General features: G+C 39.5%; 3 protein-coding genes across 16 annotated transcripts in view; 1 reads left to right on the top strand and 2 right to left on the bottom strand.

Annotated features, from left to right (window-relative positions):
• Nucleotides 1-43,306: 43,306 nt before the first annotated feature.
• LOC139684972 (interleukin-6 receptor subunit beta-like) lies at nt 43,307-79,572 on the top strand. Of its 2 annotated transcripts, XM_071581426.1 has the most exons (15): nt 43,307-43,396; nt 43,586-43,627; nt 46,031-46,142; nt 52,059-52,225; nt 53,266-53,405; nt 57,883-58,024; nt 58,186-58,268; nt 59,330-59,540; nt 61,152-61,310; nt 62,348-62,470; nt 63,068-63,220; nt 65,836-65,979; nt 68,940-69,036; nt 71,009-71,072; nt 75,408-79,572. In XM_071581426.1, exons 1-15 carry the CDS (start codon nt 43,354-43,356, stop codon nt 75,888-75,890), a joined length of 2,163 nt encoding a protein of 720 aa, XP_071437527.1. In that variant the 5' UTR covers nt 43,307-43,353; the 3' UTR covers nt 75,891-79,572. The 2 variants fall into 2 exon arrangements, with proteins under 2 accessions (XP_071437527.1, XP_071437528.1); XM_071581427.1 differs by lacking the exon at nt 63,068-63,220.
• A 5,784-nt stretch (nt 79,573-85,356) lies between these two features.
• On the bottom strand, nt 85,357-119,957 carry SREK1 (splicing regulatory glutamic acid and lysine rich protein 1). 3 transcript variants are annotated; one of them, XM_071581361.1, is made up of 12 exons: nt 119,631-119,957; nt 115,535-115,668; nt 107,854-107,969; nt 105,781-105,945; nt 104,631-104,809; nt 103,910-104,040; nt 102,714-102,828; nt 100,647-100,766; nt 97,922-98,443; nt 92,844-92,939; nt 92,245-92,380; nt 85,357-91,168 (listed from the first exon to the last, which is right to left on the bottom strand). In XM_071581361.1, the coding sequence occupies exons 1-12, from the start codon at nt 119,789-119,791 to the stop codon at nt 91,016-91,018; spliced, it is 2,028 nt and encodes a 675-aa protein (XP_071437462.1). In that variant the 5' UTR covers nt 119,792-119,957; the 3' UTR covers nt 85,357-91,015. The 3 variants fall into 3 exon arrangements, with proteins under 3 accessions (XP_071437462.1, XP_071437463.1, XP_071437464.1); XM_071581362.1 differs by lacking the exon at nt 119,631-119,957 and adding an exon at nt 108,260-112,903 and having other exon boundaries at nt 115,535-115,626; XM_071581363.1 differs by lacking the exon at nt 119,631-119,957 and adding an exon at nt 108,260-108,383 and having other exon boundaries at nt 115,535-115,617.
• Nucleotides 119,958-130,137: 10,180 nt separating this feature from the next.
• ERBIN (erbb2 interacting protein) overlaps nt 130,138-144,179 on the bottom strand; it is a 121,094-nt gene continuing 107,052 nt past the window's right edge. For 9 of the 11 annotated variants that reach the window (XM_071580325.1, XM_071580327.1, XM_071580326.1 and 6 more), the window contains 6 exons: nt 139,957-140,100; nt 139,029-139,160; nt 137,128-137,337; nt 135,988-136,080; nt 135,347-135,421; nt 130,138-132,767 (listed from right to left, as the gene is read on the bottom strand). In XM_071580325.1, coding sequence (XP_071436426.1) covers nt 132,660-132,767; nt 135,347-135,421; nt 135,988-136,080; nt 137,128-137,337; nt 139,029-139,160; nt 139,957-140,100 — 762 coding nt within the window. In that variant the 3' untranslated portion in view covers nt 130,138-132,659. The remainder of the gene's footprint in view (nt 132,768-135,346; nt 135,422-135,987; nt 136,081-137,127; nt 137,338-139,028; nt 139,161-139,956; nt 140,101-144,179) is intronic. The other 2 variants (XM_071580333.1, XM_071580334.1) reach the window with 1 other exon arrangement.

The following is a 144,179-nucleotide window of genomic DNA, read 5'->3' as shown; positions in this document are numbered from 1 at the left end:
ATATTGAGGGAGGAGAGAAAAAGGGAAGAAGGAAGGAATAGCTGGAAATGATAAAAAGGTCAGGGAAAACAGACCTATGGAAAGAGGGAAGATGCAGACAGGACTGTGTAAGAAATGTAGGAAAGAAATCCCTCAAAAAGCAATACATTCTTCAGCAATGTCAGGCACTGTTGCTCTTCTCTCACAGCTGTTTTCGTGCCTTCAAATTCCAAAGGCATGGCTCATGCTGAGTCTTAAAGAGGCCTCAGGAAATCATCTATATCACCCCTCTACCTGAACAAAGATCAGCTACCTCTGTGTCATTCCTGACAGATGTTTATCAACCCTGCCTTTAACAGTGTCCCCAGATAGACACTGCACATCATTCTCCAATGTCCTGCTCTAAACCTTAGCAAATGGTTTTCAGTCTCTAACTCACTGGTTTCAAACTTTTCAATGCAAAAATACCTTCAGACATTTCTGATTGCAGCTGCAGGATCTAGTCAAATAAAACATTGATTTTTCTAAATTAGTTGTCACAAATAATTTTGAGCCATCCACATAGCAATTTTTGACATATATGAAGACTAAATACAAGTAATTTAATCAATTTAAGCAACACTTGTTTAGACCATCCAGCATTTTAATCCTTTTGAATCCTCTGTACCCTCACTTCAAACATTTTATTGGATTAAGGCAATACTCCAGTGTAAAAGAGCAGTCCAGCTGAGACATTGCTGGTCCCAAGGAAAAGAATATAACTTTGTATATCCCCACAGTCTGAATTTTACACTATTCACTGCAGGATAGCTGAGTTTGGGTTTGTTTGGCAGTCAGAGACACATAGGATGTGGCATTGTTGACTTACACTCAGCTTGTGATCCACAAAACCTACAAATAATGTTCTGCTACTTAAATAGTTTTTCTCTTTTTATATTTGTGCATCTGATTATTCCTGCCTAAATGCAGTTCCTTATATCTATCCCTACTGAATAGCATTCTATTTATTTCAGACCATACCTTCAATTTGTCAAGATCACTTTAAATTCCAATCCTGTTTTCCAACATACTCACAGTCCCTTGTAGATTAGTGTTATTAGCAAATCTAATAAGCATGCTCTCATTCCTTTCATTTTTGGCTATCCCCTGAGACTACAACACTCTTATGACCTTGCTAAATTGTAGGGATAGGATACATACTTTTCTGCAACACTTTAAAACAGTAACCATCAATCAAATAGACTTGGAGGATATTTGTCCTCAAGAATTCAATACAGGTCTCCAGGAAGACAGGATAAGTTTACACTGCCTTTGAAGGAAATCCCAAGGCCAGTGTCAAAGTGTTTTGTTCAGCTTCATTACTGAGCCTGCCTCACAGCCTCAAGTAAGCCCAGGCACTGATGCTCTGCTCTAATACCAGTAAATTCCCATGAGGAACGTGTGTCCAGGGAGCTCATACATTGTTTCACTTCGCAGACCACCAGTTGTTTTCAAAAGTTTTTGCAAAGACTTCATCAGAATGAGGAAGGTGCAGCCACTGAGACACTTCAGAGACCTAAGTCTCTAACAGAACAAATGAATTTAAGGACATTTGCCCCACAACATGAAAAGGGTTGCAGTTTCCTGCTGGCTGTAGAAGTGACCCAGACATGACAGATGTGACCCACTGTGGAGTCGCTGTTTGCACCAGTGCTGGGAATGAACCTGTCTGCCTGCAAGGGCACATAGCCTGCAGTTCAGGGAAGCACTTCTTCACTGACTCCAGCACTGCAGAGACTGCATCTCAAATCCTGTTGGGACCCCTTACTCCAACTAAGACATTGAGGTACTGGAGAATGTCCAGAAAAGGGCAACAGAAAGGTCTAGAGAGTGAATTATCTGAGGAGAGCCTGAGGCAGCTGCATCTGTTTATCCTGAAGAAAAGGAGGCAGCTCATGGGGAGACCTTACTGCTCTCTACAATCACCTCAAAGGAGACTGTAGTCAGCCCTTTACTCTCAAATAACAAGCAACAGAATGAGAGGAAATAGGTCAGGTTTTGCCAGGTCAGGGTTTACATTCTATATTAGGAAAAAATCCTTCTCAGAATGGGCTGTCAAGCACTGAAACAGTGGATGTGGTTGAGTCACCATCACTGGAAGTATTTAAAAGACGTGTAGATGTGGCATATGGGGACATGGTTTAGCAGTGGACTTGGCAGTGGTGGGTTGTGACTGGACTTGATTATCTTACAGGTTTTTTCCAATAGTGTTTATGATTAAAATTTAATCTGATTTTGACTCCAACAGCAAGCTATGAATCTGCTCTGCCACCAGCTCTGACAGAAAGCTATGGCTAAAACAAGCCTGGCCAGCAGTACCTTCCCAGTTCCTCATCAGAGCAATGGACAATCATGCAGTTGCAACAAAAATGTGCTATCATAGTCACTCTGTACAGAAATACCAGCTTTTCAGGCAGCTAAAGGTTGGTTAACATAATTGCTTAGTGCTACAGACAACCTCAGTTTTGCAAATGCTGTTCACTCTCCTTCTCAACATGAAAATGCCTCACTTTTCAGAAAATCAAATCCCAGTAATTTTTCTTCAGCTGCTGCAATGACTAAATTTAGAGAAATGTCATCTCAGATGGAATTCAACTCAATGAAAAGTGCCTGCTGTATTTAGGTTTTTGCATCTTTAGTTGCTGTTTATTTGGGGGGGGGGGGGGGGAAAGAACACGCAAGTTTATTTCCAAGTAGGAAATTTCAAAGATATTCCCAACACCTCCAGCTTCTTCATCTACTTCAGTTTTAGGAAAGGTTTGAGAAAAATGAAAATAACAGAGTAGAATCAGCCTACAAAAATTTAAAAAGTGTTAATCTGTTCGATTTCTGTGACCTGAAGTGCTTACAGTGGGAATTGTGCAAATGCTGAAATATACTGGTAACACTTGAAAGGAAAACCCCTTCACAGAACAGGTGAATGGTGTAGGAAGTTGCTCATCACATTCAAAGAAACATCCTTGAACATCTGCCATAAGCTAAATGTGCTGCAAATAGTCTTGCTCAAAATTGCTCAGAAGGATAAGCTAATTAGACATTTAGATGTCCATCCCCTTCTTTTGTTTTTCAGTTATTCAACTGTGCAATGTTAAAGGTCAGAATAACTCCCTCATACATACACTAAGGGGAGGAACAGGAGGCTCTTGTTAGGCTTCTGATGCAGGAAACTACCAGATGACTTTTTGATAGAAGGAGATGGATTTCCTTTGCTGGAAATAGAAGGAAGTCATATTAACATTAATGGATCTGCTCACCGAAAGCCCCATCATAATTAGTGATCATCATTTATCATCATCAAAATTTCACCAAGAGATCCTAATCACTCTTTTCCTCAATTACTCACAGAAAAAGAAATATGTGTTAAAGTGTTGAATGCAGGAGAACACTTTACGCCTGGTAGAAAACATAGGATGCCTCCGGCATATTTGGACAATTACTTTCACTTCTTCTTAGACTTAATATTTGAAAAAAAATTATGCCTATTTTCTCTTTTAAATCACAGCACTGTAAAGGCATAGTTTATGACAGAAACAGAAAAGGTACTTTTGAAGGTGAAGATACTGTGTGGGGCAAAGAGCTTATCTATCATTTTTATTTGCCTTTTCCTTCCCCTCACCCACATATCCCAAATTCCATAACCTTTTCTGGCACTGGATATATTTCTCATCATGTATTTATTATGTGAGATTAGCTGCTCTCTTCTCAATCTAGTTCAGCTATATGCAGCTGGCAAGAGATGTAGAGGAGGAGCAGATGAGAGCTATGCAGCTGCCAGTCCTAGGACACTTCTGTAGCAGCAGCACCTGAGGTAAATCAGAGTTGGCACACCAGACATGACACCTACTGATGCCATTTTCCCTTTCTTTTTTCTCACTGCCTGGGAACATTACACAAAGATGACGTTCCTCCTGCTAGAGAAAGTCAGCTGGAGTTGGAGGGGACCTGTGGGCCATCTTGTCCAAAGTCCTGGATTATATCCCAACATGTCTTGAGGCTTTAAACAAACAAACAAACAAAAAAAAAAAAAAAAGAAAACAAAAAAGAAAAAACCAAACCAAACCAATCAACCAACCAAATGAACCAAAAAACCAAGCACATTCCTTATTGGCATGACAGATCTGTTTGTTACATATTATTTAAAATCCTGGAAAAGTACACACATTGTTAATCCCTCCTGTCTCACATAACTTTCTTTGCTCTGTATCCTCTGTACAGTGCAGATAGCTGCACAAGAGTCAGCTGGGGGAGGGAAAGGAGGTCAGCTCCATAAATTTTTCCTTTCACCTGTTAAACCCTCACTTAGCCCTTCAGTCACTGGAGCACTCTGAATGCAGGAAGCTGAGTAAGAAGGGTGCAAAGTTCATAGATATGTTTATATATGTTTTTATTGTCAATAAAGGCTGTCCCATTGATAACAAAGTTAATGATTATGTTATAAAGTTTGGGGTACCTAATTGCCTGCTAGACTAAACAATGAGCTCTAAAAGGAATTTATAACGTACTACATGAGTAAAATCATTAATTTAAATTAAGAGACCAGGATGTCAATAAGCTCTCTTCTCAGTATACATGTAATATTGTCAGATTGCAGAAGGCTTAGTTACATCAGGTATTTTGACCTTCAATTCTTTCAATAAGGATTTTATGCCAGATGGTTAGATAATATGCTTGGCATGCTCTGGCTCATGCGCTCTTTTCCATTTTAACAGTTTATTTTGCGCTTGTAGTTCTATTATTCTAAGTATTCTTTTAATGCATAGATTGTCTTCTTACTGTCCATTATTGATTTCTGCCATTTATTCCTAATATTTTCAACAAAATTATTTCTATGCTTCACAGAAATAGATACTCAGATTTTCTGCTATATAGCACAAACCAGGAAAGCAAATAGATATACTTTATCATAAAAAGTAATAAACAACTACATAATTCAGAGATCATTGGCTGACTGTCTTTGGAGTATGATATGCAATTGCTTGAATCTTGTCTCATTAGCAGAACAGCAGAGTAAATAAATACACTCCAAAGCTGAAATAGGAACAAAGTCTGTATGTATGGTGTCACCACCACCCCTATAGAAGAAAATTATGTAAATTTGTTTGGATGCAATAACATTTAGCACCTGTCTGTTTTTTCTAATAAATTCATTATTTCCTTTGCAGTCAATTCTAGTAGTGATCTTGTATAGAGGACATAGTTTGTGTTTTCACTTAATTTCCTGCAGGCCTTTTTCGTTTGGCTCATTTTCATTATCCCTTGAAACCATCTATAGTAATTCAGTTCACTGCAGCTAGACCTTCTGACAGATCCAGAAAAAAATCAGCTCCAGGCACTGCTGATTCCAAAGTCAGCTAACAAATATCCTGTGATCCTGATAATTTTATGCTTTTTAGGTTAATGGAGACTTTTGGGCAGCATTCTTTCTTCTTTGTCATGTCAAGGAGCTCCCCCATCCTCTTTCCTATCTAGTGAAATGCGGCGTAAGCAGTGGTGCAAAACCAAATCACACACAGACATAACAAAATAAAATTCTCAGTTGGCTTGTTGTTCCTGGTACTAGTTAATAACTTTCAATAGAAAATTATAAAAACTAATTCAGTAATGTCACAGAGTATTTCAACGTGGAATAATTTGTTATTTAAAACATATTTAAAATGTAAGACAAATTCATGTAAATACAATATCCATTCTCCTTAAGGTTAGTTAAACAAACAAATGGCTCTTAAAAGTTGTATTGTGATTTACAGTTAAATTAGGATACTTAATGCAAGATATATGAGCAATTAATTCTTTCCTGACAAAGGCAGTGTTCATGAAAATTTCTCAAGTGAATACAGGTGGTATACAGCTGTGGTAGTCACCATCCAAGCTCTCCATGCCGTCTAGCTGTATGTTACAGGACTGTTCTGGAATAGCATTTTCTATAGGGAAGCCTTTTGCCTAGTCATAGGATAAGACACTGTCCTTGGAGATTTTTTTACCTAAGCATAGGGATGGTGCTTTTCTCTTAACACCTGGATGGTATTTCTGTTATACAGGGATTCTAAGTGATAAGTTGACAGCTATTTTTGCTGTGAACTAGAACTAAGACAAAAATCATAGAATCGTATACTAGTTTGGATTGGAAGTGATCTTTAAAGGTCATTTGGTCCAAATCCTCTGCAGTGAGCAGGATCATCTTCAACTACATCAGGTTGCTCAGAGGCCTGTTCACATGATCTTGAACGTTTCCAGGGATGGAGCATCCACCACCTCTCTGGGCAATCTATTGCAGTGTTTCACCACCCTTGTGAAAACTCCATCGTTATGTCTAGTCTAAAGCTACTCTACTAGATAAAACCATTACCCCTTGTCCTATCACAACAGGCCCTGCTAATAAGTCAGTTCCCACCTTTCTTAGAGGCACCCTTTATAAATACTGAAAGGCTGCCAAAGGGTCTCCCTGAAGCTTCACCCCTCGAGCCCTCTCTGGGATGAACAACCCCAACGCTCTCAGCCTTTCCTCATAGGAGAGGTGCTCCACCCCTCTGATCATTTTTGTGCCTCTTCTCTGGACTGGCTTCATCAGATCCCTGTCTTTCCTGTGGTGAGGACTCCATAGCTGGATGCAGCATTCTGGGTTAGGTCTCACTGGAATGGAGTAGAGAGGGAGAATCATCACCCTCAACCTGCAGGCCATGCTTCTTTCATGCAACCCCGGAAGTGGTTGGATTTCTGGGCTGTGAGTGCACATTGCCAGTCATGTCTAGTTTTACCTCCACTGATGCCCTCAAGTCCTTCTTGGTGGGCTGCCCTTAATCTGTTCATCATCCCCTAGCCTGGATTGATTCTTATTGTTGCCCTGACCCAGACTCAGAACCTTGAACTTGGCCTTGTTGAGCCTCCTGATGTTCACATCAGACCACTTCTCAAGATTTTTCAGTTTCCTCTGAATGGCATCCTTTAGGTGTGTCAGCTGCACCATTCAGTTTGCTGTCATCACCAAACATGCTGAGAGTATCCTTGATCCTGTAGTCTATGTCATTGATAAAGACATTAAACAGCACTAGTCCCAGTACCAGCCTCTGAAGGACAACGCTTATCACCGACCTCCACCTTGACATTTGAGCTGTTGACCATTACCATCTGGATGTAATCATTCATAGAACCATAGAATCATAGAATCACAGAATCGATTGGGTTGGAAAAGACCCCCAAGATCATCCAGTCCAACCCTTGGTCCAACTCTAGTCCATTTACTAGATCATGGCACTCAGTGCCACATCCAATCTCAGTTTAAAAATCTCCAGGGATGGTGAATACACCACCTCTCTGGGCAGCCCATTCCAATGCCTCATTACTCTCTCTGGAAAGAATTTTTTTCTGATCTCCAACTTAAATTTCCCCTAGCAGAGCTTAAGCCCGTGCCCCCTTGTCCTATTGCTGAGTGCCTGGGAGAAGAGACCAGCCCCCACCTGGCTAGAACTTCCCTTCAGGTAGTTCTAGACAGTGATGAGGTCACCTCTGAGCCTCCTCTTCTCCAAGCTAAACAACCCCAGCTCCCTCAGCCTCTCCCCATAGGGCTTGTGCTCCAGTCCCTTCACCAGCCTTGTTGCTCTTCTCTGGACTCGCTCCAGCACCTCAATATCCTTTCTGAACTGAGGGACCCAGAACTGAACACAGTACTCAAGGTGTGGCCTCACCAACGTAGAGTACAGGGGAAGGATCACTGCTCTGGTCCTGCTGGCCATGCTATTTTTGATACAGAACAGGATCCCCTTGGCCTTCTTGGCCACCTGGGCACACTGTTGGCTCATGTTCAGCTTCCTGTCAATTAGTACTCCAAGGTCCCTTTCTGCCTGGCTGCTCTCCAGCCACTCTTGTACCCAGCCTGTAGCGCTGCAGGGGGTTGTTGTGGCCAAAGTGCAGGACCCGGCACTCGGCCTTATTGAACTTCATCCCATTGGAATCAGCCCATCTCTCAAGTCTATCCAGATCCCTCTGCAGAGCCCTCCTGCCTTCCAGCAGGTCGACACTCCCTCCCAACTTGGTGTCATCAGCAAATTTGCTGATGATGGACTCCATCCCCTCACCTAAATCATCAATAAAGATGTGAAACAGGACTGGACCCAATACAGACCCCTGGGGAACACCACTGATGACTGGCCGCCAGCTGGATGCAGCTCTGTTCACCAGCACTCTATGACCCCGACCCTTCAGCCAGCTCCTAATCCAGCAGAGGGTACACTTGTCCAGGCCATGGGCTACCAGCTTTTCCAGGAGTATATTATGGGAGACAGTGTCAAAGGCCTTGCTGAAGTCCAGATAGACACATCCACAGCCTTCCCCTCATCCACCAGGTGGGTCACCTGATCGTAAAAAGAGATCAGGTTGGTCAGACAAGACCTGCCCCTCCTAAACCCATGCTGGCTGGGTCTAATCCCTTGTCCACCCTGAAGGTGCTGTGTAATTGCACTCAGGATGAACTGCTCCATAACCCTGCCAGGCACAGAGGTCAGCCTGACAGGCCTGGAGTTGCCAGGGTCCTGCTTGCAGCCCTTTTTGTGGATTGGGGTGACATTGGCCAATCTCCAACCACCTGGGACCTCCCCAGAGAGCCAGGACTGTTGGAAACTGATGGAGAGCGGTTTGGCAAGCTCTTCTGCCAGCTCCCTCATCACCCTGGGATGGATCCTGTCTGGTCCCATAGACTTGTTAGGATCCAGCTGGCTCAGTAAGTTGGTCACTATATCCTCCTAGAATACAGGAGGGGTATTCAGCTCCCTCTCCCTGTCTACCAGCTCCAGAGGCCAGTTGTCTTGAGGGCCACCTGTCTTACTGGTGAAAACTGAGGCAAAGTAGGTATTAAGTACCTCAGCCTTCTCCTCATCTTCCTTAACTATATTTCCCTCCAAGTCCAACAGAGAATGGAGGTTTTCCTTGCCCCGCCTTTTGTCATTAATGTATTTATAGAAGGACTTTTTGTTATCCCTAAATGAATTAGCCAAATTTACTTCAAATTCCACTTTTCTTTCCCTAATTTTTTTCCTGCATGACCTAGCTCTATCTGTAAATTCTTCGTAAGTAGCCAGCCCTTTTTGCCATAGTCTGTAAACTTTCTTTTTATCCCTGATTTCTTTCAAAATCTCCCTATTTAACCAAGCCGGCTGTCTTCCCCTCTGGCTGGCCTTTCGGCACACTGGTATAGCCTGTTGCTGTGCACTCAAAATTTCCTTCTTAAAACATATCCATCCCTCCTGGAGCCCCTTGCCTTTAAGGGTTGTTTCCCAGGGTATGCTCTGAATCAGTTCTTTGAATAGGCCAAAATCTGCTCTCTGAAAGTCCAAAGTAGAGGTTTTAATGGTGGCTCTCCTTACATCCTTGAGGACTGAAAATTCTATTATTTCATGGTCGCTGTGCCCCAGGCGGCCTCCAACCACTACATCATCTACCAACCGCTCTCTGTTTGTAAACAGTAGGTCTAGCAGAACCTTACCCCTGGTAGGCTCATTTACAGTTGATGAAGGAAATTGTCCTCTGTACACTCCAGGAACCTCCTAGACTGCCTCTTCTCTGCAGTATGAAGCTCCCAGCAGATATCTGGCAGGTTAAAGTCACCCACAAGAACAAGGGCTGGAGATTTTGAGACATCCGCCAGCTGCTTTTAGAACAATTCATCTCCTTCATCATCCTGGTTGGGCGGTCTGTAACAGACACCCACAAGGGTGTCAGCCTTGTTGGCCTTCCCCTGATTCTGGCCCACAGGCACTCAACCTTGTCACTGATGACCTCAAGTTCAACAGAGTCAAGAGACTCTCTAACATATAAAGCCACCCCTCCACCTCTCCTTCCCTGCCTGTCCTTTCTGAAGAGCTTGTAGCCCCCCATAGCAGCACTCCAGTCATGTGAGTCATCCCACCACGTTTCTGTGACAGCAACTATGTCATAGTTTTCCTGCTGCACTATGGCTTCCAGCTCCTCTTGTTTGTTTCCCATACTGCGTGCATTGGTGTACATGCACTTCAGCTGGGCCATTGATTTCATTCTCAACTTGGGCTCTATGCCCTTAGGCCTATCTCTGGAGAGCCCAGTTGCCGTCCCTTCCCCCTTCAAACCTAGTTTAAAGCCCTCCTAACCAACCCTGCCAACTTATGGGCTACAGTTCTTTTGCCCTTCCTAGATAAATGAAGCCCATCTGCTTTGACGAGACTGGGCAACACGAAGTTTGCCCCATGATCAAAAACCCCAAAATTTTGATGATAGCACCATCCCCTAAGCCACCTATTGGTAAGCTGGGCTTTCCTAAACCTCTCCTCATTCATCCTGGCTAGCACAGGAACTGAAGCAATTACTACCTGTGCTCCTGTCCCATGAAGAGGTCGGGTCAGTGCCTTGAAATCTTTTTTAATTACTCTGGTACTCCTTTTATTAATGTCATCACTTCCAACCTGGACAACCAACAGTGGGTAATAGTCTGAGGGTTGGATAAGCTTAGGAAGTCTTTTCGTAATATCCCTCACCCTGGCCCCAGCGAGGCAGCAAACTTTCCTGTGGGATGGGTCTGGCCAACATATAGGGCTCTCAGTTCCCCTCAGAAGAGAGTCACCGATTACAACAACCCTTCTTGTTTTCCTCTTACCTGTAGTTGTAACTTGTCCGGTAGACTGGGGGTAACCACAAGACCTTGTAGACAGATCCTCCTCCTGACTGTCCTCCAACAGACTTACTGAGTCCAGGGCCATATACCTGTTTTTTAAGGGCACCCTGGCAGGTGAGAGGGGTCGAGAGGGGGTGTTTTTGCCTCTACGACCAGGCACCTGTTTCCATTTGTCCCCATCCATATGGTCCATTCTGTCTGCCTGATGGCAGGAGGGGCTGGGCTTCATCACCTCCTGCTGGGCTTCCTTAGGAGTGGAAAGGGTGTGACTCCAGCAGTCAATTTCCTTTTCACTCTCCCTTATGTTTCTGAGCCTATCCACCTCTTCCTTTAGCTCTGCCACCAGACACAGCAAATCGTTCACCTGCTTACATCGTATGCAGGCGCTTCTCACACTGTCCTCTGGTAGTAGGTCCAGGCTCAAACAGTCTATGCAGCCAGAGGCCTGAGTGGCTGCATCCTTTTTAGAGGGTTCTGTCTGTACTGACACCCCTCTACTGGTAACAGGAGCAACAGCTTTCATTTTTTTGGGAGGCATGACTGCCTTGAGCTGTGGGGAAAGGTAGAAAAGAGAAACAAACAAACAAACAGAAAAAAAAATAAAAGGGCCGCAGAAATACCTAGGCTTATGCCCTGCCTGTTCGCCCTGCCTGTGCGAACTGCCGTGCAAACTGCCATGCCACGCCCTCACTGACGTGCCACGCCCCTGTTTGCCCGCCCCTGTTCCTCACGCTCCAGGTCGCTTGCGCTCCCTAGAGATGTTTATAAAGCCTTCTCACTCTCCTGCTAACGAGCAAGCCATGCCTCCAACTCCCCTCTGAGTCACCCGCTGATAGCTGAAGGAGCAGCAAACAAAGCCTGCCAGGGAATGGCAATTAATTGTCCATATCCAATTTGTAATCCATTATCAATCTTCTATTTATAGATAAGGATGCTGGGGGTGGACCACATCCAAGGCCTTACAGAAGACCAGATAGATATAATCCATAGTCGTGCCCTTGTCCCCTGATGTGGTTACTCAGTCCTAAAAGGCCTCTAGGTTGGTCAGGCAGGATTTTCCCTTGATAAAGCTGTGCTGGCTGTCCCAAATCATCTCCCTGTCCTCCATGTGCCTTAGCACAGCTTCCAGGAGGATCTGTTCCATGATCTCCCCAGACACAGAGGGGAGTCTCACAGGTCAGTAGTTCGCAGAGTCCTGCTTTCTACCCTCTTTAGAGATGGGTATCATTTTTCTGTTTTTTCTGTTACATGGGACTTCACCTGTCTGCCATGACTTTTCAAATATCATGGAGAGTGGTTTGCAGCTACATCAGACAGATCCCTCTGGACACTGGAATGCACCTTTTCAGGTCTTACAGATCTATGTATGTAGGATCTATGTAGGTTCCTTTAGGTGGTCTTAAACCTGACATCCCCCTACAGCGGGAGGCACTTTGTTTCCCTAGTTCCTATCTTGCAGTCAATCCACTCAAGGAATATGGGAAGAGAGACTGCCTGTGAAGACTGAGTCAAAAAAGTTTTTGAGTACATCACCTTTCTCCTCATCCTTTGTTATCAGTTTGCCAATGTGTTCATTGAGGAGTTGCAACTTCTTTGACATTTGTTTACTGTCTTACATACCGACAGAAACCCTTATTGTTCTTTGTTCCATATCACTTAAGAGTGCAGATTCCACCAGCATATTATCCCTGCAGCTCTATCTGCCTCCAATCTTGACATCACCCATCAGCTCACTTGCATTGGTGATTATCACGTAGGTCCAGTAACAGATCCTCTCTGGTAGGGCTGTCTATCACCTGGCTTAGGAAGTTCTCCATGTGTTTCAGGAGTCTCCTGGACTGTCAACAGCTTGATGTGCTGCTGGTCCAGCAGATGTTGGGATGGTTTAAGTCCTCCAGTAGGATGAGAGCTGATGAGTTTGATGCCTCCTGTAGCTGGAGGCCTCTGCTGTCAATAGGCTCCACTTGATCAGGTGGATTCTAGTAGATACCAGCCACACGGTTCCCTTTGTTGCCTGTCTCTGATTCTCACCTATAAGTTTTCAACCTCTCTAAGGCTGTTCTTCAGAAGAGGCCCTTGATGGTTTATCCATTTCTTGGTGTAGAGGGCAATGCTTTTGCCCCTCCTTCCTTGCCTGTCTGTTTTGGACAGCCTGAAGCCATTGATAACTGCACTGCAATTATGGAATTCATCCCATCAAGTTTCAGTAAAGGCAAATGTCTTTGAGGTGTATTACAAAATAAAGCTTACAAAACATGGTTTCAGACAGAAATGTCAAGTGCAAACAAAATGTTTCTTTCTGATTTTGACCTTTCAAAATTTGTATGGAATCAATTTTATTCAGTGTAATTTTGGCCTGATAATTATCATCAATTATCAAGGGAAGAACAAAATAAATCCACAAGGTCTTTTGCGGTTTGGTCTGATAGTTTTTGACATCATTCCTTGCTCTGCATTTCTTAATACTTCTGTGTTTCAACAAGGATAAATTACTTGTCAACATCTTCAAGAACCCTCATGGACAATCACAACCCTATTTCCATTCTGTGTCAAGGATTTACCATCCATCATCAAATGGTCCACATTGTCTTCTCAGTCTTTAAATGTGTTATTCCTTCTCTTTTTTTCTTTCATTGTACTTGACAGGAATTCACAAGACATACTGCAGAAACATGAAGTCATTCCCATTCAGATTCCTTCTTAAAAATTTAACCCTCTCATCCAGCTGTACCCATACAGTTTAGACATGTGTTTCTTTGTAGGCCATGTGGGATAGTTCCTGTCTTTTTTTCTTTTCTGGGGCAATGCCTTAGAGAATGAAGTGCAGATCAATGTCAGGGTTCCCCAGGTACAGTTTGTAAAGACAAAATGAAAGAAAGCTATAACTGTATTCCAGCAGCCTTCACTTACTGCATGGAATATTTTGTAGTATCAGATACACTGTTTAATGAATTCAGTACAGCTATAAATTTTCTGTGGAATTCTTTGGGATTTTCCCCAATGGATTAGAGAAATGTGCATGGATTGACTACAACTATCTGTTCATTAAAATGTTTTGATTCTTTATTTCTGTGTTTTGGACACTGTAAACACATTGTGGCATCAAGGTTAAAATTTTGTAACACGAGAAATTGAAAAGGCTACCTGCTGAACTATGAGAATGTGCAGACAGGGAAACAAATTATATTCTAGTCCACATTCTCCTGTAAAATAGATGTCATTTAGGAGAAGCCCTTAAAAAGAGATTTCTTAATTGGAAAAACATCCTTTTCAGTCACAAGTGGCTGAGCTGAAGTGTGTCATCAGAATATCAATATGAGCTGAAACTATTAAAATGTCATGGTTAACCTTTTTAAAAAGCCTAATTTAATTGGAAAATAATAATTAGAGTATTCTTACCAGTAAGAAACACCTGCCTCAAATGAACAACATGTAAACTCTCTATTTCAATGGGCAACACTCTACTGGAAAAAAAATCAGTATGATCAGTGAAACCAAGTTTGAAAATACTGTTATTCACTTACTAGTTTTGCTATTGGAAGTAATTGCTGCACCATGCTGGAGGGCAGGGACAATTTACTTCCTGCTCCCATCTAGTAAAATGTTTTTGCACATGTCAGCAGCTCTTATTCCTGATATGAAAAGAAATCATCAGACCAATCAATGTTTCTACACAGTGTAAGTTTCCTTGCTTTTTCTGAAACCAAGAAGAGCAGAGACCTCATGAACTGAAGGAGAAAGGCAGCATGGCATCCTACAGGGTATTTTTTCATTTAAACCTGCATGAGTCAGAGCCTCACTGTACCTACAATTTTGGTGGTATTTCATCCAGATGAAAATAATTACATCCCATGTCAGGCCTGGAGAGAAGCTTCCTGCTAATGCAGGGGCTGCTGGAGTAAAAGCAGTCCTATTAAATGGAATGAGATTGCCTGAGGCAAATTGTTGGTCGAGGATAAAACCATGATGACATCCTAACCTGAGTGATATTTTGAGATCAGCTCAGGAAATACCTTGGAAAGACTGTTCAACAGGTTCCATACTTAGAAATCAATATTCAAAATAATCTTACTGGATGTGGGACTGGAGAATCACTGTTTATGAAAACTAGCACAGGAGTCTTGCAAAAGAACACTTAGGACCACCAAGTTTAAGAAGACACTATTAAGTCATTGAAAACAACTCTAATTCTGTTTAATAGCCAGGCCAGTGGGATCACCAACCCCAGTCTGTATTGAGATGGTCCCAGGCTACAATAGTAGTCGATTTACTTGAAAACTGTCCTTTGTCCACATCCATGTTATTTTTAATTGGAGTGATGTTTGTTTGTGGAGATCTCCTGACTGGAGATCACACACCAAATCATGGTGTCCCTTTCGGTAATGACTATTTTGGCTTCCCATATTCCCTGACAGAGGACCTGGCCTTTATTGTGTACTTCATACTTCATACTTCATACTTGTTGGAAGAAGAGTCATGGGAAGATACATCAAACTCAACTCTTTTTCTCTATGAACTCAGTTTCCCAGTTCAAATGGTTCATGGTATTTCATCAGGAGGGGAATTAATCAGAAAATTAACACTGCAGAGATTTGGATCCTGGTTTAAGCTTCTACAAAAACAGCCACATTGGCTCTGCTGTGGAGAACAGTGTCATGCATTCCATTATAAAACGAGGAAGAAAAGAAGGGCATGGGCTGGGTTGTCCTAATCTAAGCATGGCAGAGCTAAGGGTTTCTCTCTGCCTAAATGTCACTGACCTGCTTTCACACAACTTAGCTGATATAGGAATTTTTCCCCATATTTCTGTATACTTAAAATTCCTTAAGTATTACCTGTTCTTGTCAATGAGCTCCTTCCTGTCCTTTTGCCCTTCAGTAGGCTCCATACAACTACTAAATGCTGGCACTATATGGGATAAAAAATAAAATGCAATCAGATCTTTATAACTCTGGACAGAGACACATTGTGCATTTCTCCTTCAGGTACAGAAAGATTAATAAAGACCAATAGAAAAGATACTCTAACTTACAGCTTTGAGAGTGCACTCAACCTTCCATAAAGTTGAGATGTCAAGAAATAAATTGCTGAAATCAGTCTACAGAGGCATGTCAGAAATCATGGCTCTTTTAAGGCATGATTGCATACTCACCTCTGTAACAATTGCTACAGATTGTGACTAATTTGGCACTATCTTTATACTGATTTAAAAGTATTATATAAAAGGAATTGGAGTAAAACAGGCTTTTAATTCTGGCTTGAATTTATATAGCAAAACAATATACTCAAGACTGCCATGGTGGCTGCTATTCCCTTATCTTCCTATGCCACTTGGGAAGACCTTGAACAGCAGTGTTGCCTATCTCCCTGGTTTCACAGTGCAGCTTGGTGGTCATTTACAACCTGGCCAGGTGTACAAGCACTACCCCTCCCCTGGTCTCTGCCAGTCTCCCACCAAAGGTAACAATACCAGAAGGGGTTCCTGCAGCCAGCCTGCCTGTGGGAACAGTGGTTTCCTCATTTGATAAAGCTGGGGAGGGACAAGGGTTGACTAGCGAACCTGACTGGCACCTGACCATGTTGTCAGGTATCTGAAGTAGCCTCCAGCAACTATAAGCTGCTCTGTGCTGTTCACATGCCCACTTACTGTTGCTCTAGTTCCTTCATTAAATCATAGAATGGCTTGAGTTGGAAGAAACCTTAAAGATCATCTAGTTCCAAGGCCCCCCTCCGTGGTCAGGAATGCCACCCACTATGTCTATGTTGCTCTGTCCTGAATTTCATTTTATAATGGCATTTTTTAATATCCTGATTTTTAAAGCAGACTCATCACATTCACATCTACCTTTAGTGTTTCATAGTCTTAATTCTTTTGCCTTGACAGCCATTGCTCTAACCGTAGCCCAGTCTGGATCTAATAATTGAGTTGTATAAAATGGTTGCGTAAAACACAAGCACATTAGACTCCTTCAAAATCCTCAACCACCCAATAATGAAAAGAAAATGCAATTTCATCTTCAAACCTATAGCCTTTGCTAGAAGAGTCTTGTATACCAAGAACGACTCAAGGAGAAGAATAAGTTTGAAAAGGAGCAGAGGATGGCATTCTTGAGAGGTGGAAAGGAAATATGTGAAATGCAACATACATTTATCAGAAGAATAACCATAGCAGTTGATATTCAGACAGAAACTGCTGAGGATTACTTGACTGCTCTGGGGCACTGCAAGTTCCCAGGTAGTGGCTGCAGCTAGAGAAGGTGAGCTCCCATGTCAGTGACCATTGCCATTTCTCCGTAAAGATTTTTAGGAAAATTGCCCTTGTCTACCCACAGCTCAGCTGCCATTGCAGGTTATCACATTACTGCAAAGACACCCTGTCCTACTGGCTGTGTGCTGGGATATGTGGTCAGACTGCTGAATAGTTCTTTCAAATAAGGGCAAAGCTATGTGAATGTCATTATTAACCATAAGCTGGTGTAACAGAGTGATATGAAATACATGTCAATTCAAGATAGATGAAGTGTTGCTCTTAGAGCAAATAAATGAATCAATGCTTCCTCGCTGTGCAAACACAGCCTGAGAGGAGGAACAATTTCTCAGGTGCATCAGTTTAAAGAGCTTTTCTAACTGACAATGTTTTGAACAACTCCACAATAACTACCACATTTTGTAGCTGTATCTGAGTAAGTTTTGTAGCAGATAATTCAGATTCTTAAAGCAGAGAGTTTAATAATTATATAAAATCCATCTATGAAATCAGAGTACTTGAATATTGCTAGCATTTCCAAGCTCACTAATTTAACACTGTCTTAGTTATGACTCTGATGTAATACAGTTACAGAAGCAGTGACAGACATTGCATCAGCTGTATGCAACTCTTCTGGTCTTGTATGGAGGTGTAGCAGTTAAATCCTACATCTCTGCCTTGCTACATCACAAACATCAGAATTATAATTCCCTTAAACAGTTGTGCAATTTTATGTATGTCCATGCCTCTGCTGAAGACTGCAGATTTCTGTGCAATATTATTAAGCCCCATGTTTTCATTTACTGGGACAAAACAGTGTTTCCAAAATTCACAAGCTGCCTCTGCATTGCTCAGCACTGGACAACAGGGCACAAATGGACTTAGTTTTCCTCATTGTCCTAGCACCTGACAACGTCAGCCCTCAAATGGTATCTAGTTCTGTGAGAAATGCAGTCAAAAAACTTTTCATCACTTAAAGTGGGGATGTAGCAGCTTGCTCCCAAGTCCATGGCCCACTGCCTTAGAAATATGAAGGTCTTTTACCCACCATAGCTATGAAAACTCACTTTTCTTCCTTTCTGAAAGGGTTCTTAGTTCTTCCTAAGGGTTTTTCTGAAATTGTGGTACTACCATATTTTCTATTTGCAGATAACATGGACTCTCCAGAGACTGCAATGTTTTCAAGTCTGTCATGGTATTTTATACAGTAAATACAATAAAAGGTATTCACTGTGCAGTCACTTATCAATAAATCTTGCAATCTCTTAGCCACCTCCAGTTCTTGTTACAGACCAACTATGATATCAATACCAGAGAAGACAGATTTAGTAAAAAATGTACTAAATCCTCCCCACACAACTTGTTTCAGCATTAACAGTTCTTGCTGTCCCTGTTTACGCATATGATTAAACTCTTTTGTTCACCTCATGCCTTTGCTGCAGTTCCCTCTCATTCTGATGCTCTCAAGACTAAACTTTCATCTTTCTTTAATGCAAAGAGGTCATTACCGTCAAAAGCCTTGGAGGTCACTTGAGCACCTAGTGAAACTGACTGTGTATGAGTAAAGGATGCTTGCAAATTACCAGGGTAAAAATGTCATTCAGAGACTATGCTACACAGCCTAAAAGAAAATTTAGCAATGTGGTACTGTTCACATAGGAAAGATCTGTTTTTACTTGGAAATAACATCCATTATTCTTCTGCTCTGGGGATAGTTCATATTACTGTACCACCATTTGCTTTATTCGGGTGAGTATATATTTCGTCCTCCTGGCATTATGAAGATTTGGACACTTGAACATTGCTCTGAACAAAAAGAAGTTCTGATGAACAAACCCACACATTGGCCATTCTTTTCTTAAAAGAGTGTCTGATATCCAGCTTTCAGGTAAGAGATTTCCTTTAAAGAGCATTTGTGTGTATCAGACATGGAGAATGTTATTGCAGATCTCTCATTATCCTTGCCTGGTCATGGAAATGCAGCTGCAGTAAGTCTTGGCAAGAATACAGGACTTCACTGTGTCCTAGTTCAGCAGGAGAGACCAGTTAACACTGTGTGTGGGTGATCAAAGCTGTGTATTCTACCCCCTCTATTCATTCCCCAAGGACAATGGACCATTAGCAGCAGCTGCCCAGGGAGTCATTATCACCTTCACACCCAGCCTGAGGGGGCGTGGCTGCTAATGGGCCATCAACAGTTCAACAATACCCCATGGCTCCTAGAGTTAATCACCCATTGTGTGAGTCCCCGCCCTGGGGGAGGGACTGGGTGCTCCCTTAGGGTGCATAAGTGGTGGGTAAGAAGACCTCAGGATCTTCTCGTGGGATCCAAAGGAGCAGCAGGACCACGACAGGAGGCAATCACCGCTCTTGACCAGACTACGACTGCCACTCTTGACCAGACCACAGCCCTCGCCTGCACCAACAGGTTTTTCACTTCCTTTTGCTTTGGACTTGGGGGAACCACGCAGGTCTCAGCACAAGGGCTAACAAACCCCTTTGGGTTTGTGCCCCAGGACACTGGGTTATACTGCTGGGGTTTTGTGAGTTGAAAGCAATTTCCCTTTGTGTCAGTGTATTTATTGTAATATTATTATTAAATTTTAGCTCTGACTTATAATCTCTCTCGTGGTGAGTTCATTTCCCCTGCTGGTTCACCTTTAAACCAGCACACAATGTTTGAAAATGGAAATGTAAAACTAAAGTCAGTGGATTTGAAGAAACAGCACAGATCACAAAACTCCTACAATTACTGCTTTGGTATCACATTGAAAATTACTAGTGTGGCAGAAGCACAGAGGAGCCCAAGTAGAGGACTAGACCCTACCATCAGGAGGGCTGTGTAAGTAGCAATTAAGAACAGAAGCAGTCACCCTTGTGAAAATTGAAGATTACAGTGAAAACAAGAGGGTGCTGTGCACAGAAATAACATTTGTAATTATACAGTGGGTTGGTTTTGGGTTTTTTTAAGGATTTAAGAGAGGCATATGGATTCCTTTATCAAAAAGAACCAAATCAAAACAATCTTTTTAGAAAATTTATAATTGAAAATATATGGACACCTGTTTGTTGTAATGGGTTTGTTTTTTAACACATTATCAGTCATATGCACAATATTTGACCTCATTGGTATGTGCTTTCCTACTTCAACCCACTTTAAGAATTAGCTAACATAACAAGCTTCAGGGCAAGTGATGGAACACAAGGTTTTATTTTTGCAGGTGAAGACTAATATATAATAATACATACAGAATCTGCACCAGCTCACACCGCAGGGCCCTGAAAAATAGGATCTTCCAAACAGAAAAGCTAGCATAGTGTAGCTCTTAAAATGTGTTAACTTCCATTATGATTCTAAGTGGAAACTTTCCTATGGTTCTCTGAAAGAATATGTATAATGAATACAACACATTATTTACAATAAAATTTATCCTGTTGAATATTCTGTTCTTAGAAAACATGGGTTTCAAAATTACATTTGCCAATATAACTTCTTTCCTTCACTGCTAATCAGCAGAGTATCACAGCCATTCCCTTCAATTTATTCATCACAATGGTGGAGAAGGAGAGTTCTATTCTGAAGTAATCTCTGCTTCACGAGATCAGTTAGGGAAATCCATTCAAGGGAAAGAAAGAAAAAGGGATTATGCCATATGCACATAAATTAGAGATAAGACAAATATGTCTTATACTTGAGAATTTGCTGAACAGAATACGGAACCCACTGGCATTTTTATCTTTTCAGATGTAAGCTACAGTATATGGTTATGAATCTGTTTCTCTGCAGTCAAAGGTGTGATGATAGCTGCTTCAGGTACTAAAATGAACTGAGCTGTGGTTCTCAGCTTTAATGTCATATGGAACATTAGCAGAACAATTTCCATGCAAGTTCTGCTCTCAAGGCTATCTCAGCCTCCACTTACACAAATAGTCTCCTTGTGGAAGCTCCTTTTAATAACTGAGTGATGAAGTTCAAGTTCAGAACTAATTCCATACCTTTTCTACAAAAGACTCTAACACACATTGAGACACTACTGACTTCAAAAGGACCTGCACACACTTATGTGTCTCCTAAGCTGCTGCTGGCCCTCCAGTTTTGATCACATTAATCACACAGCACATGGCTCAGAGCTGTTATTAGCAGTGTGAAACCTCCAAAGGCAGAGTATGACATGGCGATGACAGCAAGTCCAGCTGGTGACCCTTGTTTGTCTAAGGAATCTTAGTGGTGAGATACTGCCATGAAGTCTGAGCCGCAGGGCTGTGTGTCCCCGGAAATGTGGCTCAGTAAGGATACATCTTTTCTAGGATGGTGAGAGTGCTATGCTTCAGCAATCACTCTTCCTAATACAGGCAGTACAGAAGAAGGATTTAAAATCATCAGCTTTTCTGGTGCACTCATTTGATCATGCAACTTATTAATTAAAATTTGTAAGTTAGACTAGACTGGAGGTTTACAGAAATTTTACAAAAATTGACTTCTTTTCCCAAGGTAGCAATTAAGAAGTAGTGACTGTAGCCTACCTGTTACATGCTTTATGATGTTTTTCTAATCTGAGTCTCTGAACTAATATTTCAGTATTTTTTTTATTAGAAATTGGTTTGCTCTTTTGCCAACTACCCTGTAAAATGTGTGTGAATCAGCTACAGAAAATCAAAGATATGGTCTTAAATTTCAAAGCAGGTGTAGCAACCTAATAGGATAATCTATTGTAAAGTAGTGGTTGCAAAGACATGGGTTTTTTTAAAAGCAAATATACCCAGAGAAGTCTGGTATTGTTTACTTGTTTTCATGGCACTGCAAGTTTTGTTCAAGTTACAACCATAATCACAGAGGGCAAAGTGACCCTACAGGGATGTTTGCACTATAAAAATAATCACCATCTTTACAGAATGTAGAGCTGTTAACAAATTATTACTCTGATTTGTCTGATTAATTTGATTCAAATTAACAGATCTGACTATTAACCATACTTCCCTGGATGAGAGTTGGGCAAAAAAATTATGACCCCAAAGAAATAAGCGGAAGACACTTGTTTATCTTCCACAAAAACAGGCAAATTGCCCTGTACGTGAGATTTGCATTAGCCTAAGCATCACTCAGATAACCAGCACTGGGGTGCACACAAGGGACTTACTCTTTCCCTGCCTCAGCTATAATTTCTGAGCAAGCTGTTCACTTAATACATGAAGAAGGCAAGACTAATATTCAGAAACTGTGATGTAAATTAGCTGTATCCTTCTGAAACTCTAATGATTGCAGAATCTCTCTTGTTTTATTCAAGCAATTGTTGATATCCTGGATGCATTACAAAGCTGGGGTTTCAGTTTATTTTCATGTGTCAGTTGGATCATGTCACAGGAACAAGAAGTGATGCGTTCAAATCATTGTGTCAAGGTACTTGCTTGACAGCATTTTTCAGAATGTGGATTTTGCCCTATAATGGTGTACATTGAATAAAACTGTCACTATCACTAATATATGAAGACCCCTTTACTTGTTTACAACACCTTGTTTTCATCTGTATTTGCTAAGGTTCAGGTTGCTGGCATGAAAATATGCAAGCTACAAAAGACACTGGTCACATCCACAGCAATAATCCACAGGCAGGAATGTGACTACATGTGTAAAATATTCCATTTGTAGAAGTGAGAATCACTGAGCACAGAAATGTACACGGCCTTGGCAGTTTCTGGAGATCACATCACTGAGCTGTGTTGCTCTCTGCGCTTCTCAGATGGAGGCCTGTGAATCACCACCCTCCTGCAGCAGGTCAGGGGTTGCACAGCTGCAAATTTTGTTTAGAAAAAAAAGCCAAAACCTACTGTCCTAGTTCAGCAGGAGGGACCAGCTAACCCTGTGTGGTGGTGATCAAACCTGTGTATTCCACCCCCTCTATTCATTCCCCAAGGACAATGGGCCATTAGCAGCAGCTGCCCAGGGAGCCATTATCACTTTCACACCCAGCCTGAGGGGGGCGGAGCTGCTAATGGGCCATCAACAGCTCAACACCCCCTGGCTCTCAGAGTTAATCACCCACTGTGTGAGTCCCCGCCCAGGGGGAGGGACTGAGAGCTCCCTGAGGGTACATAAGTGGTGGGTAAGAAGACCTCGGGAACCTCTCGTCGGATCCAGAGCAGCAGCAGGACCTTGACAGGAGGAGATCCCCGCTCTTGCCCAGACCACAGCCCTCGCCTGCACCAACAGGTTTTTCTTTTCCTTTTGCTCTGGACTTGAGGGAACCACAGGGGTCTCAGCACAAGGGCAAACAAACCCCCTTGGGTTTGTGCCCCAGGACACTGGGTTATACTGCTGGGGTTTTGTGAGTTGAAAGCAATCTCCCTTGTGTGTCAGTGTTGTTATTGTAATATTATTATTAAATTTTAGGTCTGACTTATAATCTCTCTCGTGGTGAGTTCATTTCCCCTGCTGGTTCACCTTTAAACCAGCACATCTTTTGGCGCCCAACGTGGGGCCACGAGAGAGAAGTCAGAATTACAATTTCATTTTGTGTATTTGGATACAGAAACTCCCTGACTACCATGTTGCTTGATGTATTCATGTGGATGGTGTATCTGGACCTGTTCATATTTCGACACATGGGGAACCATGTGCCTATTTTGATGCTCTCTTTAATACCAGGGAGAAGGATCAAAATTGCTTTATTAATATACTATGTTTATGTTGTCATAACATCAGAAGCAATGAATTTCATTGTGAATGTATATTCAGTCTGGTGTGCCTGTCCTGGTTTGGGTTGTTACCTCTGGAGTCTCATTAAAAATAGCACCCAGACTGTGGGGAAAACAGGTGGAGATGGTTATTCCCACCTTTTCACCTCTGCTACAACAATCATTGAAAATATTGAGTTTCCTTTTGATGTTAGGGACAGCATAATCCTACTGTTAGTGCTGTTAGTGTTGCTTTGTCTCCTCTGTACTGTATACACCATGTTTAGGGTCAGAACTGGGCTTTCTAAGGAGACTTGCTGGAGGCCTGCCCTGGGAGCGGATGATGTTGAGTGGCACGGGAAGTGGGAAGATATGGGCCAGTATTTGGAGACCTTCTCTCCCCAAATGATCTGGAAATTCACCCCAGAACAACTGCAGGACCCTGCCAAAATGCTAAGCTATGTGAAAGGAAGATGCTCTGGTAGTCCCAGAGAGGTGCAGCTCACAGCAACCTGCTGGGCCCTGGCCACTGCCTACCGCACACTGCTTGGTGTGGTACAGCATCATCAGGAGGAGGAGAAAAGGAGCAAATCCACAGGCACCATGTCCACCCAAACCACGGCTGAGCCAGAGAGGAAGAGAGATACATCAACTAGCATCATGTCCACCCAGACCATGACTGAGCCAGAGAGGAAGAGAGATACATCAACCAGCACCATGTCCACCCAAACCATGGCCGAGTCAGAGAGAAAGGGAAACAAATCAACCAGCACCATGTCCACACAAACCATGGAGGAGCCAGAAGGACAACGGAAACCGATAGCAGTTGCCCCTGTCCAGAAAAGAAAATCAAAGACCAAATCAGTTCGTATAGTGCATGACGAGGAAGAGTCAGGACCTTCATCTCAAGCAGAAGAAATGGAGCCAGAAATAATCACCCGGTCCCTATCCCTGGGAGAGCTGCGTGAGCTCCGGAGAGAGTTCACACGACAGGCAAATGAGTCCATCTTGACCTGGCTACTTCGAATCTGGGATGCTGCAGCCAATGATGCAATTCTAGATGGGAGTGAGGCGAGGCAGCTGGGATCCCTTTCTCGAGATGTTGTCATTGATCAGGGCATTGGAAAGAGACAGGAAACTCTCAGCCTCTGGCGGCGACTGTTGTCAAGCGTGAGGGAGAGATATCTTTGTAAGGAGGACCTCCACGTACAGCAAGGACAATGGAACACGATGGAACAAGGTATCCGGTGCTTAAGGGAATTAGCCGTACTGGAGATAATCTTTTCAGAGGATGAGAGATTCCCTAAAAGTCCAGATGGTGTCCAGTGCACATCCCAGATGTGGTTAAAATTTGCACGACTTGGGCCAGAAATGTATTCTCGCTACCTTGCAACATTGCAGTGGAGAGAGGGAGAAGACAAGGTGGGCGCACTGGTCAGCAAACTCAGGATTTATGAAGACACTGTCACTGCTCCATTACGAGCCCACGTCTCAGCTGTGGAAACAAAACTGGCTGAACTGGAAGAGAAGATTAAGGAAGGACTCTTCCATATCTCTCCAGAACAAACGAGAGTCTCTGCCATCAGAAGCAGGCGTCTTCCAGCTAAGGAGAAAGGGTACACTCCACGCGGCAATCTGTGGTTTTACCTCCATGAGCATGGAGAAGATATGAGGAAGTGGGATGGGAAACCCACCTCTTCCTTAGCAGCTCGGGTACGTGAATTGCAAAGAGGCACAACTAACACAGGGAATTCTTCAAGGTTGAAGGCTGCCCCGGTCTCTCGTGGGCAAGGCTCCAGACAGTATAGGAATGATGATGTTATGCCCGATCCTCTTGAAGGAACCTCCCGGTCATATTCACAGGGAGAGCGCAGTGAATACCATGACCAGAACTAGGGGGCCCTGCCTCTAGCCAGGTAGAGGAGAGGGACAATCGGGTTTATTGGACTGTGTGGATTCGGTGGCCTGGCTCATCAGACCCACAGAAATACAAAGCTTTAGTGGACACTGGTGCACAATGCACGTTGATGCCATCAGGATACGTTGGGGCAGAATCCATCTCTATTTCTGGGGTGACAGGGGGATCCCAACAGCTGACTGTACTGGAAGCTGAAGTCAGCTTGACTGGGAAGGAATGGCATAGACAACCCATTGTGACTGGTCCAGAAGCCCCATGTATCCTTGGCATAGACTACCTGAGGAATGGATATTTCAAAGACCCAAAGGGACTGCGTTGGGCCTTTGGCATAGCTGCTGTGGAGACAGAGGAAATCAGACAGCTGAGCACCTTGCCTGGCCTCTCAGAGGACCCTTCTGCTGTGGGACTGCTGAAAGTTGAAGAACAATTGGTACCGCTGGCCACAGCCACGGTGCACCGTCGGCAATACCGTACTGACCGAGACTCTGTGACCCCCATACACAAGATGATTCGTGAGCTGGAGAGGCATCTTTGTCTTAGAGCAGGAAGGTACTGTGGGAGCCACATGCTGATACGGACTACTCCTCTGGATAAAAAAAAGGGATAATTCACAGGCAGAAGCAGAAACACATATCAGTCTGAGACAATTCATCTGGTCACTGGGATGTGCTTTCCACACTGTCATAAAGGGGAGAAGCTTGTCAGATGTTCTACTTGTAAAGCAGGAGGTCATACTCTGCTCTGAGGGCAACTTCAAAATGAACAAAAATGGTGGAGTTTTTAGTTCTTTCAGTAGAAGAAATGGATTAAAACAGAAAAAAAAAAGATAAATTTTGTGCTGGAGAAAGAACAGTGACAACCCAGTGATGCTTAGAAGAAGAATCTTGATACAAAACTGTGTTTCTCTGGATTTAGCAAAATATGCCTGTGTATGTGTCTCTGAGAGCAGGAGAACAGGCTGGTCTATTCAAACAAAGTCAGGTGAGTAGTGGTAGAGATAGCAGAGGGATTTCTTCTAAAGTAAACTTCACAACCTGACTGCAATTCAGCACTAGCTCTTTCTGCAGCTGATTTTACTTCAAAGTGCTAAAACATTTATTGAATGTCTTCTAACAAATGTATGCATTATTTAAGTTAAACAAACAAACTGTTCTTTTTTCAATATCTCACTGTTCTGACCCCTAGCAATCTCTAAGGCAGTATTAATCAAGCTGTGGTCCATGGACTGGCGCAGCCTTGCAAGGGGTCACAAGACTGGCATTTTTTTAAATGGAAAGCAAAAACACTAACACTACATGCACATATTCCCAGGCATAAGGTGTGTGACCATGCCTATTACAGATATAGTCAATGTCCAGCTCTCTTCCAGAATTTGAGGAATTCATTTGGGTTCACTCACACTGAATATTCAGAAGTAGTCTCCAATTTGGCACTGAATCCTAGAATTGATGGACAAAAGTATTTTCAAAGTTAATAATCTATCAAGAAAAAAACTATTCAAGACAGCTAGAAGCACAATGACCTGCAAGAAAGCTGAAATTGCAGAGACCTATAGAATAAAATAACCATTTTATTGGCTTGTCACTTTTGACTGTAATACAGCATGGCACAAGCATTGTGGGAAAGGAATATTGCAGTATAGTTTCAGGCAGATCCTCATGTTCTGGACACTTTCATAGCATCTGAAAAGCTGCAGACATGCTGCATTATATTCACATTTGTTCTCGCACTCTCCCTCCAGAGCCATTTAGCCTTTGTTGCAAACCAGCAAAAAATATATAGCATCGTTTCAAAATAAATACAAGCTAGTACTCAAATCTTTTTGTAACCAAATAATGAAGATATTAAACCTATCATCTTTCTTATTTAAATTACATGCTTCTTGTATTTTTTTATTCACAAGCATAAATCTAAAATTATTTTGAGTAACATTATTAATAAATAAATCCTTTTTGTGACTTTATCTCAGGTTCTGGGGAAAATACAGAATTGTGCTTCTGTTTATTTTAGCATATTTGGATAAAGATAAAAGTCTGTAACATGAAGATATTTGGCAATGTCACAACAGTAGGTAAAGAAATGTTTCATATCAAAGATTTACCTTTTGTCTGACAGTCACAGTTTCGGTGGTGATGATCTCTTTATTCTCTCTCTCTCTCTCTTTTTTTTTTTTTTGGTGAAATTCGATGGCTTAAAATAACAACTTTCTTTTTGAAATGACTGTGTTATCATTACCCTGGTAATCTCACTTTGTAATTTCATACTATTCATTTGAATACCAATTCCAATCTGCCTTTTGATATTCTTCTTTTTGTCTGTTCAAACAGGCTCCTGATTGCCCTGGCTCATCGCTGAGGGGGCTAATGCTGAAGACAAAAGCAGCTGACGTCCCACAATGTCATTCAGCAAACCATATGCTCCTCTCTTGCAGCGTTCCCTACTGCCAAGTACGGTAGGAAGTGGTCATAACATCTCACGTTAAAATCTTCCAGCCATTATCCACACGCTATTTTTAATCTGTACTTTGCGTCAAAACATAGTAGTTTTGACACAGAAAGGAAAGATGTAAATCTTTTCAGATCTCAGGCTCCTGTGCAAAAATGTTGTTTGGAAACAGAAGACAATGCCTTTTTACTTCCCTACTTGTAGCTGCTGGTTGCTGTTTTTATAGTGCAAAGTATTCTTCTCCAATAGTGATTTATTTTTTCTATTTTTAAGAACTTATATATTTCATTGCTGTGTCTTTGATTTCATGGTTTCTTTGTGATTTGGCTTAATAGGAGGTGCTGTAGTTTCACAATGAATCTTCAATAAACTTGTAGGAGTGCTACTGAAAAATATATTCTATTTTTCTACTAGTTTATTGTCAAAAATTTTGTTGATAACAACATATGCTCAGGAGCTCCTTTGTGTTTTTAAGGAAATTTTGTTTGCTTTATAAAAGTCCTGCTTACTGGAAACATGATATGCTTACAGCTGACTCCTTAAACCATACAGAAAAGAGGAAAAAAGTAATCTAGCACAGATTTAAGCAGTATCAGCTTCCCTGTGCTACGCTTTTGTCCCAGTTAGGATTCAGCCTCAACAGGGGCTTATATACAAAGAGATGATGCAGTTTACAGAAAAATCTTCCATGCCAGTATTATTGTGCAGGGGTGAACAGTTCTCTTCACCCTTTCCTGTTCCTATCTTGCTAACTCCCTCTGCCATTAGAACTCCTTCAGTGACTTTCAGTGGCCCGTGAAAGGTCACTTACAACAAAAACAAAGATTAAATTAATCTCCTTTGCTCATTTCTTTATCTCTTTCCTCTACCAAAGGTGAGAACTCATTTTAGGTTGCTTCATGCACAGGTACTTGCCATGCACCTGTGAGCAGTGAGCCATCCTGATGCCACACGTCAGGGCACGCTGACATGGTCACAGCTGCCCACTGTAACAGCAAGTCCTCATGCTCTGTGCTGAAAAATGTCATGGATGTGCAGCAGCAAACAGTTAGTCTGTAACAGGGTTTTGTGACACCCTAGCATGTTATTTGGAACATTCTTGTTTAAGTCAAATGGCCTGAAAAAGGAGAACTCTTAGGTGTCAGAACAAAGAGAAGAACCTCTTACAGAGCACTTGCTCATGAATTTGGTTGTAAGGTAGGCTGTTTATGGGGTTAGAATTTGCTTGTCTCTTTTACCTCATATAAGATGTTGAAATAATTTTCTTCCCCTTTTGTGGAGCTTCATTAAGATACTGTTTCTTGTCCTTAATACAGGGCTCAGGTTTGCAAGCCCACCCTGCCATGGGACTCCGTTCCAGGTGCAGATGATCTGACTTTTCTCAGACCCTATGTGCAGTACTGGCCTACAAAGCAAGGCATGTGACACAAGCTGTGCAAAGACAGTCCATCAGGAGCCAAAGAGCTGTTTTTCTCTTAGTTTATCTACTGACACAGTTAGTTCCACAACACTCTTTATGCAGATTTTTGATTGTAGCATACCTCAATCTAATCAGCAAAGAAATATAAAGGAAAAAAGCTAACTAACAAACAAACAAACAAAAAAACCACAACAAAATACCACCCTAGGATGTATTTAAAAAAAACCCCTAAAGGATACCTATATCCCTTACAGATAGAACCTAAGGAAGTAAATTTTCATCCCGTCCTTTCAATTATAAGCTTTCAATTTAGAACCCATTTTTGTGAAAATCCTTGATGCTCATCCAGGATAAGGAGCAGACAAAAATGAGAGTGCCACAACTGAAGTCGTTTGATTGGAAGTTCACTGGACTACTGCTTTTCCTCCCCGTCTACCTGAAGAGTATCAGTAATGCTTTTGAGCACTGTGTAAATATTAACAAATCAGCTGAGGATTTCTGAGCTGGCTGTAAAATGAAGAACAATGCAAATAAGCAGCAAGGGAGGTGGAAAATGCATACAAATCAACCTATACTTTCTGGTCCATAGGTCCCAAGTCTCATTACCTTTGAAACTTCTTCTTGCACTTAAGCAGCGCTCCAGCTTCTTTCTCAAACATGGAAGCAGGGTCTGCCTTCCACAGTTTAATGAGCCTCAAGGAGATCAAAAGAAGCAACTGAGAGCGACTCCAATTGACATCTTAAAAAAAGTTACTTCTGTATTTGTTTATTTATAATTCCTTAGCTTATAATTATTTTTCTTCCTCTTTTATAGATATATTTTTGATGGATGTCTGGGAAAGAATAGCACTGCTGCTTCTTTCAGAGATATGGAAGAGCACTAATGCAACTTTTATGATCAAAGTAGTATAAGGTACTGCTTATATTATACTGTTTTTCATCTTCAATACACTCTGCAAACATGCAGGTACTAAACCTTAAAACATTAGGTACATGAGATAAGGTCATCTTCATTTCCATATGGAAAAAAAACTGCTAGAAAGAATTTAACTGCTCTGTGCATGAGAAGACTACATTGAAGATCAAAATTAAAAACAATTTATCTGACTGGGGATGAGAAATATAGGCAAACTAAACGATCAGAGCATTGTGAGGCTTGTTCTTATTAGTTCCTGTCAGAGAAAATTGTAATTATAAAATGTGGAGTTTTTTCCCTTAGAGGAGGAGAGGTTGAACTGAATATAAATCAGAAAAACTATTTTTAAAGTGTACATTTGGCAAAGGAAAAACTTGAAAAATATTCCTATCATGTGACAAAGGATAAAAGTTGAGCAAGTAATCTCATCACAATTTCCTCACATGCATTATGAAGCAGTGGTTACCAATAGGCACAAATGCTACTTCTTCTTCTGCATAGCTTTTGTTCCTTCAGTAGAAGGAATAGTTATTCACTTTTCACTTTGTTATTTCCTTCTACAGCACACAATTCCATCTTGCCTTTGGTGCCAAATATATGACTTCAGAAATACAAATATCTTCAGGGCTTTTCCCAGAAGGTCCTCACCACTGCCAGTTTAAGCAAGTTGTGCCTTACTGAGCTCTGCCCAGGGCCATGGGTCAGAGCCCATCATCAGTGTGTCCAACATAGATCCCTGAGACCTGACACATTTTGCAGACGCTAGAGGCAGAGGACACTACATACTCTGTGCTACAACCATTAGTCTTTGTGAGTTTTCATTATTACATCCTAACTCTACATCCTTCCTTTCTGAAGAAAGACCAATGACTGGGCAGGGAAGGTAGCAGAGTTCGCTTTAAAAGGTTAAAGGTTTCTGGAAGACCTGATACACCTCTCAAAAACACCTAAGCCACTCTACTCAAAACCTATCTCCTCTCTGTGCTCTTCAACACTGCCAAAGCAAACAACTCAGTCTGAGACAGAAAACACACTTAAAAATAGTTTATAAAGATCAAGATTATTTCATGCGTGTTGCAAATAAAATAATGTATTTCCATTAAAATTAGAAAGCTGAGTGTTTATGTGTTCCACTGGGATGCCAGCAGTATTTCACAAAAAAAATGCAAATCTTGCTAAAAGCTAAAATGACGTCACACTTCGGTCATTGCAAAAAGCCGTAGTTGTAAACCAGTATGTACATGGAATATGCCCTTCAATGTACATCTGGACATCAGTATTGACAATCCCTGGCATTTAGTGACATCTAGTGGTGTATTCTTGAGTAGGAAAAGTCCATTCCGTTTTAGAATTTAGATTTTGAATGCCCTGTCATGGATTTCCTCCCTACCTTCCCTTTGCTTTCTGAATCCCTTGGGAAACTGAGACAGTTCTCAAGGACTCCCAGTGAGAACTACACCCTACGTGAAAGAACCATTTCCTGAAATATGGGAATGGGAGAAAGATTTGTTCCATACATTGATCAGACTCTACCACACATCTGGAATCAGCATCCTTGTAAGTCACTGTGCAGAGAAACAGCACGTTGCTCTGAGGTCTGCTCGGGGACTCAAATGCTGCTGTACTTTGACTGTGAAACTGTGGTCAGTCAGTAATTGCCTTCACGAAATCACAACAGGCTGCTCTACAAGTTGCAGTGTCATTCTCAGAAAGTTTTATCATACTCTGCTGGTATTTTTCACTTGCACTAGTCTTTGCTATGACTTGCCGCATGGTGTTCTGTTTCTGTTTCCAGTTAATGTTTAATTCATGCTAAAACTAAATCTTCCTTGACTAAATGAAGGTCCTTTTCCAGTATGCATCTCTGTGAGGTAATAAACACCAAATCTAAGCCCCTAAGTGAGATGTGGGGAGCTGGATGGGACTCAGGACACCCCTGCCCTGGTTGGACGAAAGGTCTATGGTTCAGTGCCCTCAGTGCAAGGAACCTTGTCTGCTTCCTCACCCGAACACACTCCACAGCCTGGCAAAAACCACCTGGGAAGATGCAGCCATAGGACTTTTCCAGTGTCTGGTGGAGGAGACTTGTAGGGTTTACGACATCTGGGCCCTGCCTTCACCCTCCAGCAGCTCCATGAGCATCATGAGTGGAGAGGGTGACTCATAAGATATCAGCAATGGAGTACCTGCTTTTGGGTGTGAAATAGCCAGAGTTGTACAGGGGTTGAATTCTTGCAGGTTTCAGTAGGAAAGACTACATTTTCAGTCTTGAGTTTCTGCAGTGTCATAAAGTCCCTAATTTGGCAGCTTGTGGGACTGATTTCCCAAAGCAGTAAGTCGCTCAGGGTTGTGGCTATACAGCTGCCTGCCTAAGGACAGTGAGACTGGGGTCAGGAAGCCAGATTTGAAAATATCAGCATAATTCCATGTTTTGTTACAGCCAAACTGAAAAATCTGGTTGGCTGAAGAACTCCAGCTCAGGTTTGATAGCTTTATTAATCTCTACAGTAGTTTTATGTTTTTGCTGTTATAGCAATTCAGTATCACTATGTCTGGGAAATTCTGTCATAATAACCTTTATGAACAATTCAATTAGGCATATTTTTACATTACTGTTATGCAATATAAACCATAAGTAGACTTAAATATAGAAGTGAATGAGGAATTATTGACAGCACTTTTTCCTCTGAAAAATGTTAACACATAAGAACACTTTGTGGAATGTACCAGCCTTGCCTAATGTACTTGAGAAGGGAGTGAAGGACAGGAGTACAAAAACTGACTGTCTAGAAGACGAGGGCACCCTGCTGGCTTTGTGTGACCTGCTCTCCACTCCAGGCCTTGGCTGCACTTTCCAGAGCGCCAGAACCATAAAGCTCCTCTGGGCTGGACTGTTCCTTAATTTTAAATTTTTCAGAAGAACTTTCAGATGCACTTTTTAAAAAAAATATTTTACAAAGGGGAACATTTCTGTCAATATAAATAAAAAAAAGATATGTGATTTTATTTAAGGAGATACATGTTAGAAAAGTCAAGGAGGTTGGGGCCTTTTTCTGTTTCAAGAAATTATTTTCTAGTAGATGCTATGAAAGAGAATGTAATGAAATATTTTTCCATCAAAATAGGAACTACTATCAAGCAGCTCTTCAGCCTGCAGTAGGTGGACGCAGGGTTACATAAATGAGACTGTTGCAGATAAAGAGTTTCAGATCACCACAAAGTAACTGTAACTGGACAATTCAAAACACTGCTGGTTCGTATAACTGGTACTGTGAATTATTGTCTGTTATAGGCAAAGTTAATTAACTGCCTTTATTAATCAGCAGTAGTTGAAATTGCACAGCCTCATAGCATGGTGGTCTCTGAAAAGGCATTCCCAAACAACAAATTTCTGGCATTTGTAAGTACTTGGAAATGTCTCTCTAGATTTTGCCCTTTTGCCATGGATTTAAAGCAATGAGGAAAACTTTGTTGGTTTGATTTTCACTTTTGAAGCTACAGCAAATTTTAACTGTTCTGCCTTGCACCTCTGCTTTCACAAAGTCAGCGATGGCTCCATCAAACTCCCTAGAGCTCCTAAAGACATATTTCAACACAAACACCAAAATCAGCTTTGAGATTTGCTCTTTAAAGCATGGAAGGTGGTGTGAGAGAAAATGCTTCTGAGTCTGACTTTTGTCTTTCAATATCTGAAGATGAACTTCCTTGAGATGAGTAGATTAACTAGTACAGGATGTACATTAATTGTTTCTGGCCTGCACTATAATTTTCACTTTGTAAATTACTTTCAAAGAAAAAACCCTCTCCTTTAAATATATTGTAAGAAAGGAATTAAAAGAAATGTGACCTTTCTTGTATTTTTCCCTCTATTAACTGCTTTTTTTTCTTATGCTAAGCTTATCCAGTACCATGAGTGAGAACTTGATGTTCAAAGATGTACAAAGCCTACACAACACTACTCAGAAACTTATCAGAGTTTCATATCTATGATGTATGTGCTATTTTTTTCTTACTCGTCATGATTCAGAAACTCAGTTAAGAAAAAAAGCATTACTGGATTTGTGTCACCATGAGGCACTGGCAAGTTTAAGAAGTTTTTAAAGAACTCATAGCCAAGTTTTGTGACGAAAAAAAAATGTGAAGGGGAAGATAGAAGGACAAGATTTGCTTTCTACCCAAGGGGAGATCACTGGAGAAGGGCTCACAGCCAGATGATTATTCAACTTTTGGACTGCATACAACAGCCCCAGCTCCACAACTAGCCTATGTGCCATGCTTGGAGCATGGCTTTTTAGACCATATGCCCTGACAATATGCCCTTCCACTCATTGTATCTTACTCAGGCCCTAAATGGAAAGACAGCAGGTTTAAATCAGGTATTGGGAGAAAGTCTTCACTGCTAGGACAGTGAAACACTTGAACAGGTTGCCCAAAGAAGCTTTGGAACCCCCATCCATGGAAGTGCTCAAAGCCAGGTTGGATGGGGCTTTGAGCAACATGGTCTAGTGGTGGGCAGGGTGGGAAATGGATGATCCTTAAGGCCCCTTTCAACACAGGTCATGCTACGATTCTATGGTCCTGTGACTCTGACTTTATGACCCTATGACCATGGACATTGATTATGTCATGTTTAGTGTTAATGCTGATGATTTCCTGGTCAGCAAAAAAATTTTGATACTTCAATAACCATATTTTGGAAAGGACTGAGGAAAACAGTGTCAGAGGGCCATCAAGAGCTGTTAGGAAACATTGGACATAAATTGAATATTGCATTTCACTATCTATCCATGCTTACTGACTAAGAGACAACATTAAAGGCCATAACATCCAGTAAAAATACTGAATTTTGAATGTCTCTTGTGCTATGCATTTGTGATGCCACTTGTAAAGTAGCATAATGTAAAGAAATCGAGCCTTTTTTATTGAACTGTGTGAGGGAATGATTGCATCAAAGTTCTTTTTCTTTGAGTTATTTTTATCATAGGGAATCTGTTGTGTTTGGGGAGAATATTCCGAACTTTTGAACAGTCATTTAACATGGAAATAGAGGATCATTGCCACAATGACTCCAAAGACAAGAGATTAAGCATAGCTGTGTCTTGCAAAATTTTATTCCCCTCTAATGAATCCTAGAAACAAAGAACAAAACTTCATTTATAGGTATTCCTTTATAATTCTGCCTATAAATTATCCCAAAAGATAAACCAAACTAGACACTCAGATACTTTCTCACAAGTAGGACTCAGAAATGCAGGGTTATGAAATAGCTTTCCCTAATGAGTAGTAGCAATCAGAAATAGCGAGTTTTAAGTTGGAGCCTGACCAGTTTACAAACACGCTGACTGCAAGTGCTTTCAACAGGACAGGAACTGGCAACTCAGAAGACCACTTCATTTAAGAATGGGGCAGAAGGGATAAATTAAATTAAATTGTTCTCTGTTTATTGCAGTATTGTCCCTTCCTGTATAAGAGAGCTCTTTCACTTTTGCTTCACCTCTAGAAAACTGAATTTATGGATAAGAAAGGAATTAGTTCTCCTATTTCTTTTACTACTGAAGTGATGCTCACAGGAAGGTGGGTCAAACAAGCCAGGCTACAGCTTCTGTCTTTTGTATATCTTCTGCAAAACAAGGTAGTTTTCATAATTTAGCTCTCTGCCATTCAGAGTCTGTGTGTCTCCTTCCCACAGCAGAGTAGGTTTCTGCAGTAGGTGGGGCGTGACACCACAAGGCTGTTTACATGATCCAACACTAACAGACTGCCAGCAGCTGCTTTTCTTAGATGTCAGGAACACTCCCCTGCTTTGCTGAAAGACAGGGTGGTATATAGAGACAACAGACTGCATTTACATCCTCGTGTAACCACATAGACGAAGCAAACCTCTCGAACCAATGTATTTCAAGTATGAATGTCTCTTGCACTGGACATGGTGTATGCCCCCAGAGTGGCAGCACTTGCTTTGCCTGTGTATATAGCTGTACATGACAGAGAATTGGATCCTTTAATACTTACATTGTTATACAGGGAAAAGACATCTCTCTTCTGTTCACTTAGGTTTCATGTTTTATATCCATCTACCTCTAAGCATTCAGAAAGAATGGAAAGATCAAGTAAGAAACCCACAGGCAGCCCAGCTGACTGCTCACTCTAGCTCTTGTTTTGCCCATAGCCAGGTCTGGTAGCTCAAAACTACGAGTAACCATGTTCTCTTGAGTGCAGTTCCACAGCATCTTGCAGCAACCCTTTCTGTAACCTAGAAGGGTTGTCCTTCATGTATTTCTCATATCCTTCTCAGCTGCATGCTGAAGTCTACATATTGACCAGATATTGTTTCATTGTTAAGAGCCAGTGCTTGAGGAGGAAACTGACCACTAAACCATTGATCTCAATTCATTGTGTAAATCAGGAAACTCACAAATAGTAGACATGAACTTCCCAAATTTCAGGGTTGCTTATACTCTCTTCGGTTTTACTCTTTTGGCATGTCAGGAAAAAAAAAAAACTTGCATCATGGTAATTATGCAGACTTTCACTGTCTCGTGTAGCCACTTTCACTTCATGTCCCCTACCACATTGCTGTAAGGATCATGCTGAGAACTCCCCACAGAAACCTGCCACCATTTGACAGATCTGATTTAATATGTTTTCCTCAGAAAACAGAGGAAAATGTTTTAAATAAGCATTTTTAACTGGAGAGAGCTAGAAGGTTTTGCATTCTTCAAAACAGGAGAGGAAAATTTGTAGAGGTCAGTTTGACATTATTGTATGATAAGGAATCATCCGTAGCTTTACTTGAAATGTTTCTCTTTTTATTTTTTTTTTCTGTCAAAGACATCCCTTAAAATCTTTATGTTTCCTATTTTTTTAATTCACAATGTGTTTAATACACATTGGTTAAACAGCAGGGCCATGTCTGCAACACCTTATTTGGGTTCCTTCTGCAACTGCGCCAGAGATGCACTGTGCTGCTCCATGATCTCAGCCTGCAAGTGGAAGATGCTCATGAAAGCCTTCCCTCCTCTCCGAGTCCTTGTGACACACTTGGAAAACTGGACCATTCACTGCCATTCCACTCTCCAGTATCCAATTCAGCCTCTGTGATGGGAAGTCATGAAACTTTTAACATTAAAAACCCTGCCAGTTCAGACCCAGGCTTACATACCCCTTCGCTAACCACTGAAACACATTTCAGCAACTCAGAAATGTAAATATAACCCTCTGTGGTCAGCAGAAAGGCTTCATCCTAACAGCACCTCTGGTCAAAGAGAGGTGAAATAGGGGCAACAGCGGCAACAGCAGCAATAGCCTAAGTAGATGTTTCTCTTCAATTTACTAATAGCAAAATCTCAGAGAATCAGACTGTACAAAGAAAGACTAATGAGATAATAGGGAAAAGAGAGCATTTTTTGTGCAATAATAGTTTGAGAAAGAATTACTTGTTTAAATCCAGCAAAACAGAGGCTCATAATCATTATGGAGTACCAAATAAAAGATTTTAGAATAAAGAAGGAAGTTTTACCAGGGACTGCTAAATTCAGAAGCAACCTCCAGTATGAGGTATGAGGATAAAAAAACCCTCACTACCCTTAAGATGAAACAAGTTCTGTTCACAACTAAAATTGCAAGGAAAGGTTACCTTGGTAGAAGAGAATAAACTTCATGCAGCCATGACACCTCCTGCATTACAAATATACCCAAGAAATCTACACATTCACAGAGTTTATGAACTGAGAGGTTTTTTCTCCAAATGGAGCCATAATCATGGTTGTGCAAGTGAAAATTGGAAGTTGCAAAAATGTTTGACTGATATCTAAATTCTTATGCAAGCAAACCAGAAATCTGGATTTCTCATCTGTTATAAGTGTACCTTAAATACTGGGATAGCTGCATCTCTTGAGTAGGGACACTCTTTGGTCACTCTTGCTGTAATGTTGTGCAGCTAACAGTTAAAAACCTTAAATGAGCCATGGCTCATTAGTTACAAATCCTTGTTCAAGGGATTTTTGTATATAAATTATTTTTTATATAAAGCAGAATAATCTGGAAGGGGAGAATCAAAACAGACCATGCCAGGATGGTGGTTAGTCTCATGCAAAACCCTCGTGTAGTCAAAACAAGCTTAGAGGATCCCGCCTTCTGAGAAATTGCTGTAATCACTGACATCTGGAAGATACAGGGGCTAATGAGAAGCATGACATTGTTATTTCAGGTTGACAAATCTAGCACCTCCGTGGCTTTCTATGCTACACATGAACATTAAATGGCTATTTGTGAATTATTTTAAGATGATCGAAGAACTTTTTGATAAAGCTAATTGAATGATCCCTCAAAAAATTCTCCAGGTTATCTCTTGGGTAATAATAGGGGGAGGAAAAATAGAATGGCCAAGAGTAGTAAAGCGACAAGTGAGTTTATATTCAGATCCTCATGACTCAGTTAACTTTAATTACTATTTTTAAATCACTTTGTTCCAAACCAAGACCCTTGAAACCATCTGAATTAAGAAAAGTTAATGACTTGATGGTTAAGTTATGCTGGATGAAAATCTGAGAGAAAAATTACCATGGAGAAAATCTGACTGTTTCAGTCACTGATAGTGCCAAGACATGCACTGTTATTAAAATGGATATAGTACGACAAGTTACTGTGAACAGAGAACAATACGCTAAAAGGTTTACCTCCTGCCTTATACTAAGCAAGCTTCTTCATACTGCTTTCCTGGACTTTCTTCAAACATTATTTTTACAATAGTTATGTGTAGACTTCAAAAAGTTAAGCTTACTCCAGAAACTGTATATAGGAAGAGCACAGGCAAGCTTTCATCATATTGCCTTTGTTTTCACATAACCTATCCCAAAAAATCTCTCTCTAGCAGATGAAGGCCCACTAGGTAAGACAAACAGGATGGTAGGGAAGAAAGCTTATTTTCTTTCTCATCTCTTATTTAAAAGCACTAATAAGCATTTAATAAAGTCTTAAATGTGATGGAGACAATTACGGGTGATCCTTAAATCTGCTCTTGGCTGCACAGGAAGAGATAACAAACATAAATGTAGGCAGATTCTTACATTATGTTTTCAGAGTAGCCAGAGACTAGTAAAACTGGTAAATAAGATGTGTTCAAGGGTGATGTAGCAGATGTAAGGATCTTGTTTCCAAGTCAAATCACATGCTTAAGACTCTTGTTCTACACACAGCTCAGCCACCATATGTCTCTTGAACTGTGTTTTCAAACTACTGGTCTGAGCTATCCCAAAGACAATTTCCTCCCATCATTTCAGACAAGCCTGTAGCACTAATTGTAGAACAGCATCACAATTCTCAGGCAGTAAACAGAAGTTGCCTGTCTCATCATACCAATTAATCTCTCATAAATATTATTGGTGACACACTAAGCAAAACTCCACATCACATAGTTGTCAATGATGCTATGCTGGTGAGACCCCAGACCTAGCCCAGTATAAGCAGAATTTAGTCTACATTTGTCTCAATGAAATCAAGTCAGTATTCCCGCCTTTCTTTTCTTCAAAGAATTCTTCACTCAATTATATGAATTTCTGTTTCTTCTGCATTCTGCTTTGGCTGTCTAGTTTATTAAAGGACACTATCTGTACTTGGAGTTTTTTAACTTCCAGGGCAGACCTCTTACTGAAAATTTTTGAAGGCCTCTGTGTAGCCATTGTGTAAGGGTAAAAATTGTGATTTTCATTCAGAATTGTTTGAATGATAAGCTGCTTCACAATGTAACTTGAACTTGGAAAGGATGAAAGTGTGTGTATCACAGAAAATTTCCTCCAGGGGGTGTTGCCAGAGGGCTGAGTGGGATTTTTTTTTCCCCCAAAGATCATATTCTTATTCATGAATTCTCATTCATATTCATGAATTCTGATATTCATGAATTTCTACAGAAAAAAACACTCTGTAAAAATCTGACATGCCTTTTACAGACCCGGAGGGTTGTTTATTGTGAGCAGTTATATGTGAGATAACTTGTGAAAAAGGAGTATGACTCTACTTTAAATACATAAAGGAAAAACACAAGACTTCATCATGTACTACTAATAGGTCAAAACTGAATTTGAGTTTGATACAATATGCCTGAAACAGATCAACTGTAATCAACTGAAACTGTTCACCAGGGGAAGAGCAAGCTAGCAAAAATACGCAGATTCAAGCAGGAGAAAATGAAGACCTCACCAGGCTGCTCTTCATACAAGGTAAGACTTCAAATACAAATGCAATATTTGTTTCCTTATGCAGTATCTTTGTGGTTTACATTCTGCTGCTGTGGGGCGGTCCCATGGTGTAATGGTGAGCACTCTGGACTCTGATCACAAGGTCGTGAGTTCAAGTCTCAGTGGAGACCGTACTGGGCAGTTAAATGCCTCCCCGCCATCCGATCCCGACAGATCTCAGATGCTCAGCAAGGTCAGCCCTGGTTAGTACTGGGTGCTGTAGACAGTCCCGAGGACTTCACTGTCACCGTCCAAGCTCGCTCGGCCGTGGCAGATGGACCTTGGGACTTAAAGGGTGGGGCCAGTTCTGCGCATGCTGAGCCTCACCTAAAAAATCCACTGTGCAGGCTCGAAGGACACACCCCCACGTGGGGAGAGCCCTTCCCAAATCTTCGTTCGCAAAGTTTGGCCATACATACATACACATTCTGCTGCAGCTGCCCAGCAGGATCTGAGTGCACTTTAACAAGGTTGCTGGTCACACATGAAACAGACTGTCTCAGCAAACAATACTTCAGACCCTTTCTGGTTCTTTAGCATTCATGGCCACATGGGAGACCTGCAAAAAATGTACTCACAAGCTCAAGGCTTGACCAGTCCTCCTGTGATGTGTCAGGCTGCAAGACCTAAAGCTTTGCAGGAGTGGAGCAGGACAAAGGGCCAGCAGCATGTTCCTCACTGGGACCATGTGTCTTCAGGAATTGCTTTTCCTTTGAAGAGCAAGAGTTAACAGATAAAACTGGGGCAGGGAATAGAGAAGAATGCTGTGGGTTTTCTATTGATTTACATTATTGGTTTTCATTTATTTCAAGACTGCATTCTGGGAAGAATAGGAGCTTGCCATGTCTTTTACTGCAGAATTTATATAAAGCAAATGATAAGGAAAAGCATTCAGAGAAACCCTCATCTATAAAGACGCATAAACCCAGGTCTGAGAAAAACATTTAGGTCACAAATGAAGCAAAGCTACTGGTCACCTGCAGTCATTCTGCACTTTTGAGCAGATCACAGAAGATGGCATAATTTATCTTCATCTGAATAACAGGAAAACTTAAGACACTTAGAATTCTAACAGAAGTTCATAGTGGTGAAAAAGCTGAAATATTAAACATTTGAAAAAGTGGTTCTATGCAAAATTTACCTCACAATTAATACTTCAGCTTTTTTTATCCATTAGAAGGTTTCTATAGTAACTTGATAGTTGAGCTATAATTAAAATTGTGGCCTCACTCAAATGCAAAATTCCAGTTTTCAAGATTCTATCTCTTCTGCTATTTCAACTGCTAAGTATTTTCTGTATGTGTTAGAATTAACTATTTTTTCTTTAAATGGCAGTATCATTCATACTGAGACCTACAGCTGCAGCAAAGATGATGTGGACTTGCCTTATTGGGTTTTATTTCTCTTCGGTATGCTCTGTCCTAATTCTGTGCCTGCTAAATCCAGTTTCCTGCTCTTGCATTGATTTATTTACATCATTTTCATTTGGGATAGGTTATTTTGAATGTGATTATGCTGAGAATATCAAACCAATACATAGAATTATGAAAGTTTCCTCCATCTTTTGACTTGTATGTTATTCTGAGTCCCTAGCTCTTCAACCCCCACTGTCAAAATCTGTCACATATGACTCTCTTTTTCAGTTTTTCCTTATGATCAGCAGTTGACACCATACTCTTGGCTAGTCTTTGTTGAAAGCATTGTCAAGGTTGGGTTTTGGGTCACTCAGATAATAGGGGGTTTGAACCTTCATATACACATTGTGTCCATCATCCTTTAGCATTTTGGAGCTTACTTCCTGGCCCAATGAATTCATCACTAGGAAATCCCCTGTAGCACTCAGTAGAATTCCTTGTTCATTTGCCTTTCATGACTGTGCCCTTCATAAAACCTGATAAGATTTGGTTGGTGCATTAGTCACCCACTCCTACTGCCGACCATGTTGCAAAGCATGCCCATAACCCTCTCTCTTTGAGAAAGTGATTAATTTTAGGCAGATTCTTTTTTTTTTTAGTTTTTTGGTATTCAGTACTCAACCTGAAATATATCATGACTACCGAGATAAGTTAATAATTTGACTATCTTCAGGTAAGTCTGAATCCAATCTCTGATAACAGCTATCTAAGCCCAGAAGGGAAATTTCCCACCACAGTGAAATTTTCTGAAAATTTCCCTTTACTGCTACAACTTTAACAGCTATTGTGGCTCTGCTGGCTTCTCTACTCAAAATGTTCTCTGACTTAATGTTGTGGAGTTTATAGTCACACCTGATTTTCAGCTGTGGTGATTTTTGTTTGCATTAGGGCCCCCAGAGTAGTTACCAACAATGTAGATACAGAATCTGTGCAGTAGTGAAATTACATTGAAAGGGGAGAAAACTCAGAAAGTGAAGTGTCAGGGTCTTCTGCTGGTATTTTTGTACAGTATGCAAGCGTTCATAGTAGAGTGAGTCAAACACCTTGACTTCCTTTTTATTGATATCAATATCTGTAATTCACTTTAACATTTAGTCTAGGATTTCCAAAGCAGTTTAAACTACCTATATAAGCTTAATTCAGTTTGCAGTGCTGCTACCTCAGACACTGTCAAGAATCTCACTGTGACTGCTTGCAAACACCAAGGTGGAAAGTTCATGTTTTTCAGAGGGGTTCTTAGGCTATTGTAAGTATAGTTAATAATACAGAGCTCATGTATCACTCACTTTGTCATTAATAAACCTATTACTTGTGTTCAGCCAGTAAGAGTATGGGTGTTAAAATGAATAGGAAGTTTGAAGAGGAAGTGTGAAAAATAGACTGAAGACAGCATAATGTTGATTGTAATCATTATGCTTCTTTACAGAGAAGATGAAGAACTCTCTGCTCACAGCTGTCTTTCTGCTTGCAATGGGTGAGTTTTCATGCCTTGCACAACGTTTTGCCACTTATAAATAGTAAAAATTCTTAATGCTACTCAGAGATGAGGCTGCACCAAAAAAAAAACATGGCCAAATTGTGGGTAGAAGAAACAACCACCAGCAACAGTTTTTCCTGTTTCTCCCACGGCTGTCTTGACAAACACTCTCTCTCTTCTCTGCAGATTCCTGTGGCCGGGAAGCCCTGCTTTGCCAGCAGCTCGCAGGTGGGTACACGCCGCTCCCGCAGTTCCCCCCCCCCCCCCCCCTCCCCCGAGGGCTTCACCCCAAAAGAGACGCCCGCGTTTGCTGCAGGGAAAATCCGTCCCAGGGAGCGCAGGCAGGTGTGTCTGCATGACGGCACTGTGACCGGTGCAGCCGGGAGTGAATCCCACCCGGCGTATCGCCAGTAACTGCGTTGCAAAAGGCAGCAGAACCTGTAAAGTTCATGTGTGACAGGCATTTACGCTTTCCATTTAACTGATAAATTACTGATAATGGAGAAAATGACCAGTCAATAGAGATTTTTACAAAGCAGTGGGTGGTCATCTGATGTACTTGAGCTGGATTAATCATAGGCAGAAACATCCTACTTGCTAGCAGCAAGAGAGTATAATATTATTAATTATATTCTCACAGCAGAGATGACAGGGGTTTGAGTACAGTGACACTGGGCAAGATATTCTCAGGAGGACTATGTTTTTTCTGAAATTGGCCATGGATAATTTTCTAGTCATTCCAATTAGCCAGACAGACTAAATTCCACTAAAGCACTCCTGAGAACACCAGATAAACAGGAAGAAAAAGAGAGTGTTATAGAGTGGGGAAAAAAAATCTAAGGCCTTTCTGGGGGGGTTGATTTGTTTTTGGTTTTTTGGGGGTTTTTTTGTTTAGTTTAGTTTCGTTTGGTTTGGGGTTTTTTACGGAGAAACGGGTTTGTGTTTTCTTTAGAACAAAGAGTTGGTTTGGTTTTTGGTGGGTTTTTTTTACACAGCTCTTGAGCACAGTCATGATACAGAACTAGTATTATGCTATGGCTGGGAAGACGTAATAATATACATATTAATGTGAAGCAGTACAGTAAAACAAAGACAGCACTAGAGTAGAACTGAATGTGCATGTGGATGCTAATACCCCCAAACAGGAGAACTGAAAATAAACTTGTGTAAGATTCCTTATTTTATCTGTAGGCAGTAACTTAGGACTTCAGTATGTTGGGAGTGGGATGGTGCTTTGGGGTGATGGTTGAGCCAATACACTATTTCCACACATAAAATCTCCTGTTATTTCTTTGTCAGCTTTAATACCTTAAACTCACAGAGGAAGACAGAGAGGGTTTAAAAACAGAGCACAAGGAACAGTACAACCCCAGTTCCTCTGTTAGCAGAGATAGATCTGCAACATTGTGGTCACCACTTAGTTCTGAGTTAATAGAACTGTTATTTCAAATAGTTCCAGGAGCTGCATATTGTTGATGTATTGATATGAAGGGTTGTAGCAGTTCCAAAAAGGTTTTGTTTTCAGGTATTTCTTCAAAACAACAACAAAGAAACACCAATAAGTGAAGGGTTTAATTCACAGTACAGCAGAAGGAGAATGTGAGAGCTGTTGCTGTTTTCCCTGGTTGTCAGAGCACCATGTTCATTGATGAGGAGGGCAAGGGGTGATTTTGTGGCCAGGCTAAAAAAGCAAAAAGTTCAATATTTTTTCTCATTGCTGTAGAAACAAGGAGGATGTTATCTCCACATTCCCAAAGGAAGCCATACATGCCCAAATTGATGCAGCATAACTTTATTAGAGAAATACTATTCTTTTGGTATGAGAAAAGAAGTGTCATAGGGTAGGAGTATTAAAGCCAAAGTAATACTCCTCTGAGACACCTTTTGATCCAAAAGAACTTTTAACCTTACTATATATCTGTTGTCTCAATGAGGAAAGGTAAACCTAATAGGCATAAAGAACATGTGACTCTATTCATCAGGAAAAATTCATTTTTATCACCTTAAGCGTTCTGTACCTGTTATCTACTTTTCTGAACAACAACAACAACAACAAAAAAATCTGGGTCTGTTTTTCAAAGTGTGGGTGGTACTTTGAGATATCATGGCTGATTCTTCTGAACTAATAGTTCAGACAGTAAGACACAAAGCAAAAACAGAACAGTCATATTTTATCCTTACAATTTCTGAGAAGAGTTTTTTGAAAAAATGAAATAAACAATTGTTAGAGATCAAAAATTAGTTCCTTTAATAATGTGATCAATGTTTAATTTCACTCCAGATGAAAAATGTATATGTTCAGTTGCAACACCCCACCCCCCTCCCCATGTTTCTCTTTCTAAAAATTAATCACAAATAATTTTGTACCTAAACTTTTGCATCTCCTCTTTTGTAATGTGATCTTTACAAGGCTGGCACTACAAGAGTAATACTGTTTTTACCCAGCAACAGTGCATTGTTCTGAACTCTAGATAGACGTGATTGATAGTTTTGAAGCAATTTTGGGGTCTAGTCAACCAGTTCTATCCTGGTTTGTATTTGGTTTTGTTTCTCATAGGCCCTTTGTGCTGGTTAATGGCACACAGTTGTCTGTGATGGGTCTTTTCCACTGCACATGTTTTCATCTTCCAGACTGGGACAATGAATTGGTGTGCTACAAAGAATTAAGTGAAGATCTCACCTGTACCTGGCTGCCAGTACCTAGTGCTCCCAATACAGTTAATTATACTGTGTACTTAAAATGGTAAGTCTGAAAAGTAATTTCAGAAAACAAAAACCTGTTATTGCTGTTAGATGTGATTTCCACATGCCAAGGTTTTGCTCCACTGTCTTTTGTCACATGGTAGATTGTTACACAATTCTGGTCAATATCTTTCTTCACATCTCATTAATATCTATTGATTTGGTAAGAGCTTGGTAAGAGTGTGGTGAGTTGACCGTGGTAGACACCAGATGCCCACAAAAGCTGCTCTATCCCTCTTCTCAGCTGAACAGGGCAGAGAAAATATGGCAAAAGGCTCATGGGTTATGGTAGGGACAGGGAGAGATCACTCAGGAATTACCACGATGGGAAAAGCAGACTTGACCTGGGAAAAAGAATTTAATTCAGTAAAAATCAAATCAGAGTAATGATAAATACAGAAGTTTTCCTTCTTACAGGGCTTAATTTTTTTCCCAAATTCTCTACGTCATCCACCCCAGCAGTGAGGAGGGATGAGAAATGGGGGTTGTGGTCACTTCTTCACGTGTTTTGTCTGCCACTTCTTTCTACTCTCATTGTTCCGCTCATCAAGCAAGGGGATCCCCCAACAGGAGATAGTCTTCTATGAACTCCAAGAACTTCCATGAGTTTTTTTTCATGGGGCTGCAGTTCATGAACTGCTCCAGTGTGGGTCAATTCCAAGGGGTCCAGTCCTTCAGGAACAGACTGTTCCAGCATGGGTCTTCCACAGGGTACAAGTCCTGACATCAAACCAGCTGAAGTGCATGTACACCAATTCACGCAGTATGGGAAACAAACAAGAGGAGCTGGAAGCCATTGTGTAGCAGGAAAACTATTACATAGTTGCTGTCACAGAAACGTGGTGGGTTGACTCACATGACTGGAATGCTGTTATGGGGGTCTACAAGCTCTTCAGAAAGGACAGGCGGGGAAGGAGAGGTGGAGGGGTGGCTTTATATGTTAAGAGAGTCTCTTGACTCTGTTGAAGTTGAGGTCAGCAATGACAAGGTTGAGTGCCTGTGGGCCAGAATCAGGGGCAAAGTCAACAAGGCTGACACCCTTGTGGGTGTCTGTTACAGACCACCCAACAGGGATGATGAAGGAGAGGAATTATTCTACAAGCAGGTGGCGGATGTCTCAAAATCTCCAGCCCTTGTTCTTGTGGGTGACTTTAACCTGCCAGATATCTGCTGGGAGCTTCATACTGCAGAGAAGAGGCAGTCTAGGACGTTCCTGGAGTGTATAGAGGACAATTTCCTTCATCAACTGTAAATGAGCCTACCAGGGGTAAGGCCCCGCTAGACCAACTGTTTACAAACAGAGAGGGGCTGGTGGATGATGTAGTGGTTGGAGGCCGCCTGGGGCACAGCGACCATGAAATAATAGAATTTTCAATCCTCAGGGATGTAAGGAGAGCCATCATTAAAACCTCTACACTGGACTTTCAGAGGGCAGATTATGGCCTATTCAAAAAACTAATTCAGAGCATACCCTGGGAAACAACCCTCAAAGGTAAGGGGGTCCAGGAGGATTGGACATGTTTCAAGCAGGAAATTTTGAGTGCACAGCAACAGGCTGTCCCAGTGTGCCGAAAGGCCAGCCAGAGGGGAAGACGGCTGGCTTGGTTAAATAGGGAGATTTTGAAAGAAATCAGGGATAAAAAGAAAGTTTACAGACTGTGGAAAAAAAAGGCTGGCTACTTATGAAGAATTTATGAAGAGAGCTAGGTCATGCAGGAAAAAAATCAGGGAAAGAGAAGTGCAATTTGAGGTTAATTTGTCTAATTCATTTAGGGATAACAAAAAGTCCTTCTATAAATACATTAATGACAAAAGGCGGGGCAAGGAAAACCTCCATTCTCTGTTGGACTTGGAGGGAAATATAGTTAAGGAAGATGAGGACAAGGCTGAGGTACTTAACACCTACTTTGCCTCAGTTTTCACCAGTAAGACAGGTGGCCCTCAAGACAACTGGCCTCTGGAGCTGGTAGACAGGGAGAGGGAGCTGAATAGCCCTCCTGTATTCTAAGAGAATATAGTTACTGACTTACTGAGCCAGATGGATCCTAACAAGTCTATGGGACCAGACAGGATCCATCCCAGGGTGATGAAGGAGCTGGCAGAAGAGCTTGCCAAACCGCTCTCCATCATCTTCCAACAGTCCTGGCTCTCTGGGGAGGTCCCAGGTGATTGGAGGTTGGCCAATGTCACCCCAATCCACAAAAAGGGCTGCAAGCAGGACCCTGGCAACTCCAGGCCTGTCAGCCTGACCTCCGTGCCTGGCAGGGTAATGGAGCAGTTCATCCTGAGTGCAATCACACAGCACCTTCAGGATGAGCAAGGGATCAGCCAGTATGGGTTTAGGAGGGGCAGGTCCTGTCTGACCAACCTGATCTCTTTTTACGATCAGGTGACCCACCTGGTGGATGAGGGGAAGGCTGTGGATGTGTCTATCTGGACTTCAGCAAGGCCTTTGACACTGTCTCCCATAATATACTCCTGGAAAAGCTGGTAGCCCATGGCTTGGACAAGTGTACCCTCTGCTGGATTAGGAGCTGGCTGGAGGGTTGGGCCCAGAGAGTGCTGGTGAACGGAGCTGCATCCAGCTGGCGGCCAGTCACCAGTGGTGTTCCCCAGGGGTCTGTGTTGGGTCCAGTCCTGTTTAACATCTTTATTGATGATTTAGATGAGGGGGTTGAGTCCATCATCAGCAAATTTGCTGATGACACCAAGCTGGGAGGGAGTGTCGACCTGCTGGAAGGCAGGAAGGCTCTGCAGAGGGATCTGGATAGACTTGAGAGATGGGCTGATTCCAATGGGATGAAGTTCAATAAGGCCAAGTGCCGGGTCCTGCACTTCGGCCACAAGAACCCCCTGCAGCGCTACAGGCTGGGTACAAGAGTGGCTGGAGAGCAGCCAGGCAGAAAGGGACCTGGGGGTACTAATTGACAGGAAGCTCAACATGAGTGTGCCCAGGTGGTCAAGAAGTCCAACGGGATCCTCTCCTGTACCAAAAATAGCGTGGGCAGCAGGACCAGAGCAGTGACCCTTCCCCTGTACTCTGCATTGGTGAGGCCACACCTTGAGTACTGTGTTCAGTTCTGGGCCCCTCAGTTCAGAAAGGATATTGAGGTGCTGGAGCGAGTCCAGAGAAGAGCAACAAGGCTGGTGAAGGGACTGGAGCATAAGTCCTTTGGGGAGAGGCTGAGGGAGCTGGGGTTGTTTAGCCTGGAGAAGAGGAGGCTCAGAGGTGACCTCATCACTGTCTACAACTACCTGAAGGGAAGTTCTAGCCAGGTGGGGGCTGGTGTCTTCTCCCAGGCACTCAGCAATAGGACAAGGGGGCACGGGCTTAAGCTCTGCCAGGGGAAATTTAAGTTGGAGATCAGAAAAAAAGAAGTTAGGCATTGAAATGGGCTGTCCAGAGAGGTGGTGTATTCACCATCCCTGGAGATTTTTAAACTGAGATTGAATGTGGCACTGAGTGCCATGATCTAGTAAATGGACTGGAGTTAGAGCAAGGGTTGGACTTGATGATCTCAGAGGTCTTTTCCAACCCAATTGATTCTATGATTCTATGATCCCAGAGGTGCAACCACATTGCTGATGGGCTTGGCCTTGGCCAGCAGCAGGTCTGTTCTGGAGTCAGATGGTACTGACTCTGTGGGATGTGGGGAAAGCTTATTGCAGCTTCTCACAGAAGCCTGTAGCTCCCTGCTACCAAAACCTTGTTGTTAAAATCCAGTACAAAGGGTCACTGTACATCTTACCATGCCTCCAATACATGTTTAAAACATTATTGCCTTAATCACCTTTATTTGCAACTATTGACTTGGTTTGAATATTCAACACTGACACATTCCAAGTGAAGAAAACAAAGAAATAAAAAAAACATTGCCCAAACATAAACAGGCACTTAGCTTTTATTTTATATCTTACGCATTACGTTATAGCATGTATCACAGGAGGTGTCAGATGTGGCATGGTTTCTGGCAATTCTGTATTATCAAGTGCTGGTTTAATAGATGGAAAGACCTTGCAGTTTTAATCTTTAACTTATTACCTCAAAATATGGGTATCTTCAATTGCAGCTGCATTACAAAATTAAATTTCCTCATTTTGTATCTACTTATTTGGGATCTCCTATGAGATCAGGGGTATGTTTAGAAATAGAGAAGTGAGATCAGAAGACATGATCTTTCCCATGAGAACGTATCATAGGGTGCGACACTGGTCTGCTGTTGGCAACTTCTGACATTCATTGCTGATTATTTTGCCACATAACCCATCTCTCATCATTAAAAATGAGCTGTGGTTAAGAGCATCTCTTAAATCTAAGAAAATGTCACTACAATGGGAAATTCCCCAGGGTGATCTTCTGCGTGTTGCAGAGTAGCAAAGCAACCACTTCAAGGGTGAGGTTACTCCCTCTATTGCCTTCAATATTTTCCCTCTGGAGTAGCCACAGGTGCCAACTTGCAATAAGCACCAAATGCCACTGCAGTTGGAGCCTTGCCTGCTGGACCTTCAAGGAGTCCAAATTTCTTGAAAGGCCAGAAGAATTTTGAACGAGCTCTGTTTCTGTAGAGATGTTATCTGCTGAAGTACTTGTAAGCTAGTCGCTCTTAGAGACCTCAGCCAAAACCAGACTGTGCTGTTCTTACGCTGCAGGCTTGATGTGATGAACAGAGAAGGCAGAAAAAAAGGATGAAAGAGGAGGTTGTTGGGGGAAAAGGGAGGGAATTCACTTGCAGAAATGTTGATTTTTCCAAGTCAGAGTCAGGACCTGGAAGTCAATCTCCTAGGCGTTAACCCAGTGACCTTAAAGAAAAACTTCCTTTCTCCTCTTCTGTTGGGTTAAGAGGAAAACAAAACAAAACAAAATCAATTTAAAAAAAAAAAGAATACATGTGAAAGGGCTTTATGCTTGCCTAGAAGACATGACCCTTTTCAGCATGTAATATCAGTCTGACATTGTAATTGTGCCTTGTCCTTGCTCCTTATGATTTAACTGTCAGGAAGAAAAAGATTAAAGAAAAACACTCCCACAGAAAAGTTCCATCCAAGAATTCAAAATCATGCTTTGAAATATTAATGACTGATTCACAACTAGTCTGAAGCAGAAGACAGGCAAAACTTCAAGTACTTTCATTTGGTTATTAAATATTGCATCATGATCAGCATATTTAATACTTGAAATATGTAGCTAGGCAACTGGTATGCTGACCTGTTTCTTTAAGAACACTGAACTGGCTTTAACCTTGTTTAAAATCTGTCCTGTGTGCACCAGAAGATGAATGGGAGAGAGATGGGGAGAAAAAGTAAGCAGCACAGTTGTATGTAAGGCATTAGACCTCTTGGGCTTTCTGTGCAGTGTGCATGAGATCCAACAGAAGTCTACAGGGCTGAGGACTCAGGTGACATTTAAATATCTCTGTCAAACTCATGCTCAGAAGATAGGTATATAACTCGCAAGAGGTTTATCATATCTTTGTGGTAATTTAGATTCATACAACTGGGAAATTTTGCTGTTCAAAAGGAATTTAGGTGCCCCTGTGATAGGTGGAAAAGCTTTATGGAGTGATTTCCAACATAATTTTATAGCTTTGAAGTGCTGTATACATCCCACTGTAAGTATGAATTTTCTAAGTACATAATTGCCTTATATAACTATACCTTGCAAATTTAAGGAATTTAACAGTTTCCCACACACAGCAAGAATTTGCATGTTTAAGTTTGCTAGAGTTACCAGGGTGTAGGAATTACACTGGCTGTTTAAGCTCCTCAGGCTTCACCTTAAAGAGTTCAAGATGCTGAATTTTATGTAGAGGTATCTGGAAAATAATCGATTGCTATAACTTTGCTTAGTGGGGCAGAAGAGGAAAGAATAGCTATAATCCCATAAAATGTTTTTCATTCTGCTTCCTTTTCTCTGAAGGAACAAAATAAGAAAACTTTTTCAACGGAACACATCATCACCTCACATCACAATTGAACGAAAGAATCTCTACATTGAGCGATTTGCATACATTTGGGTAGCAGTGAATTATCCCCATGGCAGCTGTGTGAAAGGAAAGAATATCTCAGTTTTACCAAGCAAAGCAGGTACAGCGTCTTCACAAGTTGTGTTACTATAGTGCCCAGCTAAAGCAGTAGTCACATTTTCTTAAAAATTATTCCCAAAATTTCAATTCCCAATACACACTTGTCATTTTTACTGATTTTACTGACCTAAGCTGCAGTTTTGCTTCCTTGAATGAAGTCAAAATGAGAAATCTATCAGTTTTTACAGGTGAAGGGGTTTACTTTAAAAATTTGCTAGAATGTAAAATAATCATACCTACAAAAATATATACTGATATTTGTGTATAGTACTGACCCAGCTTTCTGTGCTCTCTTTGATGATTTTCTGAGTTTCTTTATTGGTTTACAAAGAGTAGGTTCACACAGTACTGTGCGCTTAAGGAACCCCTGATATAGGTCATTAGTGTTTTGAGAAACCTTTTCAAAGTTCAATACATTTTGAAGACCACTTACCTACTAGAGTGCTGCAGGGAAGATATGAAAAAAAGAAGTTCTATTTACTATGTCCTTTAGATATTTATTTAAAATTCCCTATGTTATCTAGTGACTGAGGTAATGTTAAGAATTTCCCAAAACTTCACCCTCCCAGACCAGTCATGATCCAGGAAAACACAGTGATTCTCACTGCTAGGGGTTATTACTAGTGCAATCCAAATTATCACTATGACCTCTGTTGTAGATCTTTGGCCACCTTATGTTTATTGGAGAGAAAGACAAAAACACATTTGCCCTTACTGTTCTATAGCTAAACGCAATTGCTGAAATTGAAACACGGACGTTTTTTTACAATTCATGATTACAGGTACTCTTGACATTTTGGTTATGCCTTTCACCCTCACTCAGAATAGTACCTGCTTAGAAAAAAGGTATTCCTGAAGTCAATATAAGTATTCACAAAAGAAAGGCAGGAGAAACAATGCTATTTTGTCGATATCAGAAAGATTTAGCCATTATTCATTTACAGTCTTTTTGAAGTCTAACAGTGTTCACCTGACAGAAATAATTACCAAAGCTTTCCTGCTTCTCTTACGTTTGTAACAGCTGCATATTCCCCATTTCAGGGAAGTGTTTGACACCATCTAACATAAATGCTCATCAGATCACAAACCAATTGATAATAAAGTGGGACCTACCCACAACCCCTACACCATATGAGCTGAGATACAGAGAGTCGCTCACAAAATCCACTGAATGGACACTGGTAAGTACTTCCAGACAATCACGTGAGAAAATGAGGTGCCTCACTATCAGCTCAACAGTACATCCAATAGGACATCAACAGAATGGTACCAAAAAGCACACACAACAAGGATAGCAAGGAGGCATGGCAAGCAGTCAACTGGTAGACAGATTCCACAAAGGTATCTTAGTTTGGTTTTAATGAATCTTAAATAGTATGGAAAAGATTAATAATTTTAAAGATAATAAAATAGAACAGCATGTCGACGAGTTCATTAACATATCAATGAGACACTGCAACTACCAGTGATGGAAAAAGTGGATATCACAAATGCCACGCAAACTCAACCTGGTTTATACCTTAAGAGTTACATTTTTGCTGGTGTCATTAAATTTTCAAACTGACTAGAGATCAGGTTACTGTGATTCTTAAAGGTAAAAATTCATGTCTCGCACACTTCTATTTTGCACTAGCTTTACAGATGTCCTTCTTTGAAAAGGTAGGAATTAATTTCTCTGCATTACAATCAGAAAATCAGAAAATCACAGAATATTTTGGTTTGGAGGGGGATCTTGAAGTTTCAACCCCTCTGCTGTGGGCAGTAACAGTTACAGCTGGACCAGATACTCAAAGCCTTATCCAGCCTGGCCTTGAACACCATGAGGGTGCATCCACAACTTCTCAGGGCAACCTATTCCACTACCTCACCACTCTCACAGTAATAATTTTTTTCCTAATATCTGATATAAACCTACTCTTCTTCAATTTGAACCCATTCCCTCTTGTCCTGTCACTACATGTCCTTGTAAATAGTGTTCTAAGTTCCCTTCAGGTACTGGAAGACTGCAATTAGGTCAACCTGAAGCCTTCCCTTTTTCAGGCTGAACAATCACAATTCCCTCAGCCTTTCCTCATGGGAGAGTTGCTCCATTCCTGTAATCAGTTTGGTGTTCCTACTCTGGACTTGCTGCAACAGGTCAATGTCCTTCATATGCTGTGGGCCCCAGAGCTGGATCCAGTACTCCAGGTGGGGTCTCACCACAGCAGAGCAGAGGAGCAGAATTCCCTCCCTCACCCTGCTGGCCATGCAGTTTTTGATGCAGCCCCAGGATACAATTGGCTTTCTGGGCTGTGAGTGCACATTGTTGGATTATGTCCAGCCTCTCATCCACCAGCATACCCAAGTGCTTCCAGGCAGGGCTGCTCTTGTTCTGTTCATCCATGGCCTGCACTGATGCTGGGAATTGCCCCAACCCAGGTGCAGCAACTTGCACTTGGTCTTGTCAAACCTCATGAGACTCCCATGGGCCCACTTCTTGAGCCTGTCCAGGTCCTTCTAAATGGCATTCCATCCTTCGGATGTGTCAACTACACCACTCAGCTTGGGGTCATCTGCAAAGGTAAAGAGGGTGCACCCAACCTCTTCATTTATGTCACAAGTGAAGACATTAAATAACTCTGGTCCCACTATGGACCCTTGAGGAACCTCTCTTGTCATGCCCATTGGAACTCTGAGTCATTGGCCACTACCCTCTGGGTGTGACCTTTCAACCAATTCCTAATTCACCTAACAGTACAACTGTAAAATCTATCACTCTCCAATTTGGAGAAAGATGTTGTGGGACACAAGATGTGTTCCAGATGCATTTTAGAACATGCAATAAAGTGCAGCAGCAGGACAGTACTTCAAACTGAAGGCACTAAGAGATGGAAAAACAATCATAATTTCAATAATATCTGCATGTAGCAGCAATGACTGCTTGTCCTTCCCCTTGCCATCCAGCATATCATGCAAAAGCTTCACCAGCAGGCAGGCACATATGCATGATTTGTATCACTGAGTCCCTGAAATTGTGTGTTTTTCAAGCTCTGTTATTCGTAGTTGTATGAAGGATATGTGTTTACCAAGTAGAACAAAAGCCCAAGAAGAAAACTGTTTAAATAGCAACAGTTCCCAACTCTTGGTCTTTTCTGCTCACCTAGGAGCCTCTTTCTTCCTTTTTAACATGAGAATCATCCTTGTTCTTTTATTTCAGAACACAGTTCCCATTTCTCTCATAGCTGGCTGCCAGTTTGTTTAGCCTCTTTAGAAGGACTACTGAGAGAGGTCCATGCAAGAAAGGCTTCACCTTGGTACAAAGAATACTCTGGTCTTGGAAGTGCCCCCTTGTTCATTGGCACACCAGTCCTAGACCACTGTGGGACAGCCAGTAACCCAAGCACAAGCCACCCAATAACGCAATAGACAGATAACCATGTGCAGATGGTCTAGTATATGGCATGTGGAAGAACAGAGGGTCAAGAGCAGGACAATTGCATGTCTTACAGGTTCTGGAGACAGGGGAGATTAGGAGATTCATGTGAGCACTGTGAAGGACTGGTAGAGACAGCCACTTTGGGTGATGCAAATGACTGAAGACCACAGGTCATGAATATTCATTATCTCCCATGTCCCAGCTGATGCTGGGATCTCTTCCCAATCAAGTGAATGTAGGCTACACTTATAGATGGGACTGGAGGGAAAGGCTGAGTGTAGACATACAAGCACAGAGCATATATAAAGCGTTTTATATATATAGTGTTTAGCATATATAGTGTTTATTGAGAGTAGGATTAGTGTACCTGTAATGTAATTTAACACTTGAGTCTTAAATCCATTCCACTTCCCTCTTCTTCTGTAGGAGATTTGGAGTGTTTCTGTAATATTGTGTGTTGTGGGAGTTTATGTGACCAGGCTTGATCTGTTAGAAAGGTGTACACAGTTGTCATGGATGGAGTAGCATGCTTCATTCATAAGAAAGAAGTAGCAATGTGTTTATAGGAATAAAATAGAAATCTAGCAAAATTTGATAGTAAATGTGACAGTTGTTTAAGAAGAGTAAATGGCAAGGAACACTGGATTACTGCACAGAGAACAGAGTCAAATAGAACTGTCAGGAAGACATTTTAATTGGGTCATGACCTTCAGAAAGGCTCTGTTTGCATTCTAAAATTCTTTTCAGAGCCCCAGGAGTTTAGTTCCTTCCAGCTGAGATTTAGTCCCAGATCTGGTCAACAGTTTTTGTCTAAGGGATTATATGTGCACAATTAATTTTTTGTATCACAAGTTTCAGTGAACTAATTTCCAATTCACTTATCAAGTATCTGATGGGGTAAGTACTCTCTCAGCCTTGAGGAGTAACCTTGAGAGGTGTCCCTAATCAAGAGATCCTTGTGTGCAGCCCACTGCTGTGCAGGGTGAGCAGTTCAACAGACCCTTGACTGCCCACTATTTAAAGTGTAAGATGATTCATTTACAGGCATATTGACATGTCCATCTCAGACACTAGTTTCTTCCAAATTTAGCTGGAGTTGAACAAATTGTTCTAATTAGCCTTGATTGTTGTGTTGTTATCTGTGACCCCTGAAACAGCATCGAGCTGGATGCAACCCTTGTGACCAGACACACCCATTATGACAGCTGACAGTGGTTATCACTTGGGCAGGGTTACAGGAAATAAATGTCAGGCTGGAGGTACAGGGGGGCAGCATACTGCCACAGAAGTTAATTAATTAACTCTAATTAAAAAAAATAAAGTAACAAAGCACTGCAGAAATTGAGAGAAAAGAGCTGGTCACCTTATAGTAGGTCTTTGTTGGTTTTAGGTGTTTTTTGTTTGCTTGGTTGGGGGTTTCGGTGTTTTTTAGGACATATATATGATTAAGAAAACAAAACTTTACAGCAAACAAACACTAACACAAATATTTCAATAAGCAGTAGTACTTCTACAAAAAAAACATAAGGCCTAGAACTAACCTGGCAAAAGGTCTATTTAATGCAGGATACTGTGCTCTGATAGCAGCTGCCAATGGACATCTGGTAAAGAGTGTAAAATAAGCATTGAACAACACTTTTTCATAATATTTTCTCCTATTTTCCAGCTCATGAATTTTCTTAGATGTGGATGGCATCTTTGTTTCAAGAAAAATTTGATTCCCTCTACAGTTACTGGAGCTCCAGTGCCATCCTCAGCTGTAGATGCACATTACTTGTACAATGCTAAGACATAGACAGCCACACAGTTAATCCAATCCTGATCTTTACCACATCATTCACATGGATCTATTTAGACATACTGTTACTTTTGGGAATAAGGAGAAATTTTCTTTATATTTAATTTTCCCTGGACATCTTATTCTTGAGAATGCCAGCAAGGCTCAAAGTTAAGTAAATTAGCATTTTTCAGTACATGTGATGCCTAAGAGATTTTAAAATTAAAAACCGTATTTAGACCTATACGGTTACTTATTGTCCTGACTGAACAGGACAAGTTCATGAAAAAGAGGGCATTGCCTTGAAAGAATGAAAAAACATTGGCTAAAATGTGCAGTAATACCTATTTGATGACAGGAACACCTACTTTCAGCTGCAGTCAGAAGGCTGGTCCTTGGCTAAGAAAACAAGTAATATAAAATAATTCTTTTTATTTCTGCCACATAACTTAAACATTTTTTTTAGGTGCGTGTAGAAAGCAATGCTGTCAATGTCACCATTTTGAATTTAAATGCTATGTCTTCATACATTGTTCAGCTCAGATGCATAGCCAACGATGGTCTCAACTGTGTTTGCATTTGGAGCAAAGAGATTTTGGTGCCTCACAGTAAGTGAAATGTAGTTTTATCCTACGGGGAGTTAGCATGAATATAAAATCCTTTCCAAATCTTGTTTTATATGAAATAGCATTTTCAGATACTTTTGAAAAGATGAACATCAGAGTGATTCATATGAATGCATGTCTTCATCTTTTTCAACATTTACTAGAACTCATGAATAAGCCAAGGATATCATACAATGAAACTACACAAATCTACCCAGGAAGAAGAAGAGTTCTTCTGAAGTGGGAGGTAATGTTCACTTTGAGTCTGCATACCTTCTGTTGTGTACATGTTACTAATTTATTACATTATCGGAAAAACCAGAATTTCTCATTGTATTGAGACTCCACTGAATATGCAAAAGGCATAGTACTTGCTTCAGAATTCCCTGCATTTGTGTGCTGATGATTTAGATGATAGAAAACAGCAATGCAAAACTATATCAATTTATAAACTTGAAAAATTATTAAATCTTCCCTTGCTATGCAGGAAAAGACATCTATTTTAATTTTAAGAGCTTCCACTTTTATCAGAAATTCCTCTCAAGATATGTGCCTTTTAAATTAATAAATATCTTCCTGTCTATGTTACTCCAAAAGTACCCAATTATTTCTTTAAGATAACCCCATCTCACAACTTTGTGATGTCTGCACACTATTAATTTTGTGCTGGAAATAACAGACAAACTTGATATCAGAAATAATCTTTGCAGAATTCACAGGTGTTTGTGTATTGAGTTAAGTTTCTGTCTATATTGTGCTAATTTCCATTTCTGTGCACTTCAATCTCTCATTAAGATTACTAACAGTAAAATAATGAGTGAACCACCACCAGAAGTTTCTATCAATGGATATTTAACATGTTCCGAATTTGTAGTGTAATTGCTAACATTTCTCTTTAAACAGACCAGATACCTAACCAAGGCCTAGTAGATAAAGATTCCCAGAGGCATAACTTTCAATTAAATGCCTCTCATTAACTTTCAAGTTCCTAATAATGAGGGATATGTTCCAGTGAAATGTAGAGAACGTTACAGCTGCTTCACTGCTGTTATTGCTAATTGGATACACACAACTAAGATCTCAATTAAGGGAAATTCTTAATCCTATACTTAAATCCTCTCAATTTAAGCATGCTTTTAATTTTAAGGAAATGCTTTGCTTCATTGATTCCTAATGGCCTAATTAAAACTGTATGTTTTTATCCCCATCATTAGACACTATATTTTGTTTATACAATTAAATTTCCCTTGATTTTCGACACAAGACGTAGCAACATTTTTAGAATAATATTTTTTTTCCTCTTGCTAGGTAACACAAAGTAAGAACATTCTTGGATATTTTGTTAAAGTGGAAAGAATACCCAACAATTGCAGTGACTCACCAAATCCAATATTTCTCGAGGACAGGAAAATACTTCTAAATCTCTCCATGGCTTACTACAGAGTTACTATTTCTGCCCATAATGAAGCAGGAGAATCTCCACAAGCCATCTACATTGTCCCAGAACTCTCTACAACAGGTACTTACCTTATCATTCTTCCACTAGTGTGGTGGAGAATTTTCATGTGCCATCTCCAAGGCTAGATTTTGACAGACTTTGGGATAGGTTAAAACATTCTCTTGAAAATACTTTAGGCTGGTATTTTTCCATAATGAGAGTTAGTATTGTTTCTTAATAATGGATTTCAATAGAAGTTATTACAGACTTAGCAATTTAATATTCAGTTTAGCACTTATGCTTTCTTGAGCTAGACCTACCAAGAAAAATGTCTTATGGGCTACCCTCAACATCAAATAGGTGCCAGTGGTTTAAAAATTTTTCACAGAACTATCTGCAAACCTAAGTTTTTTGAGATAAGTAACTATTAGGAATCCTGCTACTGTCCTTTCTTTCAGTATTACTCTAACAGGTGCATGGGAGAAGGAACAGACAGGATGTACATGTCACATTTTAATGAAGATGTATGCTTTTGTGATGCCTAAATATACAGATTTTTCATTTAAATAATTAAACTAATTAACAATGTTTTCCTTATAATATTAGCTAGTTTCATGAGCTATAATATTGAGGTATAGTTTAGTGCAAAATTAGAAAAACCTATTTCTTCCACACTAAGTTTTGGTTTTTTAAATCAGCTGTGGCATACACAAGAAAAGAAGTATTTAAGCACCCTTGTTGATCATCAGATAGCTGCAACTGATAGCTTTTTCAAGATTTTCTAACACATTCCCCTCATTGTGTTCTCCTTTTCCCTGCAAAGAGGAAACAACTTGATTTTGCCCTTAAATTTCAGTCTCTTAGCTCCTTTTTTATGAAATATATGCTATCACCTCAAGCCACCTTTTGACTGTTAGTTATCTACTGAAACTCTCAGCCTGTTCTTCATGGCTCTCTCTAGTCATCTATTTCCATTTGGCTGCAGGTTCTCTGTATCTACCATGAATTACTGGGAAGACATTTGCATTAAGTGCATTCCCAAGAAAAATTCCTTCTCAGTATAAACAACTTTTCCTCAGATAGTACAGATATTGGCTTCCAGACAGGAGATAAAATGGAAAATGTTTATGTCCACCACAAGATCCACTTCTTATCCCCAAATGGCAGGTTGCTCTTCTTCCTCCTTAGTGTCAGTCAGAATGTCTTTCCTAGTTTGTCTTATAAAATGTCAGAATGTTTAAAATCCTTGCAAACATGCAAAGTATATGAAATATGAAATTATATAGCTATGCTCCATCATTAGTCCCTTCTCCTCCTCCCATATCCAGGCAAGCACTATCTCACAGTTGCTCTATACATAGCAATTATTAGTGGCTCTCAAGAGGTTATTTAGTAACACCAGTCTTCCTCTTCCTGAGGCTTGAAACAGACATTTATTTTCCAACAATTGGAAGCAAGGAAAAGTTTTGAACGGCAACCAACACTGGAGCCCCCAGACACCATTGCAAAGCACTAAATCCTAAGTTTCCTTTATTGACATACTAGTGGATACTTTACTGTGATACATAAGTTATTTGCAATGATAACTACTTAATTAATAATCTTCCAAAAAGAACAAATGGGAGAAAGTGAGCACTAGAGGAGAAAACTGCTTTGCTATTTATTGATCTCTAATTGTATGTTTGTTCACAGACTTGCCTGGTCAAATCCATGTCAAACGCCAGGGAACTAACACAGTTGTCACCTGGACTCCAGAATACAAGCCAAAATGTTTTGTGGTTGACTGGGGCACTGGTGAAGAGGATATGCACATGAAAATAGTAACTACAAATACTGGAAATTTCACACTAGGTAACAGCAACCACCTCATCTCCTATGGAGGCACATTTTCATTCATTGGTTATTTTTAGTTGGGCCTCGAGGATAGGATTTTTGACTCTGTTTTTAAGGGAAAACTGGAAATTCAACCAGATAAGCACAACTCTTAATCTTTATCCAGTGCTAAGATATGATCTAGTGTTTAGCAATGCCAAGGCAAATAAAAAGCAGAGTTTTCAGTAGGGTTGTTGTGGTCGCAGTTGGGCAAGAAATGCAGCTAAGGTGCTGCTGCTGGTACAGTGTTTCCCCTTGCCCACATTCCAAACAGACCTATACATTTCTGGCTTTAAAAAAACTTCCCTCTTGTGCCTAGGTAAACCTATCTTTAGATATTGCTCTGTTACAGTCTCCCTAAGAATAATTTCCTTTTTCATACTATCCTTCTCAAAGCATAAGTTCTCAACTCCAACATTCTGCTTACCAAACTGGGCATGATGGGCAGCAGTCAGGGATCACTTCATGGAACAGACACTGAAAATTATTAAAGTCATGTAGCTGACTCTTGCAAAGGCCACTTAGAACTGGCTTTTATGTACCATAGAGAACATTTAGCTTCAGAGTTCTACAAATGAGTGTACTGTTTTTCCTGGTTCTTCTGCAACATCTGCACTGCCACATTACATCTACTTATTTTTCTTGGGTTTATACATGCTAGCTGAGTGGGAAGTATCCTTGAACTAACATTTCTACAGCCATCTTAGTTCCCAAATTCTCCTTCAGCAGCCAGTGCCTCCCAGAGGGAGACTATAAACAGACCTGTCATCTTTTAAAAGGTACCTTGTGTTATGTCCTGCCCTGCTTTTGAAAGAGTTTGCATTAAACATCTAGAGACATCAAAGAAGGATGTAGGTATTTTATACTCAACGTAAAACATTATAAACTTATACTACATTTTGAGTCTCAGAAAATAAGAACTGTACAGAGAAACTATAAAGTTGTTATCTTTTCTCTTTCCCTCTGTAATTTATAGCTTTCCAGTAAACCCTGATGTACCTTTATTTGTTTTCCAGAGAATTTTCAGCCATATAAGATGTACAAAATAATGGTACATGCAACTGATGTGTGTCAATGTGAAAGTTTCATGGGACATGAAAAGACTTTTGGAGTGACCCACTTTTACTCCATTGAAGGAGGTATCCCTCTCCTTTGTATAACCTCATCCTTTCTGTTTCTTTGCATTCCTATCTGCAGCCATAAAAGGAAGGCTACACAAGACTTCTTTTCCAGGTGACTGAACAGCATTCCTCAGTTAGCACTGCCTTTGGTCTTAGCAGGTCATTCCTGGCAGTGAATGACCTGAATGCTGTTCCTTACTGACAAGTCCAGAGAAATATTTTTATTACAGATGACATTACAAAAACTAACAGAAAGAGGGGCTCAGAGCTGCTATTCTATGTTGATCAGTTTTAGCTGTGGTCAAACACAGATTTTCCAATCCCAGCTTGGTAGTGTCTTATATTGCAAGATGAAATGAGTACAGATGCGTCTTTTGGGGTAAAATGTTGGTAATGAGGGAGTCACAATTCCTACCTACTTTGCTATTGTTTAAGATGAGTTGCTTTCACTCTATGTGATTTCTCCTTTCTCCTGCACCCTTCACATTACACATTGTATTTATGGCATCTAGAATCTGGCAAGAAACTCCCTAGGCAACAGCTAGCTTTCAGTCTTGTATGTCTATTACAAAAATATTGATGCAGAACTAAAATAATTATCTGGGTTTTTTTAAGTTCCTAGGACAGGTCCCCCTAATGTGACAATTCTGAATATCACAAAGCATTCTGCACTTGTGAAGTGGAAAGAAATAGCTACTGAAGACTGTTTGGGCTTTCTCCAAGGATACAGGGTTAGCTATACAGATTTGTCAAGGAAAAAGACTCTGGGTAAGTCACCATTGCTCAAAACAAAGCAGCAGCTCAGGGCCATGAAAGAAAAGCTTAATTCAGACCATTAAATGCTGCTACAGCACTTTCTGGGTTATGTAGGATTTCTGTGCAAATTGAGTTCTCTCAAAAATCAGTTCCTGGATAGACCTCTAATGCATTGGATGCTTCCATGAATACTTAGAATTTTCTAGGTAGTATCTCTAATTAAATATTGCTATTTCCTTAAAAACTACATTTCTAAGACTACTGCAGAATTCTCTAGTAACACTTAAAGGAAGACAACACTTTCAGAAGCATCAGGATTTCAATCACAATACTTTTATATTTCATTTCAACTCATCCAAGACTGAGTCTGAGCCTTTCTATGGGACTTAAGACAAAGATATTATATATTTGATATTTCAAATCAATGAGCAGTTTTTATTTCTTACCTGTTTCCAAAGGCACTATTATTAATTTACTTTTAGAAATGTTTTCTTAAATTGATAGCTTTTGTGTTTTGGACCTGATGACCTAAAGGTCTTTTCCACTTTAACAAACTACAAATGCTGAAACTTCTACACATTGAAATAAATGAGTAATTGTGAATTCAAACCACTTGAGTTTTCAGCAAAAAAATACCAATACTTTAGATAAACATTTTCCTTCTGCTCTGTAGTGGAAATTCTCCTTGCCATAAGTAATAATACATTAACTTTGCACATACTGACTTTCAAATAAAATTGTTTACGTGCTTGGGAAGACAAACAGCACCTAAGACATGACAAAAGAGGATGATAAAAAGTCTTCTGAGGGCTCTATTCATCTCTAAATTCCTGTCAGAAAGCACAAGAATGGGAGCATCCAGGATTGAATTTAATTTTTTTCCCCCTCCCCTAAGGAGTCAATATAACAGTGACATGGCACACAATTGCCATGTTTTTCAGGAAGTAAGTATAATTTTACTCCAGAATCTGGGGAAGGAAATCTGTGGGCTGCAGTACCACATCCACTTCTGTTAACGTCTTAAATCCACAGTGGCAAACTTGAGAAGCAACTTCTGCCCTATCCAAGGCATACTACAGCACGGTTGGTTGCAAATTATTCTGTCCAGAGGAAAAGTCACTGCACCATTAGAAAAGAAAGGCTGAGCTGAAAGCTCCACAGAGCGGGTGGGACACAGACCCTTTTCTGATGAATGATGAGTAATAGCACTAGAGTAAGTCAAGGTGAACAGCTACTACTGACTACTGGAGTGAGGGTGAAGCATGTGATAGGGCCTAGTCCTAGTGTTGACTGTTACAGTCAGCATAAAACAACTGCTAGCATGTTAGATATGTTTTCATCTCATGGAATATACACAGCCTTCTGCATTCGGCACCTGTGGTGGTTTAACCCTGGCTGGATAGCAGGTACCCAGCAGACCCACTATGTCACTCCCCCCACAACAGGACAGGGGATAAAAGACATAACAAAAGGCTCATGAGTTGAGATAAGGACCAGGAGACATCACAAACAGATAGGTCACAGGCAAAATAGACTCAGCTTGGGGAAATCAATTGAATTTATTGTGATTTAAATTCAGAGCAGAATAATGAGAAGTAAAACAAACCTTAAAACATTTTCCCCCATCATTCCCTCCTTCGCAATCTCTGCCTCTGTCCCACAAGCAGCACAGTGAGATGAGGAATGGGGATTACAGTCAGATTGTCACAGGTTGTTTCTGCCACTGCTCGGGAAGAGGAGTCCTTCCCTTACTCCCCATGGACTTCTCCAGTGTGAGTCCTTCCCATGGGTTGCAGTTCTTCATGAACTGGTCCAGTGTGCGTGTCCTTCCGCAGGGTGCAGTCCTTCAGGCAGAGGCTGCTCCAGCATGGATCCCCCACATGGTCACAACTCCTACCAGCAAACCTGCTCTGGCCTGGGCTCCTCTCTCCATGGGTCTGCAGGTCCCTGCCAGGAGCCTGTTCCAGCACAGGCTTCCCACTGGATCACAGCCCTTTTTAAGGCATCCACCTGCTCCAGCATGGAGCTTCTCCATGGTCTGCAGGTGGATCTCTGCATCCCCACTGCCTTCCATGGTCACCATGGTCTGCACTATGGATGTAAGGGAGTCTCAGCTCCACTGACTGGAGCACCTCCTCCCCGCTCCTTTTCCAGTGACCTTGGTGTTAGCAGAGCTGCTGCTCTCACATATGCTCATTCCTCTTCTTTGGTTGCAATTATATCAGCACAATAATTTCTTTTTCTCTTCTTAAATACGTTATCATATATTACTATCATTTCTGATTGGCTTGGCCTTGTCCAGTAGCAGGTCCATCCTGGGGTATGCTGGGGAATCTTCTGACAGCTTCTCACAGAAGACACCCCTGTAGCTGCCCTGCTACCAAAACCTGACCAATGCACCGCATCCCTGGTGTGTTAAAAGTTCATGCTTTTTGCCTCTGGATTTAAAATGCATATATTTTTGAGAAATCCTACATCATCCAAACAACATCTGCACCATGTGAATTCCTCCAGATATAGATTAGGCCTCCAAAATTTTGTCTTTTCCCCAGTCTGCTACACTGATATATGTTCAGCCATGGGAGTTCATCTAACCATCTCCTCCCTCAAACCCTCCTGCATTTCAGCTGTTACTCTCAATTCTTCTACCACAAGTTACCACCTTACTGGACTGAAGGAAAAAACCATCTATCGTGTGCAGATTTCAGGATTCACTAATGCTGGAGAAGGACCTCTGACACTTTCACAACCTTTCAGCACTCCAAGATATGGTATTGTGGAACCTCTATGCATCTGCATTATACAGCATGAGTCCTTGTTTTATGTTCTTTATATGCCGTTGTTCTCTACCCTTTCCTGCTTTTTGAGTAGTCAGAGTGCTCACACAGAGGATTCATTATTCAGTCCTTGGTTACTGAGAGCAAGCACACAAAATTGTTCCTGTTAGAGGTAAGCTAGTCATCACAGAACAATTCTCCCTGCATTTTACTAACTAACATACAGGGAAGACTTAGCTAGGGGTCTTCAGCTCTGAAATATTTTCTGACATTTTTGTCCTTGCTACATGCACCTATCTTTATTTATTTATTATTCTTGTCATAGATTTCAGCAGTTTAAATTTCTGCCTGTGGCTGGTAAAATTCAACAGTCTTTGCTTTTGGCAGACTCCTGACCAATCACATAAAACTCGCTCTCCCAGCCATTAACTGTAAAAATAAAAAGTACCTTTGAATTGCTCCTGTTGTGGGTGACAGCTAACCAAAGTATCTTCTGTTTTCCAATAATTTAAGTATATTTTAAGTAACAGGTCCTAGGAGCCTAGATAGGCTAAGACGATCAATGGAGGTATATTTCTAAAGCCTCAAATACTGTAATTATATATGATTGGTCAAACATAGTCTTTCAAACATTTTAACACCACATCGTGAAACTAAAACTAACACTGCCATAGACTCTTTTTTTGTTTGACCACAGCTTCACTTAATTGAAGCTTTCTAAATAGAAAAAGAAGAGAACAGGCCAAGATGGTATCAGTAATCTGTGAAATTCAGAGGCAGAAGTATACAAATGGTTTCTCCCCATAACAGCTTTTTTTGCATTAAGTGAAGGAGGTATAAAAACATACAACTGAGTAGTTAAAAGTGTGATACAAAAAGAAAAAGGAAAGAAATTTAAAATCTTTCTTGAAATCAACAGGGTTTGCACACCCTTCTCCACCACACTGAAATGCTTTATCCTGTCAACACAAAATATAGAAGTATCCCACTGGAGCCTTTTCTGCAGGACTTTATTCCACTTTTCCTACCAAATTTTATACTCCTGCCCTCCCCAACATTCCACAGATTACTTAATCCATTAGAAGAATCTCAAGTTTCTTTGCTATAGAAGCCTTTTTCAGTAACAAAGAAAATTCCAGCTTTCCAAACAATTTTTAATAAAAATTAAGTAGCTGTTTGGTTTAAAAAATAGACACTTTTGTTGAGGTATGGATAAGACTACAAGAAAATGGCCTTTTCGAAAATATGGTTTGACAATATCAGCAACACAATCATGAGCTGATCACACTTTCCTGGCACTATTTTTAAACTTTTGATTTAGCCATTTACAAAGAAGATCTCAATATTGACTCCCTCTAACACTGCGGTCTGCTTTGGTTCCTGTGTTAGCAGCACTGCTCTCACTGCCTGAGCACTCTATCAGCCTTCATTAACGTTTCAAATATGTTGTCTTCTTCGGACAGGTAGGGTGTTTAATGGGAAATAGCTCAAGCAAGTATTAACACAGACAGTAGCAGACATAGGTTTGCATCAAGGATTGACAAACTGCTGGTTACAGATAAAATTTTCTTAATGTTCTTAACAGGAAACAACCAAATACAAAAATATTATCATGATGATGATCATGATGATGATGATTGTTGTTGTTATCATCATCATCATCATCATCATCATCATCACCTGGTGTGATCTCACAAAAAGAAACCCAAACCCTATTTACTAAATCTTGAAACAGAGTAAAAGGTGCTTTCACTCCAGTAATTTGTTATTAAGTCAGACATGCATCACAGTCCTGCTAAACAGGCTGGAGTCCACATACAGCATGAGGTGTAAGAATAATTCTTTTATTGAGTGTTTATGGTGGATTTAAGGATGCAACACTTCCATCACTGGAAATGTGATGGAACTCATCCTGGATGCCACCTCTAAGCATGTGGAGGGAAAAATTATCAGGAGTAGTCGCTATGGATGCACCAAGGGGAAGTCATGCTTAACCAATCTGACAGTCTTCAGAGATGGCAGGACTGCTTGTATAGATGAGGGAAGAGCAGTGGATGTCGCCTACCATGACACCATCATGCTTTTGGCACTGTTGCCTATAACATCCTTACAGGCAAGCTGAGGAAGCATCAGTTGCATGAGTGGATAGTGAGGTCAGCTGAGAAGTCAGAAGGTGGCACAGTCTAGTTGGAGGCCTGTCCGTAGTGGTGTGCCCCAAGGTTCAATATTGGGCCCAGCATTGTTCAGCTTGTTCCTCCATGACTTGTATGAAGGGACAGCTGCCTCCTCAGCAAGTTCACTGATGGCACAAAGCTGGGAGGAGTGGCCAATAAGCCCATGAAGGTGGTTAGGGGACAGGAGCACCTCACTAATGAGCAAAGGCTGAGAGAGCTGGGCCTGTTTATCCTGGAGAAGAGACATCAGAGGGGGGATCCCAGAAATGTATACAAATATCTTAAGGGCAAGCGTCAAGAAGATGGGGCCAGACTACTTCCAGTGATGCCCAGAGACACAACAATGGGCACTGGGCACAAACTGAAACACAGGAGTTTCCACTTGAACATGAGGAAGAATTTTTTACCAAGAGAGAGCACTGGAACTGCCTGACTAGAGAGGGTGGCGAGTCTCCTTCCCTGAAGATATTCAAAACCTGCCTGGATGTAATTCTGTGCAACCCACTCTAGGTGAGGCTGTGTTAGATGATCTTTAGAGGTGTCTTCCGCTCCCAACCATTTTGGAACTCCATGGTACCTAGATACCTTAAAAACACAAAACTGAAAACCTCCCCAAGAATCCCAGGTCCATCTTTGACTAGTCTTTACTTACAGGAATTGTGAAGTTACATGTGTAAAATTTGCCTTGACTCCTGTTTGAAATATTTCTCTCATGGAGGTAATATAGCCTTTCTGTACTTGACACCACAAGTCTGATTCAATCTTCCTGTTTCTCATCAGACAAAGGAGAATTTGAACGTTTTGTGACTGGCCTTTGCTTCAGCATGATATTCATTCTGGTCTTTGCACCTCTCACTTGTTCTCTGGTGCTTAGAAGGTAAGAAGGGAATGTTAACTGAAGTTGGAAGCAGCACTCTTGTTTTGCTTAACTCTGAGTTTCATAGCACTGGGCCTTTTTTGTCATTAAAAGCAACACAACTCAAGCATACAACACAAAATCCACAGCACTCATTTTACAGTGAGAGAATGTACAAACTGATTAAAATAGTTTGCAAAAAATGGATAATTTTTTGCTTTTGATGCAGTTATCTGACTACTTTCTGTCTCAAACAGCATCAGAAAGAGCCTAGATCATTTCTCGCAGTGGGGAATATGCTATATGTGTTGAAAAAAACACACATTTGATTATTTTCGTCTTTCATTCCCAACTGATAATCATGTGAATTCTATGGAATTACAAAAGTAAATTCTAGCAGCCATCTAAGAAGTTCCTTGTGAACACATTTGAATATTAACTGTAGAAATTATACACATAATGAGAGGGAATAATACAGGGGTGAGTAGGAAGAAGAAAGCATAACAAGGGTGCCTGTGAGATGTGGGTAAGATCCTCTTATTTTAGGAGAAACTATTTTCTGCAATAATAAAGTATTACCCTTCAGAAATTAGTCTGAGGTACACTATCAGGGACATATGCTTGGACTAAAGGAAAATGGCTTGCATAGTAGTGTGCTCTAATTTTATTTTTCTGACAAACTGAATTGCATACAACCACTCATATTACTCTTTGGATGTCCTAGAACACTACCCTCCCTTTTTCTCCTTTTTGCAAAGCACCTGCCTCAGAAGTTGAAAGCAGAGCTGCTAAAGGACAGATGGTCCAACCACTCAGCATGGTGGCCTGCTTTAGCTTAAAGTCCTGTCCTTACCATTGGGAACAGACTTTAAGTTGTTATGTATCTGATCCAGCATTTTAAACAAGAAATTCGGAGACCTACACACAAGTTTGGATCTGAAGCAAACTTTAGTGTGTTAAACATAGGATCACGCTTTATTATCTGGGCCCAATAGGAAAGAATATAGAAAACAAAACAAACACAAAACAATCAAGTAGCACACAGAAGCCCCACACACAGATGGCACTACAAAATAGCAATGAAAATTGTAAATTTGTAGGAATATCAAACACCTTTAACTGACATGAAGTGTCCCAGTGGTCTCATCTCAATTGCTTGAGAGGACTCAGCAGCCAGCCAAACACAACACCTACCTTCACAGGACCAGCAAGGAGAGTCAGTAACTCTAAAGCCTCAGTCCTCACCTCAAACTACAGCCTAAACAAAGACAAAGTACTCTACTCAAAACAGGAAAACACTGAAGTCAACACTAAGGCAGAGTAATGGGGCTACTTAAAGTCTCATCCTCTCTCACAGCTGTGTGGAGGCTTTTTGTTTTCCTTACAGTGTTGACATACTGTATGCTATACCTTTCAGAAAGAGCTAAACTGAAAACAGTCAGGAAAGAGCAGGAGCTGTTCTGTCCCCATAGAGCCTCTTCCAGGCCTCCAGTGCTGGACACAGCAATAGCTTGCATTTTTTTGTTTTGTTTTGGGTTTGGTTGGGGTTTTTTGGGTTTTTTGGTTTTTGTGTTTTTTTTTTTGAGGGAAAGCAAACTTCTAAGTAGGAGCACAAGAACAAATATTTTCTGAAACAGACTTTCTCCTATGTGTCCCAAAGCCCTCAAGTAAAATAGACGTATTGTGGAAATGATAGCAAATTAGGATTATAAAATGATCAAATGTATAGAAAAAGATCACATTGCCAGCACCTGTCACAGCTCCTTTGTCATTAAACAAAGATGCTAATAATCACTAACTCAGAATTTCAGTGAAGACTACCAAGTTTGGTCTTCAGCTTTTAATTAGAATTATGCTTAAAAGTCTCTGTAGAACACCTTATTTTCATGGTCACAAAACCACCAATATGTTATGGATAAATGGTAGTTAATTTAAATGCATAGGAAATGTCAGTCATTTAATCTGACAATAAATTCACAATGTTTCTTTACAGGCTGAAATTGTCATGCTGGCCCAGTGTACCAAGCCCAAAGAACAGCAATGCACTCCAAGAAATGGCAAGTACTCTTCTGATGGTGTGAAAAAATACACAGGGGAGATCTTTTCTATTGATCAATGAGTAAAGCTAATTAATTAGTCCTTTCACACTTCACCCTAGAAAATGTCTAATATCAGCAGTTGGGAAGCCAGAATAATAGTCAAAATACGGGATGAGGGAGGGCAGTTTAGACAGAGGTAGTATATACCTTTTAATTTAAGAAACATCTCAGACTTCTTTGAGTGCATTATACAGCATTTTTAAAGTTATGGTTCCTAAAAGAAAAATCAAAGCTGAATAGGGGGAGAGTGAGTCTAAAGAGAGAAATTGTATTTTTTATCCAGTCATCCTTCACCAACTGGAACTGATTTTTAAGTACAAGTTACTCAAAATACAAAGTAAAGAATCATGGCCTATTTCCACAGGAGTCTCATGACAGAGATAATGTACCTGGTGTTTTCTGGAGCCTGCTCTTCACCCCTCAGTCTCTACTTACCTCCAGAGCAATTCAGGATCTGGTTGGTCAGCTGGTAGCTGTCTGAGGAGCACCAAGGTTCAGCAGCATGCTCAAAACTTGCCCACAGATTTCCCATTTTCTTTGATAAGTATATGCAATTTCAGCACTAAAGAAGCACTTAAAAATCACCTGTTAAAAAGAGTTGCTGGAGACCACATTATTGGATCACTGTTACTGGACTTATTTGTATCTTCCCCTTCTTAACTTCAGCCTTTTAAACAAGTTTCTGCTCCAGTTTTACTTACTCTTGATACTGAAAGCCCTTCTTTCTGAACAACTGAGCTTATCTCTTAGGTCTCAGACCACCTACCATTATGTTCTTGGAGCAGAAACTTGTACTGCTTTCCTTTTGAGATCTCTTTTTCTGGCAAACCTGAATGTAATTTGGCACTTGTAGACCTCATTTCTCAAGCCAACTTGTGATCTTTAACAAAGCAGATTTACCTGGTCCAATTTCAGGCATTAGCTAGTAGGTATCTACAAGCCAAATACTGGCAAAACTTGAACACAGAATGAAGTAATCAGGAACAAAATTGCAGAAGACACTGATAGTCTGCTGATAATCAAATGTTTTGCTGAACATCAGCATTGCTTCCTGCTACAGGGCAAGTATGAACTTTCATATTCTAGATCAGGACTTCCCCACTTGCTTTCTTCCTTCCTTGCACCTTAATATAGATTAAAAAGTGGCAAGTTCAGAGCTAGTATCAGATAGTCATTCTTCCAAAGCCAGATAATGCTGAACAAAACAGTTTCAAAATTGATGCTGTTCAAAAATTGCAATTTTGCTGGTTTGTTCAGTTAAAGAATTTGTTCTGCTTATGAGCACCCAACAGCTTCTGTTTCTCAGTGCTGGCATTCAGATAACCCTACTGACCACTCCAGTAAAAATAATTCCACCTAATCCTCTTGCTGCTTATCCACCACACATTTAAAAGGTCAGAGAACTGCAAATTCAATAGTTGTTTGAAGTTGGACTTCTCAAAGGTAAAAAAAGAAACCTAATATATTCAGCATTTGTGGAAATTCTGCCTTAAAACATAAGACATAAAACTTAGGTGGTGCTGAACTGCAGCATAGAAGTTCAGCAAGAAAGGAGTAAGAACTACCATCTGAAATAATCTTATATGTTCAAAGAATAATTTGCCATTTTGAAGAATTGCAAGTCAAATACATTGAGGCTGCATGTTACAGAAAGGACAAACAGATTTTATGAAGCACAGTGCCATTTTGACATAAAAATATTTCAAAGAAAATAAATGAATTTAAAATGCATTTAATTGTTTCTGCAGAGTCAAAGCAACTGTCAAAGAAAATGAAGTCTGTATTAGCCACATCTGGCAGAGAAATACTGCAATGTTAATAACATGGCAGGAGGAGAAATAACAGATATCAGATAATGATTTTGCAGAAAGTAAAAAAGCACCATGTGAGGAGACAGTACAATAAAGAGGTTACCGGTATTGTTTAGAAGTAATCTGGTACACTTAATGAACTATGGAGAAAGGTATTCCTCAAACGGGTACTGTGAAACAGAGGCAAGGAGCAAACCTTCTATAATCTGTACATTTATTTGATTTGTAGGTTGTTTAAAGACTGAACCCCATCAGGTTAGTTGAGCAGTGTAGCAACTCTCAACACAAATGCAGTCCAGACAGCTGGCAAGATGATTTGTACTCCAGACAGAAGATTCTTTAATGAAAATGAGTCAATGAGTCAATCCCCTGGTACAGAGCAGAGGAACTGCAGACACTCTCATTACAGAGGCCAGAAAAAGGAACTGGGGAGACTAAAAATGCCAGCCAGTTGCCTCATCAGTTGTTCGTTATGTTTAGACAAGATTCTTCAAAGATGCTTTTTTTCCACCTCTTGGTACCTCTTTCAAAAGGAGTCATAGAAGTTCTATGGTTGGAAAAAACCTCTAAGATCATAAAGTCTAACTATTAACCCAGCACCACTATGTTGACCACCCAAGGGACATATGCACACTTTTTTTTGCACACTTTCAGGGATGGTGATTCCACCACTTCTCTGAGAAACCTGACCACCCTTTTAGTGAATACGTTTTTACTAATATCCAATCTAAACATCCCCTGGTGCAACTTGACGACATTTCCTCTTGTCTTGTCACTTGTTACCTGGGTGAAGAGACCGACACACACCTCACTACAGCTTCTCCTGAGGTAGTTGTAGAGAGCAATAAGGTCATCACAAATGTCCTTTTCTCCAGGTTAAACACCCCTAGGGCCCTCAGCCACTCCTCATATTTGTGCTCCAGTACCTTCACCAGATCTGTTGCCCTTCTCTGGACACACTCCAGCACCCCAATGTTCTTCTTTTAGTGAGAGGCCCAAAACTGAACACAGGATTTGAGGTGGGACCTCGCCAGAGCTAGTACAGAGGGACAACCACTGCCCTGGTCCTGCTGGCCACACTGTTGCTGATCCAAGCCAGGCTGCCATTGGCTTTCTTGGCCACCTGGGCACACAGGGGATCATGTTCAGCCGCTATCAAATAGCACCCTCAAGTCCTTTTCTGTCGAGCAGTTTTCCAGTCACCCTTTGCTCAGCCTGTAGCACTGCCTGGGGTTATTGTGACCCAAGGGCAGGACCTGGCAATTTGCCTTGTTGCAACTTATGCCATTGTCCTCAGACCAAGGATCTAGCCTGTCTAGATCTCTCTGCAGAGCCTTCCTACCCTCCAGCAGTTTGGTGTTGACTGTGAACTTACCGAGAGTGCACTCAACCTCTTTGTCCAGATCAACACAGGTATTAAGCAGCCCCAGTGCTGAGCCCAGGTGAACACCACTAGTGACTGGCCACCAGCGGGTTGTAACTCCAGTCACCACCACTCTCCAGGCATGGCTATCCAGCCAGCTTTTCAGCCAGTGAACAGTGCACACATCCAATCCATCAGCTGCCAGTTTCTTCAGGATAATGCTGTGGGAAATGCTGTGAAAGGCTTTACTAAATTTCAGGCAGACACAGAGCCTATTTTAAATTTGGTAGCTGTAGCATTTGGGCTACTGTTCATAAAAAATATGATAATGGAGGTATATATCACACAGGTATTTATTTAAAACAAGGCAAAAGTTAACCATGAATCTACTTATCCCACTGCAAGAAAAAAATAGAGATATTTTATGTGAGATTGCTGAGATTTCAAAGGAAAGCATTCTCATTTCCCAGTCAGATCACAAATTGTAAGGAAGAAAATAAAACCCAATACAAACTAACTTATTTCTTGCAAAAGAACTGTATCAGTATAAAAAGATTTAGAGCAACTTGGGGTGGAAAAGTGTGGGAGAAAGGAAATCAACAAAAAGAAAGCTAATAGCTATACCAGTCTGCCCATAAATTAAAAAAACATTACACCAAATTGAGCAAATCCAGAACAATCTAAGGGGAAAATAAGGGTGATTTGCATTACCAAGTGTTCTCCATTTAATCATCCAGAATTTGCAAAAACTTGTTACCCCAGGTATACTTAGACCACAACATGAAATTGAGTTTAATAGCAAACTGCTTGCAACAGCTGACAGCTTAATCTTTTCTGGCTGCTGTTCAAGCTGCTGCCTTTTTGTAGGAACACATTTACTAAACTTTTTGGAAGCTGTGGGTCTCAAAACAGCATGTCATGAGGCTTACATTTCGTCAGCAATACATCTGGTCCCAAGTACGTACAAAAGCAAGAAAAACTTTACTTAAATACTATGGGAGAGGAAAAGATGGTCCTCTAAATTTGGGAAATAAGTATTTCCTTCATGTTTCTAAAACCAAAGATGAGATAAAGTGAATTAATTAACACATTATTATTTCACTTTGCTTCATCTCACAGGCTAACTGGAATCCTGTTTCAAGGTCACTGCTCCAGGCACTGTCAGACAACGATACCACCAGTCTTTTTGTCATAGAACATGAGTCAAAGGCTCCTCTGAAGCTTGGCCCCTTTACAGATGGGGGAGAAGACAGCACATGTGACACTTGCCAGTCAGAAAAACCCAGCAATAATGTAGATATAAGCCTGAGGCATGAAGAAATCCCTGCAGCAGCAGTTACAAGTGAAGAAGGTACCATTTCCTTTACAGTACCACTCTTGAGTGACTACACCAGCATGGAGTTCAGCCAGAAAGCCCTGATGAGTCTGACAGTGAAGGTTCCTGAAAGAGCTGCTCATCCTCCTCTGGAAATGGAACTAAGCAATAAGCCAGCACAAACAGTGCATAAGGTTTTGTTTGCCCCACAGGACTACCTCAAACAAAACCAGGTAGTACTTTTGCCATCTGGACCTACTTTCATGGGACAAGTCAATTCCAACTGAAGCATCTTAATAATTTTTCAAACCATAAAATCATGTTCCAAAACTTCTGATACTTGAATGGAGCTATTAGGACTGTATAGGACAGTAAGCTTGTGACAATAGTTGTATCTACTTCAGTGAGATTTCTTGGTGAAATGGATTGATACCACAATTAAATTAGTCCTTTCACCACAGTCATTCTGTGGAAGTCTTACCATCTTTACACAGACAAAACTTCTAGGGAACTACATGAAAAACCTTCTAGTAAGGTAGCTCTTACTAGATACTTAATCCCAGGCAACTCAGGAGCCATTCAAGGCTTCTGATCTAAGCACAGGGGTTTTGTTTTCATCAGCAAAATTTTCTAATCACTATGAACAGTTTAAGATCTGATTTTCAGATCTCAAATTCTTCAATATAAAAATTTCAGCAAAAGTATCTACCACTTCAAAGAAGCAGTCCAGCTGGTCAAAGCTGGCCAAAGAAAACAGTGTAAAGCTTTGAAATCAGGAATTGAAGGCTATGTTTATCAATATATTGAGTGCTTCACATCTGAAGATTTATATTGTAGATAAATGCTGTTGTGTAAATGAAGATGCTAATAGGGTTCATTAATAGTATTGGCGTTTTTACTTGCATTAAATTAAGGCTATTTCTTTCTACATTTATCTACACATATAGAGAAACCCATACATGATGGGTTCTGAGATGTAGTTGCAAATATGATTTCACACTGCATAAGCAATGACAGTCTGTTGAACTGACTTCAAGAGCTGAATATATAGTTCAGTTAGTCATCCCTACAAAAACTGGATGGAGGAGGAGTCTTTGGAATACAGGGGATAAAAGGGTCTTCCTTAATATGTTTTCTCCAAGGCTCCATTATGTATCTCCACAATACAGGGTGTCCGAACTGTTGTTCTGGCTTACGAGAGTTTCTCAGTCATGAACTTTGTAGGTATTAGTGGTTTGCAATTATTGTAGAAAACCAATTTTATTGTTGTTTTCTCTAGTTATTAGACTTGCTTTGTGGAGAAAGAAGTTGATTGATTAGTACTGTAATCACCAGAGGATTCATAAATGGACATTTTTTAAAATTCTTTCATTAAAAGTGAAGGTTGATTCACATTCACACAAGTATTTCCACACATACTTGGCAGTATGGCCTACAGAACAACCATGCTAGCAAAAAACTCAAAGAAATTCCATTTCTCCCCCCTTCATTGATTTAGTGAGGTTCCATAACAAAACCTGGTTTATTCACTTTCCTTTTTTAAATTCACTCTTTTTAAATTTGTATCTCTCTATTTATATGTGTTAGGACTGGCAGGAAGTAACCTGTATTTCACTGTGGATCATGCACTGTTTTTTTTCTTAGCACTTAAAATTCATTGTTCTCCCACAAGGGAATGTACACATTATCACTCATGTTTGTTAAACCTGGTGATTGAAAAAGGGGTAACTCCTCGGAGCACTCCTCGGAGACTGCAAATGTTTGGGCAGTCTTATACTTTTCTTCTTTTTTTAACTTCAGTCTGGTGGGGTTTTCTCATTAGAATCTAGGAGAACACAAAGGATCCTGCTATCAGTGAAGCTATGGTTACTTGTAATATCTAGAACTGGGGTTAAAATAGAAAGCTGTTAGGGACAATCATTATCAAGTAGTCATAATTTGTTCATTTCCCAAATATAAGAATTATCCATGGTTCTTACTTACAGTATTTCTTTCATTTCTGGTCAGTGCAACTGAATTTCCTGGTGCAGTTGGACCTTCAGTAGCTTACTCATTCCCATAACTAACAAAATCTTTTTTTTTTATTCTGCACCTACCAAAGCAGTACATATCTGCTATTGATAAAGTAAATAAGTAGGATTAAAACAAAGGTTTTGCAAACAGTTTACATGAAGTAACCTGATGTAGCCTTCATACATGAAACTCAATAGAGAGTATGGGCTTCTGACCTAGTAAGTATTGACTCCATGGTATTAGCCATTGTCTGACATCTTGCTTAAGAAAATTTATGTATCAGGACAGAATAATTGTCCTAGAAGCACACATGGCTCTCAAATAGAAGACATAGATACACTCCACTTTCAGTTATAAAGCTCACAGTATATGTAATCCTTAACCAATCTCATTAGAGCAATATTTATTTAATGGTGGTAACTAGCACATTTGGGAGAGTAAGAGATACATGATAATCCTGGTGTGAAGACTAGATATAAACTATGAACTCATTCCATCATGATGCATCCTTTAAGAGTAAAGAAATAACCTTTTACGTGGAGAGAAATAGAAGAGTACACTTGCTAAATAGTTTCATCCAGCCAAAAAGGAAGGTTTGTTGGTGTAATATACCTACTCAGGCACACAGGATTAGGAGACATATCGTGCTCCATTCCTCAGGTTAGGGCCTAATAGTTTTCTGTGCTTTGATTTTTTTGGTTGATTCTTCTATGGGGATTTTAAATTATACTGCCTGACACCTCTTCAGGCAGTCTAAAAAGGTGTGTGCATGAGAGATGTGAGTGTACAGTGGCTGTGGTTCTAATAAAAGTGTAAGTTAGCTTGTTCCATGTGCTATGTCACTCTTCAAGTGGTTTCAATCATGTTCTTAGCTTTAATATCCTTAGCTTCAATATATGATATATTAAGAGTAAAATTGCAGATATGAAGGCTCAAGACCACCAAAACCAAGGCATTTTAATTTTTTCCCTCCTTTTCCCAGTCAAATAGCTCTAGATGACCACTGTTAGCATTAGTAAGAATTTAGACATGGGAAAAGCTTAGACACTTAACTGTAGGCCTGGAGGCATATCAACATAATGATTTATAGTATAGGGTATTATACTGCAAAGCTACAGAGTAAGGAAAGAACTCTTCAGCCTCTAAAAACTTGCACACATCAAAGTTAGCACACAGTTATTTTTTTTCTGGTATCCAGAGTAGATTTTTTTTCCTGCATGAACATGAATGTATATTTTATGCTTTTTTTGTTTGTTAATGTGTAAGGTCAGACTACAGTGCAGTAGTTAGCACTGAAAATTATTACAGTCTTTCAGAGACAAAATGATCAGGTACTCAGCCTGGAACAGGAGATTGCAGCAACCACAGGGGTGTTTCAGGGGGTGTTTTCACTCCATATTAGTTACCAAATGAATAATAGTCACTACCAAGTATCTACAAATCTCTCAAAAACCTAAGCTTTTGGGGTACTTTGACAACCCTAAAAGCCACCTTTATGGCACAATGGTTGCCTGCATTTGAGCAGTCATCTGGAAAGCAGAGAGCACAGTGACATCTTGTCAATCCAAGTCAACCCCACTTACTACTACAAAAATGGTAAAATAGTGAAGCACTCCATGAAAGACTTTTGCTTACAGAAAATACTTGTCTTGGAGTTCTTGACTGTGTGTTACAGGCTCCTGATTTCTCTGCTTCCCTCTGCCTTGAAAGCACTGTGTGTCTGCTGTCTGAATGATGTTAACTGTGTCTCAGCACTGCATGGAGGAATCCAGACGAACCTGGCTAATAAAACTTGTGCTTACAGCACTGACTTCTGACCACTGTTTATAGAAAACTGTTGCTAAGACTAATCACTCCATGCCAATAGTGGTGGGGTGGGAATAATCTTATCCTCATATCTGTTTCAATTCTACAGCAGAAGCACCAGTTTGATAAATAAAATCGAAAACAAGGTGCTGTGCTAGAAATGGTCATTCACACTGCCCATCCTCAGATATCTCTCCAGTGCTTGACAGGATCACAGGATTACTGAGGCTGGAAAGGACCTTTAGGATCGAGCTGAACTGCAAACCTAACACTGCCAAGCCCACCACTAAACCATGTCCTTAAAGTGCCCCCAGAGATGGTGAGTCAACCAGTTCCCTGGGCAACCTGTTCTAAGGCTTGACAACCCCTTCTGTGAAGAAATCTTTCCAAATATTAAATCTAAACCAACTCTGGTGTAACTTGAGGCCATTTCCTCCCATCCTAGCACTTGTTACCTGTGAGAACATACCAAAGCCCCTTTCACTACAACCTCATTTCAGGCAGTTGTAGAGTGTGATGAGGTCATTCCTGAGCCTCTTTTTCTCCAGACTAAACAACTCCAGCTCTCTCAGCTCCTCCTTACAGGACTTGTGCTCTAACTTCCTTGCACAAACCCCTCCCCAGGCAAAGGCTGAAACTTTACAGAAACAAATTCATGAAGGAAATAACATAGATTTTTTGAAGCTTGTGACAGAGGCAGAAAAATCCTGAGGACTGATAGGCAAGCTACAGTCAGGGAAACTGAGATGAAATGGGTGGTTCGGGTCATTACTGGAGACACTGGAGGAGAGGTAGGTTAGAGAGAAGTAAACATGCTATTTCACCTGAAAAATTACAGATTGCAGCCAGTTTTTGGCAGACTGCTACCACAGAAAGGGATAGCAGAACAACAAAGCTCTTATGGGTATTCTTTGATCTTTCCCAAATGGCATGTGCTACATTAAACTTTGATGGTAGTGGTTCAAGCCAAGGTACTCAGCAAAGCAATAATCACCTTTGAAAGAGATCACAGATCACAGACTATTCAGAGTTGGAAGGGACCCACAAGAATCATCGAGTCCAACTCTTAAGTTAATGGCCCACATAGGGGATTGAACCCATGACCTTGGCATTATGCAACCAATTTTTAACCAACTGAGCTAATCTCAGGGTCTTCTTGTGAGCTGTAATTAAATAACCATTCTGACATTGATTTCATGTGCATGATTACTGGTATCACCAGAATTAGGATCCAGAAGGCTCAGTAACACCCTTCTGGCATGACACCTGTGGTTGTGTATTCAGTGGTTTGATGGGTTACACCCTCTTGAAATGAACTTGGCCACTGGGACTTCTGTGTTATAATCAACTAAATACCACCTTTGAAAAAGAGGATACCTATGTTTCCACAGTTTTTAATTGTCATTGCTGTGTCAAACCAGCTGTAATTGCCAATGCCCATACGACACATATATATGAGCTGTAGCTCATAGACTACATCATAGCTTCTCAACACAACATGGTTCTGTACCCCATAGTTAAAAAAGCAATAGTCCATAGTCACCCTGAAGATCTAGCTGGTTACACTGGGTCATACAAATGTTCTTCTAATGCTGTAAAGCATTTGTGGAAAAGCTAAGATAAAATTTATATCAAATGTGCTGCCTAAATGAAAATTAATATTGCTATTAAAGATCCCACTAGAAAAAAATACAAATATTTTCACTACTAACATAAGCATTTTTGTGGATGCTGAGAAAATCCCTAGCTCCAAAAACAGTTAAAAGAGTCCACTGGTATGTGATTCTGTTAACTCTGTTTCAATGTTCATTCAACCTCAGTCAGAAGATGCTTGGGATTTCACAATAAGTAAGAAAAGCAAAGGTATGGCAGTGCACTTGAATTCACCTTTTATAGGCTGTACCTCCACTGAAGTGCTTGAGGAGTCTGCTATTCCAAAGTGTTGTGTTCTTACTCATAAACTCATTATACAATTGCTTTGATGCCATTTTCTCTAAGAATGTTTCTTACTCTGACATGTTTTAATCATCCTGTTTCTGTATTTGTGCATTTAAAGTTGTAAGGGAACTTGAAATCCTGCAACCATCAAATATTTTTTTAGTAAATAGTCTGTTTTTTTCCTAATACTGTACAAGACTCAGTTTCTGCTTTCCAGATCCCATGAAAAGGTATGATGATCCTTGTTCACAGAGAAATCATGCTGGAGAACCAGTCACAAGCATAACAGAATACTGTTTTTTTAACTTCTAAGGACAGCTGTGTTTTGTCTTGTTGTTGGGGTTTGTTGTTGTTTCATTTGTTTTTTGCTGTTGTTTTTGTTGGTTTGTTTACCCAAGTGTCTCCGTTTTGTCCATTGGCATCACGGTACTCTGCCTAAGGTTGTGTTACAGAATCCAGCCTTACAGTTACCATCTCTTCACTGGTAAAACTCTCTTTGCAATCATAAACTGCACTGCAGAAAGTACTACCAAGCTTTGATTTACTTTATTTTCTCTTTATTTAAAAAAGGACCTTCCTACTCCCAGGCATTCTAATTTACTTTCCATCTTCCAAAACAAACAGCTCAAACAAATACATTTCATGAGCTAATTAGGTGCATGCAATCAAATGCAAACATACATCAGTCTCACTACCCTAGTGTTGGTCCAAGGCACCAGGTAATGGACTAGGCATAACATCAAAGTCAAAACAAACATATTTTAAATATGACTAAAAAGGCCCTGCAATGTACATTGAATAACTCCTATTAAAGGAAATATAGATACATAACATTACAGTGCCTTTTAGAAGATTACTACATTAGGGCACAAAAATAGCAGTGGTAGAGTACTAAAAATAATGGTCACTTTACAGGAGGCTTGTGACAAAACCTGCAGCACACTGTCTAAATATGCAATATTTCAAAAATCTGAAACGTTGCTGTGATAGCTCAGGAGCGGGTGCTCCAGCACTGTGTTTCATACTATAGTGCAGCATAGCACAAATCCCAGAAGATGCTCTTCCTACACCAGCTATCACACCTGTACTTTCTGAAATTCCAGAACAGATTCTGTCATACACATTTCTGTTTCTCCACTGTAATTCCCTCAACAAGCCTACAGGGGCTTGAATCCTTCTTGGAGTTTTCTCACTTTGGTCATACAACTCGCCTGTGCTCTCAGCAATAATGCTCTCAGAAATAATGGCAACATTTTCAAAATACGATATTGCTACAGTAAATCCAAGTCTGTGATCTGGAAAGTCTTGTTTAGTGATACACACAACCGTATTTTAGAAGGAAATTTTCCACCTATTGATTTTGTATTGCATTGAAAAGTACTCGTTTCAAAGCCCCTCCTCAACCCAAACATTGTCATAGCTTCCAATGAGCTTTGCACCAAGCAGCAGCAACAGTCTATGTGGCATAAAAAATCATTGCATCCAGAGATCTTTGATCACTAATTTTAGGCATTTTGTGTCTCTAGTGTTTGCCTGTAAGTCAGAAGGTGACTGAACAGTGCTACCAGCAGGTTTGCTCTTTATGACAGGAGACAGATCAGGAATATTCCTGACTGCTTTTATAAAACTCTTGAGAACTATGAACTGCAAGGCTGATACAGCTTCTAAAATAATAATTTTATTTTATGGTCTTTACAGATCTCTATTCATCTCTCTTGATAACGAGCAGAAAGACAAAAACTTCTAATCTTACGGGCAGAAGATGACATAGAAGCCATGAAACATGATCACTTCAAAAGGGATGTAATACTCTCTACTTGCAGTTATGAGCTGCTATTGAAGTAGAGTTACCCATCTGACAGAAGCAAGTTATTAAAGTAGTAGGATTTATATGCTTTATTGAAATGACTGAATGACTACATTCCTTACAACCATAAATTTCCATAGGTAAAAATGATCAAAGGAATCTGATTTACTAGAATGAATTACCTTATGCAATACCTGCCATCTTTCATCCAGCCATAAAGCCACAGTCAATGTCCCTTTCTATTGCATTCAGTGCAATGCAATGACCGAGGTCTAACACTTTCTTTCATCAAAAGATTCTGAAGTATACTTCAAGCTTATTAATTCAGCACTGACATACTTTGATTGAAGAAATTATTTTAAATCCTAATATAAAATTAGAAGAGTGAAGAACAGAGTATTACAGTGACTTACTGCACGTCCCACACTATCTGAGAAATGGCCCCTATAAAGCAGCCTCCAGCTCTCTCAGGCTTATGCCATAAATGCACAACTGCCATCTATCCATCCGCTTTGGAAGTTAGGCAACAAATCAAACATAACAAAGCAAACATATCACAGCTCTGAAGACCTTAGTGAATCAAAGGATCTCCTTGGTGATACAAATGAAGCTTGGATAGATCAAATACAAAATTTCTGGCTAGACAGTTTTATTGAGCACAACAAAACAAACTAAAAGCACTGCATGTTTGCTACTTGTTAATATGTACCACCTTGTAATATCTTTATATTTATCCTCTATTATATTTCATGCAGAAATACTGATCATTTAGCTTGAGACCAAGCTATAACATGGGTTAGTATGATTTACAGCATGGTTCAGACAAGACTAGGCCTTCCCAGATACCTAGTGTTGATGACAACTGGGATTGTGTAAGTGGAATCCTTGTGAGGAAAATGCCAAAGTAATAGAAAGACTTAACAGCTCAGAAAACTAAACTACTCTTAGTAAAATAAGAAGAGTATAATCTCCTTAATACTGAGCAAAGCAGAGGAGCAATTGTGAAAAATGTTACCTCACCACGGTAAAACATGAACCCAAAAGAAACAGATGGTTATCACTGTCTAATGTTCATATTTTGTGTGGACCAGTGCATTTAGCTTCTCAACCCAGTAAACTGAAGCAACCTTTTAAAATATTGCTTCAATAAAAATTAAAGGTTTTCTTTATATCTATCTTTAAAAAGAAACATAATACTTTGTAGAGAAAAAACAGAAGTAGAAGCACAATCTTCCCAGGTGTGATGCAGAAAAAGCATGCAAGTACTAACACTCATGTCTGCCCGTTTTCTTGAAACAAGGAAGCAGAACAAGCCATGCCCACAAAACTTTGATTTTAAAAGATCATCACTATTTTAGTCAATTTTCAATCTCCTCTAAAAGAATTTCTTCTCAGTAATTATGTAAGTAAATTAGATAGTATGACAGATAAAGGCAATACATATTTTTGAACCATAGTAAGGTCATCTCAGTGTGTTTCTCAGGTCTGTTTCCCCGTTTTCATTCAGAGCAGCGGTATGGTGAAATGCAGTTATCCAGACCACAGCTATGCCATCTAAATCCCCTGATCAGTGGGAACTAAACCAGCCACAAGTCTCCTTACAGACATGACTGATCTCAAAAATCCCAAGATCCGATCACTACTAAGATAAAGTCTGCTGAGAAGCACATCTCAAACTTTTTGTTTATTAACCATTCCTGTTTATTTAGATTCTTATACAGTATACAAAGCAATAGAGAAACATAAGCATTGAAAAGTGAATTTTACTATGAAAATATCCATGACAAGAAACTGGATGACTGTTAATGGCAGAAACTCTGCCTGAACTCCTGACCCTACTTTGACATAGTCTTCTATATAGTCACATTTATTAAGTGTTTGAAAATAACAAGCTCCCTCTGGTGAAACTGGTAGTTTTCCCTACCTAAGAAAATCCCCTGCTCAAACAGGGCATTTAGAAACCTCTTCTGTAACTAAACAGTTATGATAAAATTACTTAACCCCCTTATCACATTTCTGGTAACATTCGTGTCAGTATCAGTACAACAGACATAGTTTCAAAGCACTGGACATTGGGGCAGAAGAAGCCTATGGAAAAAAAAAAAGAAGGTGGAGAGGGGAGAGAGAACTGCTTCACAGTCATTTGCCATATCTCATCCAAATGTAGTGGAAGTGAGTTTATGACACCATTAAAACTTTGGGACATTGTTTATTTATGAAAATAACAACAACATAATAGCATTTAACATTTCTTTACATGTACCATTGCGTAGTTGCTTCATTAATGCAAAAATATACTCTACCAACACAGCACAAGTTTGGTTACCTGTTAATTGAACTTAGAATACCCACATTATTACTAGAAATACTGAACTTAGAGAAGGAAACAATACTTTTGCTGCTGTGGTGCTTAGGTTCCCCACATATATTTGAACCCAGACCGTGATAGGTGTGATTTTGCATAATGAATTAGACATAGCTCTCATATCAGTGGGGAAAATACCAGAAAGGATATACTGACAGGCTACATAAATTGTGAACGTTAAATTACTCTCTTGATGTATCCGGAGCAGATCACTCATTCCTTTGATTAAATTATATTATGTAAACTATGGCTTTTTAAGGGGCCCACGATTTACTCATCAGTGCAGCAGTAGTTCTAATCTTTGCAGCACTAGGAAAGCAGCAGAGCAACAACTTCTTTTAGGAGGGCTGCATAAGTGGCAGCCTCATTAATAACATCAAGGACTGAGAAAAAAGAAGATGAAATTATTATTTTACCATTGCTGATACATCTTTCAGGCCAAAAAAGACACATGTAACTTTTTCACTGTGAGAATAATAATTTCATTAACAAGATTAGTATCCAACACATTTTGTACACCAAAAATCTCTACTCTCTCACATCAAATTTGGCACTAGATGAACATAAAACATGTAAGAAATTTAAGAAGTGTAAGTTAAAGCCTTCCAGAATAGAACATGTAAACAGCTAAAAACTTACTTTTGCTGCCTATGTTGTCCTCTATTAAGCTTAATAATTTTAATATTTGCTATCATGACAACTAAAAAAAATTTATCCCCCTCTTAGACAGTTAATAGTTCCTGTCTGAAGTTCATAGATAGCTTTTCAAATGTAGTATTTACTTAAGCAATACAAAATCGAAGTGTTAATAGCTGCATCTCCTCTAACTAGTGGGAAAGTAGCTGTCTATAGTGTCAGACAAGTTTATTAAGCTGTTTTCTGTTGAAGAGAATGCAGAAGAAAGCCACACACTAACATGCTGGGATGCTGCACCAGAGCATTTAAACAAGGCATTCTTGAATTTGAAATAAATACTGCATGCAATGACATTTTTAGAAGTCTAAAATTAAACAGCTGAAAGTATGGTTCTCTTTCATTAAAAAAAATCCCCTTTTGTGCTTTTAGGTTTCAATATAATTTTAATTACACTTTTCAACATATAAAAATAAACCTAAACTACCAGCTGAAAACTTCTGTTCTGTTTACAGACTAGCAAACAAAATTAAATTTTAGAGTCTCTTTAGGCACTAACACTGAATAATATCTACATATTTCAACTCTCCACACTCCAGTCTCTAGTGAGAAAACTACATCTCTGTGAACTAAATGCCTATTGATTGACATGATTTTAGCCATTTACAGATCTCAGCATTTACACCATTAAATCCAATTTTCACTTTTAAAATTATGACAACAACAAAGACAATAATTGATTGCTATAAAACAGTAAGTACCACCAAGTGGCAGGTGGTACCCATAACATGCTCCAGCTAATTATTCAGAATTCACACCTTTAAGACTGTTTTACCATTATGATGCAATATCACACTAATGTTTACAAAATTCAAGATGATTTTGTTTGGATTCTTTCTCCTCCCCTCTAACAGTACATGAACTCTGATCTTTTTCCATTATAAACTAACAAAAAGACAGCAATGCAAAGATGCTTCAGACCTAAAAGTAGACAATACACAAATCACTTTAGAATTACTGCTTACAATGGTCATGAATGAAAAAACAACTGAGTAATAAGGAAAGATAGGAACTACATAATAATTTATAACATAAAAGAGAAGCCTTGACTTACTGTATCTTTCTTAGGCCAAAAGAAAATCCCTACTCTAGTAACTATTACAAGGTAACAGGACAAGCAGAAGCTATCATGTCTCAGAGTAATTTCAGGTATTGCCTCAGATGTAACTGGGCAAGGGAACACAGCAAAGAATGCTACAGACTACAGAACTTGCCTTCCATGCAGCAAAGACATTCGAGTGCCCATAGCTCATTCCAGAATCGCAGCTGTGCACAGGCTACTGCTGTCAGCCTGCTAATAATAAGGCCTGTTGACATGCATCTGAAAGTGCCATCAAGAAATTAGCAGGTGATTAATGAGTACGCAAAACACAGATCTACTGCCCAGATATTCTTCAGGTATTTCTAGTTTCTAACACAGTGATTTTATCCCTACTTCTAGTTCTGAAATACAAGAACTAATATGCTCTACATACAACACTACTATCAATATTTGCAAACAGAACTCTGTCCCTCACACCTGTGTAAACCCATTGGCTTTGATGAATACACCTAAGCCAACTGAGCTTGAAATCCTGTTTCATCCACCAGCAGTTTTCTTCTGCTGTCTTCTTCCAAAATCAAATGAAAATTTCTGTCTGTTATCTAGAAACATTGTTGGGAAGTTAACTGTGGGCACTAATGGAAGCTTATGCAAATGTGCTTTACAGAGTCTTTGCAAAATGGCACCATATCATTTTTCTGAGCAATTGCATTTTCAAATAAAGGCTGATGCAGATGAAATTATTTAAAAACAATAGAGCTATCATGAACTACACTGTTCTCAAAACTTCCACTCGATTCAACCCCATTTATGAAGGGCAATCCCAAATGATCTGACACAGCAGCTCAGCATGCAAGCTTGCTAATGACAAGGCCATGGACTTCCCATGCAAAATGGACACATTCCATGGGTAGTGCATACAATCCTGTAGGAGCAAGCTGGCATTTAATTATTGTGCTACACTACAAGTAAAAAAAAAGCTACTTGCAGCATTGATACACATTTTACAGAGTAACAGTTCTCTAGGCGTGGCTTTTTAGGAAGCGGGAACAAAACACTCCATATGAAAACAGAACTGAACTACTACACAGATCTGCACAGTATTTACAAACAAAACCAGAAAACAGTATTTGCATGAAAATATGACTTGAGGTGGGGAGGAAATGTGTGTGTTTGGTGGCTGGCTGTTTTGGTTGGTTTGGTTTTTTCAGTGAAACAACAAAAAGACCCCTTTTTTTTAAGGGAACCATAATTTACACAGAACATAAGAATGTGCTGCATATAGCCTCATACATGGTAGGTTAGCTAGTAAGTTAAGGCTGCCATCCTTAACTATTAATTTCCAAAGGCATGTTTCTCACCTAAGTGTAACAATTTTTTACAAACTATAACCGATACATTATGGGGCTATGCAATTTCAGGATAACAAAACTCAAGATAACAAACTGGTATCAGCTAAAACATGACACACTGCAAGAATTCAAAATTATTCCAAAAGGAAACTCAGCTTTTCAAAGATACCATAAATAATCCATGTATATTTTCACTAATACCCACATTTTGAACCAAAGAGACTGTGAGTAAGATCAGATGGTCTAAAAATATTCCTTTAAGAAGTATGTACCAGCAGAAATTTCCCTCTAAAATACTTGATTTTATTAGTGAAATGGTACCAAAGATAACAAGTATACAAACAATCTCTTTGCTCTATGCTACTTACACATCATAAATAGGACAGCTGTTGTTTCAAGTCGCAATCCTTCCCAGTCTCCTGTAGGCATACAGATTGTTACTCTTTCATCAGAATTAGCTGTTTACCAGCCAACAGCATGTGGCTTACAGATCACAAAAATGGCTGTCTACACTTTACATGGTAAAGCATTTTCTGTAGTCTTAAATGTACACAGTGGCAAGAACACTAAATCTTATCAAAAAATGAGTAAGCAGCTTCACAACCAAATTGGATTTGATTACCTTAGGAATAGGGCAAATTTTTTGTTCACCATAATATCCAATCCCCACTTAAAGAATGCCTATGCAAAGGAAAAGCAAAAGAAATAGAAAGCAAATAGTCAATACACTATTATTTGTTTTTATTTTAACTGAAAGAAATAACACTTCCCATGAGGTAAGGCAATTAAGTAATTTGATTGCATTAAGTTGTAGTAAAAATAATCTACTCCATTTTAAGTATAATTACGTCTTAGAAGTGTGACTTTTCAGAAATCTCCTGCAACCAATTAAATTAGTTCACAGAACACAAGCCATGTTTTACCTTGACAAAAATACCTGAATTCTTTTCTTACATGCTTTCTCCCCAAGGAGTGAAAAAACAAAATCTCTACTATGTAAGCCCTGTGTAAATTAAACTTTCTTCCTCAAATTATTTATCCCCCATTTCTTTGCATACAATTCCTTTTATGTCACCTAACAGGTATCAGAGATGATCACGAGGTAACAATTAAGGCCATCCAAATGTAGACTAAATGCCTTAAGGGCTTTGTTTGATGCAGGTGATGAGAACACACTTTGTATTCAGCTACTACTTTTGTACAGTGGTGGTCCCCAAATTGCATCTTTGCAATTAACTCATAAATGATATTTGCAATCTCATTTATGAATCTCCTTTAAGAATAAAAAAATCAACGTAAAATTCAGTGTTTTAACAAGTGAACTAAACAACCGTTCTGACAAATCACTTGCATCTTTGCCTACAGTATGGTGGTGGTAAAATAGCAACAGAGATCATATACGGTAAAGCTGAAAATGTGTAACAGCACGTATACATTTTCTAGAAAATACCAATTTCAAGAAGGCACTAAAGCTTCTGCTTGTGCTCCCATATTTTTTTAAACAAAGAAAAAAACTTATTTCCTTAATGGCACCTATACTATTTGCAGCTTAACAGACACACTGAAGCACATCTCAAAACAAAGCTGTAAATTATAATCCCACATGGATGTGCTCACTTCCATAAGGACAAAGAAACCAACAAAACAAAACAATCCCCAAATAACGCAGTAAGCTAACCTAATGTCTATAACATGGCAATGTTCCTCTTAGGAACAGAAAAAGAGCATGCATTGTTCAAATATCTAAAAGAAATACTAATTTTAGGGATATTAGTAAGAGATTATTTTAAATAATGAACCCTAAGAATCTCAAGCAGTGAGCAAACGAAAAATATACTAGTTCTTGGGTATTTAACGTAAGAAAGCAAAACTGTGTTTATTTTTAAACCCCCTTTCCCTACAGTTGTCATTTACAAGGGAAGAAGGTGTGTTCATTTATGCACAATTTCCAAGCACATCAAACATTACATATTGGGATTTTTTAACCCACCGGGCAAAACAATACAAAAATCATCAACAAGCAGTATTTTAAACAACCTTCAATGTGTATCTTCAGCTTTTCTGGGGAAGTACAGGTTTAGATCTTTCAGTTTCTACGTATTTGTAACAGCTCATAGCAAAACTTAACATAAATCATTTTACAAGTACAGCCATCATGGAAAAGCATGGATTTTCAGAGATGAATAGATCTGATGGCATCTGCCTTTTCATGGTATAACTACTGGTCCGTGCTCTCTTGCTTTACAGCAAGAAGACAAAGCTATCACAAGAACTGGAGAAACTACTAATATTATCAACATGTTCGGGTTGATTGCTTTGACATTTTCTTCCCCATTCTGGGAAATAAAATGCTTTGGATTTCATTCCTTAGTTGAATCACAAGTCCATTCTTTGCTTTAAATCTCTTCTATTTTAATTGACAGGCTCTCTTCATTTGGTTGACAGTTTCCGTTCTGCTGTAGTTTGACTTCATCTGTCCTTTGTGTATCTCTACTGTCTACTTCCTTGTCGGTTTCTGAATTCTGATCCTCTTTATTGTTATCTTTCTCCTACCAAAGATACAATTATTTTACAAAAAATATTTCTTAGCATTACATGATACAACTTCCAACCAATTCTTGATAATTGTCTCAATTTTTACATGCCTATCTTGTCTCTGCAATTTTTAGAATAGAGGTGTGAGCTTCTTTGCCCCTTCTTTTTTTTTAAATCAGCTTTCTTTCCAACTGGCTGAAGCTAGACACTCACATCAACTTGTCATCCAAGAAATCACTGCCATAAAGTGATCTGCCTTTATAATCTATATTCTGAAAAAAACAGAACAAGCAGCATCAATGGAACTTATGAGAAACAGCTTCAGAAATTCATATTTTGTCACAGTGCCAAGTATCCCCAATTTTTTTAATAAAACAAAACTAATTCTTTTCTTTCCTATTTTTTCAGCTATCTGATGCATTTCAACAGAGTTCTTGGGCAAGACATTTACTTAAGCATTTGTAGAGTGACCTAAACCAGTTGTTTTAACAGTTGTATAATTCTGAGCACAACAAACTACTCTTTAAAAGAACACTGATATTCAAATTCTAAGATGAAACAATCTGAAGATGTTTCTTTTGTCAATTGCAGCACCTTCACTTTTGCAGGGAAAAAATCTCTTAACACTTCCCCAGCTGTTCAACTTTACTCCTGCAGAATCCAACAAAGAGCAGGACCAAAGGAACAAGGGAAAGGATGAACTGCACAGGGCAAGTTTATTTAAATAATCTTTTAAGCTTGACAGTCAAGTGGTCCCTGAACACTGCTTTGTCGTTACACAGTCTGCCTGCTCATAAAGGCAGGCAGGCAGCCAATCCCTAACAGAAGGCACACAACAGGAAAGAGAAACAAAACAAAGTGTTTCCGTACACTCCTACAGGGCCAGTAAAGTTCAAACATGGAGACTTATCAAACTGGCACACAAACCGCACTGCAGGTCTCCAACTAGCAGAAACTAAACTCAAATGGTAATAATTTGGTAAGGAAAACAGAAGGTGAAAAACAAAGGAGGCAAGGAAAGAAAAAGCAGGGAGAGAATTTCAATAATGGACTCACTACCACCACTCATTTTGCTGATCACACAGCTTACCTTTAAAGTAGGGGTGCTTTTGTCAGATTTCTCCTTTCCTTCTTTTTCTTTGCTACCTTTTTTCTTGGAGGTGGAGCGTTCTCTTTCTCTTCTTTCATTATTTGTATCTCTTTCTCTTTTTTTATCTTTCTTGTTTCTGTTTCAGAAAAGTTTTAGTTAAATTAGAATTTGATCCAGCTTCAAACTACTTGACTGCTAATTTAAACTCTGTTAACTTAAAATCTGAGGATTTTTTAAAAACCTAAAATGTAACAGAAAAACCCTTCATAAAGATAAGGGGATTTTTGGACTGAAGAGAGCTGAAGTTACGAGTGATCAGTACACACTGTATCTACCAAGAAGAAAGAAAATGAATCTCTATCAGATGAAGGGGTTTTATAATTCTGAAGTAAAGTTGCACTGCTTATTGATTTGAAACACTCCCATTGAAAGCATACCAAAGCTCAAATACATTAAGGTTTTGGGGTGATTTTAAATTAAAACTGAATCATACTGACCAACTGTAGTCATCTGAGATGATTATTACAAAGGCAATAAAACAATGAAAATACTATAAATCCTTCCCTCTTTACTGATCATTAAGTTTACATAAAACTGACCTTCTGGGGGAAGGAGTTCGTGAAGACTTTCTTTTTGCTGTTTTCGATGTTTTAGGAGACTTGGAAGGACTTCTACTCTTCCTTTTACGCCTTTCTCTACAGGACCAAGAAATTCAAGATCATCAAACCCCAAAAATAATAAACTCAGGAACCAGGCAAAAAGCAAAAGCTCTTAAAATTACCTAACATATCCATGGTGCAAGTATCCCCAAATTTAACATTATACATCATGAACAATACATTTTAAAGAACATTTTGTATGTGATAGTTTGGTGGAAAAGGTTGAAAGTAGAAAAAACACAGATTGTACACTTTCAAATGCTTTTTTTTCATTATCACATGCTTGGTAACACACTGAATTCACTTATCCTGTATTAAGAGTGTCTTCAGTCAGGAAAATAATTCAACTGAATGAAGTGCCATATTAAGACAAAAGGCATAACCTGAGCAATACAAACCTCAAAATACAACATTACAACCTGAAGATCACTGAAACTTCAGATTAATCTGACTGCAAGTTAATTCCTAAATACATGACCTAGAATTCCTGTTGGTTTAGAAGCAAACATTTCTAAATGAAGCCCAAGTTGTCATCGAAATCAGAATAAACATGCAGATATTTATTGTTTTTCTAGTAGTCCTTGCTCAGAAAACAGAATCCTATCATTTGGTAAAACATGGAAGAGCCTGTATTTTACAGAAGAGCTATTTACATAGCTGAGGTTTGCTGAACCTGCCATTATGCAGTATGACCCTGGAAAGAACAAAAAAATACTGAGGCACACCTTAAAGCAAAAATAAGCCAGCAAAGCTTCATTCAACCTAAATGCAGAAACTATCTATGTCAAATTAGATGATTTTTTCCTATCAACTCTTCATAGAACAGAAAAACAGATCAGAAGAAGCATCAGAAAGCCCAGAGAAGTTAATTTTTAACTTCTAGTTACAACACAAAAGCTGTATTTATGCATATCAGCTTTTTCAGTTCACATCACTAGCTGTGACTATTTAAACCTTCAATATTTAGAAAAGCCAAGAAATCAACAGCTATTAGATGAACTACAAAAGGCTATTAAGTTATGCCTAGTATGACCTTCTGGATTGATACTTGGACAGTATGATCTACCATGACTGTCCTGGTTTTGGACAGGATAGAGTTAATTTTCTTTCTAGCAACTGGTACAGTGCTGAGTTTTGGATAATGCACTGATGTTTTAAGTTGTTGCTTACCCTAAAATGAGGACTTTTCATTTTCCCATGCTCTGCCAGCAACCAGGTTCATAGGACTCTGCGACAGAGATAATCCATACCATAAGAAAGAGTTGTCCAGGAGCTGATGATTGCCCTGGAGGATGGGCTGGGCATCAGCTGGTAGGCGGCAAGTGACTGCTTTGTGCATCACTTGTTTGTCTTGGGTTTTATTCCTCTGTCTCTTTCTCCCTCCCATTACAATTATTATTGTTATTATTTTGTTTCAATTACTAAAGTGTTCTTTCTCAAACCCTGAGACACAGAGCTGGGCAGAGTTTGAGGACACTGAGCAAGGAAGGGGTTGGTGAGGAAACAAAGAAGTCCAAAGACAACTGTCATGCTTAATCCCACATGAGCTCACTACCACCCTCCCTTCCCTTCCTGGGGAGAAGAATCAGCAAGAAAAAGGAAAACTCCAGCACTCTACCAGCTGCCAAGAAGACAATTAACTCTCCTAGCCAAAACCAGGACAGTGACCTTCTTAAGCTGCACAGGACCAGATTTCTTAAATATTTTGTTCAGTAAGCTTGTTGTTAAACAAAAACATTAAGTGGCATCAGCATCATGGAGCAAGTAACACAATCACTACTTAATACACAGCTCATTTTGAAAGTCTTCACATTTATCATCACCTTTTTTCAAATAAGGATACTAGAAATTGATTATTCTGACGGTGCTCCTACTTTGGCTACATTAAGTACATCTCTGCTTTGTCTTGCTTTCCAGCATACATACCTGTTAGTAACCAAGTACTTTAGCAATTGTGTTCAAACTAGAAACTATTTCTTAATGAAATCTCATTCCAGTTTATGCTTTTCTCATTTCAAGTTGAAGAACTACAACTGTGTTTCACTGAGTTTGTTCCCATCTCTGTTACATTTATCTTCACAAAGATTTTCATAAACCTGTTTCATTAGTGCTCGTACACAAAAATACAGCAAAACTTAAGAAAAAAAATCTGAATACTTTCAGAGTGATCTTGTATCTCCTAATCATACACAGACATAATATTCTGCACCTCTTCAGGTACTGCAGGCTCTGCTGGCCTCTAAGATGTCAGTTGGAAAGGGAGCCAGAACCTTTTCTTCCCCTAGTCTATGTCTCTTCCTTCAGCTAGGAATCACAAATAACAATCTTGTTTACAGCACTTGCATGCTGTCTGTCAGCAAAGCAATGCTAGTTGTCACCTAGTTCTTAGAAAATCCTGTACATCCAATTCCACCTTCACCTCTTCTCCAAAAAAATGACTATTTGTCCCACATTTTATACTCATCAGGTAAATGACCAGCAATCAGTGCTGTACTGAAAACCCAGACAACTGAAATGCCAACTTGCTGGATTATCTTCTCCAGAAAGGTCTGTAACCATTTCAACTAGGCAATGTCAATCACCAAAACAAAGAGATACTCCTAAAAGCAAGCTGTGACTCTGTAACCCCACCTATTCACAATCTCCTTTCAGAAAACAATGGCAATACTGAGGTTGGAAGAACCCTCTGAAGACCACTTAGTCCAACCTATCCCACTCCCACCTTACAACAGGGTCAATCAGAGTAGGTTATTCAGGGCCATGTCTAGTCAGATTTTCACTATCTCCATGGATGGAGGAGTCTCCACAATCCCTTGGTTCCAGTTTGCCCAGAAAAAAACACAGTTTAAACATTAGGAAAAAAGCCTTTATTTCCCATACATCAGTATATGGGCCTATTGCCTCTTAGCCTGTCACAGGCCTCCACAGAGATGACTCACTCTGTCTTCTTTACACACTTACCACATATACATATTGGTAAGATTGCTGCTCCTCAGCCTTCTCTTTGTCAGGCTAAACTATCCCAGACTCCACAGTATCCCCTTGTAGGACAGGTGCTCCAAGCCCTTTATCAGTTTTCATGGCCCCCCCACTGGACTCACGGCAATACATGAGTGTCTCTTCTGATGGAAATCTCAGAACTGGACACTGGCTCCTAGATGTGTCCCTCCCCAGACAAAGAGGGAAAGAGTTACCTTCCTTGACCTACTCACAAGACAGCTGGCCTTCTTGGCTGCCAGGATGCCCAGGTCCTTTGCTGCCAGCCAGCCTTCCAGCCAGTCAGTCCCCATGCTGTACTGGTGCACAGCACCGTTCTTGCCTAGCTACAGGACTTGTCCTGTCTCTTTATGTAACTCCATAAGATGACTACCAGTCCATTTTTCCCATCAGCTGAGGTTTCTCTAAATGGTAGAATACTCCTCTGGTGGACCAGCCTCTTCCCAGAGCTGGTTCTCTATTGTCTGCAAATTTGTCAAGGGTACACTCTGTTCCACTAAGTCACTGATAATGATGTCAAACAGATTGTAAATCCATACCAAAAAGTGTACTTTCTTATCCTCCATCTTCAAAAGAACACTTTGTGTAGTAGTATCTGTATAAAAAATATTAACTTCACACCGAAGTAGGCTTTTGTTCTTTGACTCCCATAGAACAGAATGCACGAATTTGCATCAGAACTCTTTGCTCAATACATGGCACTGGAGCCCTCCCTAGCACTTTCTTAACTAGCAAGATTCTTGGAGGGGAACAGACGACAGTATGGATTTTCGGTAACATCCAGCTAACTATACTTGGCTACTTGATATTAGGAACCTGGTCTTCTTCCAAAGTTGTTACATAAGCTACATATTGTGAACATCTGAGGCCTACAGAGAGAAAATAAGTTTTCACAGCTGACAAATACCTCTACTCTATGCAGGTCTTCAACCCACTAAAATAGGAAGCTGCATATGCTTAAAGAAAGAGTATTTTGCCCATAAACCTCCCAAATAACATGGACATTTCAGATAACAGAAATGTAACAATAGTTATACTTCATAAAACAAAAATTACCCTCTATGAACCCTGAACTCATGAATTTAGGGGACTACAGGAATTCTGCTTTTGTTTAGTGAAACTATTGTAATACCTAAAATTTTCCCAATTCATCCAGCATTTCCTTATCTCATGGTAACAGACAGAACTTGGTATTTAAATCGGACACAATACTAAAGAACTCCCTAAATTCCTGCGGTCTCAGAATAGACCTTATCCACCAAAACTTCTGCAATTAGCTGCAATGCTTTTAGAATATGCATGAGTTTGACTACGTAGAGAGTGATTATAAAATCACAGCTTCCTTTTCCTGTACTGAATTTAACCAGACTTCCACCTAGTTAAGTTTCCCTCAGAGGGAAAACCAGCAGCTACATTTTCCCTGTTTACTTTCAGCAGTGTTAAGGAATGTTTCTTTTAACGAACCTTACTAACAAGTCAGCTAAACAAGATATCTGTATCTTCCACCTAAGTGAAGCTGCCAATTACCATTCCCCTTATGAAAGGTTAGCCAGCCAAGTGACATGCTTGCTTCCTGCATTCAGCCATCCAGCAAAGAAGTAGCAAGTACCATCAGACAACTGTTCACAAGATCTACAGACCACCAGCATGCAGTGCATAAGTAACAAAAGAACTATGCAGCAGTGTCACAAACTTTAATCAGGGAAAAGATCAAGTGTGATGCTGGTCAGAACTTTTGCCTGTCTGCAACACACAGAAATGGCGCAAGAAGCACCTACATACTGCCCTTAGCGACAATATTGTATGGTTATGTCAAAGTCAAGCACCAGCAGCCCAACGAGAAACTCTGTTCCATCAGGCATCAGAGCTTTTTATTAGATTTTACCTTAAAGGAAAACCTAAAAAACAAACATAAGACAAATTCACTTAGTAAGAGACATGGTGATATTAATACACGAAAGTTAGGATGGTGCCTCACTGAACTGACAAGTCAAAAAAAGCATGAAAAATTCTAAACAAACCTGCTGGAGCTACGTGATCTTCTTGAAGAGCTATAGCTTCTTGGGGGTGTTCTGGATCTCTTATCTTTCTTCTTTTTATCATCTCTCTCTTTTTCTCTTTCCCGCTCCTTCTCCCCATCTTTCTCCTTGTCTTTGTCTCTGTCTTTCTCTTTGTCCTTATCTCCCTCTTTGTCCTTAATCTTCTCTCTGTCTTTCTCTCCTTCTTTCTCAGTATCTTCTTTTTCTCTGTTCTGTTCTACACCTTCCTTATCTTTTTCCTTCTCTTTATCTTTTTCCTTTTCCCTGTCCTTGTCCCTGTCCCTATCTTTGTCCTTATCCCTGTCCCTGTCTTTATCTCGGGCTCGCTCTCTATCTTTGCTTCGCTCTTTATCTCTCTCTTTGTCCTTATCCCTGTTTCTCTCTTTATCCCGCTCTCTTTCCCTGTCCTTTTCTCGGTCCCTATCCTTCTCCTTGTCTCGGTCTCTCTCTTTTTCTTTGGCCTTTTCTTTTTCCTTGATCTTTTCTTTGTCTCTTTTCTTGTCCCTGTGAAAAGCCAAACACAAACCCATTAATTCATCTTTGAACTTTCCAATTAAAATTACAACTAACTTTTTAGTATACATTATGACAAAGGTTGTGTCTCTGTTTAAAAAATGCTAGTTCTTCAGTATTTTAATTTTTCACCCTAGTTCACCATAAGGGAAAGGTTATAGAGATAGGAAAAATTTGGAAACCAAATTGAAGAAGGGAAGGTCAAAATCAAATCTAGCTACTATTTTCCAAGTGATATTATTATACTTGGAGAGAATATGTCTTCACCTCACAGTTATGTAATTGAACACACATAGATTTTCTACATTTTTTCAGGTGTCAAAGAAACTCTGCAGTCTGCAACTCCACTTTTTACTAAAATGGATTCCACATAAAATGGACTTCAGATTAACCACTCTCAAATGAATAATGACAGCTGACTGACAGAAGTCTTTAATCAACAGTGTTCTCTTACACAGATATTCTTGAACTGCTCAGAAACTCAACAACAAAAAATATAGAGAAATAAAAAACACCATGATTAAAATTTCACCAGATTCCCTCAAAAGGCAAACATAAGATCAAAACTCAACCATGACAATTCAACCACCCGTGATGGCATTAGGAATCTGAAAACTTTTTAGAAAATGCTAATATAGCAAATTAAGAAAACCAGAAGCAAGGAAAATATCTTCTTCGGGATAGGCAGAATGATACACACTCATGAAAAGAACAGTGAGGAAAATTCCAACCGGTGTTCTAAGTCATCAAGTCAAACACAAGTTTATTAGCTCACAGCTTTGGCTAATTATATTTTAGTGTAAGATTATTTTAAAGTGGAAGACTCCATCTTCCCTCTCTAGCGCAGAGATACATGACAAAAGAATAATTGTTTGGAGAGTGAAATAGGGGAAAGCACAAGAGGAGCTGATTACCAAGCCTTTACATGCCACAAAAAACCAGATGACAGAGTTGCTGTGTCTACTGATACCAGTACATATTCTAGATTCTTATACACTCCAAAAGAGACTCCGTCACATATGAAACATATTAAGTGCAGCCCTCACCTTCTCTCAAACTCATGAAGTGTTTGCCTGTATCTTCTTCTCAACTAATAGAAATTAGACTGGTGTATGCTCTGTGACCTGACAACTTTGATTCCCACAAGGTTCTAGCAAATACTTCTTTAGGAGTCTCAGAGAAGGAATGCATCATAAAGATGAAAAAGCACACAATCCCTGCAATACCAGTCTCACAACCTCCCAAGAAGCGCCTTCCAGTTAACTTATCGTAGAGATTTTACTGGACTTGCCCCTTCCAGTGAGCAGATGCCTCAAGAAGCTCCAGACAACAGCAAGAGAGTCAAAATGATCCACCAGTAAAACCCAGCTGGCAACATAACCTATTCTTGTTTTCACTGAGGGCCACAGATCTGCAGTTCTCTTCCCCACAGAAGTCCTTTCCTCAAAGAGACGACTGCACAACCTAAGCACAAAGCTTCCTTCAAATGAATCAGGGGAATCACAGAAATAAAACAGAAAGAAAGTACCAAGACTTCTACTCATGAAGCTACTTCCACAGGCACTTTTGGTTTGAGATTATTCATTTCATTCCTTAGAAAATTATGCTATTATCCCTGTTAGAATTTCACAGTTCAGTAATTAAACGATCAGACACAAAAACTAACAGGCTAGTTAAAATACAGATGTATTACATCCTGAAATACAAATATGCCATTAACAGATACATGCATTTGTTTCCTGCTGTTTGGCATGTAAGAAAGCCACAGGTGAAAATAAAAGTTCATGCACAAAAACTTTATACTTGTTCTCAGAATACAGGGTATCAAGGTCAGTCTGAATTCAAACAACAGACACAGACTGAACAAGCATCCATTTTTTTTGTGGGTTACACAAACTACACAGAATATTCCTAATCTCTCAATTACAGTCTCACAATTAAAGTCAACTCTTTTCAATCAGCTTGGATGTTGGTATAAATATGGATTAGACTATCAAAGTTCAGGTATGTCAGTGTGGTCATTTAACTGTAGGCACTATATGTTAACTGTATTATCCCAGCCAAGATCACTACAATCAGCATTAAAATTTAGTTTCTGTCATTTTGTCTGACAGATGAGATTCCATCTAAAAGGTTTTTTTTCAAAAACTCTCTCCTGTGAGCTTACAGTATCATTTTGTGGAACAGAACTCACCGAGAACGGGAGCGACTTCGTGACTTCCGTCTTTCCGAAGATCTAGAACGTTTTTTCGGAGGACTTCTGGATCTGCGTCTGTCCTTGTGCCTTGAGAGAGATCTGTTGCCTGATCTACTTCTATATGAAGAATGCCAGAAGAAAAATATTTTAATATTGAAACTTCATAAAAATGGGGTCAACTAACAAAGAAAGTATACTCAAATCTTGCTTCACCACATAACACAACATAAATAATTACACCTCAGTAACATTCTGTCTACAAATATTTTTACAAATATGAATACTTTATGCTTCACCAGAGACACATGGTATCCTTTGCAACAATGAATCATTTAAGTTATACCCATGTTTCATAATAATCTGAACATACTGGAAAATATAAATTAATAAAATTTACATCAACTGTCCCTACAAAATGACACTGTGTAAAATCTCTGATTGGCAATTTCTATTAGCTTGTAAAAGTAATTAGTTACAGTTTATTTGGGACCGTCCCCTGGCAGTTCAATGCCTCCCTGCCATCCCATCACATCACATCTCGGATGCTCAGCAGGGTCAGCCCTGGTTAGTACCGGGTGCTGTGACAGTCCCGAGGACTTCACTGTCACTGTCCAAGCTCACTCGGCCGTGGCAGATGGACCTCAGGACTTGGCTAAACGGTGGGGCCAGTTCTGCACACACTGTGCCTCACCTAAGAAATCCACTGCGCAGGCTGGAAGGGCACACCCACGTAGGGAGAGCCCTTCCCAAATCTGTGTTCGTGAAGTCTGGCCATACAGACATACATTTGCTTTCCATGCCCAGTCACTTATTGAAGTGACTTTCTTCATTACTGAAGAAAGACAGTTTTGGCTGCATCAGTTGCCTTTTGCTCTGTTCTCCTATCTTATAATTTAAATTAATAAAAACTCCAACAATCTGTGGGTCAGCAATTAGTCAAGTTACCTTTTCAGTTGACAAGATTTGTTAGCATATTTATTATATGATAAATAAGGAATGCAAATAAAGTGGAGACACTCCTATTAAAAAACCCAATTCCTGCACTAAAAAGGTAACTAATATTTTGATGTAATTAGAAAACATGTACTGTGGTGCCCCATTGCACTACTAAAGCCTATACTTGGTACCATATTTATTTGATAGTATAACTGATGATAACTCCCTCTTGTTAGCTTTTCTGGAGTTAAAAAATCCCAGTTGCCATTTCAGAAGACAGGCATGAAAGGACGCAACAGAGCTATTGCTGCAATACAGACAACACTCACCTTTTTAAAGTGTAAGTCAACAAATACATTCCAAATTTATTTATTTTTAATACTTAACATAGCCAAGTATCTTTAGATTCCTTACCTAAATGCTCAGAAGACATTCCTGATATTGAAAAAATATGGACCATTTCAGGAAGCATCCTTAAGTCTCAGAGAGGAAGACTTTCATTCTCGGAAAAAGTTCTAATGGGTATACTTCAAGGATAATCTACTATATTCCAAAGTCTGTTTCAGAGCTGAACAAATTTAGCAAAGCAAACAAAATCTGAAGAATGAAGAACTGCCCTGAAAGCCTTTTTCCTATGTTTTAAAAAGACACAGCTTTGCATATACAGGATGGTAAATAAAAACACTGTATTTATTAACTCTATGTTTAGAACTTCAGGACAATAGGAATTTTATATTAGCACAAAGAGCCAGCCTATCCACTCGGGGTGTTACCAGTAAATCATTTCCTTAATCCATCAAATGCAAGTTTCTTTTTAAAATAGAGGTCACAAAATGGTACTATGCTACGTACCATAACATGTACAAAGAAACCACACAAATTGTTATGTTACATGGCACAAAAAGTGCCTCCTACTGTGTTTTAACTGAAAGCAATCCTGCAAACATTTAGGATCCAGAGGAAAAGAGTATCTGTTCAGAGACAAAGTTCCTAGTTACTCTGATCTGCTGAAAAGAAGGTGGTAATCTCTACAGCGATACTTGTCCTATAATTAAGAAACCTCAGTAACTACCACCATGCAAAAAAAATCACAAGATGATCTTAGTCTGAAACAAAAAACATACTTACCTATGTTTTGAATGTGATCTTTTCCTTCTAGATCGGGATTTTGAACTAGATCTGGATTCTGAACGAGAATGGGAACGAGATCGACCGCCTTTTCTTTCACTGCTCTTTCCAGACTCTGAGAGGAAAAAACCACTTTGCAGTGTAAGCTCAGAACATTTAAAGATCCCAGTTAACAATCTGGCACAAGTGGAATGTACCACATATAGTGCAAGGGGCCTACTCTCTGCACATCTTCCTTCTTTGCAAATATCCTTCAGAAACATCCAAGAAAGTCATTGCATATACTCGTTGAGTGCAGCCATCCTGCAGCAGTACACATAAACCAGATAATTATAAACAGCTAGCTCTACTAAAAATGGGATTTATGTTGCTGCCACAATGCACAAGATCATAACATGTCCTCCTCTTGGTCTAGTATTTAATATAATTACTTTTTTTTAAATAACCTGAGAAGAATAGAGTAAATTTAGAGGGAATAATTTTAAAAACAAGCATAAAATATAAATAAATACTGTCTATACTTCTAAACATTTCAACCACTGTAAAAAGTTTTAATCCTCAAACATTGTTTTGTGGGAAGAAGGAATGCACAGAACAAGGTGAAAAGCCTGATCCAGATGCTAGAAGTCAACAGAAATTTTAATGGTGATCTCACCATGGTTCAGATGCTGGAAGACTTTTATTCTGTTGATTAACAGTGATAAAATGTTAGAGCTATTCTTCTTTCAACCCTAAACTAAAACGGAAAACATTCCCCCCCAAAAAACCCTGAAGACCCCACACTATTTAACCTACATCAGACAACATCTGTGTTTGCTAGTAAGAAGAATGGCAAAAAGCTGATGAAAAGAAGTAGGATCTCAAATGCTAGTTCAATAAATTGAGACTTTTTTATGCTGTGGTTTTGCAATCAGTTTAAACCAGCACAAATCCAGACTGGAATGTCCAACCTCTCAACACAACTTTCCATCTCAGTGCCAAGAGGGAACATTGTACCTGAAAGTAACACATCCTGAAATAAAAAGCTTCATTCTACTAGTTTGTGGCATGAACAGAATTTTGATTATTCTCCTTTTTTTACAAGCACATACTAAATACTTTGAGTACCCTCTTCCTTTGTCTGAAAATGCTATTAGAAGTGTGAGCCAAGGTACATAGAGAATATGTCTGTTGGGTAATGAACACAATATACCTACCTGGCTCAATAGCAGCAGATATGAAGGACTGAGCTTCCCTTACTCTCTTCATCACTTCTTCCAGCTCCTTAGCAGCAGCTTGTGGTGTCATTTCAGGTGGCTTCACTATTGCATTATTGGAGTGATTTATTCTAAATTGTGGAAAAATAAAAACATTTAATTTTGAAACACTTGAAAAGGGAAAATGAAAGGTAAGTAAGAAAGGAAAACATCTTATCTTCCACATATGACTATAACCTTAAAAGCTCAGCAAAACTACAGATTTGTGCTAATGCTCATCTGTTCCAAGTATCTGAAATACCTTCTATTACTTTCAAATCTTACCACTTTTATGGAAAGGCAGCACCATATTTCTGGTAGAAGTCTAGGAAGCTATTTCTCTATTTTGGATCAAATCCCTACATTAAGACCTATTAATTACATACATATCATACAGAAAACTTAGTACTATGGACTTGGCAGATTCATTCACTATTACAGCTTCCACTACTACCTCAAGACTAACAGAAATATATTTTACTCAATGCTAGCCATATTATTCTGAGAGAAATTAATGCTAAACCTTGAAACTGATAAAAATGTTCCAGTAAGTTAGCAATAGGTCCTCATACTAAAAAAGTATTAGTTACAGCATTTTCCTACAGATCAGAGTAATAAACATATATATAAGAATAATAAGAAATCTCTCATTCAGAAGTCATATAGATAATTAATTTCTTACTTCAGTGGCCTGTCCCCAAACATAACTCCATTAAAGGCAAGAGCTCGAGGTACAGAATTTTGGTCTGCAAATTCCACAAAAGCAAATCGTGTTGGCTGGGTCTCATCACCTGCCATTCGCACGAATTTCACTTCTCCAACTTGCTTAAAGAATTCAAGCAGCTGATCTGCTGTTGTAGTCTAGAAAAGAGTCAAAGAGTTCAACTGAGGTAAAATGTATAATGAATACCACTTGTCCAACATATTAGGTAGTCTAAGAGCTACACCTTTGGGAATGATATCTCACCATCATTACACAAGTAACATGAACTTAGTAAGAAAGACACGTATTTTTTCTTCCATTGATCTAAAGAGTATTTGAGGATTTACAATAGTGCAGCCACAACCCCATAATCCTTCATCTAAGTTATAACAACCACACTTGCACACCATTTTGCACTTCTCAGGTAACTCATCTGAAGTAACTGATGACGAATTTCCTTATACACCTGTATCCAAGCTACCGATTGTGACTTTTGATCAATTAAAACAAAAAAATACAAATGCTTACAAGCGCTTTATGTGGCTTTCTATTAGTTTCCAGTAGTACTACAATCAGTCGTGCCTTTACACTGAGGAGCTGCTACTTGGGCAGTTACAAAACACCCAAAAAGTCATAGTTATATTGCTATCAGTCAAAAGCAAATATTTTTGAATTAATCCAATCAACTTCTGAAAAACCAAGTCCCTGACTGAAAGGCATTTATGCTAATTTTGCAGCTTCCACTAGGACACATCACTCCATCTTATTGTACCTAAGAAGTCCAAGTGCTGTGTGAGACAGCTGCCATGGCCACATGACTTCTGGGACGTTGCCAATTTAACACAACCCAACTGGGATGTTTGATCAGCACATACAACCATAAGCATGTTCCTTGAATTCAGCCACAGCGTAATTTCTCTGATACTCTGACAGAATGAATTCCAGAGCCTGGTCTGATTTGATCAGCACAAGGAGCATACAAAACATCTCAAATAAGCAACAAAATTTGTTTAAATTCATGTTGCCATTAACTAATGTAAAATCTTTAACAAGCAAGATTAGGATTCATAAATTATGATTGCACACTTCCATCAGTATTTCTGCAACACAAAAAACCCCAAAAGGCTACCTGGGAATTTAAATTTCCAACATAGACAGTTCTCCTGATTTCATCGATTTTGGATGGATCCACATTTCCCATAATTGGTGGTTGTGGTATTTCTCCCAGTGCTGTAATATTGGGGTCCAATGCTGCTGCTGGTATAGCCCCTAAAGTGCCAAGTGAAACACCGAGCTGGAAAACACAAAAACAGAATACGCTTTGCAACCAAACGCTGGTGGGAAATAATTCGCTTCTTAATGCACTGTGCATTTCTGTAAAAATAGATCTACCAAAAATAGGCACTACTTTAAGGTCACAGCACAGCAAATTTTTTACAGAAAAAAAATCTATCCATAAATAATCTTCTATAGTGAAGATTTTCTGTGGGTTATTGGGTCATATCTTATCAAAGAGGTCTGGACAGGGAGATATATATATGTCTCTACACAGATACAGCACTATACATATATTTATATATATGTAGTCTATCAATCACAAAACACACAGGCTTGAATTTCTAACGTGTAGAGTCAATCAAATTGAGTAAGATACCTCCAGATACTGCTAATGTTCTTATTTTTTTGACACAAAAAGTATTTGGACTAGATAAGGAACAGCTGAGACCTTTGATGCCAAAGGGGTCTTTGATTTTTCGATTTTCATATTTTGCAGATTTTAGGAACACAGCAGATGTAGCACTGTAGATTTTTAGTTGGTTAATACTTAGCAACTTAAGTATAAGGTCTTTCTATCTCTACCCCTGTTCCAGAACAGGCAGCTAAGATCTCTTAGCTGTTTAGTCTCTTTCTCAAGGTACAAGATTGGAGAATATCAGAGGGAAACATAAACAGAGCAGAGTGACACGGAGCACTGGAGAGCGTGCAAAAGACCTTTACATGCTGAAGGAGAGGAGGTGGATGAAGACAGAGGGTCTCGACGACCCCAGCCTCAGATCTGGGGGGAGTGGAGACTGGGAGGGGACAGAGGTGGAACTGGACATGTGGACAGTAGTGATTGGATAGATTGTATTGTAAAAGCTATGGAAATCAAAGCTTGCACACACACGCGTCTGTGCATTCCTGGACGAGCGGGGTTGCTTATTAAAGTAACTACCCCTTATCTTATCAAAAACTTGGCTTGGAGTCTTTTTTACAGACTTTTAAGGCAACACCTTGCCCAGCAAAGGATATTGCAATGCTCAGTGCTGACAGATTATCAGTTCATCAAAAGGACACATAAGGCACCTTTTGGACAAATAAATCACGTAAGTCAAAATAAATTACAGTTGAAATGCAAAAGATATTCAGTGTAAGTTCTTTTCCTCATTTCTAGAAAATGAAGAAAATACATCTCTCATGTTTGAAACTGGTAACGGAAATCTCTCCTGAAAAATGTAAGAAAAAGTCACTTAAAAATCACTACAAAATTGGCCTGCTGAGTTCCTAGTTTGAATTTTATTTCCTCTACCCAAAAAGCAACTGCCTTTCCAACAAACAAATTCTCTAACAAGTGTGAGAAATTCTTAGTAAGTCAGGAGTAATTCCTTTTAAGTAATGAAGGAAAAAACTGCTCTATTTTAACTTGACATTTTCCCTGCATTAACCACAGCAGTTTGCTGATGTCAAGAGAGGCTTACAGAGGCAACAGGGAACTGAGCAGAAGCAGCAGCACCAAGCTCCTACACCTTTTGTCGAGAAACACTGATAGACAAACAGTCAAAAACATTTCTGCAGCGGTATCAAATAAAAGCATTCTACTGCAGCATTGAAGAATAGTGTCAGTGTAACTTATTTTTCCAATCAATTTTTAGGAGGTGCCACTGCCACTGGACCAAATAAATGGCTTTAGGTAGGGCATTACAATTAAATGCACAACACCCAAATCCAGTATTTACCCACTATTATGCAAAAATCTAAAAGAAAAACAGAGAGAGGCCACACATGGAGATTTTCTGATAAATCCTCAGCAAGTCTTTAGCACCACAGCCAAGAATCCTCAGTGCAACATCCATGGATCAAATAGTCCTTGTTCTCTGAACACAGAAAAGGCTACCAAATACAGAGAAAACCAGAAATTAAGCAGCTACTAGATTTTACTTACTGTAGTCAAAGGGGTTGGTGTAGGTATTGGAAGCAATCCTGCACCAGGCATCAGACTTGTCATAGTAGGAGCAGGCGCCAATAGGGAAAGGGCTTTGGCTTCATCTGGGATTTTACCTGAAGAAGTAAATGAAAGCATTACACAGAGTTGGAACACAAGACAGATGTTACTCTTTCTATGATTTTACAATTACCCTTGCATTTAAAAATGTAATAAATAACAATGAATCTATCTACCAGATCCTTACAAAGAAACAAATAAGAACTTAAGTTTTTCCTTTTACCCTGCTCTACTAGGAAAAACAAAAGTGAGAAAAATTTCAAAGACTAGCAATCTCATTAATGGATTATTATTTTAAAAACTGAATAATGTATACAATTATTTAACACTTTGAGCTATGGGTCACCTGTACTGGAAACTTAACGTTCATGAACCAAACGATATCAAGCATGGACGCTTTCCCAGGGCGGTGTTTTCGCGGTGATCGAAAGTTGTTTTACACATGACAACCGTTCGTGTTGGCTGCATCACTAATAGCACACAGAACATCAGATACAGAAAAGAAGAACATTTTTTAAAGTTTAATCCCCAGAAATGGCAAATAACCAAATCAGTAAAAGAAAGAAAAACAAAAAAAAAGGAAAAAAACAAGGTATGTGCTAACTGAAATTTGTGCTTTTCCTTATTCGTCTGGTGCTACTTAGAATGCAAAAATAAAAAAAACAAAGTAAAAAAAACTACTGAACTACTGTGACTGCACACAATACACACTACAAGTGAACTTGAAGGTGGAGGAGGGAAGAGCAGAAAAAAATTTGGATTTGTACTGTCCCACATCCTAAGTCACCTACATTTATCTGAAACTCTGATAAATCAGCCTTAAATTTACTGAGACTGAAAAAAATCATAATTAAACAGCTAATGTATTTCTGGCTATTTCAACCAGATTATAATCCTCCTGTCGTGCTAAAAGTGTAAGTATTAACTAATCTGAATTAAATGCAGGTTTCATTCAATGTTAGTCACAATTAGACCATTAAATGAAACAAAAAATCTTCAAAAATCAAAAGATTTAATAGTTAAATCACTAGGATTACAGTTAAATGTACATTTTAAATTTGAAATGCAAAGGGATTTAAACTGGCACAAATAAGAAACACTGAACTGAAAAACTACTGAAATAAGTTTTAATTATACTACTTATCTGTGATCTGTTCAAAGCTACTGGCGTGACTGCACATCTGTTGATCGACTAAGCCCTTTGGTACTACCTCATGAACCTTAATAAAGTAAATGCTCTTATTTAAACACTGTTTTAATAGTCAAGGAACATACAAAAGCTGTGCCACTGGCTTTTACTGCTTTGACTCGAACTGTGTTTGCTTTAACTACAAGACCTCTAAGTTCAGAATTTAAAAATTAATATACAAATATTCGCATCAAAAAACAAAATAGGAGGCCAGTTTCATAACAGTTTTAGCTCTATGTGTTTCAACTGACCCCACAGAAAACACACTACTATGAAATGAAAAAAGCGTTGCAAATCTGTTCTACTATCCATGGGAAAGACTGGGTGACAGTTGGATATGACCAAAAGACAGAAAAAAATCTAAATGAAACCAAATTTATATGTAGCATGGGTGGAACAGAAAAGACAAAATCACAGTACCCATTTTTTTCATGCTTCCTATTTACATTTATCTTATTTATGTTAAATTTTGAGACAACTTGCTCCTTAACATGTAAGAAACCACTTGATTTTGCTATCTAAAGGAGAAAAATAGGAAAATTGTTAGCACTTAAGAATTAACTGTGCAATAATGAATTCCAGGCCTTTTTTAAAAAACATGCATGAATCTAAGCCACCATCACAATGTTCAGAGCTCTTTACAGATCTCATTTTGAAATCAGGCATGCAAAGAGAGGTGCACCTGATCTGTCCGACTGCTCAAAAGCATCAGATACTTTGCTGCACACCCTGCCTAACATGTTTCCAACTAAAAGGCTTTTGAATATGCAGTTCCAGCAACTGTGCATGCAAATTAGGCATAGAATTATGTACCCGTTCTGAAAATCTAAAAGCTTCAGTGTTTGCAAAAAACTAATGAACCAGAACTACCCTGAACTGAGCATCTTGCAATTAACCAGATACTCATGCAGGTTTCTGTGGATCAAGAGACATGGAACAAGTAAACCCAGTGGCAGAAATGGCTCCTGAAGGGGTGTGTCTGCACGCTGATTGCGACCCCTGGACTGTGATGTACATAAGCATATGCCAAATTTAAGTATGCACTGACATACAGGCAATTCAACACACACTTCATCAGGTCAACGTACACAATGCACAGGCATTTAGCCCTTTTAGACAGGAACCCAGTCAGGCACAGAACTAGGGACAGTAAGTCACGTTCAGAAAGGGACTTAAATAGAAACCTAAAGTACATTGGTCATAGCACTGAAATAACTGGAATTATTTATTTGTTCATATATTGTTCAAGGAATCCACTGATCACTTTAGTTATGTTCACCATTACAGCAGCACAAAGAATGAACAGCATGCATATGTAAACTACAAAGTTTGCAGCACTATTTCCAGAATAGTTTGGTCTTTCAACAACGTAAAGCTGTACTTGAAATACAAAATCTATTTGGTCAGTTAAATTATTACAAAAAAAAATTCATTTATTTTGTTTTCAAGAAAGAGAAAGTCTCTGTCTCTACAGACATAGCCCTGAAAATTTGCCTGTATTTTCAAAGATAGTCTTTTAAGATAATCTTATCCAGTTTTTGAGACCCCGTCAAATTTTTGAAAAATTTACAGAACTCTATTGTGGGGAAATAAAAACAAACAAAAAAAGAGAAAGTTTGCAATATCTTGAAAATCTACTTCCCTGTTATTTAAACATTAATTGTTTAATTTAATTTAATTTAATAATTAATGGAGGGGGGAAAATGTGAAACCAAATAGCCTCATGAGTTACAGGCTTTAAATTTTGGACTTTTATCTCTGTGAATTTATTTGCAAAAGGAATATAAGCCCACAAAAATACAATAAAATATGGGTTATGACACAACAGAGTAGGATAATTTAGTTGAAGAATAACATTTCAATTTTTAAAATACGGTATTTAAAAGCTGAATGGAAATAAAGTGAAGATATTTATTTTCTAATGAGAGAAGCAGACAAAATAAATGTGCCATGTCTATAACCCATCCTTAGAAAGATTTCTTAGAGGCTCTTCTGCTTAGTAAATTACAGTTTCTATGACCACTTATTTATTGAGTCTTCACTTTGCAAACGAATCCAGAAGGAAATGTAGATTAGCTCAGCATTGCCTAGACACAGTTGTGATTGCTACTGTTCTGTTACCATCGAAGTCTGAAGGCCCTGGTCAACCTAGTTCATATCAGAATCCATTTTGCTGAAGGCTGGACAGAAATACCTCCATTAAGCAAGACCTAATCACAGTATTTTTATTCCTCAAGTGCTCAGAAGAAATTAATTTCCTTTTATTTGTAGTGGAAGTCCACGGTTAATCCTCACCCCCAAAAGTGCTTCTGCAATAAATGGGTTTGCTTGTTTTGAAATACTGTTCACATCTACAGTAACCATAAAGAAGTGTCATTCTTTTCCTGCAATTTTAAGTCAAGGGAACATGTGCACTTACAAATAAACTAATTCCTGTGATCCAACTCATGAATCTCAGTGGATTTAGCAGCAGTGAGTAAAGAGATTACAGCTACTGGCAACTCCCTCAACTGCCAAATCCAACGAACATCACCAAGCAAGGCCCTTCCCAGCTGCAGGGCAGGGCCTGGTGCATTGCAGAGCAAAACAAGAGAGCCCAAAGCAGCTGGCTGGGAAGACCAATGCCTGAGGACCAGACACACCACCTAATCCACCACTTCTGTTTCAGGGCCTCCACTTCACAGGAAGTAAAAAAGTTATTTAGGGATGAGAACCACCTCAATCACTCCAGCATGAACTGCCAGGGCTTCTCAGACTGTGAGATGATCAAGAAGACACTGTTCTTTTTCTGACTTTTTTTTTAACCTCTTTTTGAAATAGTTACCACTGGAGCATGTCAAAATGCAATATATACACACATACGCGCACACACATACAGAGAACTGATTCAATCTTCCCACAAATAACATTGTTTAAAGACAATGCATCTCACATAACACATTCCAACCAAAATTTCAGGCTGCATTTGTACCTATGAGTGGTAAACAGTCTTTTCTGAAAATTACAAAAACAGAAGGATGAAATCTTACTGCCACTGATCTCACTGCAGCAAGGTTTCATCAAGAGTAAACAAATATTCCATGACATTCACTATTCATAAAAACTGTTTCAGAAATATTATTTTAAACTCATCATATTAAGACATAAATAGTAAGCTTTCTTTTAAACAGATGGTGCAACCTAAAATAAAACACTCTGCTGAGGAAAAATAGCAGAGAAATATCATGACTTTACTTTCTGAAGTTGATTTCTTCTGAAGTAAGGCTCAAATGCCCTTTTCCAAGATAAACTTATTAAACACACCATATGAAAGAATGTATCTCAAAACCGTTATAATTTTCACTATTTCTGTCTTCGGACACGATGTGCTCATCTGTTCAATTTAGATGTTTAAATGTATTCTAAATCAAATTTATCCTTAATTCACAGCATTGAAAATTAATCATATTCTAAATCTCTGTATACCATCCACCATTCATAAGCAGCATCAGGTCAACTTCAAGATCAAACACTGCGAACCCTTTACAAACATCATTTTTACAGAACTGAAGTACCAGTTCACAAGTACAAGGGAAAGAGATTTAACAGAACAAAACAAAAAAGGGACAAAATAAAATAAAAAGAAAGAAAGTAAAGAAAGCAAAATAAAATAAAAACAGAGACAGGGCGTCCATCTTCAGCAGGCCAGACTTCGATCTCATTTCCCCCATGAAGGTTTCACTTGGCGGCAGGTTTAGTGGCATGGCAAACAATGCCTAACTCAGGCAAGTGTAACAGGTCTGCCTTGGCCAGTCTAGTCATCTAATAATGCACAAATATCACACAGAGAAAACATACAAAACCAAATTAATCAAAATCCATCTACCAGATAATGTGGACATAAAATTTAGAATGATTAGGGTGGCATCTTTGTTTATCTTTCAACCTTTGTGTTTTCCAAGTATATTTAAAAACCCTACCAATACACACACATAAAAAGCCTTATATTGACAGCTTAGTAATCTTCATTCATTTACATTTTTGTTAAATTGTTCATTAAATGTCACATAATTGAGACTGATTTCATTCTGCACTGATTCCCTCCTCATGCTTCCTTGATTTACCACTGTTGAAACACACTCCAAATTTCAGAAATTATTCTGTTTTTTAAAATGAGGTTTTCGGAGTTCCATTTTACCTTTCCTCAACATTCAACCTGGTGCATAAAATCTTTTATTATTGGCACTGTTGGACAATGATATAATTTTACCTCCTGGTAGAATAAAGCCATCACTACTTTAAAGCCCATGATCCACTCCACTGACTGCATTAACAATCCATCATGTGATACACTGAGCATCAAAGACCTTGAGCCATGGTCTCCAAAGCCATACTTATTCCGTTATTCCACACCGTAAATTCATAAGGAAGTTAAATCTGTATAAATTCACATCTTTTGGTAAATGAGTGATTGTAATAAACAGCATTCTGACATTAAAAAAGAGAAGTCACCTCAAAACCCAATCACTTGTTCACCTAATTATGCACACATATCTTTGGAGCCCAGAATGATTTTGAACAGTGACAGTTTTAACAGGTTTCCTCAGAAATGCCTAATAAATCAGCTACAAAATAGAGTTTGAACAAGATTTGTCAGAACTTTGATTTATTCTCCTTCCATTCATTGTCTACCACCAAGAAACTAAGGAAAAATGTAGCTTTACCTGCCTGTTGCCATATTGTGTCAGGCAGTGACCTCATGAAAAGAAAAATACCAGGAGGTGGTGTTCCCTCATTAGTCAGCAATCTTCCCTCTCTGACAGTTCTGAACCTGTGTTAATGTCTTCAGGGGCACTTTTTCAACTAGGGACTCTGGTCCCCTTAGCTTCTACACCGTTTCAAATGGATATAGCAATACTCTCTTTGTGGCTTTAGAACAAGTTCAAAATGCAAACCCAAAAAGCTCCCAAAACAAGGCACAAAAGCAACTAAAAGTCTAGGCTTTACAAAGACAAATGCATGTGCCACATGCCTCTAATAAGAAGGCTATAAGAACAAGCAGTGTATTGCAGCTCAATAAGGCCTTTAATGAAAATACTTAGAGGGTTTGTGAAATTTTGGAGATTTGGCAGAGTTTGCTAAGAACATCCCAAGTGATTATTACAGCAGCACTAATCTCATGCTACCTAGATCATAGTGTGGGAAACATGCCAAAAAATGGTACTCTAGGACCACTGTTAACAAACTCCAGGAAGTCAACAGTATTTTTTGAAACAAAACCTGGCTGTGGTAGTTAGAGATGTTAGTAAGAGGTATTTCTGGACTTGCTGCAGTTTCCAGTTCAATCACTGTGCGTACTGCTCATGGCAAAAGGGCTACCGAGCTGGAAGTGAAGTCAGGTTCACTCCATCAGCTGGAAGGATTCCACTTTAAAGAGGCAAAAGGCCCAGAACCAAACAGTCAGATGCTTGACTCTACAAGGATCCCAATGAAGTCAATGGGGCTCTGCCTGACTCCATCAAAATGCCTACACTGGGACCACGCTTCATGTAACTGGATACTGTACAAACAATGCAAACTGTCTGGTGTTGAACACGTCCATGAAACTGCGGCCTCACAGATAGTTAAGGAACATTTGCCAATTCAGTATTCATCAAGTACTCTATTTTATCAAGAGTGTTGTGAGCATTTTATGATGAAAGCATTCTGTACAGATCACTGTATACTTAAAGAGAAACGTAAAACTGAAGAAAAGAGTATCGCTATACACAAGAAAAGCTTTTTATGGCACACAAAATAACATTTTCAACAGTAACAAGAAATAAAAAGTGCATTTTAAAAATTAAACTAGCAGGGAAACAGTTATATTTGAACAGTAATTATCATCATGAATGCTACATGTTTTAGATTAGATGATTCTAAAATGGCCAAATGCATATATCACATGTCTACAAGTCAAAATTGGGATGCATTCTTAAAAAGTGCAAAAATAATCAGTACCTTAAAAAAGTCACAAGTCAACAAAAAAATCACGACACCAAAGTTGATATATTAAGATTCAAACTGTGATTTTATTGTGCCAGGAAACTGTCTGACCTTTTCAGAGCTCCATTGACTTCAGTGAGAACTCTGTGTGAGAATAACCTTGCCAACACAAACCATAGTGAAAGGAATTATTTTACTTTTCCCCCCCCCTCAAAATATGCAATAATTACAGAAAACTGAATTACCTTATTTTAAAGAAACTATCTTTTGGCTAATTTAATTTCAACTGGATCTATATAATTGGGTTTCTTTACTCAACTTTCAGTTTTGATTCAAGACTTTTTCTTCCAAAAAGCAATAAAATAAAATAAAAGACCAACAGAGCACCACCTTCTTACACGGAAAGCTTAAAACAATTAACAGACACAACAAAGACCAACAGAATATAAGAATGTCTAAAATACCAACCTTCTGCACAGGGCACAACTATCAAAGCTCTGTCAATAAAAACCGTGTTAGTGAGATGCTGGGCCACACCAACACTCGATGCTTCACGAAACTTAATATAACATACTTTGGAGGAAAAAGCAAGAGGTGCGTTGCTGCAAGATAAAAGGAAAAAAAACTAATCAGTAATAGTAAAAAAACTGCATGCATGTATTTTTAACTATTACTTCTTAAAAAAGGTGCAGTTTAGACTAGGTGTGTTGCTGCAAGATAAAAGGAAAAAAAACAATTAGTCATATTAAATAATTGCATGTATGCATTTTTAACTATTACTCCTTAAAGGAAAAAAATGTTTTAGACTTCCTAGAAAAGTTAGTCCTAAGAGTATAAAAATTTACTAATTTTTCAGCCCCAAGGGTTTTTTTGGATTTGGTTTGGTTTGCTGGGGGATGGGAACACAAGGCGGACAGGAGGAGAGCATGTCTTGGGTTCTGTTATCATTGCTTGGGGTTTCTTTGTTTCTTTTTAAATACACATGTGAGTGCTACAACCCAAATGGCTGCAGCCTTCACTGAAGGTTCTGTGGTCCACACTGTTGAAGACTTCTAAGGTCTCCTCAGTTTATTCCCTTTTTTGTTTTCATCGCCAACTGAAGAACACAATTCTGAACACAAACCTGTTTCAGGCAGTTTCAGGCCCCCCCAGTAATCCACACACATGTCAGCACCTATAGAGCCAGCTCTGACAAGTGTTCTTTTAATATTCATCATCCTGTATTATTTGGATTTAAATCACAAAAACTATGTGAAAAGTATGCTGAAAAATATTAATATCTGAACACTACTGCAAGTGAGGCTCTACAAAGAAGTCTTGGTACCAAGTGTTTTCTGAAAGTCAGGAAGGAAAAATTCTCTGTAAGGAGACCATCTCTGCTAAACCAATTAATGCTGCATCTGCAACAAGGGAAACTCTTTAAGATCCGAAAGATCTATAACCCTAGAAGGTTTCACAGTGACTGAGTCCTTTTTACGAAGTGGGCCTCTGAAATCTCCCTAGCTGGCTTCTCAAGAAGTCTTGCTAAAACAGCAAAGTCCTGATCTGCTTTCATTCTTTTTGTATCTTTTTTTCTGCTAACCTTTTCTGAGGCTAAACTAAAGGAGAGTCATGGTCTTCTTCCTGTGGTTACACAGCACTGATGCAAAAAAGCAATACCTTCATCTCTCATTCAAGGTTACGAAAGCAAAATAACTCAAAAAGGAAATAAGTATCCAAATAGTACTCACACATTTATGATATTTTTGTTTTCCTTTGTAGAGAGACAGCAACGTTCCACCTCCCAACAGAATAACAATCAATGAAAGTACTTCCTAAGAATGACCCATTCAGAAAGCTAGAGTAAAAAAAAAAAATCGAAGGAAAGCCTACAAAACATTTCTCCAAATGTCCAATTTTCTCAGGGAGGGGTGGGGAGGTGGGGCTGTGTGTGTGGAGGTGACAACAGAAATTCGTAACTTCTTTAAACAGAATGGTATGGACTAATTGTGCAGAGGCTCTGTGTGTTTTGTGTCAAATGTCTCATCTATATTGCTGTCACCAGGAGAGAACACTGTCTGTTTATTGGACCATACAGGTGATCAATCTCTGTCCCTTTTCTGAATTAAAAGTACCTGCAAGGTACAAGTGATAATGACTCAGTCTGGTGGCACCCTCCACACTAAACCAGGCTTTGCTCAGCCACTGGGATTCAAGGCCAGAACAGCTTTAGGCTCCAAACTAGGAGCGGCCCCAGTCCCATCACCAAGGTCTGGTATGGCACGTGCCTCCACCTCTCCACGCCTGCTGGGCTGCAACCAGAGCAGAGCTTCCTGGTGGCAGAACCCAGAGGCCAATCCAGTCTTGCCCTTGACTAGGGAAGGGTTACGGCCAATTAGCCCATTGCCCAAATTTAGGTTCAAACAACAGGTTATTTTCAAACACTCGAGTGTTCTAGCTCCCAAGTGCTCCAGCACTCCAGACTATTCAAACAGTGTGACACAGCAGGTCTGTCCACACCTCATGGAGACAGTTTGTGCCTCCCTGTTTTCAAACAACTCATTCCACAGAAATCCAACTGCTGCTCAATAAAGCTGTTCAACATTTAACTGTTCAAAAATCCTCTTACAGCTGCACTTGAAGGCTTATCCCTATAAATGTGATTTTGAAGGCTAGTCTGAAAAATGGACTTCAGCTGGGTGACAAGCATATCCTGAGAGCATGGCTGGGACTAGGAATCCGATTACAGCCATCACTGGGCTCCTCAAAGCCAAAAACAATGCCCAGTGTGAGTGGCTGAAATACTGAAGAACATACCCAGGGCAGAAGACCCGCCACAGCCTGCAAACCACCTTCAGATTTCAACTGTACTGCAAACAGTTAATAAAACTTTTTGCTTGGGATACCTTTGCTTCCCATCCACTTCTGAGTAAAACAGTTTTCTGAATTTATAATAACGTTCTTCAAATATATTTTCAGAAAAATCAACAGGAGGCACCTCTTTATTTAAGAAAAAAAAAACAAAACAACAACAAACCATTAGAGTTAATGCTTAATTTTGTCCCAAGATAGTAATTTGAATGTCAGGTCAAACGTCCATAACTATTAGGCAAGAAAATCCATGTTTCTAATAGTTATGCACAAAAAATGTAAATAAGCCCGAGCAAAATATGTAATCACAATCCCACATCCTGTCTCTGAAAACTGAATTAATCACAAACCCTGAATTTTACAGCATTATAACCTTGACATTCCTGAGTTAAATCCTACTGCACTACTGGACTTTGATATTTTATGTGTGTATAGACACAATGGCAAAACTGTACACATCAGCACAAACATTATTTGTATACAAAAGTCAAGAAAGTATGAATTTGCCTTAAAGTCTCTTATACAACCCAGTGAAAGAGGAGAGTTAGAGCTGTAACAAAAAACCATAATCAGTCAAGAGAAAAGTCAAAGCACAAAGACTCCATTGTGGAACATCTCCAAGGTAAAACCCTAGAAAACTGTCAAAATCCACCACATACTTATTGAAGTATTTAAAAAAAATCAGTAAAGCTATTTTAAGCATATCATGATTGTTTACATATTAATTTTTCTGAATGGTTGGCATTCAAACATACTCAGATGTAATGTCGCTCCATAAAAACAGCAACTTTTTGTCTGTTCAGTTTTGTACAATGAAATTTGGTCAGTCTTCACATCTTTTAATTAAAATTATGGTATCTGGATGCAAATTACTCCCTTTCCTTTTTTGGTATTCCTATTTAATTTTTGTAAGAAAATAAATACAGTTTGAAAGGACATGTCTCTTATTCACTTCCCAGTTTTTAACTAAAATTCAAGTATTTGGATGCGAATTACTCCCTCTCCTTTTTTGCTATTCCAATTTAATTTTTGTAAGAAAATAAATACACAGTTTGAAAGGGCATGTCTCTTATTCACTTTGCAGTATAAATGCTATCTAGAGGAAAAAGATGTCTTTTCCTGCCCCTCTCTGCCGATTGCCACCTGCTCGGGGGAGACAATGCTGCTCTTTTGCGAGCCCCTGTATCCTGAGCGCACCCCCAAGATCCGCTACAATTTAGGGAGAGGTGGGAAGTCCGTGATCTATTTACTGCAGAAGTCTCATCGAGGGTAACTCCCGAGCACAAGGCACGGGAGGTTCCGTCCCTCTGCGGAACCTCCGCTATTCTGGTTTCTGTTCGAACAGCCCCTCCTCGGAGCAGACCTCTTCCACCAGAAAGGGAAAATAAATAAGAAAGGCAGCAAGCGGGGATCGGCTACAGCCTCCCCGGCCCAGCTGTCCCGCATTGGCCCGAGCGGGGACAGCGCTGGGGGCAGCGAGGCGGCTCCGCGGAAGGGACAGGGTCGGCGCCGCCATCTTAAGTGCGGGCGCAGCTCCTTCCCCGCCGCTCCGGCCATACAAAGACAAGGGACCACGTGACACAGCCCGGTGCCCGCACTCAAGATGGCGGGCTGGGCCTTCTGCCGCTGCCCTCCCGCCGCCCCCCGGCCCCTGCGCGCCGCTTTCTCCTCCCGATTATTCGGCGCTGCGGAGGCCGGCGCGGGCCCCACTTACTCCGGGGGATAGAGGCGCAACTCCTCGATATCTCCCAGGAAGCCGAAAAGCGTCCGCATCTGCTCGCTGGTCACGGCCGAGGAGAGGTTGGTGACTTGGATGACGGACGTGGGGCCCAGGGGGAAGCCCAGCGGGACGCCGATGCCGCCGCTGTTCATCATGGTGGCGCCTGCCGCCCGCTCCGCGCGCACCCGCGGGGTCGGGGACGCGCGCCGGGGGCGCGGCGGGGCCCTCTGGCGGCGCGCGCGCCCGCTCCCGCAGCTCCGCCCGCGCGGGAGGGAGCACGCGGCGGGAACAGCCCTCGCTTCCCGACCGACCTGCCGCTTCCCACGGAGCCGCCGGGGCGGGGCGGGGCGGGGCGGGGCGGGGCGGGCGACCAGGGACCGCCCAGGGACCGCCCAGGAAGCGGCGCCTGCCGGGGGGGGCCGGCCGTGCCCGCGCGCGGCGGGAGCGGGGATGGGGATAGGGATTGGGGACCAGGGATTGGGAACCTGGGATGGGATGGGAATGGCGATGGGGCTGGACGGGACGGGACCTGACACCCCCGGGACAAGCTGCAGGTACCACCTGGGGGTCCGAGTCCGGGAGAGCAGGGAGAGTTTAACCGCAGGGAATACAGCCTTGGAACACCCGTGTCTGAACAGGAAGGGGTCTCTTAGAGAATAGGTTGCCAGTGGTTCTGGTGTAAGTTGGCTGCGAATCTGCCCCAATTACATAGACATTACCTGGAACTGTAGTTCAAGTTGTCATTAAAAATCAAACTGGCAGGACGAAATGAGACTGAGCGCGTCTGTGTCCGTGTGTCTGTGTATGTCTGTGTGTCTGTCTGTGTCTGTGTGTCTGTCTATCTGTCCGTGTGTCTGTCCGTGTGTCTGTCTGTCTGTCTGTGTCTGTGTGTCTGTCTGTGTCTGTGTGTCTGTCTGTGTCTGTGTGTCCGTCCGTGTGTCCGTCCGTGTGTCTGTCCGTGTGTCTGTCCGTGTGTCTGTCTGTCTGTCCGTGTGTCTGTCCGTGTGTCTGTCCGTGTGTCTGTCTGTCTGTCTGTCCGTGTGTCTGTCCGTGTGTCTGTCCGTGTGTCTGTCCGTGTGTGTGTCTGTGTATGTCTGTGTGTCTGTCTATCTGTCCGTGTGTCTGTCTGTCTGTGTCTGTCTGTGTGTCTGTCTGTCTGTGTGTCTGTGGTCGCTGTTGAAGGGTTGAGCGCAGCCTTCCCGACGTGCAGAGCTCTGCACTTTTGGCACCGAAAGGCTGAAGGTTTCACACAACCTTTCAGACGGCGCATGAGACGTGCCATACCCAGAACCTGAACTGAGATGGGCCTGAAATGTTTTTGAGGCTATCTGGGCTGAAAAGCACAGCAAATTTGTGCTATTTCCTGAGCAAGTAGGTCAGTTCTTAGAGAATCTCCATAGGTAAGTCTGGATAGTGCTTCCCTTATTCAGAGATTCATTTTTATTTTAAAATGCCTATGAATATGTTTTGGGTAAGACATTTCAAAATGGTAATTGGTGCACTAATATGCTTTTTAAAAATTATATCCATATTCCAACAGTGTAAGATTCAAAATCAAAGCTGAATCCTTTCTTTCAACCATTCTGATAGCTTCTAATTAGCCCAAGTTAAGAGAAGCTTAACTGGAGAATTCCAGAGCTTTTGTTATATATTGTGCAAAATGAAACTCTGGTAAGATTATTCTATATATAGGAACCTTACATAAAGTGTTCTTACGTTTTTGCTAGTACATCTCTTCCAAAGATGGTTAGCAGAGGTGTTGAAGCTATTACTGCTTTGAACATTCTTTGTGCTTTCTCCTTTCATCTCTCAGTGGAGGCTACCAAAAAATGAGCTCTAAAATTCACAAAGAAAAGCTCTGTAAGGTCAGAATTGACTGGGATACCCTCCTTCAGGTAAAGTCTTAATGGTGCATATAAATCCTGAGGTACTGGTCTGCTTTTCAAAAACAAAACAAACAAAGAGCTGTTTAAATTTTGTACTTGTCAGTCCCTGCTACAGTACAAAATTAGCTTGGAAACTAACACAAATAAAGGAATTTGTCTTTCAGAAGAATTGGAAAAAAACAAACCAACCTAAAAATAAATTCTAATGCTGAAAGCCTTGGCTTAACACATAACGTCACTTAAAGGCCAGAAGCAGACAACAGCAGTTTTAGTTAAAATGTTTAAAAATTAAGAGTGTTAAAGAGCCCCTCCCTCTCATAATATTAAAAAAAAAATCTAGAGCTATTGAGAAAAAAAAAGTTAAATACAAGACATGCAGAAAGGGAATTGATCTAGAGCATCTCTAATCAATAGCTAGCAAACCTGCATTAACATCCTGGATATTGCTGTATGTCAGGAGAAAACTTTAGCTGTGATCTAAGTGCATTAATACGAGTGGAAGTTACTTTTCAATTTTGCTCACCTGTTTTTATACTCCTCAGTAACTGTATTGGTGCACTTACTTTCCGTAGATAGACTCTTCCATTTTACCTTGGCCTTGCTTGTACGAGCAATGATGTCAGTTAACTTGCAAAACCCAAGAAATTCCACAGGTTTTTTTGGAGATTCTGAGTGAACCTCAGAATAGAAAGCATCTGCTTTCCCTTACAACTGCCTACCTTTTCTGTTTCATTAATAAAATGGTTTCCCTAATACAATTTTTCCCTCAAACCGCATCATTCCCCGTTCTCTTTAGGCTCTGAAACAAACAGCAGCAATACATTACCTTTACATGTTATCGTGCAACTTAAATTCTGGCTTACCTGCATGGAAAATGGTGAAGTCTTGAAGTAATAACAACTATGAACCTTTTGTCTAAGATTGTATTTCATGACCTTCCCACCAGGATTAAAAAGCATTTGCTAGGAAATGTGAATTCCAAGTACCAGTAGAAAAATACTGGCAATTCAGAAGAAAGTTGCAGTAAAAGCTGGTTTAGATAATCAGAGAGAGAGAAAAGTCTTTTTGCTTACAAGAAGTCACCTTTAGAGTAGACAGTGAGTGGTCTGATGGAGGTAGACACCTGTGTGGCATTTGCTGCACTTCCAGGGCAGAGACTGGAAATCATATGAGGTAAAATAAAGATTGATGTATTAAAAAGCTTTCATTAGTCTTCTTTAAATGGAACCTTAAAGACTTAAAAAAAAAATGTTAGCCACAGAGCTCATAATTATTCAGTAAAAATAAAACAGTTCTAAGTTTAAAGCTATTTGTGAGAAGTGAAATTTAACTTCATATTTAGCTACTCCTGCAGCACTGGTAAAACTTGCCTTTGGAAATCCAAAGCCTTTGATTCTACTGAGGAAGTCTGGAGCAAGGAAGATGTATCCCATAGCCAAGGAGAATCAGGTTAAAGGAATTGTTCAGACAAAAGACCACGGGAGCTGATGGGATGTTCCTGTGAGTGTTGAGGAATCTAGCAAATATCACTGTGAGGCCACGATTAATTACCGCTGAAAAGTCATAATGTTTCAGGAGGCAAATGTCACCCTAGATTCCAGGTGGGCAAGAAGGAGACTTGGTAAAACCACAGACCAGTCAAACTCACTTCAATCCCTAGGAAAGTGATGAAGCAAATCCTTCTGACAGCCATTTTCAAACATGTAAAGGACAAAAAGGAGAGTGAGTGGTGTAAGCATGGATTTATGAAGAGAAAATTGTGCCTGAGCAGCTGGTAGCCTTCTGCAATGAAATGACTGGCTCCACAAATGAGGGTACAGCCACTAATACGTGTTTATCTTGACTTCAGCGAGGCTTTTGTGATCTTGTCCTGTGACATCCCATAGAGTATTTTTCTTTGCTCTTTAAGAAGTACTAGGATGCCACTAAAAGCCAATATATTTGTATAGTCTGTGCCACATAAGTTTACTTCCACACACAGTAACTTAGAATCATAGAATTGATTAGGTTGGAAAAGACCTGCAAGATCATCAAGTCCAACCCTTGGTCCAACTCCAGTCCATTTACTAGATCATGGCACTCAGTGTCACGTCCAATCTCAGTTTAAAAATCTCCAGGGATGGTGAATCCACCACCTCTCTGGCCAGGCCATTCCAATGCCTCATTACTCTCTCTGGAAAGAATTTTTTCTGATATCCCACTTAAATTTCCCCTGGCAGAGCTTAAGCCCGTGCCCCCTTGTCCTATTGCTGAGTGCCTGGGAGAAGAGACCAACCCCCACCTGGCTATAACTTCCCTTCAGGTAGTTGTAGACAGTGATGAGGTCACCTCTGAGCCTCCTCTTCTCCAGGCTAAACAACCCCAGCTCCCTCAGCCTCTCCCCATAGGGCTTGTGCTCCAGTCCCTTCACCAGCCTTGTTGCTCTTCTCTGGACCCGCTCCAGCACCTCAATATCCTTTCTGAACTGAGGGGCCCAGAACTGAACACAGTACTCAAGGTGTGGCCTCACCAACTTCACACCACTTGCTTTATCATACAGCCAAAATTCCACTGTTTTGCACAGATGAGTGATGCAGAACACAGGCACAGGTATGTCTTTCACAATATGAATGTTCCTTTTTTTGTGAATTAATCAGTCAGGAATTTTACCCCGTGTGTACATTCATGCAGAGATGCTTGCCAAGTTCTGTGCGTGGCCAAAACCTCAGTTCTGATAGTATGAAATGTTAGTAGCCAGAGTAGACAATTAACATGAAATCTGAAAACAAGAGTATATGTTTTACCTACAGTTACTTCAACACATTTTATTTTGCAATAAAACTGCATGTGAAAGTAGGATTTTTCAAATATCTAATGCAATTTAGATTCACACCTCACTTTAAACTTGAACTTTCAAATACAGACAAATTGGAACCTGTTAACCTTCTAGCATTTCACAACCAACAGCTTTTATTCTAAACTCCAGGGATCCATGGTGCTTCCCAAATGCTAGAAGTTGCTTTCACCCTCTTTCCATTTTTATATCATTCAAGTTTGTCACATAGCTGCTTTCTTTTTTGTATACACCTTACCATAGTTTATGGGGTTTTTTTTAAGGAAGACTGTTGTGTAGAAGTGAGAAAGCATCTTACAGAAAACAAACTCTTAATTCTGTGAAGTAATCCCCAATCCACTACAGCTGTAACCTCAAAAATTATATAAAGTGCATTTTAAAAGAACTATTTTTCATAGAATATGATGCAATTTATACATTTACCCAGTAAAAGTATATTTTTTCCCAGATATTTCTCAAATAGTAATTATTTTCCTCAGATGAAAGTTGATCTAGAAATCTTAATATCCTGCCTACACTGAGATTAACAGATGACCTCTATACAGTCAATGTAAGCAGCTTGAACCCTTTCAAACCTCCTGCCTCTGGAGTGCAGTCAGCAGTACAAACTGGCACAACTGTGAGATTTTTGCATCTGCTTTTCACCTGTTTTATGGCAAACACATGAAAAAAGTATTGCTATATTTGGCATAGCAGTACCCATGAGAAGAGTTGTGTTAGCAGCTTTGAGTCTGTTTTACAATGAAATTATTCTCCCCTTAAAATTGCTCAAATCAAAGACGCTGTAACTTTTCTCAGTTCACAATTAAACTTGCATCAAGATAAGATGAGGGACTTGGCTGACAATCAGAGACAGTGTCATTGTCTCTGAACCTCCCAACCACACATTAACAGAGTATTGCCACCATCTGGAGACTGGGAAACTGCACCAAAGGAGGGAAGATTTGAGAATCTTAATCTGAGAACAGGTCTGCATCCAATTACTGTTTCAGGGCAGCCTTTCTTCAGTCACTTATAAAATCTGGTATCTGTTTTCCAGATAACGCTACTTGAATTATGAGAGGATTTCTACTTCAAAAGCAGTGTTTTAGAAAACCCTGTTTTAAGCTGTATTAAAGTCTACATATCAGTAGAAAAAGGTATATCATAAAACTATTAGTTTAAAATCTGTATGTGTGAATATGCGTAAGGGAAACGAAAAGATGTAAAAATTCAGCTTTTAATTTATTTATTTTTTGAATCGAGTGGCTGCTGAGAGATCTGCTACTTGCTGTTTCTCTGGCAGCCCATGCAATTGGAACTGTTCAGGTAGATGCCCAGTATTTGGACTGGAGTGAAAAAAGCGCCTTTTTTCTTTGCTGTGAGGCTTTCCTGCTGGGAGTTGCAGCATGGGATTCTGCATAAGTGGGATATGTTTTTAAACCTCAAAAAAACCCTATCTGAACAAGATAATTCAAAGGAGTTGGAAAATTTGGAATTCACTGGGAAGAACTTCCTCTCCTTCCCAGCCAGTGTTTGTAGGAGCAGGACAAAAAGTTTTCTTCTTTGCAGAAGAATATAGTAGAACCTTTATAAATGTGAAGCTTGAAAACATACCCGAGTATAAATCCGCACAGATAAACATTAATACTTTATTTATAACTTTTATTTAAAAGTGGTATAAAATAGGCATTATTCAAGGTCAGTAAGTACTAACACTGAAAAAAATTTTGGTGTCTTAAGATGTCTTAAAATATAAGCACATCATAATTCATTCTATATCACTTACAATCCATGATTAAAAAAACACCACACATCGCTTCCTGCAGAGTCAGAAAATCACCCAGTGTATTTTCATAGCTTTTAAAATGAAAATGTAGAAGAGAAAAAAATTGCTTGGAGTTTTTCTCTGTTTGGAGGCTTTTCAGCATGATTTCTAACCTTTCCATGCATCAGCTCCAACTTCATCAGTCATTTCTCATTACAGTTAGCAAATGAGACAATATTACATGATTATTTCATTTTTCCCAGGACTTAGTATTATGTCAGCTAACCAGCTGTTACAATCTATTGCAATATTTATTAGTAAACCTCAGTTTCTTTGCAGTGATGCCATAGCTTTCAACTGAAGTAGTTTTTGGCAGAAATGTTCTCAGCAAAAATACCTTCTCCATATTCAAAACCAGTGTTGATTATTCTATTGTGAGTGAAAGTTCTTGCGGACAAAAATCAATCAAATATGCTAAGATGTTGATGTTAGGAGCCTGGGCACAATACTTTCAAATACTGTATTTTTGCCAGTGCATACTTATAATTCAGTAAAAAGCTTTTCCCCCTTTTTGTTGGTTTGGGTTTTTTTCTTCAGCTTCCTTCACAAATCATCAGCATTAGCAGTTGAATGAGAATTCCTCTGCAGAGCATCTGGTTCATCTGCTACCAGTTTCCCTATTAAGATAGTCCTTGAAAAGTTTGTTCAAAGTCGTATTTTCACATCTGGCAAACAAGAGTGAATATTCCACCAAAGTTCTTTCATTAATTTGGACAACACTGAAGCATGAACAGCCATTTGCAGCACCCAGCCACACCTCATGAAATGGATGCAGTGCAGAGCCATATTCCCCTTTGTGCTATGCAGCTGCAAAAAGAGATGTTGCAGACTACTGTGAGCAGAAATTTAATTCCCGCTGCTAATGTTCAGGCCATGCAGAAAAGCTTTGTCATTTCAGCAACATGACCTTTCACGGGGAACTGTTCTCAGCCATCCCAGGAACCTTGCCAGCACAGTCCTCTGTTCTTCTGCGTGCTCTTACAAAGTCTCTAAAACTTTCAATCAGGTATTCATATAGACACGACCAGCTGAAAGTGTCCTGACTCAGCCACTACAAGCTACACGTTAACTGAGTCTTTCACAACTCAGTAACTTTCATCCATAATTGCAACTTATTTTTGACAGGCACAGAATCCTGTGCTGAGTATTTCTAATGTAGCCTAAAATATTGGTTGTAGTGTTCATGTTTTCTCTTCCTTTACGCTAAACAGCTGCTATTTTCCATGCTTAATGCTCTGCCCTTAATACAAAGGAATGGTTCAAATTACAGTATGGAAATACAAGTCACATTCTCACAGACAGTATCAGGAAAAGTCAACACAAGGAAGAGAGCTGGAAAGCGGGAAGTGCGACAGAGAAGAGGGTCTGAACTGCAAGGAGAAATGATGCTGTCTGTACTTGAAATGAGGCCCTTAAAAAGTGGAAGAAAGCGGAGTGCTCCTGGGAACCCTCCAAGAAACTCTAGGGTATGTGCTGCTGCCAGGTACGAGGCAAGGGGAGCCACAAGGCTGTGGGCCTGGGGCAGCTCTGGCAGCTCTAGCGAGTGTGGTCAGCAGCCCTTGATGCAGCATGGCCTGGAGCTTTTGTTCCAGCTGCCTCTAACTTGGGAGAGGGTGATGTTCCTACCCTTTTATAGCTGGTGCTAGGGAAAGGCCTGTGTTGGAGCTTGTTGGAGCAGAGACAGTACCTGAGGCCCCTCCTGGACCTTTCCTGTAGCAGTGTTGCTGTTGGAAAGCTGTGCTGCTAAGCAGAGGAGTTACGGAAGTCAGCATCTGTGCAGTTTAGGGAGAGACAGGATCTCCTCAGATCCTACAGCTTCAAGAGCCTTGGACCCCCATCACAATGCAGACCAGCGCAGTCTGTCACTAGCAGAACCACAAGTGGAATACCAGTGCAAGGCAATAGCTGGAAACTGCTTACAGTGCTTACAGCACCACCTGCTTACAGTTCACTTGTACCATTTGGTGTAACAGAGCTCCAGTTTGGAGGCAGTCTCATGGATGCACCAACAGAATCTCCAGTACACATTCTGTAACCAAATTTAATACCAGAAACACTGGTTTCTCTCTGAAAAAGCACCTTCAGTCAGAAAAGCACAAGTTGGACTCGCCATTTTCAGGCGCCTGATGAAAATGTAAACTGTTGAATTATGAAGTACTGTCCACGTAGGGAGCAAATACAGACAACATAAGTAAGGAGAGCCGCAATACTCAAGATCATCATGGCTGTAACCTGTTACAGTGTTACAGTTAGAATCAGTTTTCTGTGTAGAGGAAGTAGGAAGGAAGTCAGGTAGTGATAGTGGTATGCCAGATCCACATATACATGGGAAAAAAAAGACTACACAATTTATGTTACTACATTGTTGTGTGGTTTCCAAGAAAACTGGATGTAAAGCTGAATTTAGTTCTCCTGTAAAATTCTGTGCCTAGCTCTTCAATTAACCACATAACCCTTGTACACTTCTTCAGAGCCCTGTCAGGACACTCAATTTTAACCCTCCCTGCTATCAAAACTACTTAGCTTGCAACTAAAGTTCTCTCTCTGTGACTGAAGCCACTCACTGCCCTATCTGATTTCATTGCAAGACTGGGTTTGTATCGGGTCTGGCTGAGATGGGGCTCATTTCCCCACAGCAGCCCTCACAGTGCTGTGCTTTGCGTGGGTAGCTACAAAGGTGCTGATAACACACCAATGTCTGGGCTACAGCTGAGCTGTGCTGGCACAGGATCAGTGTTGGCTCCCCAACATTCTCCCCCATCAGTTGGCTGGGGATGGGCAAGATTCTAGGAGGGGACACAGCTAAGGCAGCTGACCCAAAGTGACCAAAGGGGTATTCCAGACCATATGATGTCAGCTCAGATAGAAGAGCTAAGAGAAGGAGGAGGAAGGAGGGGAATTAATTGTTTTACAATGTTTGCCTTCCAGAGGAACCACTATGTGTGCTGAAGCCCTGCTTCTCAGGAAGTGTCCAGACTTCACTTGCTGATTGAAAGTAGAGAATAAAATTATTATTTTTCTTTGCTTGTGTGCACAGACTTTCACTTTTCCTTTAGTAAAACTGCCTTATCTCAAGTTATGAGTAATTGTCCATCTTATTTTCTCTCCTATAAACCTGGGAAAGGGGGCGTGATAGAGCGTGGCTTGGTGAGCACCTAGTGTCCAGCCAAGGTAAATACACCACACCGTATTATTCACAAAGGCTTTCTTTGTTGTGAATAACCCAATCTTGCAATGAAATCACCTAGAACAGATGCATGGGCACTAAGACGCACAGAGCTGGGAACACAACTAAGACTTAACTAATGTATACCTAATGTAAATCTACAGAAATTGTAGAATAAAATATTCTTATGGAGAATTTCCTAGAGCTTAAATAAGTCAATTTCACACAGCTTTAAAGAGCATTAGTTTATTATCTATTCTCCATATGTTACCTCAGAAACAGTCTAATTATATACAAAAATTTGGAATGCTGAATAAATGCTGATCAATAGAAATATTACATACCTGTTGACAAGGGAATATTTCTAACCAAAACCAAATAATCATAAATGTTTGATTCTGTGTGTTGCTTATTGCTGTGTTTGTGTTCATAGAATGCTTTCAAGTATATACACATTTTTTAAGTCCAGTCCAAAAAAGAAACTAAAAAATATTTACATAATAAATATGTGGGAGATTTCATCTTTTCACTACATCAGTTGAACTGATTCTTTAATGAACTATTAAGAACAGAAAGAACTAACAGAGTTTGCACCAACTCACTGCCATGCTGAGTAACTGAGGCTGCTGATGGATTTTATTCTATTCAAAATGTAGTTTATGATGTGTTAAAATGAAAAGTGCTGGTATTTTCTCCTCCTGCTGAATACTGGCTGGACCAGTTCAGTAGACATCTTTCTCCCACTCTCTGCAGAATCATTTAGTCTGACATGTTTACCTTCACACACTGACAAAACAAACACATTTCAATCCACTGAAAACTCAAACATTTACTGAGTAAAATCAGCGTAATCCATGTTTTATTAGATGGTTAATTTGCTAACTGACGGAAGACAAGCTTTGGCCAAGTATTTTCACAAGAAGTACTAAACCTCTTGCTATAAATCTCTACTTATATAGTTCTACCACAGCAAAACAGTTTTTGGTAGAATTTTCCTGTGATACATAAATCTGAAAATTAAGTGACACAACAACATTTAAAACTTCTGTTACCATTAAAGCAAAATACAATACAGTATAATTTCTCAGTGATATATTTAAATGTACTGCAAAATGTATACAAAGTCAGTCCAAGATCAGTAAAGAATCAGTTCTGCTTTTTGGACTTTTCCCTTCTCAAAGATACAGGTTTTGTAGAAGACCAAGGTAATTTAGGACTTGTCTGTATGTATCCCCATTAAAAGGCAGTGTGTGATAAAAATAACATGATTAAAAACAATAAACATGTGATGCAAACATTTTGCATTTTCAATAAAAAAATAGAAACTAAACAACAACTAAACACATCTTAGAAGCGGAACACTGAAGCCTGCCATTATATAGCTATGTTTCTCATTCTTTTCTTTGAAGATTAACAGCACACAGAAAATAAGTGAATTTTATCAAAATACAGCACATTTCTACTAATATATCCAAAAAATCATTTTCTATGTAAATTACTGAAAATCAACTGAAAAGAATTAAAATATACAAAGAGTTGTTAAAGGGTTTCAATTAAAATTATTAGAACTATACACAGTACAATAAGCAATAGTTAACATCTTTGAAAGAAGTGCAATAATATTGGAGTTCACTTATTAAAAAAGTACTGCCTGTTTATTACCACTAGCTATGTATAATTCCTCTCTCTTCCAGCTCATTGTCCCAAAAGTAAAGGAAGCTGGTGTTTTTGCTAGCTTTATTAAATGCATTTTCTTTTTGGGTTGAAAAAAGCGCTTATACCTGTCTCAAACTACTAACTAGTATGTAATTAAAAATGAACTGCAATAACCGAATATTGCTCCAATGATAGGCTAATCATTAGCCCTGGTTAAAAACAGTTATCGGTCTTCTATGGCACTTTTCCCTGGTCCATAACAACCGTGTATGAATTATTACTGCAAGTTATGCAGTCTCTATTCAATTACAAAGGAGAAAGATAATGTTTCTGGTAAACAAAAATTATTAGAAGCGTAATTGAACACTTTATACAGTAATAAGGAACAAAGGCAGCCTGTGGTAAATCACTATTACATTAATGTAGTTAGAAACCCTTTAATGACTCTGAAGTGTCTAGTTCACATTTAATGTTACCTGTAGGAACAGCCCTTTAAGAAACCTCATTACCAACTGGTGGGTTGTAAGTACACCCTCCCTTCACTCTCCATCTCATCATAGCAATTCTCCATTCACTGCTCAAAGTTTCACAAACTTGCTTTGGTTACCTAGCTCCAAGCGTATGGTTTCCTTTTTGATCACAAGGCAATGCAAAGACCAAACAAAATCGAGATGTCTTCAATACTCCTTCCTGCACCATTTGCTTTTGTGTCTGTTTAAATATGTATTACAGGCAACAACCTTAAAAACTGGCCATTTCAGTTTCATTTTTAAAATCTGTAAGCTTAAAATGGAGTCCTTTTTATAAAGATAAAAGTATCACCATTTCCACAAAATTCGGGATTTCTATGGCAGAGAAAAATCTCTGGGCACATTTCCACAGTACAGTTGAGAAAATTACGTATGCAAGAAAACCCAACTAAACAAGAATCACGTGGCAAATGAATATTCAATGACTACATTAAGAACAAATCCTGTATAATATCACAAATTTGTAGTTATAGTCTTCCAAAAAAAACACCATAAGCTTTTATTGCATTTTCTATTGGTAGATGTACACTCCAGAACTAAACGTTTTTTCTTCTTTCCTGATTCCAGATTTAGATAGCAGATAATTATTCCACCTGACCTTTATTCTGTCCAATCAGCACCACCTTCCATCTACCCATTCATCTATACAATGTGCACATAGCAAAGCCAACACTTCATATCCCCATTCATATCTACAGAAGTGGTTCAGCGTAACACATTAATATCTGGTGAATAAAAATAAAGGCAATAAACAGCTACAGGACAGACAGCCCTGCCATCTGTCCATTGGCTACAACTGAGGCTTCGCAAAGCCTTGCACAAAGTTTAGTAATGTGTATGAATTATCCAAAAATAAACCTACCATCTGTACAAAAAAACAACTCAGGTTTGTTCTTGGAGGAGTGATCCTTAGATTGCTATAATGCTTAAAAACAAGTTTATTCACCATACGAGTTTCTAAAATTATTTCCTGTACGTTCTATACAGTGGTTTTTCCCTCTTTAACCACAAGTTCAGTATTTCCTGTACAAATTTTGATCATAATTCTTTTCGAGTTCTTTTAATGTAGAAAAATATGCAAAATATTTAGTTTCCCCTAAGTCCTTCAATGAATCCTGTTGTCTTATCCCCACAATCCAAGGTACTTATGAAGAAACTTCTCGCACAATGATGAGTTCCACTGCATTCTGAAAAGTCTTTAGCAAAGATACTGCTTGTCCATGATCAATATTGATGAAGCTGTAGCCATTAGCCTAAAAAGAAATATTTAAAACTCAAAATTACAGTCTCATATACCTTGTTAGTGAAATACATCTCATATTTCATGTTAGTTTATTTAAGCTTTCAGGTTCAAAATAACTGAATTCTATACGGATGCAGAGAATAAAACACTACAGATTTGAACAGCAGTTGAACATGTATGCTACAAAAAACTGAACTACTGTGACAGCCTTGGAAGAATTTTTCAAGTAACCAAAAGAAAACATAACTTTCAACCATTACCATCAGACACCTAATTTAACACCCTTAATACAGCCACAGTAAAAAATCCTAAACATAGTACAACTTACACATCCCTTTTTAAGTATCAGAATATTACAAATGGTATTTGTGATAAATTAAAACTACTGAAGCCTGTAACAAAAAGCATCAATGGCACTGGGAGCCATTTTTAGGGTGTAAGCCCTTGGACGTCATTCCAACTTGAATTTGCCTGATTCAAACAACATGGTAATGCTGAGGCAAGTTTGTCTTGGCAAACACACTCAGACCCTACTCAGTCTACAAAAGACAGGAAAAACGTGGCTATGACTCAGCTTCTCAGAATACTACTGCAAATTCATGTTCAGTTTGGGCAGCAGAATCTTGCAGGACAGGCTCATCCAGTTTAAAGTGTTAATGCTTCCAGCTGTGAATGCCACTGTTCTCCCTGAACTACTTCCATGGTGCCAGAGAGAACTGGCCTCAGCTGTGCCACTTTGAAAGCTGCTGTTTCTTATCCCATCACTGAACACTTACTGTTGCTATCAGCTGAATTCTTGGTTAGAAAGTGGTTTTCAAATCTTTCTAGGGTTGCAGAGGAAGATTGAAGTAGACTGTTCAGAGAGAAAAGTGGCAACAACTCTTCCAAATCATCATTTGTATGAGATGTCCACGCCCTAGTCTTAAATCCTACTTGCAATTATCTAGTCACTGGTCATGTAGAATATTTTTATTAGACATATGGATTAAACATGCATTATCATATGCATGCCTATTACATGTTTTACAGACAATATTGCAAAACCAAGCATAGCAAAGGCACTTTGGAAGAGATGATATTCAGTAAAAAATGCAAGTGGTCTGAGTGGCAACAAGAGTGGGGCTGTCATTACATCATCACTGGAACCATTACTGGTATAAAAAAAAGTGGTGTTACACAAAAAAATACTCCTAATTGCCTAAGCATGAAAATGCAACTTCTTCTCTAACACTTTTTCAAACTATCAATCCCTCATTAAACAAAAAGCAAAACCCAAGCAATGCCAACATCACAAAAAAACTTCATTATGGAATTTGGTTTGTTTGCATGACATTTAAAAAGACAGGAATAAAACACTAAACCAGAAACTACCTTTCACATATGTTCAATGCAACAAATAAGTAACAAATGCATTAACAGTATTTTCAAAGTTTTAACGTGCTTCTTGTTCCTATGTTGGGTTACCATCATCTCTTTATCAGTAGGAGAACTAAGACCTCTCTCACCCCAGTGAGAAAGGGCAACACAGAATTGTTTACTGTGCTCAAGAACAGGCCATCTTTTAGTTCAAACACCTCAATTTCAGTTCAGTTTTCTTGTGTGCCTTTTGGCTTTCTCTTTCATTTGAAGAATTAGGCCAAGTTTTCAGTGTGGCTTTGTTTTAGAAAACTGTTCACAGGATGCTGTGGTTTAATTGAGATACAAGTGTGCGTGGTTTTGGGTTTTTTTTCATTTGTTCTGTTTTTAGAAAACTGAAATGCAGCAGAGTTGACTCCATCAAAATTTTCGAATCACTAATGTTGTGAATAATTATTTTTAACAAGGTCTGCAACTTAAAGGGTGGCTACAATGTTCAAATGTCCCATTATTCCGTTTTCTTAAGAAACTGGGACTTACAGGATCCTATTGTTCATTTCCCTGACCCCACCCCAAATAGCTTTATGAGCTCATTAGACAAATTCAAACAAATCTGATACAGAAGAGGTCCGAAAGGTACAGACACAAAGAAAAGAATGACACAGCTTGCAGTCCAGAAGCCGTGGCTCCTGAATGCCCAGCCTGGCTTGCGGCAGCAGATGGGGCAGCCCGGAGGTCCGTGCTGTGACCAGCACTGGGATGAGGCAGCTGCTGCATGTCCTGCTGCCAGAGCAGAAGAGGCAGCAAGGGCTAGTGGAGCTGCAGGATGGAGCTGTGAGAGGGGCAGTGAGGGCCAACTGTAGGGTGTTCAGGCAACACACTGTTCAGATCACTGCACATGAATGACCATGAACTGAGTGAGTGAGTGATAGTAAAGCCTAATGAAATGCTCATGTTCCATCTCAAATGACATCTTTTGTCATTCTTTTTTTTGTTTTAGAAGTGTGAAAAAATGTTCAGAATTTAAAAAAAATTATCCACCATGCTTCAGTCTGCATATTCCCTATCCTGCTGTTAGGTGGAAGAAAGCTAAAAGCCATCATCCCAGAAAGTAAGAAAAGATCTGGGAAAGATACTGGTAATCTATCTAAAAATTAAACTCTCTGCTCTTAGGTGCAAACTGAAAATGAAATTGTGTATTACATAGGCTAGTTAATTAGATGATTACAGTACCTGAATTATTTTATCCCCGGGCTGCAGTAACTTAGATGCTGGTCCATCTGGTTGCACTCTTGTTACAAATATTCCCTTGAAAAACAGAGGTGGAAAACATTTGGACAACTTATTTGTGAACAGAAGGACAGCATAAAACAGATGTAATTCAAAACATTTTTTCCATTTTCTACAGGTCTACTGTCTTTTGAGATTGCCTTCCTTTTCTGATGTTAAATCCAGGAGAATTATCTTTAAAGAAGTACTGAGGGGCAAATTCTGACCTGCCTTGGTTAATGTGGCAGATGTGTATGTCAAAATGAATTATCAACTATCAGAAATACAGCTGTAGGCTAAACTGTGCTCTCTTTTTTAATAGGATTTATAACTGTGCCCTCCATAATTCGCTATCTCAAATCTGCTGACTGATTACTAGAACTGTGCAAGAAGCACTGAGCTAGAATAATCCTCTGTGTTGTTATGTGACCACTGTGCTCACCTACAACCTTGATTTTCCCCATTATTTCTTCCCAGTTTTCTCCATTCTAATACTGGAGGTTAGTGGTTTGGGAAATCTATATACTTTCTTTCCTTTCTTTGCTAAACATGAGAAACCTTATATAGCAGAATGTTTTTAAGAAGCAATAATATAAAATACTTACATCGTCCTCTGGTCTGAATGGATTCCCTCTACCACCAACTCCTCCTGATATACTAAATCCAAGTTCTGGATCCTTGTCAATTCTCACTCGAATCTAAGTAGTTACAACCAAAGTTAGATAAACTGGCTGAAAACCTGCATTCAAAGCTACTGGCATGAAATTGTTACTAAAGAATTCAAGTGAACAAAAACTTAAAAAAAAAAAAAAGGCAGTTAATGAGAGTATTATATCTCATATTAATGCAGAACAAGGTTGCACTAGAACAGCATCACGTACCTAAGTTTTACTCCAATATCACTATTATTATAATAAAAATAATTCACATGGGGCTTTAAATTCAAAGATATTTTGATATTATGTAAATTACTTTAATGCCCCACAGCAAATATACATGCACCTATGAAAGGACATATTCCTTCTACTTTTTTTACTACCTCTAGCTGAATTTTAAAAATCAAACCTCATTCCTACTTTCACTTTAAGTTCTAAGTAGCCAACATTCTTTCTCTTGATTAGAAAACTTACTTTACAGAGTAAGATGACATTCTCATTCTAGCACAGAATGAAAATGTAGTTTTCAGTATTTTCTCAAAAAACCCAAAACAATACAGAAAGAAGGCTGCCGCAATGAAAAGAGCCATTAAATGGTACAAGAACTTCTTACATATCCCACATCCCTCTATCATAAATTAATAATTATCAGGCATGCATCAGATTGCTCACACTTTTTATGGACCTTTGTTTGCAGATGCATATTTCTACATTTGCAGGTTTTTGAACCATTCCAGATGCAAAGTGCTCTAAGTTGTACTGCTACATTGTATTTTTTTCAGTTACTAGCTAAGTAATGAATTCCTGAACAATAAATGTAGTGGAGAAATAAATTTCTAGCTCGGTAAAAAGATCTAAGTTTAAGTTTCTGGTACATTCTCTTAAAAATCCACCATATTTCTCTCAAAACTGGAAGGAATGTGTGATTTGAGTAGAATTGCACTGAAAAAACATTGTCTTCTGCTGGAAGTAAATCCCTATATGACTTCTGTCATCATCTACTAAGAAATTATAATAAAGAAAACAATGTAACAATTCATTGCCATTGACTGACAGATGTCATATAATCAAATTACATTTTATTGTTACCTCTTGCTTTGCCAACTCATGGCTTTGTCTGGGAGAACACTGGGACTGGGTATAGGGAGGCTGGTGAGCCACTTTCAACATCAGATAATCAATTAATTGCTCTCTAGATGGATGTCTCGCTACTGATGATTGAGGAGGGAGATGATGGACTTGGCTGTAGTTTGCCTGAAGTCTTTGAGGCTGGCACATTTGTCCATTTGTCAAAGGCGTCTGAATGAAACATGAATACTCAGTGTCATACATTTTATATGCAACAATCCTCAATTCCTCCTTTACTATTCAAATACTTCTCACACTTGACTGTTCTTCATTTTTAGTAATATTACTAAAACTACTCTTCTGGATCATGTACAATTTTATACTCCATTTTCTTTATAGTTATCAGCTCTGACCTACTGAAAACAGACATGAAAAAAAACTTACTTTGAGTGCTAGTGTATTGGAACAGACTAGACAATCTTTGCTTTTAGTAATTGTTTCACTGAGTTTTCCCAAACACGATTTTCTAGCAGTGCAACTACAGTATTGACATTTGGTTGGTATCATTATACTTTGCACTTTCCTTGCATAGAATTCAGAGTTTTTTGTAACAATTTCCAGTAGATACAAAAAAAATAAAAATCCTCCCAGCTAGCAGACAGAAACTACATGCTCTCCAAGCATCCTAAGGTGACCACTTCACAAAGAAACCTTCCAAGCTCAAGGTTGTAATATCAAAATTGCAGTATTTCCAACAAATGCTATTCTTCTGTTAATACATATATCACTGATTCGACAGGTATAATGGTGACAAGCAGCAATAAGGTACACAGTTGTCAAGATGCAGTGCATTCAAACCATGCCACCAGGAATGATGCTGCAGGTGACAATGTTTCTAACTAAGCCCCAGAGTTACTGTCAGCTCTGCCTTGAGATGGACAGCCTTTTCCCTCCCTGCTCATGTGCCCCATGCTCTTACCCACTCCAGTTAGTCACTCATTCGTCTGTATGATTCCAAAAATGCCACAGGCTCGAGTTACAGATCTTTTCTGCATGCCACCATTATCCCATTAGTTATAGGATACAAGGATATTAAAATGACCCCTCTTTTAATATTATAAATAACTGAAGTTTACAAATTTCAACCTTTAACCATGCTATGTGAATGGACACATATCACAATCTGTTCTGTTAGTGAGTATATGTTAAATGGATTCTCAGAAATTGTAATGTGTCTATATCTAAATCTGTATCAGATTTATTTCATTTAGACAATTTACCACTGCCTTCTGAAAATCTCAAGTATGACAGGAAAACTATTTTTATTGCACTGACAGAGATAGAGTTTACATAGGCAATATATATCCACATGCAAATTCCCCATATCCAATATCTGTAGAAATGCAACTGAAATTACTGAAGTTACAAGAATAAAATCACTTCCTGCATCATAATAATTTACAAGCATCCATTTAGTTTCATTGTAGTAAGTCCTGCCTCTATAAATGGTGCATAGGCGATGAATACAGTGTCCCCTACAAATTCTCATTGATTATCACAATTCCATCACAACAATTTCAAGTTTGTTCTTTAAAAATTTTAATCAGCTTCAGATTGTTTTTCTAAAATCATCTGCCATATTCCAATTTCCACTTGCAAGTACTTGTTCCGTTCCAGATTTCTTCTTTCAAAGCACCTACTGAAGAGAAGTAAGAACTATCTGGCTTCATATAGTTAACTGTTTAGTATTCCAAAAAGAGGATGCTGTTTCATTTATACCAGCTTCAAAACTCGAGTATTACATTTAAAAGAAGCCCTAGTTCCAACTGCTATCCCACCTTAAGTTTCTACTATTAATAAAAAATAAATCCTTACAAATAATAGCAAATAATATTCTATCCATGGAGTTACTATATAATTACCTGCACAGATATTTTCTTCATGCTGTCTGGAGGAACATCTTTGAGACTGAGCGTGGCAGATGAGTAATTCTGCTGTCCTGAAATGAATACTTCATCCTGGCATTGGTCTCCCAGAGCAGAAGCCTGTGGATGCTTTAAATAGAATGAAACAGTAAGGACAGCTGTCTTCATATAATTAAAACTAAAAAACTCTCAGAAGAAGCCCAGGATAAAACATTTTAAGGGCATTATCATTATCTTCTTCGATTAACTAGTACATTGTTTATGTAGAAAATCCCACTAGCCAAGGGACCACAGAAGACTGATGAGCATTTACAAAAACTCACAACTGCAGAGGGGTCTTTAATCACCAGTAAGCAGTAAGAAAAGTCAACAAATGCTAGAGACTGACTATTCAGGGATTAAACTTCTGTTGACTTTGTCCTGCTCACTGTGGATACCATAACAGCACTTGCAATGCTAAGACGTAAAACATCATTTCCTCACATTTTCCTACAAACTATTATTTTCTGGAATGCTTACAGTATCTTACAGTACAGTTAATAAAATCAATATTTGTTTCAGGAAAGGAAAAAGCATAGTAAGATTTTGTTCAAACCTTTGTCAATCTAGATTAAATTCAGAACTGTAATCTCTTGTTCTCAAAGGTACAACAAAACCAGACACTTTAAATGTATGTTCAGCCATCTACAAAAGGCAGTTAGAAAACTCAACTTCATGACATTACACTGAAAAGCCTTTAGTAACTTTAAGGCATATTAAGTGAAGGCAAAGTATTCAATGCCTAAAAAAAATCCCAGCACATAAATTATATTCTTCTTATTAAAGCATTGTGCGTATGTAAAAGAATAAGTCTCAGCTCAAGGACCCCTTCACAGTTTATTCTTTCCCCCTCTATATATTGCAATAGCCTCCTGTGGGTACTCACTCGAACCATGTGCACACCAGAACCTCTTCCGTCTGCAACACTCAAGGCAACACTACCCTGGCTGCCATGCAGATCCCTAGAGCTGCCATAGTGAAAGCTGCTAACTGCAGCATAATGGGAATTAAAGGACCGAGACAGCATGCTCTGAATAAAGAGGGGACAGATTTAACACAGAGATTAGTGCAGCATGCATAAACCACAGAGACATGTTATACATGTAATACAAACATATTCCATTGTCATGCAAGATAAAAACCATGCAAGAACAGTACTGCTGTGATGTATAAAACACAGCTCAGTGACCCAATTTACCTTTATTTACTGTAAATCAGCATGTAATCAGCAGTTAACATGCAGAATTACATGTAAATAAAGTCATTTGAATATTCATGTGTCTCAAAAACCAACAAAGGTGCTTATCAAAATGTTCAGGTTTCCATTAAATTTGCAGCATATCCATTATGTTGTAGGGAGAGAAGGTGGCAGTCAAAAAAGACACTTGTGGAAAAAACCAAATTACCAGTTAGTTCATCTCATCCCCCCACCCTGCTACTAGTAAAAGTACAATTAAAAATTTACACAGAGATTTGACTGACTGGATTGTCTTGCTATAGCCATCCTGCCATCATCAGCAATGCATTCCAGTAACACTTCATTCAAAAACATGAACAAGCCTCATTTAAAGGGAAGGAGGCTTGAAAGAAACAGAGCCCACGCCTGTGCTACTGCAGGCAATCAAACAGGTAACATGACCTCAAGGACAGAAGTGACAGTGGTTCATTTTGAGTTTCATTATCTTGCAAACCTGAGCCCTGCAATATTGGCAAGACTAACAAAAAAAGCAAGAAACATTACCATCTTGCCACCATGGACTTTTCTAGCTGTAAGAACAGAGAAGAAAAATAAAAAGACTACGTAAGGGAAGAAATAGAAAATCCTCCACATGGCACCTGATGAATGAAACAAATCTATCTTGAAATTGTGATAAGCCTATGAAAAACCATGATCCTAGGAAAAGATACACCACAAAGCATCAAACCTCAGCAAATTCAAAGTTATTTTTTGTAAAGTTTCTAATTTTTCCAAGTTAAAGAAAGGAAAGAAATGGCTAGAATAGGTATAATTTGACTAAGATATTGCTGTAATTTTTCAATGAATAAATACATTTTGGCATTCGCCTGCTGACTATGTATACTAATCTGATTTTGAAAATAGTCACTAGTCCTCAGGCAGATGTCTGCTCTTTCCTACTAGCTTCATCTTGTGAAACTAGTTTAATAATCAAAGTCATATGCCTCTGCATACTCATATTCCCCAGATGCTCTGATTGCACAGTCTTTGGAAACTCCCTTGGAAAACAGTATTTACTGACAATACTTGGGGTTTTTTTGGCCAAAGCTCTTGGTGAACCTTTATCTCAATGGCATAGTGAGCATTTCTCATGTTCCTCTTCTACACCTACCCTGTTCTCTAGCCCACAGTTTTTTTAAGTGCATAGATGTTTTCCCTCTCTTGGGAGGTGAAGACTGTACTCAGCATTCACTTCTATATTCACTAAACATTCAGTCTGAACTCACTGCTACTGTAAGTTTCAGGCCAAATGCCTAACAAACCTGCTAAAGCCAGTTTTCCTCAGCTTCTCAGTGCCTCAAACCATCTTCTTAGTGCTCTTCTCAAAACAGTCACAGTAGTTAGCAAGGTGGCCTTCTCCTCCCCAGCTCTACAGCCAACTCCCTCAAGGCTCCATACAGGAAGCTCTTAGAAGCTCCTCTATCTTTCTGTCCTCTCTAAGTACCAAAAAAACCCAGATAAAAATAGAAGGAATGCCTGGTGCATCTAGAAAGTTATCTTCTCAAAGAGTCTCTATAAATCCCTACCTCCACTAGAGTCACTCTTCTCAGATGGATCCAAACAGATGGGTCAATAAATAGTGACACTATGTGACAACAGAGATACATGACAATGCAGAATGGTATTTAAAATCTGTGACAGATCTGCAACAGAAGGGAGAACACTCCTAAAATTTGTAGAGGTATGAACTTGTCCATCAGGAATTAAGATTTCAGTTGCATTTCAGGGCAAATACATAACCTGAGAGAATAAGGTCTCTAGGGTTTATAAAACCATCTTTCTTGGGTAGACTTTTTCCACAGTACAAAAAATGACTGCAACTGATCCAGGGAAGACTGGAGAAGTACTGCAAACACCATTACTCTCCTTCTCTACATGAGCACAGCATCTCAATACTAAATTAGAAGGAACCCACAAGTACAAACAGTACAGAACAAAAAGTATTTCATATTACAGGACTTGTAAGAAAGTTTTAGTTTAACATAGGACAAAACAAGACAGTATTTGTCCTTACCTATTTTTAGCTGAGAAAAGAGAAAATGTGGCATTTGAAGTGTGTACAGCATTCCTATTACTTCCTGAAATCTGAATATGCAGATGCCATTAACTCTGCCTGATTTTTAATTTATTAAAAATTAAATACGGACTAAATGTATGGTCTAAACTTCAGACTAAATATGACTGCTAATTACAAGTACCAGCTCCATTCTCCACCTGATTTGCTATGGTATCTTATGGCATAATGGCCTGCAAAACAGTAATTCAAATATTTGAGGCTTGAGAAGTATTATTTCAGTTACTGCTACACTCTAAGAAATACACGTCACGTTCCACTTAATTTTGAGAAAGCTATGTTTACTAGAAATCAATTATTCAGCCATGAATGGCCCATATTAAAAACTACAAAACATGAAGAAAAAATGGCTATGTACAAAGTAATAAATTTATATTCACCATAAACATCACAATTCATAGTCATAATCAGCCTCTAGTGGAATCGGTTTAGATGCAGGCAGTTAGTAGCATGATTTTGGGAGTTACTTACATTCTTTTGAATAATAGTCAGAACATATTCTCCATTTTACAGTTACAAAAGAATTAACAATTTCAGACTCCAAAAGGGTGCATTTTGGGAACTGAAGTGCCATAATGCATTTATTTACGTGCAATACAATAAATCGTGGAATTTATTTAAGAGAATTTCTATTGGATAATACTGTTGTCATTTTAGGACTAACTGGAATCTGTCATGACAATCCATGAAATTCTGACGTAGAAAGAAACTAATAAAATTTAAGTATCTGAAGGGAACAGGACTCTATATTCCATTTATCTTGGAACAGCCTTAAATGATAATCATTACACCTAAGTATTAGCCTTTTATCTATCTGTCTGTCTATTAGGGCGGACTCGTGGAGGGCAGTCCCGTGGTGTAATAGTGAGCACTCCGGACTCTAATCACAAGGTCGTGAGTTCGAGACTCAGTGGAGACCGTACCGGGCAGTTAAATGCCTCCCTGCCATCCCATCCCGTTGGATCTCAGATGCTCAGCAGGGTCAGCCCTGGTTAATACTGGGTGCTGTAGACAGTCCTGAGGACTTCACTGTCACCGTCCAAGCTCGCTTGGCCATGGCAAATGGACCTTGGGACTTAAAGGGTGGGGCCAGCTTGCACACGCTGAGCCTCACCTAAAGAATCCACTGTGCAGGCTCAAAGAGCACACCCTCATGTGGGGAGGAGAGCCCTTCCCAAATCTTCGTTCACGAAGTTTGGCCATACATACATACATATGTCTGTCTATTATCTCTCTCTCTCTCTCTCTCACTCACTCTCTCACTCTCTCTCTCTCTCACTCACTCTCTCTCTCTCTCTCACTCTCAATCACTCTCTCTCACTCACTCTCTCTCTCTCTCTCTCACTCACTCTCACTCTCTCACTCTCACTCTCACTCACTCTCTCTCTCTCACTCTCACTCACTCTCTCTCACTCTCTCACTCTCACTCTCTCTCTCTCACTCACTCTCACTCTCTCTCTCTCTCACGCTCTCACTCTCTCACTCTCTCACTCTATCACTATCTATCTCTCTATCTATCTCTATCTCTCTCTATCATCTCTCTATCATCTCTCTATCATCTCTCTCTATCATCTCTCTATCTCTCTCTCTCTCTCATCTCTCTCTATCATCTCTCTGTCTCTCTCTCTCTCTCATCTCTCTATCTCTCTCTCTCATCTCTCTATTTCTCTCTATCATCTCTCTGTCTCTCTATCATGTCTCTATCTCTCTCTCTCATGTCTCTATCTCTCTCTATCATCTCTCTATCATCTCCCTATCTCTCTATCATCTCCCTATCTCTCTCTCATCTCTCTATCAT

Source organism: Pithys albifrons, chromosome Z, assembly GCF_047495875.1.
Source record: "Pithys albifrons albifrons isolate INPA30051 chromosome Z, PitAlb_v1, whole genome shotgun sequence".
Lineage (NCBI taxonomy): Eukaryota > Metazoa > Chordata > Aves > Passeriformes > Thamnophilidae > Pithys > Pithys albifrons.
The sequence above is the reverse complement of the archived record's forward strand: the minus strand, read 5'-3'. Positions and strand labels throughout refer to the sequence as shown.

Coding starts and splice junctions, on each gene's coding strand:
- LOC139684972 (XM_071581426.1), top strand. CDS start 43,354: ATGAAGAACTCTCTGCTCACAGCTGTCTTTCTGCTTGCAATGG. Junction 46,143..52,058: donor TATACTGTGTACTTAAAATG/GTAAGTCTGAAA, acceptor TTTTCTCTGAAG/GAACAAAATAAGAAAACTTT. Junction 59,541..61,151: donor CCCAGAACTCTCTACAACAG/GTACTTACCTTA, acceptor GTTTGTTCACAG/ACTTGCCTGGTCAAATCCAT.
- SREK1 (XM_071581361.1), bottom strand. CDS start 119,791: ATGATGAACAGCGGCGGCATCGGCGTCCCGCTGGGCTTCCCCCTGGGC. Junction 100,767..102,713: donor AGATCACATTCAAAACATAG/GTAAGTATGTTT, acceptor TTCTTCATATAG/AAGTAGATCAGGCAACAGAT. Junction 92,940..97,921: donor AGATCACGTAGCTCCAGCAG/GTTTGTTTAGAA, acceptor TTGGTCCTGTAG/AGAAAGGCGTAAAAGGAAGA.